This window comes from Felis catus, chromosome D3 (genome assembly GCF_018350175.1).
Source record: "Felis catus isolate Fca126 chromosome D3, F.catus_Fca126_mat1.0, whole genome shotgun sequence".
In the NCBI taxonomy this organism is placed as follows: Eukaryota; Metazoa; Chordata; class Mammalia; order Carnivora; family Felidae; genus Felis; species Felis catus.
In genome coordinates, this window is record NC_058379.1 from 53,332,501 (window position 1) to 53,476,679 (window position 144,179).

At 40.5% G+C, this 144,179-nt stretch overlaps 2 protein-coding genes across 5 annotated transcripts; one reads left to right on the forward strand and one right to left on the reverse strand.

The window, feature by feature from the left end:
• Positions 1-3,263: 3,263 nt before the first annotated feature.
• B4GALT6 (beta-1,4-galactosyltransferase 6) lies at positions 3,264-71,131 on the reverse strand. 4 transcript variants are annotated; one of them, XM_011288058.3, is made up of 9 exons: positions 70,804-71,131; positions 48,257-48,373; positions 40,956-41,069; positions 23,926-24,050; positions 17,632-17,748; positions 12,199-12,386; positions 8,477-8,599; positions 7,682-7,783; positions 3,264-6,655 (listed from the first exon to the last, which is right to left on the reverse strand). In XM_011288058.3, exons 1-9 carry the CDS (start codon positions 70,916-70,918, stop codon positions 6,508-6,510), a joined length of 1,149 nt encoding a protein of 382 aa, XP_011286360.1. In that variant the 5' UTR covers positions 70,919-71,131; the 3' UTR covers positions 3,264-6,507. The 4 variants fall into 4 exon arrangements, with proteins under 4 accessions (XP_011286360.1, XP_044897958.1, XP_044897957.1 ...); XM_045042023.1 differs by lacking the exons at positions 48,257-48,373; positions 70,804-71,131 and adding an exon at positions 24,474-24,572; XM_045042022.1 differs by lacking the exons at positions 40,956-41,069; positions 48,257-48,373; positions 70,804-71,131 and adding an exon at positions 24,982-25,120.
• Positions 71,132-71,315: 184 nt separating this feature from the next.
• On the forward strand, positions 71,316-75,195 carry LOC109493397 (translation initiation factor IF-2-like). Its single transcript, XM_023241852.2, has 3 exons — positions 71,316-71,433; positions 71,532-72,201; positions 74,172-75,195. Exons 1-3 carry the CDS (start codon positions 71,316-71,318, stop codon positions 74,197-74,199), a joined length of 816 nt encoding a protein of 271 aa, XP_023097620.2. The 3' UTR covers positions 74,200-75,195.
• The last annotated feature ends 68,984 nt before the right edge of the window (positions 75,196-144,179 follow it).

The window sequence follows — 144,179 nt, forward strand, 5'->3', positions numbered from 1 at the left end:
AAAGAGGGGAGAAGGGAGAAAGAATGGAAGGCAGAGGAAGAAGAGTCTTCTGAGAGCACTGGGACAAAGATAGGTGAAAAAGCCAAACCCCAAAGCCAAGGTAGAAGAGAAAAGGCAGTACAGGCCCACGTGGACATGTAACTTCTTCAGTAGCAATACCGAGAGAAGCTTCAAGTTACTGAATGACTTCCATAAGAGAAGTATCGTAATAGGTGATTTCCACATCAGCTACTTAAATCACACAACCCTCTGAGGAAACAGAGCCTGATTCCCATATGCTGTATTTATTCTCATGACTATTACTGCTAAAATTTAATTGTGGCCCTTTGCCAGTTTTACTAATTGTTTACATACATTGTCATGTAGAGGGTAATCACTGACTTCATTTCCTAGTAGAATCAAAGAACGCAGTTTATCACTCCTAGAATATGATCCAAGAGGGGCGCCTAGGTGGCTCGTTGGTTAAACGGCCGAGTCTTGGTTTTGACTCAGGTCATGATCTCACAGTTCGTGGGTTTAAGCCCCACTGCACTGACAGTACGGAGCCTGCTTGGAATTCTCTCCCTCTCTCTCTGCCCTTCCCCGACTCATGCTCTGCCTCTCTCAAAATAAATAAGTTAATTAATTTAAAAAAATACATATGATCCAAGACCATTTGCATGAAAGAAAAGCTTGTTAGCCTTGAGCTGAAAACTGGCTTAATTTAAGCCAAGTTTTTGCTCAGCATGTCAGGCACTGTGCTAAGTGCTTGGTTAGGATTGGCTCATTGGATCTCTCCAGCAATCCTCGGGTAGTTCCTATGATCCTCAACTGCAAGATCAGGAAATTGAAGACAACAGGGATTTAAAATTTTGCTAAAATTTCACAGCTAATAATAGGGGATCTCTTTTTTTTTTTTTTAATTTTTTTAATGTTTATTTTTGAGACAGAGAGAGACAGAGCATGAATAGGGGAGGGTCAGAGAGAGGGAGACACAGAATCTGAAACGGCTCCAGGCTCTGAACTGTCAGCAGAGCCCGACGCGGGGCTCGAACTCACGGACCGCGAGATCATGACCTGAGCCGAAGTCGGCCGCTCAACCGACTGAGCCACCCAGGCGCCCCAAGGGGATCTCTGAATTCACACTCAGGTCAATCTGATTCCAGAGTCTTTGCTTATACAGTCCTATGAAAAAGTTAACCACAAATCCTCAAGATCAATTGTAGACAATTATCTCAACTATCCTTCTGAAGCACAGGGTTTACTGCTAAGAAATATTCTGTGCCTTGGGAAAAGTTTCTCCTACACAGACACTCTATTGGCCTAATCCTGCATTAGGGAACACAAAACCAACACTTACAGAGGACACAATTGAGCACCTCATTTGCCAGTATGTAGGTTTTTCAGTTGTTTCCATATCGATTTTACCCACGGAAGACACTAAATTCCATGAGCGTAGGTAATGTCTGCTATTTCTTAGAGAGCCTCCAGAGCATACCGTTCAACTGATGGAGTTAGGAAGATTAAATAAGCAATTGAATTCAGGTCCATGAAAATATAAGAATGTGCTAAGAAACATACACAACTTCTATTTTTATAACTTTTATCTTTTTCTTTTAATTGTAGTATAATTTTGAGTGCTATAGCACTGTTTTTCTTTAAAAAAAATTTTTTTAACATTTATTTATTTTTGAGACAATGCGAGAGACAGGGTGCAAGCAACGGAGGGGCAGACACAGGGAGACACAGAATCTGAAGCAGGCTCCAGGCTCCGAGCTGTCAGCACAGAGCCCGACGCGGGGCTCGAACTCACGAACCGTGAGATCCTGATTTGAGCCGAAGTCGGACGCTCAACCGACTGAGCCACTCAGGCGCCCCTGTAGCACTTTTCTGAAGTCACTTACGCTAACAGCAAAACAGTATATGCTCCTCAAGAACAGCCTTCTCTAAATAAAAGTTTTGGTCCAGAAGATCTCTGCAACTTTAAATCTCTAGGTTTAAAGACAGGACAAAAACATATACATACAAGATCATTAAACTGAGTGGGCATGTTTCATCAGAGGACACATTAATACCAAAGATAGGAACCTGGGGCAGACTAAGCCAACTCAATTTTACGGCTCTGCATGATTTAAATGACTGATTATTATTTAGTGATTGGCTTGATTTGTGACATACAGTGGCAATATCCTGGCAGCTCATACTAGGCATAAAAATTAATAATACTTAGAATTCATTACAGAGACAATTTAAGTTGAGAAAAGTCATGATCTCATAATCCAGGCCCAAATACAAATCTAGTCCCTAGAAACTATTTGCCTTAAAGTTCTTCTCTACTACCCGAGAACCTGGAAAACAAGAAGGGGACTGACCACAACACACCAGCTTAATTTACTCAGGTTGTGTAGGTAGAAGAAAAGTTCAGAAAGACTTTTTAAATATTAATCTTGAGGGGCGCCTGGGTGGCTCAGTGGGTTAAGCGTCTGACTTCAGCCAGGTCACGATCTCACGGTCTGTGAGTTCGAGCCCCGCGTCGGGCTCTGGGCTGATGGCTCAGAGCCTGGAGCCTGCTTCCGATTCTGTGTCTCCCTCTCTCTCTGCCCCTCCCCCGTTCATGCTCTGTCTCTGTCTCAAAAATAAATAAAACGTTAAAAAAAATTAAAAAAAAATATTCATCTTGATACAATAGATCACTAACTGCACTGACGAAAAATATTTATTTTTTTTATTATTTTTTTTCCAACTTTTATTTATTTTTGAGATAGAGAAAGAGCCTGAAAGGGGGAGGGTCAGAGAGAGGGAGACACAGATTCTGAAGCAGGCTCCAGGCTCTGGGCTGTCAACACAGAGCCCGACGTGGGGCTTGAACTCACGGACCTCGAGATTGTGACCTGAGCTGAAGTCGGATACTTATCCGACCGAGCCACCCAGGTGCCCCTGATGAAAAATATTTAAATATCGCTGTGTCTTTTCTGTGTTAAAGGCTATGAGGAGATCACTAAATGTTTATTTTTAACTAAAACTGTTCCAAAGGCAGAACTGTGGTCACTTCATGCTTCTGTTGCAATCCCAGTGCAACCAAGGTATTTATCAACAATTCACCTTAAATTTAGGAAAACTAACACAACAACAACCCTAGAAAACCCCCAAAAAGTTCCTGAGCGAAAATAACTACAGTGTCACACGAAGTCTTTAGAACATTGTATTTCATAAAAGACAATGATAAAAAAGTACAAACATTTCCATGAGAAGCAAAAAAAAAAAAAAAAAAAAAAAAATGAGAGTACAAGAAATTACTAGCATTTATTTCAGTGCATTTATGTAGAAGCCTTTCAGATCTAATAAATAAAATGATCTTAAGTACACTTCCTCTTTCAGATAAACCACACTGGCCATTTTAGATCTCTCAGTTGGCATACTTACAAATACAAGGCAATAAATCCAGAGTGCTAATATTTGTCTAACGAGCACATACAGAAATACAACAGATACAAGGAAAGGCCAAATAAAATGACACAAAATCTGCTTTCACTTGTAGGAAGCCTCCGAAAGAAGGAGAATTTTGTATTGGTCATTTTTCCATTTTATTTTAAAATGGGTAGCAGTATTTTGGTTGGAAAGGGAATCTAAGCAAGTTTCTGATACATAATCACGTGTTTGCATAACACTGTAAGTTTTCTTATTGAACACCTTTTCGCAAAATACAAATTTAAATGTAGATTTAAAAAAATACTCATGTGTACACTTTTCCATCTCTTTTCTACCAACAGATCCATTAATCATTACTTCTCTCTGGAGTTGAAAGGCACTATGTAACTTTCCCAGTAGTGCCATAGGGACCTTGTAAGAGTGCCATGTCTACGTACATAAGTTTCTTGACTTTGAAACTAAGAAATACAACTGATAAGTTATCAGAGGATGTCTTCATAATTTTTGAAAGGTTTCAACTTGCTTGATTGGATGTGTTCAGAAATAAAATATGTTTTCTGTAGACATACCTCACGCTGACAGAGCAGGCGATCAATACACGTTCACTAATAAATCCACCAAACGTAACGACAGAGAATTTGCATTTGCAATGGGCTTGTTAATTTTTATGGAATAGGTTTATTTTCATAAAATAAAGATAATTGAGCAAAGTGTATATATCACTCTTACGGAAACACATAAAAGTCATTCTTTATAGGCAAAAATCAATTTTTGGTGTGCGCTTAAAAAGCAAAACAAAACAAAACAAAAAGGAAACGGAAAAGACAGAAAGGAAACTAATGAGATGATTTTCACAGGATGACATAGCATATTCAAAACTGAAGAAAGCTCACTCATGAAACAAAAATTGCTATTAGACTTCCAAGAAAATAAGGCAGATACTAGTAGAACTGAGTGCTCCTGAAACTGTGGAGTGTGTATCAAAATGAAGATTCCAAAATGTGGGCAGCTTCACTTTCAAAAGCAAAATATATGTTTTACATATAAGACTCAGAAACAGCCCTAATTTTCCCCACAATTAAAATATGTAAGTATTAAAAAAATATTTAAGTATTATTGGATTAATTATGCTCCCATGCCCCTACTATCTTGGTAGTGATTACAAATGTTAACATTCCCAACCGTCTTGCATTTCACCAAATTAAACAAACTGCGTTGGCTATGAGACCAAAACGAACAGATACACAAATTAAGAACAAATCTCTTATTTTTTGGAAGGTTCGATTTTTTTGTTATTTTGAGTACCACCAAAAAAAAGGAAGGCAAATATTTTGGAAATAATTCTAAGAAATAAATATGGAAAATTCTGTTTGGTATCATAAAGGGAGAGCAACCCATTTTTTCAAAGTATAAGAAATTCAATTATTTTATGATTTGGTTTGTGGTCATTTGTATTGCCAATATCGCCATAAAAAAATAACACTTCACAATTAAACTTAAGGCTGAGATAAATAACTTTGTTTCTGTTTTAGGGGAACAATCCATGAGGCAAATGTTATCCCAACACCCCTCATAGATAGATTTCTTTTGTTCTTCATTGTTTTTGCAGACTCACTTAAGAGATGCATAATTTTTTGTCTTAAATTTCTGAAAATGTTAAGATTTTATAGACTCTTTGGTTGACTACAGTGGTTAATTTTCAAAGTAAGGATACAGTTTGGTTTGCCATGAAAACCTCACCCAATTTTAAAATAAAGCAATACACTGGATGTCAGATAGTAAGACCTGTTCTCAGAGCAGTGTCCTATAATGTCACCGCGTTTAAATAACTGATTATGTATTTTAAAATAATTCTATTAAATTATGCTTTCAGTGAGGCAATTTTAAGAATACCAGAAATGTAATTTCTTAAAAGTGAAAAAAATATATAGTTCTAATAAAACTGGCCGGCATTAAAGGTTCCCTTCAAAACTTGAAATTCTGAGTCCCAGAATTAAACTTAAAATTTGTTTTCATCTACTAAGCATTTATCTTCATAAAAATAGAACATTTAATTTCTTATCTAATAGTATAATTCATTTGTATATTATAAGTACTACTGGGTTTTCCATAGCTCATTCTTTTAAAAAAAATCATTTTGATTTTTTTTTTAATGAAAATTGTTTTTTGGCTCTTCTGAACTAGAAATAATAAAAGTGCTGTTCACTGTGAATTAAAAAAAAAAAAAATACAGTGTACAAACACACACAACCTTGGGAACATTTTTTGAGGCACAAAATCCCTGACAATTACACCAAAGATACATGAAAGACAGTTAACATAAAGAGGTCCTTTATATCGTGTTACATCACAACGTTTACGATTTTCTTGGTAATACTCATGCAATGTGCATAAACAATATGGCTGTGACTTAGCAAAATCTGATGAGATTGCAAGCCAAGGAAAAAAACAGGTAATCCTGGTAGGAAGAAGAGCTGTTTAACTCCTTTCTTCTTATCCTTTAGAACCCTAAGAAAGCTGTGACGTCCACACAAGAGGCTGAAGGTCTAAAGCTCAAAACTAGTATAACCACTTACTGTATTAGTTGGCTGTCAATTATTGACAGTTCCTTCATTTCACACAAGGGTTAACCTTTGTTTAGTGACATAAATTTGCATTTTTTTCCATGCAAATAAAAATGTCTAGAAAAGTCCAATAAAGGCATGACCAATTACATGCAAAATTGCAACACATCTTTTTCAACAATTTGAACACATTAATTTACATCACATATATACAAAACATGTTTAAACAGAAATAAAGCATTCTCTTGAATTAAATTATATATGTTAGTATAAAAATTTTCTCTTTGTAGGGAGGCCCTCTTAACTTCCAGACTTCCGCAACGGCACTGAGTCTCCGCAGTGCTTGCCGTGGGCGAGTGTCTCAGAGTCCAGGATGGGTGATAGCATATAATCTCACACCGTAAACACTAAGGACAGCTGGCTCTTCTCACGGATCAGGGCACTGTGACACGTCCATTCACTGACCTCCATTTAGAATACACTCCAAGTCTGTGATCAGCATTGTGGTCTAGCTTTGCCAGGACAGCTACTTCTTTTAATACTCTTCAATTGGAGCTAACTCTGGCATGAGGTTTACAGATATGTTTGTATACAACCTATCAACCAGTATTTTTGGCGTATATATTAAATTGTTCAACCCATCGATGTACTGACGCTCTTTTGAATACCTCAGTAATTTATACCTACAGTGTTAGAGAAGAAAATGAAAAATAACGGCAACATGTTTAAAAAGAAAAAACTGCTGATGAATATGCTCAAGGTCATTCTTGTAATTACAGTGCTCAAAGCTCTGTACAATTTTAATTCTTCATGCATAGTTAAAAATCCTTCTAAACCAGAGCACCTAGGTGGTTCAGTCAGTTAAGCATCTGGCTCTTCGTTTCGGCTCAGGTCATGATCTCACGGCTTCAAGGGTTTGAGCCCCACATCGGGCTCTGTGCTGGTAGCATGGAGCCTGCTGCTTGGGATTCTTTCTCCCTCACTCTTTGCCCCTCCCCCACTTGTGCTCTCTCTCAAAATAAATAAATAAACTTAAAAAAAAACATTCTAAACCATTCTAAATTAGCATTTTTACTAGCTTCAAAATGCCTCCTGAAAAAATTATTTTGCACACTTACAACTTAGGCATCCTTAAGAAATAAAATATTTTATGTTAATGCTTTATGAAGTAATATGTTTTAAGGAAACACTTTTTATTTTTCTTTTTCTTTAATGTTTATTTATTTTTGAGAGACAGAGAGTGTGAGCGGGAGAGGGGCAGAGACAGAAGGAGACACCGAATCTGAAGCAGGCTCCAGGCTCCGAGCTGTCAGCACAGAGCTCGATACGGGGCTCAAACCCACAGACCGGGAGATTATGACTTCAGCTGAAGTTGGACGTTTAACTGACTGAGCCACCCAGGCGCCTCCAGGAAACAGTTTTTATATAAACGGTAACCTGGGCTTTTTAATATAACATAAATACATATGTATATCTCTTTTCTTTATATAAAGAAAAATAACATCAACAGACAAGTCCCTGGAGAAGATTTTTCTCATTAATATAACATAAATACATATGTATATCTCTTTTCTTTAGATAAAGAAAAATAATTATCAACAGACAATTCCCTGGAGATTTTTTTTGTGGGGTGCAATGCTTTTTTAAAAAATCTTTCATACATTAAATAATTTTGAAACTTTGTTATCTGAAAGTGATATTAAACTTACCGTCCTAAAAACTGGACTTCACCTCGATGGTGATGAGGAATAGATTTGTATTTCCCCAAGTCTCCCTCTGGTCTTGTTACATTGTATCCAGCATAGTGAACTCTATAATACATGGAAATGAAAATATCAGGGAATAAAATCTGACATAAAATTGATTACGTGAGTTCAAGTTAAAATGCAAAAGAAGGATCCCTGGGTGGCTCAATCAGTTAAGCGTTGACTCTTGATTTTGGCTCAGGTCATGATCTCACGGGTGTGAGACTGAGCCCCACACATCAGGCTCCGTGCTGGGTGTGGAACTTGCTTGGGATTTGCTCTCTCCCTCTGCCCCTTCCCCACTTGTGCTCTCTCTCTCAAAAAAAAAAAAATTAAAATGCAACAGAATGAAATCATTACAGAGTTGTCAATTTCAAAAGGCACTCTATTTTTCCTCCAAATTTTTATTTAAATTCCAGTTAGTTAGCATGCAGTGTAGTATTAGTTTCCGGTGTAGAATTTAGTGGTTCAATACTTACATACAACACCCAGTGCTCACATCACAAGTGCCCTCCTTAATACCTATCACCTACTTCACCCACCCCCTACCCACCTCCCCTCCAGTCACCATCAGTTTGTTCTGTAAAGTGAAGACAGAAGGCATTCTTCATGAAGAAAGGGACAAACACAAAATAGGATTTAGGAACCTCAAAAATTTTCCACCCCCACAAAATCTTTCCTCAGAATGGCCAAGTGCTATTTAACTAATAAAAGGAAATTTACAGAAAACTCTATTAAGCAATTTGTACCTCAACATACCTATTCCAAAGGTCATCATCTTCTCCTCCCCATCCCCAGAAGGCATTAGGAAAACCATTGATCTTTTTAAATTGTTCCACTGTCAGTCCACTTACACCACCAAAAAACTCTTTATATGGAAGACTAAAAAGAAAGCAGAATACAGCATTCTAAAAATGAAATCAAAACAGTTTGCCATATGAAATCAAGTTTTCAGTCTTATATGTGCTTTGCAAAATACACTCTTATTTTCCATATAAACAACTGTGCTGATTAAATCATATTCTGGGAAATGTAAAGTGCACCAAGAAACAAAACATTTTTATATTCTAGTGAAGCATCTAAATGTGTGAGGTAAAATGCAAAATAAAACACTTGTGATAACTGAAATTTAATATTCAATACTGTTACTTTGTCAGACTCAAAACCCAGTGTTCAAAAATTGTATGAGATTTCCACACCAAAGTAAACTTGCTTAAATACATCAATAGTTGTTCATGAAATGTTAGATGTTGTTAAGCTAATAAAATGTCCTAAATTAATTGAACTTAATTATAAATGTGTTATTACAGAGGCTGGGATAAAAATAAATTAATAAAGACAACTCTAGCATTTAATTTTGAAATGACTAGCTGCCTGTTCTTATGATAATCATACCTGCTTGATATGATACCATAATACTCATGGGTATTCACAAATATATGGCTAATGTACTAATATATATAAATGCATATTAATATGTATGTACTAATGTACTAATATATAGATAACGTACTAATGTACTAATATATATATATATATATAAATGACTTTATTGAGATATAGTAGACATATAACACATTATACTCATTTTAGACGTATGACAAAATGATTTCACATATGTATATACTGGAAAATGATTACCACAATAAATGTAGTTATTATCCATCATGACACATAGTTATAAAATTCTTCATTTTCTTGTGATGAGAGCTTTTAAGATCTACTCTCTTAGCAACTTTCAAATATACAATATAGTATCATTGGCTCCAGTCACCATGCTGTACATTACATCCAAATATTTACTTATCCTACAACTGAACGTTTATGTCTTTTAACCCCCTTCAATCATTTTGCCTACCCATCCCCCCCCCCCCCCCCCCCCCCCCACTTCTGGCAACCACCAATCTGTCCTCTGTATCTGTGAGTTTGGTTATTTTTTAGATTCCACATACAACTGAGATCATACAGTAATTGCCTTTCTCTGAGAAATGACTACCTGGTAGTTTTTAATTTGGATTTCATTTTCCTTATCTTTCTTTAACTCATATTCCAAGGAATTTGTCAAACTAAGTTGTTCGTTTACATATTGTTTTTCTGATCTCAAGGTAGCATCCTTAGACTTAGTTCTGAATAAATTCCTGTGGCCCCAAAATGCTATTGGGAAGCAGCATGCCACAGCCCCTACAGAGGCCAGGGAGGGCCAGTGGGGAAAATGTGGAGGGCCAGTAGGGAAAACACGACCATGCACAGCTTGTGTAAATCAAGATAAGGGAAATCTGGCCAGGACTATAGCAAAGCTGCCTCAGACAGAGGGAGAGAGCAGATCTCATTTTTTGTCGGAGGGACTCTCACCTCATTCCCCACGGGGAAGAAGTGCTGTGTGCCAGGTGAGATCTTGTGTGGCCACGGAAGAAGGGAGAAGCAGCTCCTGCATGGAACTCACTGGTTGCAGGAGAAAGCAATCCTGGCCCCGCCATGGACCAAAAGCACCCAAAGACAATAAAAGCAATACTGACTCCAAAGATAATCACTGCCCCAGGAGACTGCACAGGCTCACACTTGGGAAGTAAGGATTCCATAGTTATAACACCAGTTGGGGTTCAACAGGGTCAAGAGGCATTCATGGCACTGTTGTGTTTCCCATACCAGTCAGTTATTGTTCCCCAGGCTAGTGGTCTGGGAGAAACCTGAAGATCAGCAGAGAGGCAGATATAGATAAATGTGTGTGTCTGTGCATTGATGAACATGCACAAATTGGCAAGTACGTTAATTCCACTTATTGTTCTGCTTGAGTGGAAATAATCAACTGTACTATAACCAGATGGAGAAAGATTAGATAAAATGAAGGTAGAACAAATAAACTAAAGAAGAGGAAACAGAAGATCAACAAAAAAATCTAGTAGTATTTACCTCACACTGTCCAAAGGGAGAGAGTCACTAATCTGGGGGCCTGGGCTTTTCTGTCAGCAGCCATCAGAGTGTGAGCACCATTAAGGGGCAGAGATCCTTCATCAGGCTTCATCCCATGGCCTGAAGTCTACCCACTATCAGGCCTATTCCTTAATCTGCTGCCATTCTCCCTAAACTACATTCTAATCTCTACTCAAACTTCCAAGATACCCTACTAACCGTGGGGTTAGTCTAGGTAGATCTGAGGATCATATTACATTAAAAGTTAATGTTTTCGGGGCGCCTGGGTGGCGCAGTCGGTTAAGCGTCCGACTTCAGCCAGGTCACGATCTCGCGGTCCTTGAGTTCGAGCCCCGTGTCGGGCTCTGGGCTGATGGCTCAGAGCCTGGAGCCTGTTTCTGATTCTGTGTCTCCCTCTCTCTCTGCCCCTCCCCCGTTCATGCTCTGTCTCTCTCTGTCCCAAAAATAAACGTTGAAAAAAAAATTAAAAAAAAAAAAAAAAGTTAATGTTTTCAAGTAAGAACAATCAATTTAAAATTTTTAGTTTATATGATCTATATAATGTTTTTTAGTGAAAATCAGTTACTCTGGATCTAATTTGACCGTATTGGGCTAACCAAAACTGAGTTTCCAACAACCAGATCCTGAACCTGGATGATCTTCCCCAAGCCCATGGTAATGTCGGACTTGGAGTTCAGACACTGCAATAGTAAGGAAAAGGTTTTTTAATAATGACAAGCAAAAAAAAAAAAAAAAAAAAAAAGGCATTCATTTCGTATCCTAGTGCTGATTAACCTAGTCATGTCCAGGAGACTGTCTGCCTTCTCTAGTGTGCAGGTTGGGGAGCAGGCAAAACTGTGATGTAGGAACCATCTGCTCTGCTCTAGGCTGCCTGTCTTCTCTCCACTTCCATCAGCCAGGAAAACTGTGATGACGTAAATGCTTCTGTGTCAGTTTCAGTTATTATCAGCGCCGATGACTTTTCATTTCAAGGTACATGAAGTCAGAGAGAGAAAAAAAAAAACCACCATAAAAACCCTGCCTTCTACTATTAAAGGCAAGACAAGAACCCAGAACTTAGAAAGAGAATGACACACTGCAGAGAAAGGGCCTTCCCTGCACTAAAACAAACCACGGGAAAAGCGGAAGCAGAAGGGAGCAGTCATGTGCTATGTGCGCCTACGCAGGGCAGGCCCAACATCCGTGATCTCACACAGCCCTAGGGAAGGGCTGACTCCAAGAAACAAGAACACCAGCAGCAGAGGTATGGGAAACTAACCAAGTCCTATCACTGCTAAATGGGGAACCAAAAGTTAAGTCCACATTTGCTTGATGTAGAACCCAGGTTTCTCTCTCCCACCACCCCACATGCAAACTTCTGAGTGAGGAAGCACCCAGAGGGCAGGCAAGTGACTCTATATCCTGGCTCCCTGTGAGGACGAAGTGGAGTTAAAGACACTCTTTAGGCTTCTGAGCCCTCTCAGATCCAGGCACAGTAACAGAACTCCCACGTCAATGATATGACTTTGTGAGTCTACTGTATGGCATCAGGAGGACTGCGTATTACTCACATATACATGTATTTATCCAGCTTTGCTGCAAAATGACGTGGCATTTCTCCACAACCGTAATAGTTTCGGTCATTTTCGGGTAGATGATCCACATCGTGGAAGATTACGCAGTCCCAGACACTGTCTTTCATGGCCTCTTTGAAGCCCACATTGAAGAGCATCGCACGGTTAAAAGGCTGTGTGCCGGTCTTTGCAGAGAAAAACACAAATACGGTCAGCCTTTGTCATCTGGCTTTTTTCTAACTTGTTGATTCAGGGTGAGATAATAATTGTAAATACATCCAAATCAACTACATAAAATGAAATATTTCAGGATCTTCAAATATGCAGATACACTATGTTCTTTCGTGCTTTGGTTCAGAGAAGAAAACACTGTTGTTATCTAGTGTACTGTCAGATCACCAGATTTACAGAATGATGCAATTCATCTTTCTGTTTTACTCCAAATATATCAGAATATAGATCATTTATGATGAGGGAAAAAAAGCCATGAAAAATAATACAGGTTCTATTTTTTAGTGAAGTTTTCCATGTGTGTCAAGTCTAAGAGAAGCAGGAAATGAACTGTGACTCGGCATGCAGTAGCCCTTCTGTTCTAGAACAAGGCCAAAGAGAGCTAAGTCCCTATTGTTAATGCTTACAATAAAGACACAGACTATTCAGAGACGAAAACAATCGGAACTTATTACACGAAACCCAACTTCTTTATTACAACCATTTTCTTTTATTATTAAGAAAAGTATATTAAAGTTCCCAGGCAACAACCACTTTCTGTTTTTATTATTCTTGCTTATGATAAAGACCAAGAGCACTTTAAGGGACAAGAAAATGGGAACTTATTACACAGAACCCAACTTCTTACAGAATAACCACTTCCCCTTTATTTACGAGGAAAGTTTTATTAAGGTGCATCGGCAGTAAAAAGTTTCATTCTACATCTGAGGAAAATTAAAGAGCCATTATCCATGCCTTAGCAATATTTCTCAAAATCATTTTCAAAGACAGCAAAAAAGGACAATGACAGGAGCAAATGAGACACACAACATGGTCACCACCAGAGTGCTGCCTCAGGAGTGAGAAATGATGAATTTTTAGTCCCGAGTCCCACACTAACTTGAGGTAACAGAAATCCCTTTACTTTTTACAGCTTCCTTCTTCACCAATGAAAAGGAGAGAACATACAGGAAAGGGAATTAAATTATAAGGTCATTACTGGCACATCAACATCAGCTTGAACAAACTCCTTTCCTTCAAGGTTTTAAAATTTTGTTTTTATTAAATGTGGACATAATATTTAATAGCTTATCATAAAAATAAGTTCATCTTCCAAAAGTAAAGCATTTCCCCTGCTCTAGTAGTTTATACTAGTACTTTTCTCCATATTGCAAGGTAATAAGAGTTCTGATGTTTCCCTGCTTCGTAAACTTTAGACGCCGTCCACTGACTTCGTACCGTGGTCATTGAAGATTCACACCACCACGCTCACTGCCCCTCCATCCATTTTCCCAATGTAGTTATATAATAATTTTTGGTAAAAGCAATAGTATCTGCATTATTAGGACTGCATAAATATTTCCGGAGTGTTGAGTGAATTAGGATTCCACTTTCTTTTTCAAACTGGGATTAATGACCGTCTTCTGTTTTCTTAGTTTTCTATGTAACTATTATTACTCTGTACAAAAACCTCAATAGATATGTCCTCTACTTATTAGTAATTGATGTAGTTCAAACACATCAAGTCACCTATCAATTCCTTCTCCACCCCCTCAAGCCCGACTCCAGCTCCCGCTGCCCTTGATTCTTGCTCCAGTTTGGACTGGTCTGACAACATGTGACTCTCATCCTAGGACTTTGTTCCCTACATCACCCGTTTTGATTTGCCTTTCTCTATTTGCTAAGGCACACCCTTCAACAGCTTCCTAAGTAAGGGTGCATGAAAAAAAAAAATATATATATATATAGTCAATGAATGCTTGAAAATCCCATCCGTCTACCCTCACACCTGATTGATGTATGGGCTAGGTAAAAACTTCTAGGTTAAAAAATCAATTTCCCCTAGAATTATAAAGTCATGGCTCAACAATCTTCTAGCTATCAGTGTTACCAAGAAGATTCATAATCACTGGTAATTTTTCCTATAGAACCTTCTCGATATCTTGTCTTTTTAATTTGTATTCCAAAATTTTGAAATAAAATGCTTCACAGCAGGTCAGTATTTTATTTGCATACACATGTGAGCCCCTTTAATCCAAAGACATGTCTTTCCTTCTGGGAAATTTTCTTGTATTATTTCTTTGGTCATTTTCTTCCCAGTCCCTCCCCAATTTTTTTCTGCTCTATTTTTCCAGAACTCTGCTCAGCAAGTCTACCACCAAGTGTGAATAGGGAATGCCAACGGCACTGCACCAGCGCCTCATCTCTGCTCCAGGACGTCTGGGCCTCAGCTGGGGGACCCACTTCCAAGGTGGCTCACTCCCCCAGCCAGCAAGTTGCTGCTGCCAAGATGATGTGGTTTCCTCTCCACAGGGCTGTTCGAGTGTCCTCATGACCTGGTAGCTGGCTTCCCTGAGAAAGTAATCCAAGAGACCAAGGCAGAAGCAGCAAGGTCTTTTATGACCTGCCCTCAAAAGCCACGTGCTGTCCTTCTGCAGCTTGGCTGCCCACGCAAGTCAGCCCGTATTCGCTGGAGACCACTCAGGGGCCCAGTTACACAGAGGCAAAATCCCTGCGGGCCATCTTGGAAGTGGTTACCCCCGTGACATTCTGTCCTGATTGATCTTCTTAACTTCTTATGTTTTAGTTCTATTTTAGGAGTTATTTTCTTAGTGATCTTCCAGCATTCTACGTTTTGTTTTAATAATGACATTTTCTTTTACAGTAACTTCCTTATTCTGACTATTCTTCATGATGTCCTATTTTTGCAGATTCATGATCTTTATTCTCTGTGGATACTGATTATGAGCTTTTGTTGCTCTTTGAAGATTTTATCTGTTTCCTTCACTGTCTCTATTATCTACTCTCCCTCTTGTTGGATCGTATTCCTGCCTGGAATCCACTCCCCATTATTCTAGTCAGGGCTGCCCCAACTTCACCTCCTCTGAGAGGCCTTCCCTGAACACTCTATACAAAAGAACACGTGTCCATGCCCTTACTGCTCTCTTTGCCCTGATCTTTAGCCCCGAGCACCACCTGCCACATCATGAACGATTCACTGCCCATCTCTCCTCACCAGAACGAGGGGCCTTGCCTTGGTTTGTTCCCTGCTGTATCCCTGTTGTTGAATGAATGAAAGGGCTTCATGGAGGTGATAAAGCGATGAGCTGGCCTTTTCCTTTGGAGATGTCTAAGTACAACATCAGGCATCTCCCTTCTGAGGCTAATCTATTTCTCTAATAAAGACACAAGTTATGCTCTGTTGTCAGCTGGAGGGGCTGGGGGGGATTCATTTCTGAATCCCCTGCTGGCTTCAAAAACCCCAGACAGAGAAAAGGCCTGAGGATCCCCAGGGTCCGTATGCAGACTCATTCAACCCCTCCTGCTTCGAGGCCCCACAGCCTGGCTGTGCTGGCACAGTCAGGACTTTGGTGTGGTTTCTCCACAGGATAAACTTTCATTTCTTACAAGACACAACAATCACCTGGCAGCACGAGCAAAGATGAGGAACTGGGAATGTGACTGGTTTGTAATCAAACTTTTTAAATCAATCCCGTGACTTTATGGCCAGTGCTACGGTCCGTCTGTGACATCTCTCAAGTGCCGGGACCTGCAGGAACTTGTCCAGAAGACTGCCTCCATTCTTGTCACAATCACCCTCAACAAGCACGGGGCTTCGAACATCCCCTGCTTTGCTAAGGGAGTCATCAGTGCTCCATCTACTCCCCGACTTCCAGAAATGTGTTGAAATCTCTCGATGACCATCACTTTGTCCTTCTGGTTTAAAACCTTTTTTTCTTTCACTCTCATTTTTGGTGTTTGGAAAGGAGAAGTGGTAAATATGTGTATAACCTCCCACGTTTAACTGAAGTTCTGAGCCGAACTTCAACTGCTTAGCACTTCTGGGCACCAGTCCAGCAGAAAAGCCACTCTTCTATTTCATATGTGGTAAAGATGTTACTACCTCAAAACCACCCACTATCAACTACATGGGCCTGAATTAATATCGATCAAGGCTGAGACTTAGACTTAAGAAGTTTATAAAATATGGATCTTAGCTGCTTTGCAAAGGTTGCTCTATCACACACACAAAATAATTCAGTGGTTCTGAACTCTCGGAAGAATATCCCTTTACAAACACTGACACTGTGCCCTCTTCGATAGCTCAGCTGGGAGAGTGGAGGACCATGAAAACACGGATGCAGACGTCTCACCTCCCAACACATTAAGGAGACTGAAATTTCAATAAAGGAAACTAGCAGTTGGTAAAACTGACCTAGAAGTTTTTACTTATGGCTATCCTGAAAGTAGCTAGAAATTGTGATTTGTTATCAGGTAAAAAAAAAAATCCACTTTCATAGTACAGGTTGTTACATTAAAAAGTACATAGATGTACTATATGCATCATCATATGCACAGGAACAAACCTGACAGGGGTAATTTACATACAGGGAAGTGTAAATTCTAATAAATAGCAAGCATTCACAGGGGTAAAAATAGAGGCAAAAAGCTAAGAACAGATCTAAAATAAGCCACAAAGGAGCTGGAAAAACATACTAAATATAATAATCTTAGGAACAAAACTTGAATATTTTCCACACGAAATACCCATAAGCATCTAATAATATAAGCTAGGTCACTTTATGTCTACTGATAAATAAGGAAATACATTTTTAGTCAGGTTTAGTGTGAGTAAAAAGAAGGAGTATCAGGATAAAATGAGGTTATCAATATCAAGCCCAAAGTAGCCAAATTACAATATATTTGAAATACAAACAAAATACACATGTTAGAAATGCTACATAGAAATCACTGATAAAATTCAGCAAATGCCCTAGTGTTTGGGAGGTGGGATAGGGGAAAGATAAGTTAAGAAATCCAAGATGATACCTTAATATAAAACTAGGTAATGACAGGAATGGAAAAAAACAAAAGTATGGCAAATATCTCCAAAGGGTTCAAATAAGACTGAAAGAAATTGTATATATGGAATACTGAGCCATGAAGAATATTTATGGAGAAAAAATTAGCTGATAATATGAAAAATAATTCAAGAACAACATTTCACCTTAATAGGTAAGACATGATGATTAAAAATGATAGGAGCGTATCAACTGATAAATGGATTAACAAAATGTGGCATATATAATACGCTTAATCCCAAATGAGATTTTACCAAGATATAAAACCAAAGATTCACCCTAAACTAAACATTTTTAATCCCACTGTATCGAAGAGTTCAAGTTCCACTATACTTACCATTCTGAAAAATATTCTCACCTGTTCAATGACATAAAAGGCAAATTCCAGCCTCTGTTTCTGGAGCATTGGAATCAGATGCAAGAAAAAAATTGGGAGATGTTCATGGCGATTCCGGAAAGGAATGAGAACTGCCACCTTAAAAACAAAATAGTCACATATGTAGATAAATATTGCACAGCAAGCCCTGGAGGTAAAGATAAAAACTGATCCTTAAAATTTTCTGAAAATTTTAAAGTCAAACCTTCATAGATTTTCTCACTAGAGATCCAACAGTGAGAAAAAACAGACCCGGCCTTTGCCTTTGTTCCATTTCCAGTCTTGTGAACCCGGAAGGTGTAAGTGGGTTCTGAGGACCATTCCTTACATTGCCATATTTATTTATCGTATGGTCACCATGGAAGTCCTAGAAAGACTTCAAAGGCCTGATAAAATCAGGTTTGGGGATGGCAAAGACTACTGTGGAGAGTAGACTGGAGAAAGCCAAAAATCGATTCAGCGAGCTGGTTAAGCTAAGAGGTAATAGAAGCTTGAACTGAGGTGAGGGTGGAGAAGAAGAGAGGTACATGAATTTTTGGAACATGTGAGAAGTGAATTAACAGGACTGGTTTATGGATTGGATATAAGGAGGGTGGGGAAGGGATGTGTCAAGAGTAACTTCTAGGTTTTAAATTAGATCGTAAATAATAAATTCATGATTTTAAAATTGAATTTAAAAGACATTCCATTTGAATATCTACTATCTTACACATGGCTTATTCAGCCTAGAGTTATTTTTGAGAAATATAACAGATATATCATAGAAGTTTCATAATAATATTAGTTATTTTTCATTTAATCAAAATGTAAAATTAAATTTTTGATACATTTTATGTTTTTCAGTGGTAGGATAATACTGAGTTTAAAATGAAATTGATAGGGGCGCCTGGGTGGCGCAGTCGGTTAAGCGTCCGACTTCAGCCAGGTCACGATCTCGCGGTCTGCGAGTTCGAGCCCCGCGTCGGGCTCTGGGCTGATGGCTCAGAGCCTGGAGCCTGTTTCCGATTCTGTGTCTCCCTCTCTCTCTGCCCCTCCCCCGTTCATGCTCTGTCTCTCTCTGTCCCAAAAATAAACGTTGAAAAAAAAAATTAAAATGAAATTGATAGTAAAATTACATTAAAATGTTAAGCTTAACAAAGAAAAAGTAATGTAAGCAGTAGAAAACAAAGAAATTCGTCCAAAGAAATGTGTTTTTTTTTTACCTAATGTAAAGAACAAAAGAAAAAACACATATATGGAAATTAAGTAGTTTTTCAGTTAAATCGATGTTTCTCCTAGGGGGAAAGAAAAATTATTGGGGCTCTTAAAAGCAAGACTAATAAACACCATCTATATATAAAATAGGAATAAATGAATAATTATTAACCACCACGTACTCAAATCCTCTATTTCTTGGATCCAAGATTTGTCATACAAGCTAAATTACCCTACAATTTAGACTTTGTCCTTGAAAATGATGAAATGTTTTCTAAACATTGCTTTTCTTAGCTAAACTGGCTTTATTATAATTGTGAATTTTCTAATGCAAATTGAAATAAAAACAAATGTTTTGTACAGATTATAAATCCCCAAATCATTAGATTTTCAAAGAACATAACGGTCAAAATATATCTAATTACAGTATCTATGTGTCACTTTATATTCTGGATTTTAAAATACAGTTTAAACTGGTTATAAGAGAAAACTTTGTAGGAACATTATATCTGGGATTTACTAAAATTTCACCTATACCAAATAATTTTTACTACTGAATGAATAAATGTAAATAATTGAGAAGGCATAGGTTCAGGACCTGGTCCTATTTGTAAAATCAGGTCATGACGTTAGACACAGTCAACAGAAAATGGTAACATTTACAAATGTATTTTACATTACCAGGATAAATAGAGAAATTTTTAAATTATTAAAATAGTTTCATTTTAAAAAACCCACAAAAGATAGTTTAGCAAAACTGAAGATGTCTAAACTAGAATCACCACCACTAGTTTTCCCTAAATGCTGATGAGACAGCAGAAAAAGAGACAATGGCTGCTATGACACTGATATTTTCATGTGTGCACTATTTTATTTTCAGTGAGTTGTAAGAACTAAAGAGGTTCTGGTGCCTCTCTGCCAGCCGCACTCTTAATCCCATTCCCTTCTGGTTCACCCGTAAGGTACCTCTTGAATGTAAGGACCACAAGGTTGCCGGAGCAAGGCTAACTCACATCCAAGAGTCTGCCCACCCCCAACATGGCGGCCACTGCTCATTCTACACACATCCCACTGACTGGGGACCTGCTGGTGGGTGTCCAGTATTCATTGCTGGCATAGTCACAGAACTCCCAAAGCAACACAACTCCCAAGGCAGCTAGGGACCCCTACGGTCACTCTTAGGAGAGCAAACGACTATGAAAAGTAAAAGAAGGGGAAGAAGTCAGATGGCAAGAACAAACTCCTACCACTGGCTTTACCAGATGTGAACAGTGTGGTAACTTCTGCAGAAGTAAGGGTCAAGCTTGCCCTTCCTCATTCTGAATTTGGCCACAAGGCAGCCGCCTGTGACAATGTAAATGGGCTACAAAAGCAGTTAAGGCGAATTATTATTTAAAGGAAGATATTTAAAGGAAGAAGCTATTAAGTTGCTGCCGAGTCCACATTAATTAAATACAATTATGCTGAGTGATGGGTTGAACATATAAGAATAGACAAGGTCGTAGCCTCTAAATCAGCAATTTGTTCAATGAAGCATTTAACATATCAAGACTTGTGGGTTTTTTTCTTAACCTTACAAGGAAACTGAGAATATTATAAAAGAAAAAAACTACCAGTGTCTTGGCAAATTCAAAATAAGTAAACTGTTGTCTTAATAGCAAATAAATGGCCACATTTTAATGAGACCATTATCAAATATTTTGAACATGCCTAAAGCAAAGTTTTTATTAAAATAAAGCAAAACAGTATCTTAAAAATTCATTTGGCATGTCCCTTCTTGTGGCCGTGGAATGACATTCTCAACAGTTTACAAATTATTGTCTAGAAAACGAAGATCTCAGGGTTCTGCAATAATATATTTAAGGTTTAATAACCTTTGCTTCAGGACATTTCTCACATGTGCCCTAATTTGCTGTGCGAGCCACTCTCCCATTGATGCATCTCCAGTAGAGACAGACAACATCTGGTCGTTATCTTCTGCAAAACAGCACTTCATCTTCACCAATCCCTCCTCGCCACCTCTTGTTCAAGCAAAATTATCCCATTCAGTTTGTTCCCACTTTAAGCCACTAATCTTACTGAATTTATGCACCTACATTTCTTGCTTGCTTATGTGCTCTTATACTCACCATGAGATTAGCAAGAAAAGTGTTTACTACATACATTTTCCCCACTAAGTTTTTGTCCTACTTTCAAACTTCAGGCACACCACCGGCTACAGTGTCCCTAGACGACCCGGCTGCAAACTTGCCTACTTGAGGGGTGCGGTAGCTCTGTGCCACTGACGAAGACGGAACACAGTAGAAGTTGCTGTGCTCTCTCTTCGTCAGTGGTTTCCGGTCCATCGTCCTCATCCTCCCCATTTCCAGTGTCTGCGGGAGCTTCTCAAACAGGAGGCACTTGATAAAAAAAAAAAAAAAAAAAAATGCAGGTTCTTGTCCCTTTCCACCAATAAAATCAGAATGTCTGAGGACTAAGTTCAAGAATATTCACTTTTACCAAACACCCTGGGTAGTTCTGAAATAGATGCTAAGACTCATCTTTGAGGACTAGATATGGAACCCTGCCTCTGAGCAGACACCCACAGCAGGCAGCTGCCTGCTTCTTTAAGCCTTTAGGCTTTAGACCTCCAGTTCAGACCTCCACCTGACCCCTGCATGGAAAAGCAAGGTCACAGGTAAACACTTCACCTTTTAATGTTCAGAAAAGCATTATCATCTTCCTCTTCCAAACCCCTTTAGAAATAAGCTTGCCTGTATAAGGCCTCCAATCTGTGCTCCAACCCGTTTTCCACGGGAACCTGTAGTGTTCAAAATACCTGAGAATTGCTGAAATCACTCGGTTTCAAAGATCTCAGTTCCAATTAATTGGCCATTAATGAACTTAGTTGTTTTTTTTTTTTAAAGAAAAAGAACTTCAAATATTAAGAATCAAGTTGGTAGCAGATGTTTAACATAAACCTAGTAATTCCTTCTTTCCCTCTCTCTCAACTCTGTTCCAAGATTAGAATGGGACATCATTAGAATGTAAACAGGTTGGGGGCAGGGAGAGAAGGAGAATGTCCTTAATTAGTTAAACATGGCAAGTACCAGTCACCTCTGAATCATGTCCAAATTTCTTCTCATACTTTTAACTGCATAGCTCAGAACCAGAAACTGTATTCTGAGAAGGGTTTGCATCAAGTTGAAATAACAACAGCATTACCATACGGTTCCTAAATAAAATAAGCTTATTTTTAGATCCTTGAATTAGCTTGCTCTTGGGAACTCCACTTTCAATATTGTTACCTAGTCATTCACACGGAGTTTATAGTCTACTAAAATCTTTAAATAGAACTACTTGTGTGTGATATACCTTTCTCCTGGAAAGTGAGAAGAAGAAAGCAAACCATAAAATTTTAAATCCAATGTCTGATATAGACCAATGAAGGAAGAACAAGAACACTTAATGTTCCCAATCCCAAATTACTCTACCACAGCGCACAATGCACATCTAAGCAGTATGCTGTACCCCACACCTAAACACGTCAGAAGACCAACCTCTTTGCTACCCCACAGCTGTTGAGATTAATGATGTTTTTTTCTCTTATTAGCATTCAACATACTCATCACCCAAGAAAAATAATTTATTTGCCCAGGATTTGTTTTAAAAGTAGAATTGTGTAAATTAGGTCCTATTTTGTATACAAATGTGAGAAAAATCAATCATGAAATATGAAGATTCATTTATTAACAGAGTCTGACCAGACAACTGTAAAATAAATGATTTGCCAAAATTTGTACTGGAATCCATTTAAGTAGTTTCACAACTTCTTTGAGCCAAAAAAACAAACAAACAAACAAACAAACAAAAAAACACCCTAACATTTATTTAATAATTTAGAGCAAGGCTCTCTCTCCCTCTCCCTCTCTGCCCTTCCCCTGCTCATGCGCTCTCTTTCAAAATAAATAAATAAACTTAAAAAAAAATGTAACAAGACATTTATTTGTCTTGTAACCTCAATTCAGCAAAACTGGGTTTAGTGCTTACCTTAGACAAGATAATATAGTGTTATCTGGTGTTAGGGATGCAGATAGAAATAACACACTTCCCCAACACAAAGAGTTCAAGGCCAATTAAGTCAGAGCGCTTTTATCTACATTCTCCTTCACAGCAGTGATTTTTCTTTGTACCAAAAGACAAATATTTTAGCAAAATACTAATATTCAAAAGAGGAACTGAAAACTTTTCCCAAACTAAGGCTATATCACAATCCTCCAGGATATAACTATTGATTCAATCCTCTGTAGTTTTCACCTGAATTCTGTAAATGCTATTTCCTACTCAAACATAACCACCTTACAGGAACATATATATATATGTGTGTGTGTGTATATATATATATATATATATAAAAATATGCACCCACTCGCGAATTTCACAGTACTGTAAGCAACTCTGATTTAAATCAGGGTTTACAACTGATTTTAAACCGCAGAGGCAGACCATTCCCTTAGAGTTTTTCAAACAAAACATTAAGAAGAAGTCTGACAAGTCAAAAAGATAAAAAGCTTGTGCTCTGCCTTCTGAAACACAGGTGAAGAACCCAAAGTTCTCCTTTTTGTGTCCCACTGTGACCTGCAAGCAGCCTCTTGAGGATGCTGAGACTCTAAGAACACCCCAGTGTGAGACCCAACTGGAAGTCACAGTTCCAGGACTCGGTAGGGCCATGCCTACAGGTGACAATGAGCATTGCGGACAGCAGCAGGAGGCAGAAAAGTCAGAGCCTCTGCCCATTCCAAACAGAATGGTGACAAAAAAATCTGTTTTCCAAGCCAATCTCAAATGAGGCATTTACTACCAGGATCTCCAAGAGACAACGCACGAGCACATGTTTTGTATATACGCAGAGGTGTGGTTACAGCCTTCCCAGGCAACACTATTAAATCCTATCTGAACTGTCAATACCTATACATTAAATACAAAAATTCTGTTGCCTTACATTTTCAAGACAAATATATTTCACTATATATTCTGAATCAAGCACACTTTTCCTCAAATGCACAGTAACAATTATATTACTTATGAAAAAATTTACCTCACCTTCCATCTGGGTTTACAGTCTTTAGGCCTCCAGTGACCTCCTGGCTCAATATCTAAATCCTTGGAGAAGAGTTGATGAATTTCATCAAAACTGATTTCACTTACATTGACATTGAGGAATCCCCCTAGAAGGTCAAACACGTGAAGAATTGTTTTAATACGAAGCAAGACAAACAACAATCGGTAGGGCTGATGGCATAACTTACTTGCCAGGACAGTACAGTTTATTCCTGTTATCACCCCATAACTGTTAGTATCATTCCCTTTCAGTTTTAGTTTGGATGATAAATTATAAAATCACTCCACTATCTTTGGTAAATCAGCCAAAGATAAGAGAAATCAAATTGTTTAATACAGCAAATATTTTTAATATTCTTTGGGAAACGTTTGCACGTCATTACAGATTAGCTTATTATTGTAATTTGACAATTTAGTCACATATTTTAAAACTACTTTTAATTTCCACATAGTCAACCTAGGTAGCACGAGAGCACAGTCTGTAAGTGTTAATTAAGCGGTTAGGTTGGCAGGAAACCGCCAAATCCTACCTTCTGTGTACTGGGGACACTATTTAACTTCTCTGTGCCTCAGCCTCCTTCTTTGCAAAAGCAGATGGTAACACCTGCCTCCCCGTGTGGTTGTGTCCACTAGATGAAACAGTGCCATGAGAAGGATCAAGCAACAGCATCAACCACAAAGGTACACACTCAATATACGTTAGCTGTTCCTACTGTCCACTACTGACATTTCTTAAGAGAGAGAATTTGCAAACACAACTTAAGCAATTTATATTTTTAGCACCTACCCAGTACCCCCTTGATTTGCAAAACTGGAAAACTACAGGCTTTTAAGATATTCCTGGCCTAACAGGCACTCACTTTCTGAGTTAACAAATATATTACTGGAGGTGTTTTTACTACTAGCTTTTCTGTTGTGTACCACTGAAATGACAAATGACTCGGGTGGAAAGTCATTTCCATTAACTCAGTCGGAAACAGAACTGAGAACTAACAGAACTAAGTTAGGTCTAACCTCTTCATCTCATAAAATACATACCAACAAATGAGGTTTCCCATTTCAGGTCGTCTGAGCCTGACTGGCCATGACTCCACATAGAAAACCTTCAATTCCTCTTTGAGAGAGCCCTCTCCTTTCCTCCTGTCGTTCTGTATCCTGAGGTTTCACAACTGCGTCTCTTCCCCTCCCTCCCTTCCTCCTAACTAGGCAGGAGTATCAGTAGCTTCCATTAAACACTCCGGCATGCCAGCGAGAAGCATTGTAAAAACCAGATGCCAGGCGTCTGGGCGGCTCAGCCGGTTAAGCATTTGACTCTTGGTTTTGGCTCAGGTCTGATCTAGCAGTTTTGTGAGTTCGAGCCTCGGCGTCGGGCTCTGCGCTGACAGTGCAGAGCCTGCTTGGGATTCTCTCTCTCTCTCTGCCCCTCCCCACTCATGCTGTCTCTCTCTCAAAATAAATAAACTTTAAAAAAAATTTAAAAATAAAAATAAAATAAAATACAAATGTCTACATTTCAAAGGGTAAGCTGGGGGGAAAGAAGTGCAACCTTCTAACGTCTGCCAGTTCTCCTGACTAGTCTGTGGCCTTTTACCCTGCCTTTTGGGTGGTAAGATATGCAAAGTAGCTAATCTTAGAAAGATGAGGCTCACCTAAAAGGAAAGAGTAACGTATGAACTCAAAGAGAAAGGGGAGGTCACAGCATACGACTGATCAATATAAGTACCAGCTTAGCTGACAAAGACTGAATCTACCACTGTAATCAAATAAAATTCACACAAATAAATCTAATGCACTTAATGGTATGCATGATTGCTAAAATGACAGTCATTATAAATAATAGGCAGTTCATATGAGTAACTGAGGCTGGTATTCTATATGCACTGTTAAACCAATCTTTTTGGCCTTTTTTCCAGCTTGACTGCTTTAACAGCTGTAATCATCATTACTGTCAGCAGGGTCCTCCAGTCTCATTTGCTGTTGCGTTTTCATCTCAAACACACACGCACTGGCAAACGAAGAGGCAAGTCTTACGTCTCTCTCCTCAATGGGCGGGGCCTCCGGTGCCCACCACTTAACCATCTCTAATGCATGAGGCATCCAGAGTCCAACCTCCCTTCTGCCTGCCCCCCACGCACCGTCCTCAGAGGCCCTCAGCTGCCTTCCTATGTGCTTGCTGCTCTTTCCTCTGAAATCTTAATCTCATACTGGCTGAAGGCCAAAGACAACCCAGTGGCATGAAGTTGTCATGCCAGTGGTCACAGCAACAGTACTATTTGGGGGGTGAGGGGGGACGGGTGGTAAGGGACAGGCCTCCAAGATAGGATGGCCACCACTGGGAACAGTAAAAGCGTGATCCGAAAGAGGAGAGGAAGAAGAGGCACAAAATTAGTGGGGTGGGGTGCGATGAGACAAACAACTCTTTTTTTGAGCTGCTGCCTCGGCATTTCAAAGTATGATAACCATGCTCACACCCAGAGTCTCACCATTGAGATAAGAATGCAACTTTAGGATTCCTGCCATCACTTCCTCCTTTGCTTTTCCCCAGGGCACCTTTTAAAATAATCACTTAGAGTTAAGCCCACCAAAAAGTTAAGTGACCTCTGCCCCAACCACCCTGTAAGTGATAGTTGCTCTCTCTCCTGCTCATTCAACCTGGAACAGAGGACTGCCCTTCCCCCAGCTCACCGAGCCCCCTTGCTTCTGGGATCTGGAAGTAATTAAATCTTGTGACTCGACTTCCTTCGTGTGGGTGTGCTGAAACTGTAACTCCAGTCAAAATGACTCCCTGGGTTTCATTTCCCCAAAGTGGGAGCTCAGATGCTGAGGGAGCGCCTGCCTGCCCCATGTGGGTGGCATCTGGGTATTCTTAATTCAATATACCAGTTCTGCTTCTCAACACAACCGGTGGTAATGATGGGATTGTGGGTGCAGTGTGTACCCCCATACAATGCCCTGGAGCTACAAATGGCTTACTAACTTCCTCTCCCAGACCACTGAGTCTCCCTGGGAAGGAACCCACTGCTTGCTTGCAGTCTGTGGCACTGGTACGTACTGTTTTTGCACCGCTGCGTACTGTTCACAAATCCCCACCCTAAATTGTCGATGCAGTGAAAGGCAGACTCCCCTGAAAAGCTGACCACCAGCAGGCTCCAGTCAGCAGTAGGTGTGTTTCCCACTAGTCCCTAAACAAGTCCCTGCTGTGTGTCAGGTCTGGAGGTAATCTGCAATACTCACATGCAAGAGTCCCAGCACCGGGCCAAGGTGAGCTAGCGGAAATAGCAGGACCCTGCCGCCTTTCCCCAGGCAGGGACAGTGGACAGGGCAGGGCAGTGGCAGGGACATGGAAGGGAGTTCTCTTAGATTAGTGCCACAGGTGTGGCCGGCTGCTGGGCCCACGCTGTTGGTGGCTGGGACTAGGGTGTTGAGCTTGGAAAGCCAGCCCTAACACATGAGAGAGGTGACTCTGCCAGGGGCATCACGGACCTCTGGGTGGACACAATGCTGAGGTCAACAACCTCCTATGCTGCCACAATGCTTGCTGCTGTCGCAAATCACCCCCCAACCCCATGGGATGTCAGGAGTCCCATCCTTGGTGTGGTACAGCAGGACACATTCTCACTACAAAAGCAGGGCCCCTGAACACATGGTACCGGCTCCTCCCAAGTTCCCAGTGGAGGTTGAAAAACCACTAGACATTTGTAAGACCCCTGCTCAGGTGGCCTGTTCGTTACCGAACAGCATGGCATATCAACACGCCTAATCACCGGTGCTACGTTCCTGCGGCTTGGGAGCTTTCCCCAGTACCTCAGCTACTGCTGCACTGGTGGAGGGGAACCCCGACCACTTGGAGGGTTGGTTGGAACAACCTAGAAAGGCAGGTGTGGCAGCACGAGTCCGGGAAGAGGCAACCTCCATCCCAGGTGTCCCCTGTCGCTATCCTTCCAACCAAAACGCCCAACCACCAGGGTGAAAAGAAATGGAGACAAGTTAATTATACAGAATAGAAATGCAAGGGTTTTCTAGAAAAATCTGCCCATAGGAAGGGGGAGAAGGGTGCAAATTGGCTCTTACAGGTCTTTGGAACTGGCTCTGAACTGTTGGTTACAGTGGCTGAGATGCGTGCCCTGGCCAGACTGGCCAAAGTCCTCAAAATTCATAACTTGAACCAAAAAAACAACCCAAGGTATTGAGGGCCTATTTTATTACAGACACCCTAGAGGAGCTTCTGGACTTGTCACCACAGCGACAGTACTCCCAAATGCGTCGAGCCACCAGGGCAGGAGATGCAGACAAAAACAGGAATAGACTCTCAGGAAGAGACCTCCCCCACAAGCCTCCGGAGTCCACAGAGATGAGAGGAAGAAGCTGCCTCACCGGATGTGTGTTTCTATGGCTTGGCACCAGGCCCGTCCGTCCATCACAGTTATTACAGCTCGGGTTCCCTGCGCGTAGATAAGCCTAGATGAAGCATGCCTCCGCTTATATAAAATTGGGATGGGCTAATGGGCATGCTTCCACGGACCCCCTTGGCCACTTCCAACCCAGAGGGTGCCCTCAGGGTCAGAATCTAAGGAGTTCTTCTTAAAGCACCCCCACCCAATTATAAGGCCATACTGTTAAAATTCACAGCAATGTTAGATATGGCAAAATAGGCATTAGACCACATTAATGCTATAGCTAGACATGAAAAAGATAATTTTCCTGAAGCCCAAATCTTGTTTGCCAGTAAAGGCAAATGGCCCCTCTCCCCCCTTCAGCCAGGAACCCAACAGAGGGCCCCCGGAGATATTAGGGCTTCCAGGCCCCTTCTCAGTCCCCATGGAGGAGTGGCACCTCAACTCAGCTCACTCTCTCATTAGATGACCAAAGGTCCCTCTGTGTGAGTGGTTCTGGAGATCATGGGCCCCTAATCCAGGACAGCTCAAATACAAGCCGGAAGCCTTTGCTCAGGCACTGTGGGCTCTTCAAGAGACCACCGGCCCACCTTGAAGGCAAATGTCATTACCGCTTGGAAAGTCCCAGCCCTGGCACCAGGATCTGGGCTCCCAAACTCTGACCTCTGAGAGTAGAAGCTGCCAAGGCCTCTGCCCTAGGGACCCAGCAACTCCCCAGAGCTTGTCTCTCTTCTGGTAGGGACAATTACCCACTAATTATCCACTAGGACACACAAAATAGACAATCCTCCTATTCAAGTCTTCTGACAGTCTTAAATATTTTTTATACAATAGGCAGAAATCACAGCTTATTTCGAGGGCTGCTAGAATTGCCAGACATCTTGCCAGGCTCAACAAAGGCTGTTCCCGAGTTAGTGGCCTACGAAGCTAATATATTGATCCTGCCCCCATCTGACCAGCAAAAGGCTCTCCCTGTATGCCCCTGTGGCTTGCCTGACCTCTGTCCATGGTGCTCAACTGCTCTCATGCAGGACATTTTGCAGTACATTACGTGATGCTTGGCAGGAGCCCCCAGTGCCTTTTATAATCCTCCGTATCTGCCCAGGAACCAACACCACATGAATGCTTATGATCTACACCCTGTCCCAAGGAGAACCACCCCTGTGGCCTTGGGCCTCAATGCCCAACCATCCAGGAGGGACTTCCAACTTACTTTAGCTTCCCTGATTAAGCAGTTAGTGTCCACTGTGGGTCCAATGCCCTGGGGCTGTCATAGATACATGGCTCTCCATATGTGCACTTCTTCCCTCAACCTCCAATGCATTTGCCTCCGCGCCAGCCCCCACGAGTCCTGTCTATTCCTACCAGTGTACTTCAGTCTCCCTGGAGCTACCCTTACACATCGCTGAACAGGACCCCCCAATCCGTATCTCTGCCCCCTCACGTGAAAAGCATACAGTATTCAACTCCATTATATTGGGCACAGGTCTGCTGTTATCCCTCACTGGGACTGGGCTAGCTGCCACCCCACTAGGCACACGACAACAAATTATTAAGATAAATAGCAACCTGTCAGCCACCCTGCCAAACACACTGGACTGTTACACCAAAGCCCAGCCCTGATGCAGCAGACAGTTTTGGATAACCGTTTAGTTTTAGATTATCTACTGGCCAGGGAAGAAGCTACATGTGCTGTAAAGGGCCCATCTGCTGCATGAATATTAATAATTCTGGAAACATTCAGACACATTTACAAAAGATAGCCCAACAGGTATATGTATTCCATCATCTTACCCAAGTTTTTAAACAAATACCTACCTTAACCTTATCCAAGGGCTTTGGTTTATTTTCTTGGCTGGACCTCAACAAATGGAGAGGGTCATTACAAACAGCATTTCCAATTGTTGTCTATAGATATTGCTGACTGGCATTTTTGCTTTGCTTAAGTGCTTCATGTGCTGGGTGATCAAAACCCTGCCAGTGGCTTATAATACCTCCACCGTTGAGATAGTGCCTATGATTTTCCCTAAAGATTAATGCCTAGGCATCACGGGGTCAGTTGTGATGAGAAAAACAACTATTGTTCTTCTGCAAAAACAACTTTGTTTTTCTGAGTTGCTGCCTAGGCATTTCACACTATGATAACCCTGCTCACACCCAGAGTCTGTCACTTAGATAAGGACTTGAGTCTAGGATTTCCGCCATAAATTTCTTTTTTGCTTTTGCCAGGGCATCTTTTAAAATAATCACTTAGAGTTAAGCCCACCAAAAAGTTAAGTGACCTCTGTCCCATCCTATAAGTGATAGGTGCCGGCTACCTTTCTCTATCTCCTGCTCATTCAACCTGGAACAGAAGACTGCCCTTCCCCCAGCTCACTGAGCCCCCCTGCTTCTGGGATCTGTAATTAAACCCTATGACTCTGTTTCCTGTGAGTGGGTGTACTGAAACTGTAACTCCAGTCAAAATGACTGCCTGAATTTCATTTCCCCAAAAGTGGGAGCTCAGATGCTGAGGGACTACCTGCCTACCCCACGTGAATGGCTTGTGTTAACCTCATCCAGCGGGTCATAATCTGCATTTTCCTTTTTTTTTTTTAAATGTTTACTTATTTATTTGAGAGAGAGAGAGAGAGAGAGAGAGAGAGAGAGAGAGAGAGAGAGAGAGAGAGAATTCCAAGCAAGCTCCATGCTGTCAGCACAGAGCCCAATGTGGGGCTCAATCCCACAAACCCTGAGATCATGATCTGAGCTGAGATCAAGAGTTGGATGCCTAAATGACTGAGCCACTCAGGCGCCCCTAATCTGCATATTCTTAATTCAATACACCAGCTCACTTCTCAACACAAGGTGTTAGGGGAAAGATGCCATGCACAGAAGTGAAGGGAAAGGGGAACATTACAGAGAATGGCCAGGAAGAGGCACGAAGCAGAAAACTACTGGTGACATGGTTTCCAAACGATCCTCAGTTAGAAAAACATCTCTCAGGGAGGACTTGGGGTCCTCCCACCACTGCACCCACTGAAGTGACTGTCACCTCCTTTACATACTGGATGTCCCCTTCAGGTTTCACTCAAAGAAGCATTCCAGTGCTTTAAAACCAGAAGAGGATAAAACTTTCTCTACGTGTAAAAAAGTAAGCAATCAGCCAGACTAGCCCCCCTTTATTTCACTTGTTGGGCTGCCAAGGGCAACTGAAGAAAAAGGACCCGCTGCACTCCACAGAGAACCCCCAATCTTCACTCAGCACCTGTGCTAACCTGAGCTTTTCCAGTGAGAACGTACGCTCTCTCCCCAATTAGAAATAAAAAAGTCAGGGCGCCTGGGTGGCTCAGTCGGTTAAGCGGTTTAGCGTCCAACTCTTGATTTCGACTGAGGTCATGATCTCGCAGTTCATGGGATCGAGCCCCATGTCGGGCTCTGCATTGGCAGCATGGGGCCTACTTGGGATTCTCTCTCTCTCCCTCTCCTCTGCCCCACCCCTACACATGCTTTCTCTCCCTGTCTCTCAAAACAAATAAATAAACATTTTTAAAAAAATAAAAAAGAAATTAAAAAGTCAAAAATATAGTCTCTGAAATCAATTTATCCAGCAGTGCCACCAATCAGCACACAAGTGTAAATAACATAATCTATCAAATCTTGATTTTCACTATTTGGAAGGTGGAACTGGATGGAGTTAAAAGGAAAGAGCAGAACTCGGTGCCTGAATAGAATCGGGGCTGCCAGTTCACGAGAGGGTCAGGTCAAGTGGAAGAACAAAAGTCAGTTGTAAGCTACCCATCAGTCCTGTCAACAAAGCCTGGTGCCAAACTACTTCTGTTATGTGTTGAGAAAAACTTAGTTGCATCATTGGTTATATATGGTATTTACTATAATTTTCTAATGCTGAATTAGCAAGACATGTGATAATGCCACCCAGTTTGGAAACCTAAATGGGTCTGGGGTCCGTTAGGTGTGTGCAGGCCCAAACCACATGCTCATGGTAGTGTGGACTACAACATATCACATGACATGACTTAGGATATTACTTTTTCTATTAAAACATAATTCTTAAAATAATAGTCAATGCATATGAATTACCTATATTTACATTTTCTTACATTTCAAGTAAAATGTAAGGCATGTTATCTCTAGCCAGAGAGTTGCTTTCTCTAAAAATCCACAGCTTCCTGTGACTGAGTTCAGGGCCTATATCTATTTTTTGGTATCTAAAGCCTAATTCTGGATACTCCGATTTTTATCACCACTTTGCCCTCAGGGTTTCAAATGTGCACAACCCAAAGATCTGATTGACAGTGTTGAGAAAGACATGAATTTCCCAAAGAAATATCCCATCGGGTGAATTCCTCTCCAAAGTCAAAAAATGGATTTTTATGTTAAGATACACATTCTCTCCCACTCCCCCTGGGCTGCTGCCTGAGCACACACAGCTCAAGGCTAAACGGCTACATCAGGCATCACACCCCCCCCAGTCACCCACTGCCTCCTTTGAGGCCAACACTAGAAACTGCCTATTCCCAATAGGGAACTACTTAGGCTTCTCGACTTCTGGAATTTTATGCCTACTTACACACATGGTTTCTTACTCAACTACTCCTGAAGTGACCAAATCTAAGTATTCTAAACATAGAGTGGTTTCTAGCCACACATCACCAATGCCAAGTGCAATGCCTGGACACTGGATAGATGGATGGATGGATGGATGGATGGATGGATGGATGGATGGATGAATGGGTAGGAATGGCAAAGCTGGCCATGTCTAATCTTGTCTCACCTCTCTTTCTGCTTCCTTCCTACTTTATTTCCACCCCTTGGCTCTACCAGGTACTAAAATATGCCTGTAAGCCATTTGTGCAACATGTGTCCCACAAGTAAATGACCCAAATAACAGCCTCCATACAGCCCAAGTTCTCATCTCCTAATCCTGGTCACAACACACAGCTCTTAACACCCAATTTCTTCCCTTGCTTATAGTTTTCTCTCACTTTACTCTGAATGACTACCTGAACCTCCAGTTAACAGTCTTTGCTTTTTGTCCTCACCTTTCCCTCATAAACCACCCAATGAACCTTTGGTCCCCCCTTGAAAGCCCCGCAGCCTTTATCACGTCTTCCAAACTGTTTTCTTAGTCCCCAGCTATGGATAAACTGACCATCTCCTTTAGTGTCATAATCCACAACTATTATTGTATTTCCTCAACTCTGAGATATGCACTGACTTATGTTTTCGCATCCTGACACAGGGACACACCCTACAATGTGTGCATTTAATGTACTGCTTCTTTCTTGTTCCCAAAAAGCTGTTATGAAATTTATAATGTATCTTGTCAAGAAAATATGGTATATCATATACTCCTCCCGTGATTTCAAATGTTTCCTGGAACCATTTCATTGCCAAGAAGCTTCCATATACTGTACTTCAGTGTCTTCCCTAGAATACCACCCTACCCCTCATCTTAAATGAAAAAGTGTTCTCCCTTTCAAACTGTGCCAAATGCTTGCTTTCCTAGGTCTACAATCTTGGAGCCGGGGATAAAAGAAAGTATTCTGCAGACTTACAGCTACACTCTACAAACACACACACACACACACACACACACACACACACACACACACTTACTTCCTTCTTTCATGAATTCACCTCCTTTGAAGTTTGTGATTTTTAATTGTACCACCTTCAAATATCCAGCCTTGTTTACTGACCAGGAGGTACTCTCCCCTCCCCTGTATATCTATCTTTCTTTCTTTCTTTCTTTCTTTCTTTCTTTCTTTCTTTCTTTCTTTCTTTCTTTTTTATTTAGTACATCATCCTTATAAACTCTGATCTGTATTCATAGCTTAAGCATCACCATTACCTAGGAGGACTGGCAGTGTCAGAATTCAAAGCCAGTCAGCTCTGGCTTAAATTTCTCTCTGCTATATCCTCATTTGCCCAGGCTATCTGGTCTTCTAATAAGCAGCTCAGTAATTTTGGTCATATGGCTAAGAATCACGAGGCATAGCTGTTTAGAATGAAGGTTACTGGACCCATTCTCAAAGCTCCTATGTCAGTAGACACCCCTGAATCATGTTTGTGGCCACACAGCTGGACATGAACACATTTCAGTTGCGGGAACTGCCCACCACTGAGTCCCGCCTTCCTGGCCCACCTCTCATATGTATATGGCCTCCCACTTTATCAGGAACACTGAATAGGCATGAACCCCCTTAACTTTCTCCACCTCATCTCCCAATGAACTATATACACTCTTGCCTCGGGGGAGAAGAGGTTCTTGCTTTCCAAGGCTAATTCCTTGACTTGAACCTACTTCTGTTTCCTGTAAACTTCTCCAGAATCTGGCTCCATGGATACTTCCCTTCTGCTCCCTTATATTTACCATCTCGAGAGTCTCTCTGGAATTCCCCAAAACTTGCTCAAGTCCGTATCTTCCTAAAGGGTTCTCCCCTTGCCCCCACCTCCTCCAGATACCTTCCTCCATTCTACTTCCCTTTCCCACCACACTTTTTTTTTAACCAACAAGTTTTTATATCCCTCTGAGTCACTTCTCCGGACAGTGTCTTTTGCACCCTACCCTACCCCTCTACTGAGACTGCATTTGGTGTCGCCTCTGTTTTCTCTATGCCACACTCAATGGCTTGTCACAGGTCCTCATTCCATCTGCTTTGAGGTATGTCACAAGACAGAACATTCTCTCCTCAAAACTGTGTCCTCATTAGCTTCTGGGACACTGCTCCCTGACTCCTTCATGTCCCTGACAGTTCTCTCTTCTGCTACTGACTACCCGTTGCCCCCACAAGTGCCAGTATTCTCCAGGGACCCACCCTTAGCATTCCCGTCTCACTTCCTCTGTTTCTAGCCCAGATCTCTCTGATGAAATTCAGGCCCCAAATTAACTCTCCTGAGCTTTAAACAAGGCCCAAGCCTAACTTCCGCATTAACTTCCTTATTCTCCAAATGTGATGTTTATCCTCCATTACTTGTTTCAGTTAGCAATCACCAAGCCAGAAACTTGCTCATTAACCCTGATCCCATGGTTGGCCACCACATCTAGCCGATGGTACCCCTAGAGCTTCTTTTTGGTGCCTTGTCCTCTCTCCAGTGCCACAGCCTCAGCATATGCTCTTGTCATTCCTCTTGGCCCAGGCAGAAAGCTCCTTGCTGGTCTTCCAGGTTCTAGTATTTTCCCATTTTCATCCATTTTTCCACTTCTCATCAGAATAATCTTTCTGAATACCATCTTAGTCACACTATTCATCTGCTTAAAGCAGCGGTCTTTGTTCATTTTGTTTTATCCTTTTTTGCCCCAGACCCTTTGAAAACTGCACACTCATCCTAGAGATAGGCACACAGGCCACAAATCAACCCTTTGCATATATGCTCAAGGGCCCTGCTCCTTCTGAGGCCTATCTCATGGATGCCCAGGGACTCCTGGAACCCACATGGCCCTCAAGGCCCCTCCCCTCCCTGTCCAGCCTCACTTCCCACCCTGGTCACAGCAGACCACCCTCCATTCTCACAGAACCCTTCAGGCTCTGACACTGTTACCTCAGCTACTAGTGAACTATCTTGCAAGAGCCAATTACAATGTCCCCTCTCACTGACATCTCCCTTTTCCTTTTTGAATGAACCATAGGTTCCCTTTCATCACATAATAACCCATTCATAGTGAGGACGCTGCTTTTCTGTGAGCGTGTTACCTGCTCTGGCTGTTAGACACAGGGCCATTCAGCTTTGTGTCTCCTCTGCCTGCCCCTGTGAACAACCCAAGGCCACTACATGTGCAGCCACGGTTTACTCGAAAATGGCTCCCATCTCTTTTTATAGTACACATGTGCGTGATGGTTTGTCATAGTACATATTCTTTGAGCTTCTCTGAAGTGTACTTATCTTGTCCCTTTCTCCTGATTTTCATTTGAGTTATTGAAATTCATCTCAAAAAGTCCTTATAGCTTTTGTTATATTCCTAAGTCTAGCAACTGTAGCAATTACCAAGGTTAAACCATAAAGGGAAATATTCCACAAACAGTAAGGACAAAATATATGAAAGTTACTGGAAATGTATTCTGTTCAAAGAATTAAGAGATAGGAAAACTCCAGGCAAGTCTACCTTCATTTTAATGCAAAGTACACAAATGGCATTTTCCCCACTCTGCTTCACTCACAAAAATCAAACCATCCATCCACGCTAAGCGCTTGTTATTTTTTAGGTCTGGAAAAAGTGAAATTTCTACTTTACTTTGTTAGCAAGGAGAGTCTCACATAAATTTAAGAAAGCTGAAAATGGATTAGCCCTCTGGAGGATCTATAAATACTAACAGTGACAAAGAAGTCACTCATATTGTATAAATAACACACATTAAAACAGATTTTACAGGGGCGCCTAGGTGGCTCAGTTGGTTAAGCGTCTGACTTTGGCTCAGGTCATGATCTCATGATCTTTGAGTTCAAGGCCCGCATCGGGCTCTGTGCTGACAGCTCAGAGCCTGGAGCCTGCTTCAGACCCTGTGTCTCCCTCTCTCTCTGCCCCTCCCCTACTCATGCTCTGTCTCTCTCTGTCTCAGAAATAAACAAACATTAAAAAAAATTATAAAATAGATTTTATGCTATAATTGACTGAATGTAAAATATTGCTGAAATCCATGAAATCCATTTTATCTAAATTCCAACTGGAAAAGCCACAAGTTTATCTCTATGGTAATCCAGTGCTGGCAGTCCCATTGCTCCACTAGAGAAAAATAAAAAAGAAGCTACAGCTAGATAATCAAACACACCAATGTTAAGCCTCAACTTCACTTTTGGTGAAAATTACAGGAAAATTAAGTATCATTCATACTTGGACAGTTTTCATCAAAGTAGATCTTCTCCCTACACGGACTTCGTTTAACTATTATTTAGGGAGATACTGCATTCAATTATTTTGTGCGATATTATAAAAAGATTTTACACTTAGGTATTTTGGTATGCCATTCTCTATTATCAATGGGAAATAATCCTGTGAACTTAAAAAAAAAAAAATAGGGATACATAGCTAAGTACAAAACCCCTTAACTCCACCCATTTCTCCCAGGTTTCTCATTCCCTTGATCATCACAATGTGTAGCTCCATCAAAGCAGTGAGGAAGAAAGAGAATATCAAACTAATGTCTATCAAGCTTAAAGCACTGCACTTCTTTTTATCCTTGCAACACTGTGAAGTTGATACGATACTCCCTAGTTTTCAGATAGGTAAAGTGAGGCTCTATTTTGCAGAGGTCACATGACTCAGTGAAGGGGCTCTCCTGGATGGCTCAAGTAAGACCCTCTTGGAAGAAGCCTCATTATATTGGCTGTTCCCACGGCCCCGTTCTAAGTAGTTATTTGTACATGACCAATCTTCTAACTACGACATGGGGGTGGTGCTGGACCCAAAGCCAGCAGCCCGTGAGGAGGCCTTCTGTGAAAAGGTGGCTCGCCCAACCAGTGTGATCCTCTCTTGTGAAGAAGACTCTGATGGAAGCAGTGATAAGGAGCAGTAGCAGCAGGACATTCAGTGACAGGGCAGTGAGTGCGCAGCAGGCCTGACAGAGTCTCTCCAGCACCACGACAGGGACATTTACAAGTTCTGGGCTGGAGGAGAGCAGTGCTAGTAGGAAGGCCTGGCAGGCAGATGCTTTTACACAGAGTTTAATTAGTACCCATAAAGCAGTAATTAAGAAAATGGCAACTAAACTGAGAACAGAAAGATTTCCTAAGACTGTAAACCCTTGAATATGCAAATTATGAAAATGAAATTATTGTAATCAATATTTCAACAGAACATTACTTAGTGGTTTCAGTACTGCACAGACAAAAACATTCATTTTTAGAAAACCAGGGCTACAATAACAAAGTAATGACAAATACACGGCCACAAAAATCATAGCTTCATTCTCTATTATAAGACAGCAAAGAGACAGGAAGATTCGAGTCAAGTGAGAATCTTTTTTAAAATACCCATGCCCCCTGTCAGATTAATAAAATCACTTAGAGGTTGGGACCAAGAATCACAAAAGTTCCTCAGGCCTGATATAGCCTACTCTAGGCTGGTGGCTAGAGTAGGACGTACCCTAGATTGGTGGCTCTCAAAGTGTGGCCCAAGGATCACCAGCACCCAGGAACCTGTTAGGAATGAAAATTCTCAGACCCCACTCAAGATGTATGGAGTCTGAAACTCCGAATGTGGAGCACAGCAACTTGAATTTTAAGACCATCCAGCTGATTCTGATGCACCCCCAAATTTGAGGCCCATGGCCTTAGATGACATTGAAAGGGGACTCTTGATTGTAAATATATAATTTCAATAATTTACCAACGATAAACTTTCAGTTTAGAAATATGATAGGCAAAGGCCAATTTCTTCAAGAAAGAATACTTATGTAAAGACATAAAAAACACATTTTGATACTGAGTGCTTTAGAACCCAAGGATAAATAAGCAATTCAAAAGGATATTTATTTAATTTTTTAATTACATAAAAACATATAAGCTTATCTGTACAGAGCATGCTTAAAATTGGGGGAGGGGAAACATACAAAGAAAAAAATGCCAAAATGATAGCCCTGCAGCTTCTGAGTGATTATAGTGGGCTTTTTAATGATCATGTACTGTTTTCATAATTTTGAAAAAATATGTATTTTTAAAAATACATATTTTTAAAATACACCATCTTTGTTGCTATCTCATACACAAAAGTTGAGTACAAAATGGTAAAACTATTAGAAGGAAATAAAAGAGTATTTGTACGGCCTTGGTGTAATATAGAAAGCTTTCTTGAGACAGAAAAAGCAAAAACTTTAACACGATTGATACACTTGAAAATATCGTAACTTTAAACTTCTATAAAACAGAAGATTCCATAAACAAAATGAAAAGACAAGCCAAGGACTGTGAAAAGCTGTTATACAATACATACAGCAGACAATAGGTCACTGTTGGAATATATGTAAAGAACTTCCATTAATCAGGACAAAAGCCCAATTAACCAATATGGAATCAATAAAGCACACAACTGAGTCACAGGAGAGAAAATTCAAAACCACTCACTATCCCATCAAAAGTTACTCAAACCCATTACTAATGAGAAAAGTGAAAATCCAAACAATGAGATGTCATTTTTTATCTAACAAATTAGAAAATATATTTTTATCACATTAGCAAATTTTTAAAACTCTATCAATATCAAAATAGTTACATTCATGCTTTGATGTTGAGGATATAAACTGGTACAGCTCCAGGGCACCTGGGTGGTTCAGCTGGTTAAGCATCAGACTCTTGGTTTCGACTCAGGTCATCATCTCACAGTAAGTGGGATTGAGCCCCGCAATGGGCTCTGTGCTGACAGCACAGGGCCTGCTTGGCATTCTCTCTCTCCCTCTCTCTCTGCTCTTCTCTGCTCACGTGCTCTCTGTCTCTCTCTCTCAAAAATAAATAAGCACTTGAAAAAAATGAAAATAAAAATAAAAATAAACTGGTACAGCTCCTTTGGTGCAAAACCAAGCCAGCCTATGTAGCAACTCCAGTTCTAGGGATGAACCCTCAAGCATATATGTACTACATGCAGAGAAATCTGTACCGTACTGCTCCCAATAACACTACTTTGCGATAGCAAAAAAGTGGAAACCATGTAAATTTCCATCAGCAGGGAAAAAGGTAAATGGAATGTAGTACCCTTATTCAAACATGTACAATACAGTAATTAAGGAAAATAAGTAGATCTATATGTATCAATGTGGATAGTTCTAAAAAAATTAAGGAAGGGCGCCTGGGTGGCTCAGTCCGACTTTAGCTCAGGTCATGATCTCACGGTTGGTGAGTTTGAGCCCTGAATCGGGCTCTGTGCTGACAGCTCAGAGCCTGAAGCCTACTTCCAATTCTGTCTCCCTCTCTCTCTGCCCCTCCCCCACTCATGCTGGCTCTCTCTCTCTCTCTCTCTCTCTCAAAAATAAATATTTATTTATTTTTTTTATTTTTTATTTAAAAAAAATTTTTTTTTCAACGTTTATTTATTTTTGGGACAGAGAGAGACAGAGCATGAACGGGGGAGGGGCAGAGAGAGAGGGAGACACAGAATCGGAAACAGGCTCCAGGCTCTGAGCCATCAGCCCAGAGCCCGACGCGGGGCTCGAACTCACGGACCGCGAGATCGTGACCTGGCTGAAGTCGGACGCTTAACCGACTGCGCCACCCAGGCGCCCCTCAAAAATAAATATTTAAAAAAAATTTTTTTAATTAAGCAAGCAAATTCTAGAAATAATTGTAATCTTAAGACAATTTATATAAATTCTTAACACCTTTGAGACATTATAACTGTCTACCTATTTCTGTAAAAAAAAATTTTTAAATAACCTGTAAGAACACATATCAAACTCACAATAGAGGTTGCTTCTGGGTAAGCGATAAGCTTTTTCTTCAACTTTTCAATCTCCCTCCCACCCCAAAAAAATGCTTTGTCCAAAAAAGAAATATCAAGTAACATGCTACATAACATGAACATTAGCACCCACAGTTAATGATCTGAGCATGGTGTGCTAAAACCATATGATTTGTATTATTTTATTATAACACAAGCAAACAGTTAAGTCAAAATTAGATGACACTTACGCATATAAGGCAGTTTTTCTGGGCAGGGGAGATATGGTGAATATGTGAAGTTTTCCGGAAGATATGTTGTTGTTTGAACAAGATAATCACTTGAATTATTGCCTTCAGGATAATCTTGGAGAGAGAGAAAAAAGTTACAACCAAAAAACTGCCTTTTGCTTTGCTCCTAGTACGAAATATGTCACTACCACTGTGAGAAGGCCTACAGTATGCAATCTACAGAAGTACTTAAAAGCAATTATCTACAAAGAACTAGAGAAAAGCAAACGCAGCTGCCGTGGCTACTCTCCCATCCACCCTTCACTGCTGCTAGAAAAGACCTCTCAGCATGATTTCCCAAGGGAACTGGGGAAAAGTCTAGAGAGCAGCCTGGCCAGATCTGTGCATACATACAGAGCAGGCTTATCTGTAACCATAGGAGAACACCTGCTCCCATCCCTCCCCCGGCTGAGCAAGATCAAAAGGGAATGTGAAAGTATACCAGGGAATCCTCTCCACCGTCAAATGGCCAAGGGTATCCTGGACAACCACAGCGTCACAGCACAGTGCTTCTAGTAACCACGGAGCAGAGGGGTGGGAGTAATGTTTTCTCACCACCCCACACTTAAGAAACTGAGATTTACCACTCAAGTTACTTCTGTAATACGGTCCATTTTAAATCTTTTTTTTTTTAATTTTTTTTTAACGTTTATTTATTTTTGAGACAGAGAGAGACAGAGCATGGACAGGGGAGGGGCAGAGAGAGAGGGAGACACAGAATTGGAAGCAGACTCCAGGCTCTGAGCCGTCAGCCCAGAGCCTGACGCGGGGCTCGAACTCACGGACCGCGAGATCGTGACCTGAGCTGAAGTCGGATGCTTAACCAACTGAGCCACCCAGGCGCCCCCCATTTTAAATCTTTAAATTACTCATTCCCAATAGCAGGTTGCAGTCCCTGGGGAGCTGTGAAGCTCTATCTCATGTTAGGTCCATTATTTTTAGATACTGCAAGTTATACAGCATACAGGGCACTAGTTAGGGTGCCACCGTCAAATGGGAAGTTCAAATCCTTGCTCCAAAATGCCCTAGCTTTGTGGCACAGGGCAAGACAATGTAGTTTCCCACCTGTGCCTACCTCATGTAGCCATTTTCAGGTTTCAGTTAGAGAAATGCTCAGAACAATCTGGAGCCCATATACATATTCACTGACTAGAGCTATGAGTGACTGGTTCAGAGATGTGCATGTGACTTAACCTGGGACAGTTAGAACCTTAGGAATTTTGAACTTGGAACCAAAGAGATCATGTTTCGGCCCTTTCTGTAACAAGGTTCTGAGATTCAGGCCTGAGAACCATGACCTCTATGTAAAATGAGGCCAGTCTAAGAGAATGAGACCAACACGCAGTAAGAGACAAGACTCGGAAACAGCTGATCAAACTACTGTCTGTCTCCTAGGTCATAAACCGTGTCCCCACAGGAAATGAAGCTCTAGCAGACACTTTAGGAAAATGCAAAGATATTCTCTCAATCTCCAGTAATCTGCTCTGTTGAAAGAGTTATTCCTATCTGAACTGGTCTGCATGAAAATAGAGAAGAAAGAGGAGAAGAGGCATGTGACTGCAAAAAGAGGCCTGTCAGTGACCAGCAAGCAAAAGGCAAAAGGTAAAAATCACATACCTCACTAAACTGGAAAAGCTAAACCCTCTCACTGTGGAAAAATGGTAGAATCCTGGCAACTGAATATGAATTATATTAGAATAATCAAATACCAAACACCTGCATACTTTTTGCCTAACATAGATATTCACTCATCATCAAAATGAATTTGACAAGGGATGCAGCCCGGGCTCCAGGATGGCACTTCCGAGCAAACAAAGAGACTCTCCCCACCCCCAGGCACACCTGCTGGACGGGACCCTGCAGAGGCTGCAAGAGGAGGTATAAGGGGATCTGGTACCAAGGAGAAGACAGAAGCTGGAGGAGAAGGTCCAATTCTAAAGGACTACATGGAAATCCCAGTTATGAATTTGGCAGGGCGCGGGGAAGGTTTTAAGGGAAGTGCATTTACTGCCAGGAAACCCCACGATAAGATGTACAACTGCTAAGGCCTATTCCACCAGGAAGCTGGAAAGCCCCAGAGACAGAATCCTCCCAATGCCCCTCTCCAGAGGAGCCCTGGAAAGCACTCAACAAAGAAAATCCTCCAACCCAAAGGGGAGGGGGCGTTTAGTGGACATTAATTGTTTTGTAAGCCCAGGGACACACCAAGAGCATTGAGACCCCTCTAGCAGTCCACACCCTATATGTCCCCCATATATATCTGAATGATTTAAGATACTGAACATAAAACAAGTGTAAGTCCATTAAAGTTCTGATTCTTTCCTTAAGATGCTTTTTTTTTTTAATTTTTTTTAACGTTTTTATTTATTTTTGAGACAGAGAGAGACAGAGCATGAACGGGGGAGGGTCAGAGAGAGAGAGGGAGACACAGAATCTGAAACAGGCTCCAGGCTCTGAGCTGTCAGCACAGAGCCCGACACAGGGCTTGAACTCACGAACCGTGAGATCATGACCTGAGCCGAAGTCGGACGCTTAACCGACTGAGCCACCCAGGCACCCCTCCTTAAGATGCTTTTTAAAAAATATATCCAGATATAGATCAAATTTCAAGTTATATTCAAAAAACTTTTCTTCATTTATGGGGACTCGTACTATAGTAGGCATTTACTATACACTATGCATTTGTAGGAGCTAAAAACAGCAGATAAATAAGGTTGTCCCTGTTCAGAAGATTCATTTTCTTATAATCCTGAGGCAGATAAATATTAACATTCTCAAAATTCCCAAGCAATTTCTTCATGTCATGTAGTTAACTTTAAATAAGAGTATTTTCTTATTGTGCATAATTTATTATTTCTTGTTATTAATGTCTGGCTCCTTCTTTTAGCCACATGCTATGATTCTATAAATCTACATCCAACTCACAGAAGTTATAAGCTCTCTAGACATTTCTGTAAAACAAACTGTTAACGATAGCTCCCCCTGGGAAGCCTGGTGGCAACAGGAGGTCTGGAGGATTGTTTCACTTTTTATTTTAGTGCTAGAATGACTGAGTCTTTCGCAAAGTACCCTTGCATCATTTTTTAAAGAACCATTAAAAATAAAACAAACCTCAAAGACACACAACAGGAATATATTCACTTCCTTTAAACACAAAGTTTTGGAGCTAAACATGTTATTCTTGGCCACATCATCACAAATGATCATAAGGGTCTCAACTCATTGCCAGACTTACAGAAAAGTCTCCGCACCCCTTGAGTACTGCGTCCAGTGGGACTTATGTCATCCCAATGTATTATGTATAAATCCATCCACTCAACCCCTGCCACTAGTCTGAATATCTTTTTTTTGAAATCAAATTGCCTTTGATTTCCAGTATCTAATAAAGTATCTACAACATGGTAAAAAAAATTACTGTAAATGAACACCTCACAACTGATAATACAGCCAACAATTTAAGCTTTTGGAGACTATACTGTAATAAACCCACAAAATCATTATTCCCACAAAAGTGCTTAGGTCCATCAAGTAGAACCACTGCTTTCAAAATCAGGAGCAGTTTTAAAAGGTTATGCATGATAGATGCAGTTGAGACTGATCTACCACAACTGCTGTAAAATATAGACATTATTTCATCTAATGAATGGATGGATGAAAACACAATGAGTTCTGGGCCCCCAGCCTTCTTCCTCTCTTCTAGAGCCACACCTGAAGGAAAGAGAGACACAGAATGAAAACTGCTGGGCAGGTCCCCTCCTCAGCTCTCATAGGACCTTATGACTAATGGAAAAAGGACCCTCAAGGGCGTAGTTTTTCCCACAAACGGCAGCTTAAAACAGGTACAGAAACTCAGTGAGAGTTCTAGCCTGTTTACCACTGCCTTATGGTATGTTGCCTGTGGCGTCTCAGACCCTGCATCTATCAAACGAGGAAGTGTGTTGGGTTATTTCTAACAAACCTACCACTTCTAACGCTGCATGACAACTATCCTCTGCTTCGGTAATTATTCACTGATTACATCTTGTTTTCTAAACTTGACTATCTCTGTAGCTATAAGGCAAAGCATCATTTGATCATGAGAGTGTGTAATTTCTTTACAAAAGTATTACATACAGTATGTATTTATATTTGCTTCAGAAAGCCAGGTAAGAGGTTAAAAACCCTTTTCTGAAATCAAATGTGTGCTTAGAAATATCACAATCTATTTGCGATCAAGTGTTAAATTTTAAATGAGCCAATACATGTTAATCGATTTTCCCCTAGAGTTCAGTTAGCTCTTTGTACACCTTATTGGCCATTATCTCCTTTTTGCAGATTATATCTGTATGTCTGTGCAGAAATAAACTGCATTATATTGGTGCACCTGGATGGCTCAGCCGGTTAAGCATCTGACTCTTGATTTCCACTCAGGTCATAGTCTCAAGGTCATGGGATTGAGCCCTGGGTCAGACTCTGTGCTGAGCATGGAGCCTGTTTGGGATTCTCTCTCTCTCTGCCCCTCACCCACTCACACACGCCCGTACTTGCACGCGCACACATGCACACACTCTCTCTCTCTCCCAAAATGAATAAACTTAAAAAAAAAGAAATAACAGTATTATAAATAGCCATGTATGCTTCCATCTCTCCCAAAAGCCTAGAGATCCTCATACAAAGGGAGGATATTGTTCTTAATGTTGTATCTCCAGTATCTAGTAAAGTACACTAACTATACCAATTGTTCAATATCAGTGAACATGGCAAAAGCCTCACAGTTGCCTACTCAAACTCCGTTTTCTCTTTCTCCTTAGGTAATAGAACCCCAATTTCATTCAAAGCACCAGTGTATCCAGCTCAAAGACTGTAATTTATAGCCCGTTATAACAAAGTCCTGGCCAACGAGATTTAAACAAAGATGGCATGTGAAACTTCTGGGAAGTCTCTTTAAAAGGGTCCCTCTGTTCTTCCCTCTTTCTTTCCTCCTTCTTACTGACCCAAGTACAAATATAAGGACCGGGGCCCTATAACAACCTCAGACTTAAAACTCTGTGACAGAACAGAAGATGGAAGGCCTGTGAGGACACTCTCCACCACAGCCACAGATAGCCAACTTCCAGACATAAGAATATAAAGCCTCATGTGCTTAAGCCACTGCAGCCGGGTCTTTCTTATGACCAATCCCTATCTGTAGCTGATACAATGACTGTCCCCAGAGAACAGTGTTACCACCAGTGAAGGAACCATGTGAAAAGTTTTCAAAGGTTGACAAAAGTAAGCCAACTCTTACCAAAGCTGGCATTGGTTGTTGGGTCACTATTGAAAATACGAGATGGAAGGGGCACCTACGTGGCTCAATCGGTTGAGCGTCCAACTTCGGCCCGGGTCATGATCTCACAGTTTGTGAGTTCGAGCCCTGCGTCGGGCTCTGTGCTGACAGCTCAGAGCCTGGAGCCTGCTTCAGATTCTGTGTCTCCCTCTCTCTCTGCCCCTCCCCCACTCATACTCTGACTCTCTCTCTCTCTCTCTCTCTCTCAGAATAAGTAAACATTAAAAAAATTTTTTTTTTTAAAGAAAGAAAATATGAGATGGTAAAGGGGAAAAGAGGATTTCCCCATTTCTTTCTTTTCTTCCAGTTGTGGTCTTGACTCAGTAATAAATTCTCTTAATCAAGCTCAATGTTCTCACATAAAACTTATTCATGCCCCAGGAAAAGAACCTGATCATGCACAGAAGTCCAGCACTCCCTTATACGAATACAGTAACCTAAAGATGCCGAGTATTTCTGTTCAGTGGAGTGAACTTTTAGTGAACACTTTCACAATCAACTTATTCAACCAGAACAAGTCCTAAAGAAGCTTTTATAATGTTTAAACTGCTCCTAACATTGACCTACTACTCAGAAGACCAATTAAAGCAGAAGACCAGTTAAGATTTTTACTATACTATTAAAATTCCAAGTACAATGACAGTCTTTCTGAAAGAAATTTCTTTAAAGTTAAAAGGGAGAAAACAAGAGTGTTTTGATTTGTGACATCATCAAACAAATCAGGCAAATGGCTAGAATGGATTTTGCAGAAGCACGTGTGAAATTAAATTAAGAATCAATATGATACAGCCTTGAATTTTTTAGAAGGGTAAAACTATTACCCACCTTAACAGACATTTTAAGAAGATCTATGGTTGGAAGATAGGGACTTCCTATTAATAGAGTGTGTGAGTGTGTGTGTGTGTGTGTGTGTGTGTGTGTGTGTGTGTATCTGCCTCTTGTTCACAATGGCACATTGGAGAACTACTGACATAAATTAAATCTTTTTTTTTTAATGTTTATTTATTTTTGAGAGAGACAGAGACAGAATGCGAATGGGTTGGGGCAGAGAGAGAAGGAGGCACAGAATCTGAAGCAGGCTCCAGGCTCTGAGCTATCAGCACAGAGCCCGACGTGGGGCTCAAACTCACAAGCTGTGAGATCATGGCCTAAGCTGAAGTCGGACGTTCAACCGACTGAGTCACCCAGGCGCTCCAAATCTTTAATTTTAACTGCTTAAAATGAGAATATAGAGGATGCAACAAGTGACAATGAATCATTAAAACCTTTAAGTAACCTCTAGTAACACTTCAGGAGACACCGCAGAAACTCTGCCACATGGGGGCATGAGCATTCTTCCACAGTAGTTAAAGCTATTTACATCAAGTCTACCTTCATTAAAGCACTACTTGGGCATATTAGTTAAGTTTTAACCAAATGTGATTGTGATGGAGAGTCTACTTCCAGATAATATTTTTAAAGAAGAACAGCTAGCTACGGATTTCCAATCTTCAATAATTTCTCCTGAAGCCCCCTTAAAAAGCCATACAATTATTAAGAATCTTCTGCAATTAAAAACAGTATTTTCTAGACATAGTTGAAAAACATTTTAGGAGTCAGAATGGGCATAAAGAGAGACAGCAAAAGGACTAATATGGATAAACTACTCTCTCTGTGGTTAATTCCTCTTGACAATAGGTGAATTGGAAAAGCTTTTTGCATTTTATGTTTGCAAGAATTAAGTATCTTTGGACAAAACCCCCGTCCCCTCTGTGAGAACACTTTTACATATCCTAAAACATGGGACAGCCCTGGCTCATGCAGTACAAGAACCTCCCCGCAGTCAGTAGGAGACACCTTCATCATTAACACAGTTACTTAGAGACAAAACCAGAGGCTGCGAGACTTGGTTTACCTCTTTTCGCTACAAACGTTAAGAAACAGAAGCAGAGCAGGAGGAAGCAGCTAGCCATCTCACCTGTACCGTTGAGTGTGGTGTTCTTGTTTGTGTACAGCCTGATCATATGTCCTATGGTTTTCACATTTTCTCTCAACATTATTCCTCGAGCTTGTACCATGAAGAGATACGTGTTGGCTACAAAAGAAAAAAGATGAAGTATCATGACTCAGTATGCTTTTGTTTTTAATTTAATAAAATAATAGTGAGAATGAGGAACTGTCCAACAAACCCCAACTGACTCAATCAGCATGTCCACAGAGAAAACAGAAATATAAAATGATTACTTCCCATTATCAAAAACTTATAAAAACAGGGGTGCTTGGCTGGCTCAGTGGGGAGAGCATGGGATTCTTGATCTCAGGGTTTTAAGTTGGAGCCCCAAGTTAGGAACAGAGATTTCTTAAAAAAAAAAAATAAAAAAAAAAACAACAAACAAAAACATAAAACAAACTGCTTTTTTAAAACAATAAAAATGAAAAATTTAAGTAGTGATGTCCATCAAATAGAATGAGACTAACTGAATATCATAATTCCTTTATTCATAAATTATTTTCTACCATAAAATATACTTAGAAATTTCAAAAAAGGCATTTTACTACAAACATACAATCACATAATATACTTTCTCTAATTCTATATTAATTCCCTCAAATCGAAACTCCAACAAAGGCAAGCATTCCTTTATCTAATCATAAATATATCATAAATCACCACATGTAGTATGAATATGAATCTCACAATAGATCTTGCAAATTCTCAGTGTCTTTGGGGAAGGAGAGTTAGGGGGCAGAATGACCTAGAATCAATACCTATTTTGGTAATTTCTCTCTACTGAGTTAATTTCTTGGAACGTTTACACTCCCTTTGAATCACAAATCTATCTACCAGGATTGTAAAAGCAGACACAATCAAAATCAATGTGCATTTTCAAGTTGGTACATTTAATTCTTAGTGGTTAAGTGCTTCGAACTAGGCCCCAAATTTCTTCCTTTGGGAGAAACTGGTAAATTGACCAAGATTACAAAAATCTCTGCCTTTAAGAGATGCCAGGCCTCTTCACAGAGGCACAGAAGTAATCAAAAGATCCTTTCTTTGTCAGTCCTGATTCTACAAGCACAATGCAGGCATAACTTTGGACAGCTCACCGAATCTTGGCTTCCTCCCCTAAAAAAGGCAGTACTGCCCTGGCTGTTCTCTAAAGCCCCTTCTTCTCTAAATTCTCCAAGCATACGGCCAAAACATCATGAACTCCACACAGTCAAAGGGAGGAGGATCATTTTCATGGCAAAACCAAAAAACTGCAAGGTTCACCTAATGACTCCTAGGATTTTAAAATAATCTGACCCTGAACACTGTAATGACACTCTCAAAAAATGAATACCAAGTGAAAAAATCTTAAATGCCAACTAATTTTCTGGGTCTTATTCTACTTCTTTGAGATGATACAAAGAGATGAGCAAAATGTAATGTTTACTACCTCCTTTCCCATTTTTTATGTAAATGTTAATTTGCTCGAAATACAAAGGAGCAAAGTAAATAAAACTAGTAGAGAACAGAGTAAAATAACACTCTCCTCTTGCCTTCAATCTGTAACAGACAGAAACAGAAATCCAAGCTTCACATAAGTTTTACCTCAATCATTTTAAGAGCATGTCTACATCCTCTCTAGAAAGCAGTCCTGTAATTATATATATATAACTCATTTAGGCTTGAATTTATTACACCCGTGGGTTTACAAACACAAGTTTTTATTACATTTTTGCCCTTCAGTGGACTTTAAAAGAAAGAAGAAAAGAAAACAAAGTGCAAAATGAAAACAAAAGAATAGCCAACCAAAACAAATGTAGGAAAACAAAACTTCAACTGAATTGATACAGGGAAAAACCATCAAATAGAAAACTAATGCCAACTGGCTTTCAACACCCTGGATCATTTAAACTTGAACTTACATAGGAAATTTATTGTCCGTGATGTAAATACCTTGTAACACTTGTTCCATACCAAACTGTCATGAAGCAGCAGGACTGAGGCCCCTGTCAAAGTCTTAGTCTCCAGGAAACAGTACTGAGCCTAAGCAAGGATATGCTAGTAAGAATGTAGATGCACTAACATGTGTCCTAGAAATGGAATTTTTTTTAACTACATTGCTTTTACTTTTAACACACCAACTCATATACAGAAAATTGTCTGACATCTTGAAGCCAAGTCAGATTTAAGCAGCAAGGAAAACATCTGGTATAGAAAAGAAAGAAACATCAAAGTCAAATGATCCTAAAAACTTCAAAACGTCAGGTAACAAAACTGCTAAGGAACATTAAAAAATAAAAAAATAAAATTTTTAAAAAAATGCCTGCCGGCAACTGTGACAAAGGTGAACCATTTACTGAAAGAATGCATTTACTACTCGTTAGATGGATAGAGAAAAAAATTCAGGAAAGCAAGACACCAAGCCCTCCAAATGGAAAATCTATTAGTTTGTCTTAAATCATTTACAGCTAATTGAGTTACATTCCTTAGGTTAATGGTCCTCGTGGGTTTAATCCCCAAAGATCAAAATCCATTAGGGAATGGAGCTGTTTTGTTTAGAGTTGTCATTAATGGGAAGAATGCAAGGTGTCAAAGTATTGCAAGGCACACTAAACCAGCATGAGAATGGTTCCAACTACCTGATTTCCAAACACCCTACATTATTAACCACACTCAAATAACCATATGACTGCTAATTATCACGAATATAAAATGGAATATCTTACTGGCAAACCAACAAATTCCACAAAATCCTCTTCTAAAATTTCTATTCCAAGGGTAAGAAACTGCATTTCAGAAAACAAATAGGAAAATCTCTCTCAGCTTTGCCCTTTGGTCTTGAGACAACTCAGAAATACACTAAAAACTACCACTGCTTAATTAAAATCATGCCCTGTTCTCTAGTTAATTTGCTATTTGCCTCTGCTTTAGGAGACAAATTTATTTACATTGTTCTGCTTTTGGGGTGGGGAGGGGGTACCTATAACTTAAAAACAAAAAAACTTCAAAAATCAACAGTTTACAACTTCCAGACATCTCACCCTGGGTTTGCGAGGCAAGAAATTTATGAACTTGCCTCATTCTCAACATCAGAAAACTAAGGAATGTTACTGTGTCTCCCCATCTCTTTCCACATCCAGCTTTGTTCAGTGAAAAAAGTATTCAGTATTCAGTGAAAAAAGACAAGGAGTATGTGCCAGTCTGCACTGATCTGGAAACGTTTCCTGAGCTTTTTCAAAGGCCTCAAACACAATATCCCCTACCTTGCGACACGCTAGCACAGATCCTTTAACAGAAAGTAACCCAGTGAAGGAGATTATGTGAGTTGGGTACATTTTAAGTGTAGCACTGGAGCTAAGAAAGAGGTGCAAGAAATACAACTTGGGGTGACAGTATTTAAGAGTGGGAATTGGGGCGCCTGGGTGGCTCAATCGGTTAAGCGGCCAACTTCAGCTCAGGTCATGATTTCACAGCCCATGAGTTCCAGCTCCGCTTTGGGCTCTGTGCTGACGGCTCAGAGCCTGGAACCTGTTTCAGATTCTGTGTCTCCCTCTCTCTGACCCTCCCCCGTTCATGCTCTGTCTCTGTCTCAAAAATAAATAAACGTTAAAAAAAATTAAAAAAAAAAATAGTAAGAGTGGGAAATATGGCAGTGAATTACTGTAAGAAAAATGATCAAGAGATAAATTCAGATGCATGGAGAGAGACCACAAATAGGGTCACATAGATAAAAGATCCCAAGATGAATTAGTCTGAGCTTGAACACAGTGCAGGAGAAAGAGGAAATGGTCAACTATATCAAATGCCAGGAAGGCTAAGAAGAAAAACTAAAAAGAATAGCTTGGGGTGCCTGGGTGGCTCAGTCAGTTAGGCATCCTGCTCTCGATTTCAGCTCAGGTCATGACCTCGCAGTTCGTGAGATTGCACCCTGCATCTGTCCACATGGAGCCTACATGGAATTCTCTCTCTCTCACTCTCTGCCTCTCCCCCCATCAAAATAAATAAAGAAACTTAAAAAAAAATAACAGCTTAAAAAAGTAAAACACTAATATTCAGTACATACTCTTTACCAGGAATCCTTAGAAAAGCTTCACATACACTAACCGAATTAATCCTTACAAGCAACCATACAAGATAGGTACTAATATCATTCCCATTTTACAGAGTAAAAAAAAAAAAAAAAAAAGAGACATGGTTAAGTAATTTGCTCAAGGTCACACAGTTATCAGGTGGTGGTGGAGGCAGAATTCAAATCCCAGCAGTTTAGTTCTTTACCACCATACTATTTAGCCTCTTAAAAATGCTATTAGGAGATCACTGTCAATCTTTTAAGAGAAGAGTTCCTGGGAAGCAATGGAAACAAAAGGCAAACAGGAAAGAGTAAAGTGGGTAGTGGCAAAGTGAAAACAATTTTCAGAGAAAATTGTGAGAGCAAAGTCAAGGGAAAGTGGGTTTTGTTTTTTAGAATAGGAGAAACCTGAGCATGACTGTGGCCTAAGTAGAGGGAAGAAAAAGTACATTTAAATTTAAGGCACAAAAAGAAGTAAGAGGAAGGACAGGAAAGCACATTTCCACTGATGGGACAGTGTACGTAGAGGCTGTGGGGTACACAGGTGCTGAGCATATCCAGGAGTAAACAACCCAACTTGAGTAGAGTTTGGAAGCAATGGAACATAATTTGTAAAGGTCCACGTGGATGGATGGTGTGGGGGAAAAAAAAACACAAAAGGAAAAAGGGGAGCAGACTTGAGGTCATGGTGAAGATGAGAAGTAATGTTAACAATGGTAAGAAAGTGCCAGAAGTATAAGGTCAGGAAGACTGTGGACTGGGGAGGTGCAAGGGAGAACAGGTCACAGCTATGGGGACTTGGCACATGGGAGGATGGAAGACAAGGACCAGACTGCCTGATGGCCACCGAGAGAGACGTCAGTGGGATAGGAGGTGGAGCTGGAAGGTTCTGAACTGATGCAGGCATATCTCAGAGACACTGCTGCAGTGGTCTGCTGCAGACCACCACAATAGATTTTTTTAATTAATTAATTTATTTATTTATTTAATTTATTTTACTATAATAAATCAAGTCAAACAAACGTTGTCACTTCCCAGTGCATCCAAAATCTACACTTGCACTGTACTCTAAGTGTGCAACAGCTTTATGTCTTAAAAAGTAATGTACATACCTTTTTTTTTAATGTTTATTTATTTTTGAGACAGACAGACAGAGCACGATCAGGGGAGGGGCAGAGAAAGAGAGGGAAACACAGAATCCGAAGTAGGCTCCAGGCTCAGAGCCCGAAGTGGGGCTCGAACCCATGAAGCACAAGATCATGACCTGAGCTGAAGTCGGATGCTCAACCGACTGAGCCACCCAGGTGCCCCAAAAAGCAATGTAATACCTTAACTAAAAAATACTTTATTGCTAAAAAATGTTAATCATCATCTGAGCTTTCAGCAAGTAATAACCTTTTCGCTGATGGAGGGTCTTGACTCAAAGTTGATGGCTGCTGACTGATCGGGGTGGTGGTGCTGAAGGCTGGGATGGCTGTGGCAATTTCTGAAAATAAAACAACAACCAAGTTTGCCACATCAAATGATTCTTCCCTCCACGAATGATTTCTCTGGACAATGTGATGCTGCTGGCTAGCATTTTATCCATAGTAGAACTGCAAAACTGGAGTCAATCCTCTCAGACCCTGCCACTGCTTAATGAACTAAGTTTATGTAATATCCTAAATCCTCTGTTGTCATTTCAGCAATCTTCACGGCATCTTCACCAGCAGATTCCATCTCAAGAAACCACTTTCTTTGTTCATCCATAAAAAGCAACTCCTCACCCGCTCGAGTTCTATCATGAGATTGCAGCAAATCAGTCACATGATCAGACTCCACTTGTAACTCTAGTTCTCTTGCTATTTCCACCACATCTGCAGTGACTTCCTCCACTGAAGTCTTGAACCCCTCAAAGTCATCCATGAGGGTTAGAATCACTTTCTTCCAAACTCCTGGTAATGCTGATATTTGGACCTCTTCCCCTCCATAAATGTTCTTAATAGCATTTAGAACGATGAATCTTTTCCAGGTTTTCAATTTACCTTGCCCAGATCCATCAGAGGAATCACTATGTATGGCAGGTAAAGCCTTATGAAATGTATTTCTTAAATAATACTTGAAAGTCAAAATGGCTCCTTGACCCATGGGCTACCGAACGGATGCTGTGTCAGCAGGCATGAAAATACTAACTTCATTGTATATCTCCATCAGAGCTCTTGAGTAAAGGTACCTTGTCAATGAGCAGAAATATTTTGTAAGAAACCTTTTTTTCTGAGTAGGTCTCAACAGTGGACTTTAAATATTCAGTAGTAAACCATGCTGTAAACAAATGTGCTCTCATCTAGGTTTTGTTGTTCCATTTCTAGAGCACAGGCAGAGTAGACTTAGCATCATTCTTCAGGGTCCTAGAATTTTGGGAATGGCAAATGAGAGATGGTTTCAATTTAAAGTCACCTGCTACATTAGCCCCTACCTAACAAAAGTCTGCCTGTCCTTTGAAGCTTCGAAATCAGGCATTGACTTCTCTTCTCTAGCTATAAAAGTCCTAGACGGTGTCTTCTTCCAACAGAAAGCTGTTTTGTCTATACTGGGTATCTGTTGTTTAGTGGAACCACCTTCACTAATTAGCTAGACCTTCTAGATAAGTTGCTATGGCTTCTACACCAGCACTTGCTGCTTCTCCTTGCACTGCCGTGTTATAGAGACAGCTTCTTTCCTTAAACCTCATGAACCAACCTCTGCTAGCTTCAGACTTTTCTTCTGCAGCTTCCTCACCTCTCTCAGCCTTCCCAGAATTGAAGAGAGTTAGGGCCTTGCTCTGGATCAGGCTCTGCCTTCAGGGAATGTTGTGGCTGGTCTGATCTTCTATCCAGACCACTAAAACTTTTTCCATTTCAGCAATAAGATTGGGTCACCTTCTTATCATTCATGTGTCCACCAGAGTAGCGCTTTTAATTTCCTTCAAGAACCATTCTTCTGGGGGCACCTGGGTGGCTTAGTCAGTAAAGCATCCAACTCATTGATTTCAGCTCAGGTCATGATCTCACAGTTCATGAGTTCAAGCCCCACGTTGGGCTCTGTGCTGACAGCATGGAGCCTGCTTAGGATTCTGTGTCTCCTCTCTTTGCCTCTCCCTACTTGTCCTCGCATGCACACACATGCTCTCTTTCAAAAATAAACAAACTTTATGGGGTGCCTGGGTGGCTCAGTCAGTTAAGTGTCCGACTTCAGCTCAGGTCATGATCTCACGGTTCATGAGCTCAAGTCCCACGTTGGGCTCTGTGCTGAGCATGCAGCCTACTTTGGATTCTGTGTCTCCTTCTCTCTCTGCCCCTTCCCTGCTCGTACTCTCTGTCTCTCTCAAAAAATAAATAAATAAAACATTAAAAAATAAAAAAATAAAATAAAATAAAAAAACCTTTCCTCTGCATTCACATCTTGGCTGTTTGGTGCAAGAGAGCTTTCCACCTGTCTTGGCTTTCGACATCCCTTCCTCACTAAGCTTATTCATTTCTAGCTTTTGATTTAAAGTGAGACGTGCAACTCTTCCTTTCACTTGAGCACCTAGAAGCCACTGTAGGATTATTAATTAGCCTAATTTCAATATTGTTGTGTCTCAGGAAATATAAGGAGGCCCAAGGAGAGGGAGACTGACAGGGAAGGGTCAGTCAGCAAAGTGTCAGAACACGCACATTTATTGATTATTAAGTTTGCTGTCTTAAGTTTGGGTTCATGACACCCAAAACAATTACAATAGTAACATCAAAGAACACAAATCACCATAACAGATATAATAATAATGAAAACGTCTGAAATATAGTGACAATTACCAAACGTGACACAAAGACATGAAGTGAGCAGATGCTGTTGGAAAAATGGTGTCAACAGACTTTCCCGACGCAAGATTGCCACAAACATTCAATTTGTAAAAAATGCATTATCTGCAAAGCACAATAAAGTGAAGCATAATAAAATGAGGTACGCCTGTACTAACTGCCAAAATCATCCCAGGATGCAGAATGTTGGGGGCACAGGCTTCTAAAGAGAAGTGAATGAACATTTATTGAGTACCTACATTGGTCAACATACCTGCTGTATACAAATATATGTAAATATATATACATATAATTATATTTAATTCTTTTTTTTTTAGTTTTTTTAATGTTTATTTATTCGTGAAAGAGACACACAGCATGAGTGCGGGAGGGGCAGAGAGAGAGAGAGAGAGAGAGAGAGAGAGAGAGAGAGAGAGAGAGACTGAATCCAAAGCAGGCTCCAGGCTCCAAACTGCCAGCACAGAGCCCAAGGCAGGGTTCGAACCCATGAACCGCGAGATCATGACCTGAGTCAAAGTCGGACGCCTAATCAACTGAGCCACCCAGGCGCCCATGATTATATTTAATTCTTAAACTGCCTGTATCAGGTTGAATGGAGACCCCCCCAAAAGATAATGTGCACATCCTAATTCCCAGAAGCGGTGAAAATGTTATCTTATTTGGAAAAGGAGTCTTTGCAGATGTAATTAAGGATCCTGAGATGAGGAGATCATCCTGGATTATCCGGGTGGGCATAAAATCCAATGACAAATGCACGGACAAGAAAAGGGCAAGGGATCATTTACACACACACACACACACACACACACACACACACACACACACAGAAGAAAGAAATGTAAAGATGGAAGCAGAGACTGGAGTGATGTGGCCACAAGCCTAGGAAGACAAAGAATGCCAAGAGGCACCTGAGGCTGGAAGAAGGAAGGAAGGATTCTCCTCGAGAGCCTCCAGAGGGAGCACAGCCCTGACAACACTTGATTTCAGATTTTTGGTCCCCAGGACTGTGAGATAATAAATTTCTGTTGCTTCAAGCCACTCAGCGTGTGGTAATGTGTATAACGGCCATAGGAAACTAATACACTACCACATGGCGTGGGTACAATTTTCCCCATTGTAAGATCCGAAAACAAACTCAGAAGCTACATAGGTAGGTATTAAAAACTGGGATTCAAGGACAGGTCTGAAGGACTCTGAGGGGCAGCAAAGTGTTAGAAGCAATGGTTGAAAGTCATAGAGCAGAGGGAGGGACAAAAAAGAAAAAAAAAGAAAAATCTTCAATGTAAGAAGTTCTGAGGGGAGTGAGAAGGGATCAACCAGGTTCCAACTAGTGCAAGGAAGAAGAGGAGGAAATCAGAAGGGGCACTTATAGTTTCCCACATTATCTACAGAACACAATGTGGAAAAAAGAAAAATGCTGCTTATATTACACCCCTTGATATTAGTACAGATATCTGAATCAGATAGCTCTGAAATTCTAAGCTCTGAATTTCACAATAATCTTCTAAGTATCTATTTCAGATGCTTAAAGGTTTTCTTCTTCCCACATCTAGCCCTTATTCAACAAATTCCCAGAAATTACTCATCCAAGATGGTAAAGCTAAACATATTATCTCTGTTAATAATGTTGTAAACCCCAGAATTAGGCCAGATAATATGTGAAATATTGTTCATACTTTGTCTAGGACCAAAGTACTGCTGCCTGGGTTAAAAACAAAAAAGTAACAAATTTCTAGGCTGTGCCAGGCTGTGAGACAAACAATTCACTTTATGTCAAGGTACTATTTAAGCAGAGTACCTCACCATGGTGATGATAATTCAAAGCCAGGTATGGGCTCAAGGAAATCTGTAGTGCAAATAATTACCAACCTACAATAACTTCCTCCCCATCTTTCAAGTGAGTCATGGGCTGACTAACGAATAAAGAGAATGAAAGACTTCTTCTGCATTCAGAATCCCATTTTATCAAGGAATAATGAATTTGGTGGTTAGACAAGGTACAGATCTATTTCAGATCTTAGCCAACAGCTACAGCTTTGCTGATGCAGACACTAAAAATTAACAAGAAATTCTTTACAACTGGTGCTTTTACCACTTCCACTCTGCAATTTAGCAGTCTTAAGTTATTTCTGGAGATTATTTCTGTTTGAATACTCATCAAAATTAAATATTTTTAAATAAAATTGGACTTTTCCAACAGTCTTAAAGACGTTCAGGGTGGAGACATGTGTTTGTTCAACACATATTTACTGAACGCTTACCATTTGCCAAGCAGTACCAGAAATTAAGGGGTCAGGGAGGTTCCTTTGTAAAAACCAAAATCCTAAAGCAGCATAAACTACCTAAAACATCAGAAGTACTTTGGCAGATCATCAGTGAAGCCTCGTTTAAACTCAGCTGATAATTCTAAAAATAGACTCTGAACCTAGCAATATGAAAACACTAACACAAGATATCAATCTGCACTGACATTTCTTAGTTGACTGTTGTTCACTTAAAATAGACACACATTTCTTTAAAGCACAAACAAAAGTTAAGCATTATGCACCACATTGTAGGAAAGGAAAATTAGGAGGAAATGAGGGAATCAGGGAAGAAAGAATGTAGCCAATTAAAAAGATTTTTTAACCTAATTGGTAAGGAAACTTATCTAATGAAATTACAGACTAAAAGATCAAACCATAAATAAACAGCCAGGCAACATTATTAAATTTTTGAAAATTAATGATTTCAGAACACATAAGGTGAATGTGACATGAATCTTTACTGAAGAATTCTATCATGTGGGGCGCCTGGGTGACTCAGTTGGTTAGGTGTCCAACTTTTGATTTCAGTTCCAGTCGTGATCTTACGGCTCCGCACTGACGGCACGGAGCGTGCTTGAGATTCTCTCTCTCCCTCTCACTGCCCCTCTTCTGCTCACGCACTCTCTCGCTCAAAATAAGTAATTTTTTTTAATTCTCTCATGAGGAAAAAAGGTGAAAAGTATTTGAACTATATGTTTTATAATTATCCCCAATTTCCTTGTGTTTTCACAATTAAAATACCTTTTGAAATTTCAACTTATTTATGAAAGGAAAAGGATTCTGTAACAAGCAGGAGAGAAGGAGACACTGTGGGAAATGAATTTCAAAGATTTCCAAAGCTAGAGCATATTTATAATCAATAAACAAGGCACCTTATAATTCTCTCCCTTAGGTCTCTTGATTCAAATAAAAATAAAGTCCAATTTCTCTTCCTCTGAGTCAAACTAGAAATTGCATAAATCATAATTTCTGAGGTTTTAACGTAATTATCAGGAAAACAATATATATAACATGGTTTCAATAAGGTCACATTAACACTAGCAAACCTCAAATATTTAAAAATAAAACAAGACCCAATATTTCAATCGAGATTATAGCACCAAGTTTCATATACCTACTTAAGTGTAACAATATTACAAAGAGACTTTTCTAGAAAAATGCTATATAAAATGTTTTTAAATCATTGGCTAACATGCAAGGTTATCTGCTTTAATCCCTTTTACTGATCTGATTAAGTAAATTACAATGTATCTTTCTAATAATTAAAAACACTAACAAATTTCAGATCAACCTATAACTCAGTCACATAGTCAGTGCAGACTCACAAAGAAACACATGATCCTGGTTGTCTTAAAGGATGTATTTGTCCATTCTGTCCATTTCTATTCTGGAGGAAAAAAATTCTTCACCATGACAGCCATCTCCGCTCCAGTAAAACATGATGCTATAAACAAGTTAATCTAGTTTTTAAAAAGTAAGATTTCTTCTATGAAAGATCAAATGATATAAGATGATTAATTTAGAGAGGTAAACCTGTCAAGCACTTAACTTTTTTTCACCCACCAGTTGGGGTATTTGTCAGAAATAAAGTTCCCAGGGTCCAGAATTACCTAAGATGTGTATTAAAAATGAACCAGAATCAGAATCAGAATCTCAGGTGATAAAACGTAGGAAATAAGTTTGTTTATGCAAACCACCTTAAGCACATTCATGTTTGAAAACCACTGCTTGTAGTAACTCTTTAAAAATAACATTTGTAGGGGCGCCTGGGTGGCTCGGTCGGTTAAGCGTCCGACTTCAGCCAGGTCACGATCTCGCGGTCCGTGAGTTCGAGCCCCGCGTCGGGCTCTGGGCTGATGGCTCGGAGCCTGGAGCCTGTTTCCGATTCTGTGTCTCCCTCTCTCTCTGCCCCTCCCCCGTTCATGCTCGGTCTCTCTCTGTCCCAAAAATAAAAATAAAAAACGTTGAAAAAAAAAATTAAAAAAATAAAAATAAAAATAACTTTTGTAACAAGCAAAAAATTAGAACGTCCTTTTACATCAGTTTAATTATATTAAATAAATCCTCTTTACACAGCTTTCTAATTCATGCACAGCTCATTCAGACATGGAAGAATCTAAGTTTACCTCCTAGTATAATGGTATCATACGATAATTTGGTCGAACCAAAGACTTTCACACACTCGAGTAATTAATCATGAAAACATAGATGCAAGCAAAAAGCCATATTTATTATGCCTCTGGAGAAAAAAACAAGTTAATTACAAATTTCAGATTTAAAATTACTAAGTATGTTTTCCTAAACATTTCGCCACGCCACGCAGCCAAAAATATAACTGCTGACGAACACCCTTTAAGCTATCTTTCCTATTTTAACTGAGGGTTTTTCCTGTGGCTTTAAACTAAACTTTGCCAAGTTTTGATATGACTAAAAACAAGTATGCTGATGAAACATAACAAATCAAGTTGGCTCACTACAGGATTTATATACTAGAGAAAAATAAAACTGGGGTGTTACCTGAAATTGCCCAGTGAATCCAAGACATGAGATAAAAATGTCCAGTACTAACTGGAGTAAAGTCTTAATTTTGCAAAGGCGTGTTAATGGTGGTGTAGGTATCCTCGGAAAACCTACTTTCAACCTTGAATCAGCCTGATCTTCACCATAAATCACAATATTACCTGTATAGTACTCTCTTTGCTACTATTCTGACAAAAGACAGAAATGGAAAAAAATAGTCTTTTAAATATTAAATCACTGTGTCCTCCAGGAATTAAAAAGAGGAAAGAAAAGAGAAGAGAAGAGAAGAGAAGAGAAGAGAAGAGAAGAGAAAAGAAAAGAAAAGAAAAGAAAAGAAAAGAAAAGAAAAGAAAAGAAAAGAAAAAACAGATACAGAGGGAAAAGGGGAAAAAAGGATGACAGATGACAGGGAGAGGCTGTTCTGATTAAACTGGTAAACTGCAGTCTGAGGCAGTGGTAACAACAGCCAGCTCGGTCTAAAGCAGCCAGGAAAATTGACCAGGAGAATAGTGCACAAATCAATGCTCTTGGGAATTCCCAAAAGTGACCTAGGAAATCCGAGCTCTAGAAAAATCACTGCAATGTACCTCTTTCCACTGTCTCCCTGCAGTCTCCCCATCCACCCCCACACTTACTTAAGACAAACATGAAACGCAGGCTTGAAAGGGAAAGGAAGTCATAAAAGGCAATGTGGGGGTGGGGGGACAGGTGGAGGAACAGGTCTGCCCCTAGGCTGGGTGAGCAAGGGTGCTGTGGAGGTTAACATAGCATAACTGAGTGTAAGAGGCTATTAGAAGTCTCACCAGTCTCCCAAGCAAAGCACCTTCTCCAGCCTTAACAGGTGGTCATCTACCCCCGGATTAAAAACATGCTTATGAAGCACTTATTTCATTGTTTACTGACAACTCAGAATGCTGTGGTTTCTTAAAATCTGCTTCATGGGGCACCTGGGTGGCCGAGTCGGTTAAGTGCCCGACTTCGGCTCAGGTCATGATCTCACGGTTCGTGCGTTCGAGCCTTGCATTGGGCTCGTGCTGATGGCTCAGAGCCTGGAGCCTGCTTCAGACTCTGTGTCCCCTCTCCCCCACTCATGCTCTGTGCCTCAAAAATAAACATTAAAACAATTTTTTTAATCTGCCTCTTTGTAACTAAACTACCTTTATGGCTATCTGACGCTATCCAAAAAAGTTTCGTCTCTCTTCTACGTGGTCTTCCTTTAAGCTGAAGAAGACAGAGCTCATATTTCCCCCAAACCATCTTCCAGGGCAACAATGATCAGGTCCTTCAACTCACGCACAGTGGAAGAGTCAGATACCCCAAGCTGTACATTTCAGCTCTGCCAGAAAACTACTTCAGCTCTTCCAACAACAACATGTGAGACTCCGGACAGGTGACAATCTTTGGGAGCCAGTCTTGCCTTCTCTTTCTTTACAAGACTATTCCATTAGCATGGGGCTGGGGGTGTGGCAAGGACAACTCTATGAAGCTCCAACAGTGAAGCAGTGGGCTACATTTGGGATCTTTCTCCTGTAACTTCTTTCTTTGCACAAAGATTTGGCTCCAGAGACACCAAGGCCTCTGGGTCCAAGGTTCCCATGGCCCCGGCCCTTGAACAGAGGAGCAAACCTAGAGGCTCCAGTGGGGAAACAGGCAGCCATAGCTCTGACCACCAGAGAGCCTAAGGCCTACAAAGCCAAGTGTCCTGATAAGCCTTGTAGTATATCCTCTGATAAACAGGCTGGCCACACGATGGGCTAGGAAACTACCCACTGTATATAATAACACTGCCTCAAGAGAAAAATCCATCCTGTTCCCAGCTAAATTCCAACTGGTATTTGGAATACCTGCCACACAGAGACTACAACCTAGATTAGGAGTTTCCCTTTTAAAAGTATCCACAGACGTGGCTATTTTTACCTTCAATAAACATTAAAAGGCAGTAATGGTAAACACTGCTGCAGAATAAATACATCACTTACCTCGTTCTGCCACATTAACAGACCTCAAATGTATTCATGAAAGAATAACATGAAGAATGGTATTTAGCATTGTCAGATTTCAATGAATAAATTTTCTCTTCAAAAATACCTAATTTCAGGGTGCCTGGGTGGCTCAGTTGCTTGTGTCCGACTCCGGCTCAGGTCATGATCTTGTGGTTTGTGGGTTAGAGCCCCACATTGGGCTCTGTGCTGACAGCTCAGAGCCTGGAGTCTGCTTCAGATTCTGTCTCCCTCCCTCTCTCTGCCCCTCCCCCACTCACACTCTGTCTCTGTCTCTATCTCTGTGTCTCTCTCTTTCAACAATAAATATTTAAAAATTAAAAAAAAATACCTAATTCCCACAGGCCCCTAGGATTTAGATTCACATATACTGAAACAACATCGTGGAGTTACATATGCTGTTCAAGGATGGCAATCTGACTGTGGTAGGCAGTCTCTAAGAATGCCTCCTATTCCCTTGATTGTAGACCAAACTGAGTGGCTCTTTTCTGAGAAAACACGGCAAAAGTGATGAGGTTTTGTGAGCTGCCCTGTAGAGAGGCCCATGTGGCAAGAAGTGAGGGAAGCCTCCAACTAACAACCTGCAGAGAACTGAGGCCCTCACTCCAACAGACCTCAAAGAACTGAATCCTGCCCAAACCTACATGGGTGAACTTGGAAGGCTCCCCTGTGGAGCCTTCACCCACAACCCTGATCAACCCTCAATACTCTGTAGCCTCGTGAGAGAACTTGAACCACAGGCATGCAGCCACACCATGTCCACATTCCTGGCCCATAGCAACTATGAGATAATACATATGTGTTCTTTTAAGCTCCTACATTTTGGGGTAATTCACAAAGTTATAGATAACTAATATGCTGACCAATCCAATTTTCTCTACTGTTCCTAATTCCCAGCCCAACCCTCCAGAAACTCCCAAGGTGTCTAACATCCAACATCCCAATGGTATTGATTAGTCAGCTGGTAAGAGAACAAAGGAGCTGCCCTACCAACAGAAGGGACTGAATTAGAAACATTCAGCCACTCAACAATTCTTTAGTAAGCCTCTAGCATGTGCCAAGGCAGAAACCAAATCTCTTAACTTAGTTTAGGAAACAGTTCACTCTATACTTAGATTTGATCAAATAAACTGAGCCCCTCACTCTAAACAGATAACTCAAACACCTACCTAATCTAGTATGAACTCCCTCAACCTCCTTCTCCATATTCATCTAATTTTTTGCTACAGCAAACATCTTTATGTCCTCTCTTCTCCCATCTCCAAAACTAGTGTACCTATATGCTTTATCCCACTCTACCTGCTCTAATTCCAATCTTGCTCCCTTTAATCCATTCATAGTGGTACCGCCTAAATATTTCTGAAATGCAAATCTGATTGCGTCACTCTCCTACTTAAAATTTAAGCTCAATGGTTTGACATTGTCCTCAAGCTAACGTCCAAGTTCTCATACCCAGTTTACAAGGATCACTCCGACTGGACCCATGTGTATCTCTCTGGCTCCAGCCCACACTCCTCTCTGTACTCTATGCTTTAGCCCCTAACTTTTTTTTTTTTTTTAACTTTCCATTTCCCCCTCACCTCTTAGCTTTCAAATATTCCAATCTAGCACGAAATATTTTTCCCCCAAGCCAATCATTTAAGTACCTAATTTAAGCTTCCGGCCGCAGCTTCATCTTTGTCTTCTCCATAATGCCTAAATTAGTTTAGTGCCACCCCACAACCGGTGCATCCACAACAAATGGCATTTCACTCTACTCTAGAATAGTTATTCTTCAGTTGTGAGGATTTCTCACTGGTTATATGGTCTGTGAAGACAAGGACCTGTGGATCCTGTTCAATGCTGAACCACAGTGTCCTGTAGAGACAAACATTTGCAGTATGAAGTCTTCCTAGATCACATGTTATAATCCGTTCTCTACTTACCTCCTACTTACCAAATCGGGAATTCTTCTAAGCATTAACCCATGGCAACACTTGTCTTGCTAATCATTTTTCATTCATTCATTCACTCACTCACAAAGGCCTCACTTCATTCCTATGATCTCTCTCTCCCTTCATTTTCCTGTTCCTATTTCTCCACTTGCCCTAAGTTGTTAGATTTCATCCATGGCTATCTTCTCTTCAGCTTCCACAAGCTCTCCTTGAGTGGCCATCCAAACTTCCCATGATGTCAACCACATTAACTGCCTATGTGAGACTGGGGAATGAATAGGGTAACAGAGCCTTTTGGGAAACTTTTCAAACTACACTTAGGCCTCCTCCTATTTTGATTTAATCCTTAGCACCCCATGTTTACCAGTAACTGACATGATGAGTTACTTCTACTTGCAGGAGTTAGTTTTATCACTCAGGTGTGTTGGGGGAGAAATAGGCAAGTACCATTTACATATATGCTGAAGACAGCCAAATCTCTCTTGTTAGACGTCTCTCCTAGGCTCTAAGTTCTTATTTGCATCTTCCTACCTACTGACATGTTCTTCCTGGATATCCCACACTCTCTCTAAAGAGTTAGATATCCTAACTCACTCCCTCTAAAACCAAAATAGCTTCCTCAAAGCACATGCCTGTCTATACCTCCTACCAGCCACCTAGCTGTCTAAGCTGGAATACCAGCATCCTCCTAAAGCCTCTCTCTTTCCTTCAATGTCACTACTCACATCCTCTCAACTCTGTCTGGATCCAACTATGACCTTGATCAGGTTCTAATATTCTACTTTCTGGGCTACTGAAATAACTTCCTACCTGGTCTCCCTGCCACTGGTTCTGCCCTTTATCAATCATGCTCCATGCTAAAAGAAATGCTCTAAAACCAAGGATTGCATCATTCCCCTTTTCAAAACTTCTGATGTTTCCTGCTACTCCCAGGACAAAAATTTGAGCCTGGGATGAGTGACCAGCAAAGAAAGGCCCGGAGGAAAGAAACCACTGACACCAAGACCCAAATCAAAAGAAACCCTAAGAGGAGCCATGTAGGTCAGAGAACTTGGTAAGGAAAACACCAGTGGACCTTTGACACACAAAGCAAACTTCAACAGCTCAAAAAGAACACAACCAGGCTCACACAGCCAGGGCCAGGAGGCTAAAGGGCTATGATAAGAAAGCTGTAGGGCAACTTGCCACCTTCTGAGCTAGCCAAGAGGAACTCAGGCAAGGGAAAAAAAAAAAAAATTAAATGGGCATCCATGTTAAACATTCAGGAAAAATCAGTAGAAATACAACTACAGGATAAATGTATAAAAGCTTTGAAAATGGATACCATTGTAAGAAACAACTGAGACGATTTCATATGGAAAAAAAAAACTGTGAAAGTAATCTATAAAAATTTAGAAAAAAAATGTCAGGGGGCTCTCAGCAACGACCTAACTAAGCCACCGTCTCCCATAACGCATACCCCTGCACACAGACCCCCACACTCTGACCACCCATCAGCTACACCAGAAGTAGCAGAGCTCACAAACAGCCCAGAGGCCCGAACTAACAAAGCACTTGCTGGGTAATTCCTTAAAGGGCCCATAGGAATTCAGACCAAAGTGCCCCAACCAGATTCCACCTCTACTCAAAGAATAAAACAGCCTGTCAGCATGTCTAGGTAAGGTCAGAGGCTCTGGTGAGTCAAATAGACAGTGAAACCCCATTCCCAAAGGAGTTATGCAATCTTCTCCACCATACTACCCCACTAATTATAGGCACATCAACTCTTTTTCTTAATCATAGACAGCTTCAATAAACCTGTGCGAGTCAAGTCCAGCTTCTCTCTGCCAGGAATTTTTGGGTCCTCGACACCAAAATACTGGCTGACCTGCCACTCCACATCCTAAGTGGTAGCCGGGTGGAAATACTTCTGTTTTTAAGTACCTTTGCCCATGCTGTCCCATTGCTTAGTCCGGAAAACTCTCAATGGCCTGCTCCAACCACCAGCGCCTTCTGGAAATCCTTAACTAGTGCACACTCCACAAGGCATGCTTTCCAAGGACTGGCTCTAGCTCTTTCCTGATGTTCATCCCATTGTAGCATGAGGGAAGTAACTGTGTCTTAGTCATCTATCTTCTGTGCCTCAAACAATGTCCAGCCTATGTGAGATACTCCACTTGTGTTTGCTGAATGAACTTGGAAGTCAGCTCATCTTCTCCTTTGATACTATAGCAGGAAAATAGAAGTATGTTGTGTTGGAAGTTACAATGGAAACTGTTTCACGCTAAATGGAATTTCACTGGCAATCCAGCCAGGTCAAGACCTTGGGGGGAAACTGCACTCATCTTTTTGCAATCCTGCACAAAAGCAGAAAGAGAATGAGAAACAATTAATGGCTCCTGACTCTACCAGGTGGGCTAGGGGAAGCGGTCTATGGACTTCCTGGGGGGGGGGGGGGGGGGAGTCTGCAGACCAATTTCCCTTGGTACTAAAGTTCATGATATAAAGACTATCCCTGTATTTCCAGCATGAATTAGAAATTTCAAGGAAAATGTTTCAAAATATTCTTAAGAATAATGAGCTTAGAGTTTGATGGAACTCATTGTAGCTTAACACCCATTTGCCAAAAAAATTGTTGAACACCAGAAACCACTGGAAACGAAACAGATCAGGCTGTCTACAACTGTGTGGTACTACACAGAGGGAAGAGAGGCAGGGAGGGAGAAACACAGGTAAAGAAGACTGAGGAAGAGGAACTAAAAATGACAGACCGATTGCCTGGGGGAAGGCGCATGACAAAAATAGGTCTCTGGACATAAAAGGCAGGAAAATATAATTAATGTCTACTCAACAGGTTGGTGTGGATAGGAATAATATGGACTTTTTAACAGAAGAGATTTGAAACATTTATTTAAGATCAACAAAAAGTACCCTCTTACACAACATATATTTTAGTCACATGAAAATTTTGCCCCAAGATGTAATTCAGGCTAAGAGATTAATTATTTCGGGGCATCTGGGTGGCTCAGTCAGTTACGTGAGCGTCCGACTCTTGATTTCGGCTCAGGTCATGATCTCACGGTTTGTGGGTTCGAGTCCCGCATCCAGCTCCCCGCTGACAGTGCAGAGCCTGCTTGGGATTTTCCCTCCCTCTCCCTCTGGTCCTACTGTCCCCTCTTTTTCTCTGTCTCTCAAAATGAATTTAAAGAACTTAAAAATAATTAAATATGAATTATTTCGAGAAGATTCGCTGTACACCTCATGCAAATTAGTTATAAGAACCTAATTAGTTTGGGGTACATCTCATTAATAAGAAACGTGTCATGAAATGGGAAGTGTTCATAAGCATCTCTGTAGCATACCAAAGTACCATGGTTATCTTAAAAGTCAACTTGTGCACTGACTGTTGCATTGTGAGCTGAACTAGCCACATTTTACATAAACTATCATTTTTATTTTAGAGAACTGACAAACTATGGTTAGATTCCTGTGTTTGACCTACATTTTCCCAAAAATGAACAAAGTGAGCCGGACACTTCAAAAAAAAAACAAAACAAAAAAAACTGACAGTATTTGTTGCCAATGGTAAAATTTGAGCCTTCAGGCAAAAATGTGAATTTTGGAAAACTTCCCAACACTTAAAAGAAAAATAAGACTTTTTTTTTTTCTGCTAAATAATACTTGGTTTGGGAAACAGACGATATAATAAATTGATAGTACTTTGTAAGTTTTGATTTTCATGCGTAACTGGCTTTAATCAACTTTTTTAAGTTACAAATTATAAGACCCACAAAAACAGTAGTTTAAACTGTGTCAGCCTAATTGTCTGTATGAAAATTGCCAAATTTTTTTATGACATATCATAATGTTATGGCAAACATTAAGTATATAAGTGAGAAAAATGTATTAGTATATTGCATCAACTGAATTCTAAGAATCTACAGATTCAGTGCACCAAGAAAAAGGGATGACTAAGAAGCAACAGCTGGAATTTATTTCCTTTGGTTAGCTTTTTGAGTAACCTAAGTTCAACAAGTTACTCAAAATACCAAGAAACAAAACTGTTGCCTAAGTGCAAAAAAACTTTTTTCTACAAAACCTCTCAAAGTTAAATATCTGATAAAATAACATCACCCAAAGTTTTCCAACCTTTAAAGAGAGAGCTACATGACAAAGTAAAAATTGCTATAGAATGAAGAGTTAATTTATTATTTTTTAAATTTATTTTGAGAGCATGCATGCACGGGGGAGGAGCAGACAGAGAGGGAGAGAGAGAATCCCAAGCAGGCTCTGTGCTGTCAGTGCAGAGCTTGACACAGGGCTCGATCCTACAAACTGAGATCATGACCTGAGCTGAAATCAAGATTCAGCTACACTTCACCTACTGAGCCATCAGGCGCCCCGTTAAGAGTTAATTTATAAGACTTCCAAAATGGCAGAAGATTTTAAGAACAGCCACCAAATATTTTGGTTAACTACTCTCAAATCCACCGAGCTATCACTGTCATTTCTTCTACAGGTTTCCAGGGGATTTTATTCAGCCTAAGGAAAAAACTGCATTAAAGGAAAATAATATTTTAAAATATTCACACCTCTTCAAACTTTAACCTAAACTTCTATTTTGGGATACATCAAGGTTTCAACAATTTATGTCTTCTCAAGCATCATTATCTGAGTTTAAACATCTTACTTGAATCCAAAAATTTAATCAAGAAAAAAATCATACAGTGATTCTGTTTTAGGAAATAAAACCATCTCAATAAGGTTTGCTTCTTCCCTCTCCCCTGAAAGTCATTAATATAATCTACTATTGCACAGGACAATATCCTGATAACAATTCCATCTCAAAATTTTGCAGTTGTTTTCACTGTATAAGAGGCCATTCATTTTTGCCTGAACCAGGGAGAAATGGCACTGGCTCAAAAGCCTACCAGTGTCTAAAAAGAAATAATAGGAGATCCACATTAATACTAAGTTAACGTTAAACTCATATTTCACACTAAATACACTAACATTAAATACATACCATAAATATTTAACAGTAACTACATAATAACCAGGAAAAACCCAGAAAAAGTTTGGGAGACATGATGTGTTTTAATCCCATATGAGGTTCCTAGGTTTTAGTCACTAGAATGCCACATTGGCACCTTTTCAACCAAAGGGGGCTGAGTAATTAGAATATATAAGAAGCCAATTCAAGTAGATTATTAAGAAGGGTATTTAGGCCAAAGGCCCAAAAAATGATAAGTACGATAAAGTTAAACTACAAACTATCCCACAAAATTGTTGTTTTAATCGTTATTTTATCTCAGAAGTCATCCTAACAGGTAGCCAAATCTACCTACCCTTGAAAAGCAGACTAAATAATGGAGCATTGTTTTCATAAGAAAACACATCGCCTAAAAATTCCTGAAGTGTGTGGCACAAATGTTCACTGACCCCATTCTAAAAAAGTGACCTAGAACATTTGAAAACATACATTCTTGAACTCAATCACACTCGCTGGTGTTGGTTTCTCCATCATATTTTTACAATCAGCTATTATATCTGACAGTGTGTGAATAAAACTACGATTAAGCACTGAGTTTAAGCTTAAAGGACCCGATATTAAGTGAATAACGCTGTCAGGAATACCCAAGAAAGCAACCAGGGCATCCGGGGTCACCACACCTAATTTTGCTGTGTCCGTTTAATGCAGTCTTCAAGTTATTCAAACGTGCACAAACGAAACTCACTCACGTACCAAAGCCATGCCCCCCAAGCAGTTTATCTGACACTCCTGAAATCACATTTCAAATAAAACGCTTTCTGCCGGGCCCCTGTTCGCACGCCTTCCAAATCCCATAAGTGAACATCCTGCGTTTCCTTCGGCGTGACCGAGAGAAGTGAGGGTGTGTCTCGGTGCTTACCGATGCCTGGAGCCACATAGACGAAGTAGAGGCAGGACGAGGAGAGGGAGAAGAAGAAGATGAAGGCAAGGAGGGAGCGATTGGAGACCCGCATCATCCGCTTGAGCACAGACATCTTCCTGTTCCCGGCCAGCAGCTCGGGCTGCGTTCTCAGGCCGGACTTGGGGGCACCATCCAGGCCCTAAACTTCCACGAATGGGCTAAGAATAGCGAGACTGCAACGGGGTCCGCGTGGGGAGGCTCTGGGGGAGGGCCGGGGCGGGAAAGAGGAAAGGGGAGGGAGGCAGCGCACGGAATGAATGGGAGGCCGGAGAGTCGGGGGAGGGGAGGAGCGGGGCGGGGGGGGGGGGGAGGCAAGGCGGGGTGGGGGCCGGGGACAGCAGGACCTGAAGAGGCCGAGGAAGGGCAAGGACGTGCGCTTTATCCCCCCCGGCAGCGGCGGGAGGAGGGGCTGCAGGTGGGGAGAAGCGCGGGCTGCACGCCGCGGCGCCCCTGCGGAGAGGGGCAGCAAAATGCAGCACGCCCGGGCTACCCGCGTTCGCCGGGGTGCGGGACGCGAAGCCCCCGCGCTCCGGAGGCTGCCCGCCTGCGCTCGGCAGGCCTGCGCCGCCGCCTCGTCCGGGCCGCGGCGTCTCGTGCCTGCGCGGGGCTAGCGTGGGCGCCGGGGCCGCAGCCGGCGCGCGCGACGCGCGGGGGCCCGCGGGGGCCCTGGGGGCCGAGGAGCTGAGCGCTCGCGGACGCGCAGCCACCTCCTCATGCCGCGCCGGGCCCCGGCGCCCCGCGGCGGCCGCGGGAGCCGAGCGCAGGCGAGGGCGGCGTCCCGGCTAGCGGCGAGCGCGCTCCGACCCCGGCTCCTGCCACCGCCAGCTGCCCGCCCGGCCGCAAGGGCGGCAACCGCAGCAACATTACCGCCGCCCGCCCGGGGTCAGGCGCCCCCGCCGGCGCCGCCCCCCCACTCCGCCCCCGGACACCAGGCGTAGAGCGACCGGGAGACTCGCGCTGCGGGCAGAGCCGGGGGCCCGAAGAGGAGGAGGCCGGGCGCCGTCGGAGCCGCGTCTGGATCGCAGGAGGGGGCGGGCCCGTAAGGGCGGGGAAGAGGCGGAAAACCGGGACCGGCGGGCGCACCCGGAGACCCCCGCGGGGCTCCGCGCTCGGGCTCGAAACTGCAGGCGGCGCTGCCCCGGCACCGGAGGAAACCTGGAGGCCCCCACCCACCCTCTCTCCTCCCTTCGCCCGAAACACCGCGCCTCCTGATTGGCTGGCGCCGCACCGCGCGGAGCAACCTGCCCCCACCTCGCGCCGCGACCTGGGCCGCCGCTGCCTCCTGCGTCACCGCCGCCCCCGCGAGCCCGGGGACCCCGCGCTGCTCCGGGCTGAGGGACTGGTCTTGAGCTTCGGGTACGCCTCCCCCTGGAGATCGATAAAGAAGGATGATGTACCTGGAGGGAAAAGGGTATCTCAAGGAGGGGACTTCAGTGGTGTAATTTCCTCCCAAAATACCACGCTCCGGGAACAAGGTTTTTTCCAGTCCCAGATTAATGAAACCTTCCATCTCGCACTTCTTATAGAAACATATTGTCAGGATGTGTTATGGATCTGTGTATATCCCTTGTAATGGGACTTGCCCTCTCATCTGAAGGTGAGCACTGGGTGGTCCTACGGTAGCTATACCCATTCAGGCGTGGCGGAAAAGACTTCCGTGCAGCCAACTGGCCCTTGAGTACTGCAGCACCAACCAGCTTCAGTAGGCAAATTGTTTTAATCCCCCCTCCTAGGCCGTGGTCTCCCTTTTGTTCAAAAGCTGCTTCTTCCTGCTAGCTAAGTGAAGAAGTCCGGATCCTTAGCTATGTCACATTTTTCCAACGTATGTGAAGGTGTTTCTATTTCAACCAATCATGTAGGAAGTGGTTGGATGCATCCTACCGCCATGATTTGGTCACTATTTCCAGATGCGGTGGTATTGAACCATCATTTGATTGCCAGCAAATTTGGTACCTTCTTAGCAAGATACCCAGGCCTTGGGTCGTCTCTTAAATAGTACTATGCTCCGTGGAGCCTGAAACACCTGAGTTTATAATTCACTAAGGCCTTTTATTAACTGTGAAATTCATAGCAAGCTACTACCCTCTGCAAGCCTCTTTTCTCGGCCCCCCGATGATGGGTGTGACCTTGCAAGGCTGTGGGGTTAAACCGGATAACTGTAAAATGCCAAGCACGATGTCTGGCACATAAGAGATTCCCTCACATCCCATTGGACGCTTGACTGAATGAAATCGCCAAGTTCAAATTCATTTTTTAACATTTTGTTTTTTTGGGATACTTACAAGTTACTCAACTTCTCTGGTTGATTGGATATTTAATGTGAAAGGAAATGACACGATTCTGTAACATTTTTAGATGCTTAAGGGAAATGTGAAATACAAATGGTGCCCCATTAAATACAAGATAAAACTCGCTTAAAAAAATACATTTGCAAACGAAAGAAATCCATGAATGTTGAGGAAGCAAAGTTGTAGTTTCTCAGATCCTGCTGACTTTTCATCTTATTTGCACCAGTTCAACTGCTGGCTTAGCAATGGCCAGGTCTCAGGTGAGGTTGGCTTTTTATTAGGAAACTTTGTCATAACACGAAGAGGGAAGTATTAACATCTTAGAAATTGATTATGAATCTTATTTTAAGAAATCTGACCTCTATGTATAGATGTGCCTGGCTGGCATAGATTACTGCCACTGGTATCTCTTTCAGGTTCACTACAGTACTTGTTAAAACTGGTTGCTAAGAGAGTAAATCTTAAAAGGCTCACATCACAAGAAAAAGAAAATTTGTATTTATGCATGGTGACAGATGGTAACCAGACTTATTGTGGCGATCCTTTTGTAGAGTATACATATATCGAATCATTCTTTGTACCTGAAAGTAATATAAGATTGTATGTCAACTGTACATCAGTAAGAAAAAAAGTCCATTATAGAAAAATTAAAAAAAAAAAAAAGACTAGTACTAAAAAGAAAAAGACTGGTTGATGCTCGTCTGGAGTAAAGCAGCGTACCAGAAAACCAGCTTAGTTGGTGTGCCTGTTACCTCTTTTATCACCACTCACAAAGAGCGTCAGCAGCCAAGCCTCTGGAGCCAGGGAGCCTGGGGTCGAATCCCAATCACTGATCAAGTGACCTTGAAGTTTACTTCAGCGCCCTGTGCCTTCATTTCCTCATCAGCTAAAGAAGATAATCATACTGCCTATTAGGGTTGTTGTAAGGATTAAATTAAATGAGCTAATGCCTCTAAAGAGCTTTGGGGAGCCTGGTACCTACTAAGCACAACTAGAATATTTGTTAAATTTGGTTGTTGTTTTTTTTATCTCTTTTAGATCACACTCTGCCAACAGTAAAGAGTGATGCCGGTCTCTTCCTGTTTAAATACCAAATTTCCTACTGAGTCATCCATTAAGTTTCCAGTAATCTGAAGGATGCCTCAGGGTCTCAGCTCATTTGTAAAGCAATAATCGATGAAATACTTAGAACTGAAGAAATGCTAACCAAACCTTTTCAAGCCCAGATTATCAACTGATACTTCCTCAGGAGCCAGGTAAAGCCCACAGCAGAGGAATGACCTTGCAGAAAGTTTAATTTTATAATATCAAGGTTTAATTTTATAACATCAGTAAGACTTTAAACTTACAATAAGACAAAACTTAACAATAGTAAGACATAAGTAAATTTCATTTAACTGCTTTGTTTTACATTTATTACTACCAAGTATTCCTTCTATTATTTTCTGTTTATGAGAGCCCCCTGCTCTTAAATATCTGCGTGTCAAACTGAATAAGTTAAAACCAATGGTTTTCTATTTATATTAATCAGAAATATATGACTGAGATTGTGATTACAACAGAATAGAAAAATGTACTTGTTTGATGAGGTGGGTGACATTTTACTTGGTCTGTGCTGAGTGAGGATGAACAATATCCATTAAGGGTTTGGGATTTGCTCACAACCTTGGTAGCATAAAAATCTGTAAGTTTTTTTGTTTTTTGTGTTTTTCCTCTAAACTGGGTGGGGGTGGGGGTGGAGGAATGCATGAAAGCACATAGAATCTTACTTTTATGGTTGGTTAAGGTTCAGACCTCTATATTACAATCACTGATTAAATATGGTAATTTTATATATTTAAACACATGGTCTCAGCATCTGATATTCGGTTAAAGAAAATTGTTGGGTTGATGAATTATGCTTAGACACTTGAATTTTTTACTTACATTATTGGGGTGTAGATTGTATAAGAGTTAGACTTTGGTGTGATTTATGAAATGGAATATATATTCGCAGATATTGTTGTGGCACAGACGCTTCTCTTAAATAAAGCCCGTTTTCCCCACTGATTTTCATTATAAATACAGTCAGTTCTGCTGAGAAAAAATCAGATTTTTCTGTATCTTATTTAGGTTGTATTAAATAAATATTAAAATAAGTGCCTTACATTTGAAAGCAAACAGTCACTTTAAAGGCAGATTTTAATAATCTTATATATATGAAAAAATACAAGCTGTAAGGTGATACTGTATTGTGGTTAACATTTAAAAGGAAAACCATCGTAGTAATAACAATCTCTACTTCAGCAGTTGACCCAAATTTCATACTCCTTTCAAATTACCTTAACCCTTTCGTCCTAAATCCAAAATCATTCTTTCCCATCATAAGAATGCCCTATAGCGTTTTCAAGTATTCAAACCACCTTTCTATCATTTTCACAACATCCCTTTGGGGTACGTTTGGCAAGTATTATGTCACTAAAGCTCAGTAAGGTACAATATCTGGCCTGAGGTCACATGGTAATAAGGTAGCAGAGCTGGGCAGAGAGCCAAGATGTTATCAGCCTCATTCAGTGCCCTTTCCACAAACCACACCTGCTCCAGTTTTCACAGGGATTACGTTGTCTATGGGGGCAAATGTTTTATTTAGTGTATTTTTAAAAATTTTTTTCTAGAAATCTTTCAAACTATCTTTACTAATTTTGTCTCATATCTGTGTCACAAAGCATATAAATTATGTTTATAGTTTATAGTATAAAGCATAAAGTTAAGGCCCATCTGTCTAGTTCAATCAATTGATAGGTCAAAATGAAAAATTAATAGATTGTGTTTGCTTTATCCATTTTTTTTCCCTCAGCATAATGTTGGTTTATTCAACAGATTGCTAGTTTTGCTTTAAAGAGAATCTGAGCTGCCAGCCAATGCCCCTAACTAGCCCCTAGGCTGCCTAGAAAGAAAAAAAAAAATCTCCCCATGGCAGATGAAATAAGAATGTGTTCAGAAAACTTGAGGTTGGAGGTGGAGGAACAGACAATGAAAAGCAAAGACGGGAGACAGAGAGCAGCTGGGTCACATAAAAGGTAGTGCCTTGTGCCTTCCATGGGAAAGGGTGTTATTTAAGCACCCACCAGGGTGAAATGTAGGTTTCCTCTTCCTGTTTGAGGCTTCCACCACCCAGGTTCCCAGAAAGCTGAGGGAAATCACAGTATCAGCACACATAGAAACAGATGCAGAGGACAAGTGGGCATTATACATATCAGTTGATCAATCCCACCCTAGAGAGAGGGTCCATAAACCTGGCTACTAAACACACAAAGCAATAACCACTTTCCCAGAGCCGCCTTGAATTCTAAACAGCAGTTAGTCCTGGGTAACTTTGAAAGATATCTTTCTTATCGATACACACATACACACACGTTAAAAAGAAGGAAGAAAAAAACACTCATTACTTGACACAGTTCATTGAATTTTTTAAAAAATCATTTCCTGTACATGATTCTATTTTGATGACATACAGTAGTACCCCAGAACCTTGTACAAAAACAAGGCAATAAATAATTATTGAATGAATCAATCAACATTACTTTTAACCTTTTACGTGATTACATATATTCCTTTGAGTAATGTAACAAGGAGTACAAGTTAGTTCACCTTAATTTACCAGGAGCATTTTATCAAAAGAGCCATCTTCATAGGTGAATGAATCATAAAAGTAGAAGATAAAATCCATAGATAAAAGCTAGGATATTATTAAAATGTTCTTCTATCATATCAAGAATCCTATAACCTGTGGCAGCCAAAAGCAATCAAAAATATAGAATTTAAAATACAGAATAAACTTTTAATGAAGAACATTCATAGGCAATTTTTTATCCATTTTTTTTATCCTATGTGACATCATAGGGCTCACAGGATTTTCTCCATCTATTCTTTTAGTGACTAACTCATCTATTCTTTTAGTGACTAACATAACTTTAGAGTTTAAATGGATAAATGTTGAAGTGAGAAAGAGGATTCAGGTAAATTTGATAAAGGATTTCAGTGCTTCTGTGCCTGAGAAGAGAATTTTGGAATACTGAGGTCCTGACTTAAAATTCACACGTTCATATCACAGGAAGGATTTAAGTTACCATACAAGGGATGTAAAAAAATAAATAAAATAAAATAATCATGGTAAAACACTAAAAAAAAAAAAAACCCAAGGGATGTAAAAACCTAAGTTTAAATATATCAGAGCTAACCAAAAGAAAGAAGCCAGTCTTGGGGCACCAGGGTGACTCAATCTGTTGAGAGTCTGACTTCAGCTAGGCTCAGGTCATGATCTCGTGGTTTGTGAGTTCCATCTGTGCTTGGGCTCCTCACTGACAGTGTAGTGCCTGCTTGGAACTCTCTCTCTCTCTCTCTCTCTCTCTCTCTCTCTCTCTCTCTCTCTCTCACTCTCTCCCTCTCTCTCCCCTGCTTGTGCTTGCTCTCTCTCTCTCTCAAAATAAATTAAAAACTTAAAACAAACAAACAAAGAAGCCAGTCTTTTAAGGTTAAAAAATATGAATAACACCAATTCACCATGACCAATAAGGAATGCCCCAGAAATGCAAAAACCTAGGCAAGTTATTAGCATAACCCAACATATTAGGCCAAAGAAAAGAAATTTAGTATATTTTTAAGTAGGTGATTGTATAAATATACTACAATTTGATTACCTATCCTATTATTTGTGAATGAACATTGCTTTGCAATTGGATCCAATTACAAATAAAACTAGTATAATGCACACATTATAAACTATTATAATGCACACAAATTTGTGCATTTCTGTTGGCTATATTCCTACTAGTCAGAATTCTTGCTTCATGATATGAGTGTGCTCAGATTTCACAAATAATGGCAACTATTTCCCCAATGGTTCTATCAATTTACACTCCCACTAGTAGGGTTTGAGAGCTCAAGTTCCTTATGTTCTCACCAACACTTGGTGTAATCAACCCTATAAATATTAGCATTCCAGATAGAATGTAGTGGTGCCTCATCTTGGTTTTAATTTGCACTTTCCTAAGGACTACCAAAAAGATTGAGCAATTTGTCATAAATTTATTGCCATACAATATCTTGTATACAGGCTAGAAAAACATTTGATACAATTAAGCAATTTCTGATGTTAAAACTCTTCATAAAATAGGGATAAACAGAAATGTTCTTATTTTTAAAAGACCAAGAAGCATCAGTATGATTAATATAGAATTATCCTCATTCAAATCATGAAAAAGACATGGACTGGCAAGAATTAAGCAATGCACTTGGATGAGAATACGAAGAGGTAAAAGTAGTGGAAAGAAAGTGAGAAAAATTATTGTTATTCATAGGTTTGTGACTACCACAAAGTAGTAACTGGAAAACCTGTTTCTTCTAATAGGATAGATCAGTAAAGAGCCAATGAAAACAATATATGCACACTTACCCAGTTCAGCATGGAGATTAATTCCTAGGAATCAGAGCTCTAACTGAACTTAGTTATATGAGGTTCTATAGTTCCTATGGAGAAGTATTTTAAGTATTGTACTGAAGCAATTTTTCAATCCTCACAGCTTTTAGCAATATTTAAGATGTCCTTCAAAATGTCAAAAGAAAAAACTCCTACCAATCCTCTAATTTTCTGCTTCCTCAAGCAGTTCCTTGAAAGTATCACAAGTTTCCAGAAAATCTGTCTTCTAACCTAGCTTCTGGTCCTCCTTTTTCCTTTGTAGTAGATAAAGCACTGTGTAGCACCATAACTTTGTTAGTCGGTTTATGTCAAAATTATTTACTAGAGCTCAAAATGCAGGAGAGGTTAAAGCAGAGAAAACAACACCCATTGTAGAAACAGTCATCTCAGGAGGGCTGGGACATCACTCACTGGTTATGTTTGGTAGCAGGTAGTCCACTAGAACCTCATGGGCTGAGCATGTGATGGCACTCGGAGCATAGAGAAAAAGCTTATTAACAGGGCAATATGATATATTATTAAATATGTAAATGTATTGTTATTCATATAGCATATTCTATCTTTGAAAATATCATAAGGACAAATAGCAAATGGGAAATGTAATGTACCTAACTATATTACAAATTGGATAAAATTCAATCAACTCATCCCAAATATTAACCTGTGAGTTAACCACAGCCCAACTAGCTGGGGCATTATCAGAGCCTAACTGACCTAGGGGAGAGGGAATACCAAATTCCAGTCAGCTCTAGCCTTCCATGTGGGCTAAGAGAAATATCCAGTTCCAGCCTAAGACGTCAGTTGATCTATCAAGTTCCCAAATTGATCTATAGATTCAGTGCGATTCCAATAAAAATCCCAGCAGGTTGTTTTATGGATATCTACACACTGATTATAAACCGTATATGAAGAGTTTACCTCTCTCTCAAAATAAGCAAATAAACTTAAAAAAAAAAGTAAGAAATGTGTAAAGGAAAGTGTGCTTTTCTGATTAAAACAATTGCCTTGGCGCGCCTTGGTGGCTTAGTCCGATGAGCATCAGACTTCAGCCCAGACTTCATGATCTTGCTGTTCTCAAGTTCAAGCCCCACATCGGGCTCTGTGCTGACAAGCTCAGAGCCTGGAGCCCACTTCAGATTCTGTGTCTCCCTCTCTCTCTCTGACCAGTCCCCACTCTCAATCTGTCTCTCTCTCTCTCAAAAATAAACATTAAATAAATAAATAAATAGATAAATAAATAATTTGCTTCCAGAAAAATGGAGACCCAAAAGAAATGAGAAATGGAATGGATGGTGGCACCTGGGTGGCTCAGTCAGTTAAGCGGCCAACTTCAGTTCAGGTCATGTTCTCATAGATTGTGGGTTTGAGCCCCGTGTTGTAGCGGGGGCCCGCTTGGGATTCTCACTCTCTCTTTTCACTTGTTCCTCCCCTACTCATGCTTTCTCTCTCTCTCAAAATAAATAAATATACTTAAATAAATAAATATGTGTGTGTGCACACATGTGTGTGCATATGTGTATATATATACATATGTGTATGTATATATGTGTATATATACACATATGTATATATGTGTGTATATATATGTATATATGTATATATATACATATATATATATGTATATATATATATATAAATGGGAAGGATGGGCGAATTCAGTATTACAATGATGTGGACTCTCCCCAAAGGTGACCGTGAATCCTGGAGAATGACCAAGTTAAAGAGTTACAGTCACTTATCCCAAAAATAAATGGTTTGAGACAGGACACACAGCAGTAAACGTGCTTCCAAAGCAAAGGACGACTCCCTATCTATATATATATATATAGATAGATATCTATATATATAGATATATATAGATATATATATATCTATACATATAACCAATTATGTTCCTAGCATTCTTCATCTGACAAGCATGAAAAATATGGTTATTGTCAAGGTGAGAAAAAAGATTAATCTGTCCTTAAATAAATGAAGTCTTTCTTCAGGAAGAGGTAAGGTAAACAGGAAGTATTTCCAGACTAGTCAGCTAAAGCGTCTGAGGTGGAGAAGGTCAGCTCTCATAAGCAAGACTTGCCTTCCTAGGTGGAAATGCTTGCACTCGGCATGATACCCCTTTGCTTACCCAGAGCACAGATGTGTACACACAATACTAGACACCTTTGAACACACTGACCTCCTCAGGACTACGTGTACTAGATAGGGAATGATTGTTCAGTGTCTCTCCAGGCTCCACAGCGACTTGGGAGAGCCAGTGTACTAAGGAGAGGATATGAAGTGACTTCAGGTAGAGTCCTTGGCTATACGATCTTCACCCCTGGTCAAATGAAAAGCAAGTGTCGGACTTTTGTTCACATAATTTGCAGCAACTGGCAATTATACTGAGTTATAATTGGTTTTGCTTCTGGTCCTGCTGTGAATTTTCTTCAAATAACTTCCATTTTAAAAAGTCCTTATTTTTGCTGTATGATAAAGATAGCTTAAAATCCCACCTTACCAAAACAATATGCATTAACTGTGAAACTGATAGTACAAAACAACAAATTTTACTCCACCACATTTGACATACCGGTCATCCCCAGGCCCCATATGTCTTTAAACGGTTAATGGTAGAATAATCTTAGCAATATGAATTGCGTTGTGATTAATAAAGGCATTTAATTTTAAACATTCCTGATTGAGTTCTGGGTCTGCTTGTAAAATAACCTTAAAATCTCTTGGGAGCCTTTATCATGTATGGCAGTTTTGAAGAACCATGCTATGCAGTGGAGAGGGAATATTGATCTGATGAAATAGAAGTCTCATTAAAATAAGGTGGGAATGACTTTTTTCCTACTTCTAAGAAAAACCTTTCTGGTAAGCCCTTCTCCACTCCCACAGAGAAAGGGGCTAAAACAGTAAAAGTAGACATGTAGCAGGAGGTAACTTGTTATAAAAAGGCTAGGCTGGCAAAAGGTGATTTCCAGTTTAACCGAATGAAATAAAAATAGCTCTTCTGGGGCGCCTGGGCAGCTCAGTCAGGGTTAAGTGTCAGACTCCTGGTTTCCACTCAGGTCATGATCTCACGGTTGGTGAGTTCAAGCCCCACATCGGGCTCTGCACTCACAGCACAAGGAACCTGCTTGGGATTCTCTGCCTCTCTCTGCCTCTCTCTCTCTCTCTCTCTCTCTCTCTCTCAAAAATAAATAAACATAAAAAAAAATAGCTCTGTCACCTCTTCCTCCTGAAATCAACTGAAAATAAGAGTAATACAAGAAAAATCTTCAATGATGCACGAAAACACCTAAGATTCTGAATAGTTACATATGAAGGAAGCCTGGGAATATTGTCATGGAGAATGCTGGAAGAGGATCCCTACTCAGACCGTTTGGGACAGAGCTCTTGGAGCCATTGGAAGGAGAGGTGATAGCTAGGCTTCCTGAGGGGCTTCTCTCACCTCTTCTGTCGTGTGGCAGGGGAAGTGTCCAACCAGCAAAGCACAGACGCACTACGTCCCTAAGAAGCAGTGTATCATGGATGTATCAAGCAAAACCCTGGATGACCTGCAACCCTGAGCTGCCAGCTTCTAGAAACTGCACAGTTGTGAAAGCTAAGGCAAAGGGAAACATCCTGGAAAATTGTATCATATAGAGATTCGTGAAAAACCAGTGCAACTGCTAAGCTGGATAAAAATTACACCACAGGGCAAAGTGGTAAACACTTTCCCAGGCAGCATCTTGTAATGCAGCCGTTCCGCGGGGGCGCTCCCTGGCCCTTACCTGCTACTCCACTGGGAATAACTCCATTCCAAACAGAAATAGTCAAGAAGAGGCCGCCATAAAACACAAGAAAAACAAGAGGAAAAAGGACATGATGTAAGGTAGGCAGATAACCACACACCAGAAAAATTATACCATAAATGAGATCAATATAGATTTTTTTTAATTCCAAAGAATTTTTATATACACATACACACTTATCTGGGATAAGTGTAGAGGGTTTTACAAGAGCTCAAGGAAGCAGGTGCAAAATAAACCGGCAGAGCTCAGGAGAAAAATGAAAGAAGAATAATACCATCACAAAAATATCCATATGGAGAGCAGAAATAAATGAATAACAGATATTGGTGAAAATACAATCAGAGGTGTGAGATAACAGGCTTGAGAAAACTGAGCAAAGTGAAATAATAAATGAAAAAGTAGATGTGAAAGACAGGTGATAGATGTGTTAGTTTAGACGGGGGATTCCTTTCATGTATGCATATATCAAACCACCATGATGTACACGTTAAAGATACTATAATTCTGTTAATTAAACCTCAATAAAGCTAATATTAAAAAAAAAGATGCCAGCAGAATTCATCAGGTATTTGGTATTGCTGAAGAAGAAAACAGAATAAATGCAACAGAAAAAAAATTCAAAAATATAGTTGAACAAACTAAAAACAAAGAATATCTCTATTCATTATAGATTTTTTTGGCTTTGTTTATTCCTATCAAGTCTTGCATTTGATTAATCAAGTTTGATTTCATTGCCTTTTCTCCTTCACTGTTTCCTACATTCTATTTCTATTTATTGATTATCCTCAAACTTTTAACATGCATATTAAAATTTTTATTATTGTTTTAAATATTTATTTTGAGAGGGAGAGGGAAAGAGAGAGAGAGCAGAGAAGTGGCAGAGGGAAAGACAGAGAATTCCAATCAGGCTCCACACTCAGCACGGATCCCAACATGGGGCTCAATCCCACCACCCTAGGATCATCACCTGAGCCTAAATCAAGAGTCGAACACTCCAATGACTAAGCTACCCAGGCGCCCCCAAATTTTTATTATTCTTAAGTAATTCTAAAATCATCAGTGTCTCCTCAAAGATCCAAAGCAATTTAACTTTTCTCCAAACAGCCTACATTCCATATAATATGCCATGCCTACCATTTTATTTTTATTGCTTTAAACCCCATCAAATTTCTTTATTTTGTTTTTTTTTTTCAAATTCTCATTTAAATTCTAGCTAGTTAACATATAGTGTGATATTGGTTTCAGGTGTAGAATTTAGTGATTCATCGCTTACATACAGCAGCCAGTGCTCCTCCCAAGAAGTGCCCTTCTTAGTACCCATCACCCATTTAGCCCATCCCATCACCCACCTCCCCTCCAGCAACCCTCAGTTTGTTCTCTATCATTAAGAGTCTCTTATGGTTTCTCTCTCTCTCTCTCTCTCTCTCTCTCTCTCTCTCTCTCTCTCTCTCTCTTTTTCCCTTTCCATATGTTCATCTGTTTTGTTTCCTAAATTCCACATATGAGTGAAATCATACGGTATCCAAATTCTTTTTTTTTTTTTAATTATAGTTGCTGCAGCTTTTAGGATTAATACTTCTGTATTTTTTTCTAAGATGTTTTATCCATTTCTCTTCTTACCATGGCTTCTTACATCAGCTGTTTCATCTAAGTTCATTTTCCTTCTTGCTCAAATACATCCTTTATAGTTCTTACAGCAAGAGTCTGTGGTCTTAAACCCTCAATCATTGTGTGTATAAATATGACTTTATTTTGCCCTCAGTACTAAATGATTACTAGCCTGGCACAGAATTATAGGTTGACAATTATTCTTCCTTCAGCCTTTGAAGGAATTGTGTCATTGTCTTATGGTACCTATGGTTGCTATTTGACTGATTATCATTCTTTACTAGATAATTTTCCCTCCATCACCGTTACAATTTTCTCTCTTTGGGGATGTTCTGTGGTTTCATTATTATGTGTTTGAAATATGTTTTTATTTAGACTGCTAGGGAATCAGTGTGTAATGCCTTTCTTATATTATGAAAAATTTGCAGTCATCAGTTCTCTGAATATTGCTTATTCCCCATCCTCCCTATGTGCTTCTTCAGGAATTCTGTTTGGCATATGTTGAATCTTCCCATTCCCCCTGCCTGTCTTTTAATTTCTCCTGTGGTTTTCCATCTCTTCATCTCTGAGTTAGAGCCTCAGCAATACTCAATTCAGTTATTGCATTGCTTCTCTGTTCTTCTTATTGATCTTTTCAATGTGTTTACAATGGAAGGGATGCCCCTGTCTTGTGAACTCAGAGACCATCGTACAGGAGGTTGAAGGCTTAAGTCAACATGTTCAAAGTGCATGCCATGTCCCAGAAGGCAAATAAATACAGACTAATCAACACTGATCAGTATACTCAGTACACAGCAAAAAAGAAAGAGTCTCTTCTGGACATCCAAGCAAAAAATATCAAATCATTACAACAAGGAAAACAATTAACTGGATCCAGACTTCTCCACAGGGGTGTTGAATTCTACATTAATTTCCAGAAGTCACCAGGGAGAAAAAATATCATGCAATAATTTTATATCCAAAGAAATTATTGCTTAGCATAAAGGCAACAGATACTTTCAAATATGGAAGAAGTCAAATAGTATGCATCCCATGAACCCCTTCTTGAAAAACCTTCTGTACAGAGAATGTCAGCTAGCAAAGAACTGAATAAAGAAATGACAGTAAAGGAATGATGTAATCATTGAGTCAATGCAGACTACTATCAACTAATAAACTCCATTACCAAAACAATAGAACAGAATATAAATTCAGAACTAAATGAATATAGGAATTCAATATATATATTAAAGTGCTCTTTTGAAGTCATAAGAATGGGCAAGATTAGTCATTAAATGGTGAAGGAACAATACTAACATCTGGAAGGAACTAGATCTGCTTCATTTTTTACACTAAAAATGTCCAGGGTTCGAAGCTTTAAACATGAAAATATAAGAACTGACATTGCAAAAATAATAGAAGAAAACAAGACAAATCTCTTGACTGTCTCAGAATGGGGAGGGTATTCCTAACAAAGACGTTAAAAGAAATGATTGAGAACTGTTACCAAGCAAATGTACATCTTCTTCATTGGAAATATTCCATAAGCAAAGTTAAAAATCAATGACAATCTGAAAACAAGTATCTGAAATGCATGAAAGAGACAAAGGATTAATTTCTTTAATATATAAGTGCTCACATATTAATAACAGATGGAAAAAAGGAACTTTCTGGGAAAAAATAGTTTAAAAAAATAGAAAGTTGTTAAGCTTTTACTCACAATTTTTAAGATGCAAGTTAAAATGACAATGAAATACCATCTTTCACTTATGGGTTTGGTAAGGAATTAACTGTATTGGCAAGATACTATCACAGGCAGTATAGATTAATACAATTGGCTAATATTTTAAGTGTCTATAGTCTTTGGTAAAGCAGTTACTATTTTTTTTTTTTAATGTTTATTTATTTTTGAGAGAGACAGAGACAGAGCACGAGTCGGGAGAGGTAGGGAAAGAGGGAGACAGAATCAGAAGCAGGCTCCAGGCTCCGAGCTGTCAGCACAGAGCCAGACATGGGGCTCCAACTCACAGACTGGACAGTGATATGATGACCTGGGCCTAAGTCGGACACCCAGCCAACTGAGCCACCCAGGCGCCCCTGGCAATTACTATTTTTTAAAACTTGTTCCACGCTTTTACTTACAAATACGTGCAAAGATATAAACACAAGGTATATGTTTGCATCAGTGTCATAAACAGGAAAAAAAAACCTAACTGCCAACATTAAGGAACAGGTAAATAAATTACAGCAGGTGTGATTGAAAATTACATTTATAAAGACCTAAGGTAGATTTCATGTGAGCTGAGATCCTGACATCTAACCTCCAACAAATTGCATAAATGCTGCTCTCATTTATATCTTTAGGATTCCACTAGGCCACATTCAAACTGGATAATCTGAGTTTTCAAAGGACACTGTTTATAAATTCATGTGGGTGGGGTGGAGAAACCTCTAGAGATAATGCAATTCATGGTAACCATAGACTTGGAAAGATGAAAGAAAGGCACAGTTACCAGAATTGGAATGATAGAGTAGTTGGAGAGTCACCAATGGGACCTTAGGAAGGCAGACTGAAGCCCCACCTCTCTCTTCTCCCCCTTAGATCTTCCAACATGAAGCCAGAGGTGAGCAAGTCTGTGGATTAATCCCTAATGGAGCTCTGAGCAGGGAAAGAGAGGTAGAGAGTGTATCTGGGAAATGGGTGAGACATAGCACTCTATGTTTTGGAAAGAGAGTATACTCATACTTACGTACCCAAGAATCTGGCATGAGGGGCCTTTGAGAAAGAGAGCCATGGGAATGGGGATCTTTGCAATATGAGGTGGAAAGAAATCAGATTTTCTCTGGATTGTTTATTTAACTGTTGAAATTTTTGTAACCTTATGCGTGTATTATTTTTTTGATTTAAAAAGCAGCTGGTGGCAGAAATTCTTTTAGGGAGAATACGCTTGTTTAGCAAACATCTTGGTAAGTCATTCTAGCTGAAGAAAAAGAGGTCTGAGAAGCAAAAGAGAGAGAGAGAGAAAGAATTTGAAGAATAATTTGAAGAGAGTGAGGGAACCCAGCAATGAGTAGAAAGCAGGAAGTGAGGATTTTTTTTTTTTTAATAAGCTCTACCTCTAACATAGCGCTCAAACTCACAACCCTGAGATCAAGAGTACATGCTCGACTGAGTGAGCCAGGCAGGTGCCCCAAAGAAGTGAAAAATTTGAGGAAAGATACAAGGGACACAGGAAATGCTGGATAGCTAAGACCTAAGGAGAAAAAAGGACCAGAATGACACAGAACTCTAAGAACATGCTCTCTAATACCCAGTTTTGTATTACCCCAATTCTTCAGAAAAACAAGCCATATTCACCGCTTGTACTTATGGTATGTGGTTAGAGTGGGTGGGAGAGATTAAAGGGATAGGACTCTGTTTCCTGTTTGGGCTGTTTTAGGACCGAGAATAAAGAAGAATTACAGTTGGACAGACACACAAAAAATGCATTTCATCCAAAGCCGGAAATTGGGACAGAATCTGACTTGGAAAAGCATAAGCCCCTAGAAAGTCTTCAGCAATGTAGGAGGGATGCTGATTTTTGCCATATTTGAGGTCAGAGACCAAGCCAATGTTAAGAAAAGAGTGAGCCTAAACAGCTAGAGCTCTAGGATGCCTGGGGAGCTGTGTGATATATATAGAACTCGAGGAGAGGCAAATAAATGTATTCAAGGACAGGTCTGACTCAGGTATTCCGCAAATGTCTAAGAATTCATATGGAGGAATATGTAAAGCTCTGAGCTCAACTGCTTTGCATTGGCTCTTTTTCATATCAGCAGGGTTAAGAGGTTTCAATATTCTGGGAATTGATAGCCAGTGTGTTGTGATTCAGAAGAGGCTATCAGACTTTTTCCATCATAATAAATCATATAGCCAGGCCTGGAATTTTAATCCTTCTTTGTTGTTTCTATTTTCTGCAAAAACAACATTAATGACAGCAACAAAAACTGAATGTAGAAAGCTGGCCCTAGAAAATTCTTGGGGTAAATGATACATAGACTATCAAGTACACATAATAATAATAATTCATGATAATTTTACAATTAATTACTAATCTGAAGAATTTAAAGAGCTTCAAGATATAGACAAATAATAGAATCGGTTAAGCAAACCCAAGATCTTTCATAAAACAGCACAGAACATCTTTTTTTATTTCAAAAAAAGTCCTGTATATATTCTCAGTACAGTTGTTGTTATGCCTTTTCCAAATATTTGTACTCATAAATAGGTATTTGGATATGGCCTTCTTTTTTTTTTTAATAAATTGCATTATTGAAATATATACACCACATAAGTGCCAAAAAAAAGTGAAACATTTTTTCAAGTGGATGTAGGATATTTACAAAAACTAACAAAACATATGATTAACAAAACTGGATTTGTTTTTCTAAGACTGATGACAGATAGCATCTTTAGAAGACATAATGTGTAGGCTTTTGCTCTCTCCTGACCAACATATTTGTGACTTAACCAGTTGGTTTAGGGACGCAGGCCGTGGCCATTGAAGAGGGTTTTTTTTCTGTTTTGTTTGTTTGTTTGTGTTTTCCATATTAAAGCTAAGCAACCCCTAATGACCTCATTTGTCACATACAATAATCAAGTGGGCTGACTGGCCCACAGTTTTGGGGATATGAAAAGAGTCATATGATTAGTAATTAATTTGCCATTTGAAAGAGGTATAAGAGATGTATAGAGAAATGTACCTAGGCATACAAAGTTAAATCTTTATAGTTATAACACTATCTTAATATTCTATTCCCCTACCAAAAGAATTGGCCATAGACTGTCATTTAAAATTCATAATACAACACAATACCAAATCAGTCAAATAAGATAAATAAGACAAAAGTCAAGTAATAAATATGGTCCTATATGAATATAGCTTTTCTCAGTTTATAGATGGGAATATAAAGTTGAGCTGACCTCAAACTCCAATCTTTTTACTACCTTGTAAAATATATGAGACTTAGCATATTTGAGTCTGATATTTTTTCTTAACTCCTAACAAATTAATGAGGATAATGAAAGTACTTACACATTAGAGTACATGAAAAGTTACTATCTAAAACTTGGCTCTAAGGCAGGGAAAGTGAAGGTACACTTTCAGTATCCTACTGGGCATTGTTTAGCCAGCCTATCCACGGATTATTTCGTGAGCTAAGGTAACATTTCTTTGTTTGATTTTCATACAGACCTTTGTGTTTGACTTGTACATAAATTAAGATCTTAGACTCTGTGAAGTGGTATGTTAATTTGAAGGTAGACACAATGGAACTGCAAGTAATTTCTGTCAGGTGGAAAAGATAGCTCCAAAGAAAAGATATTTTTTTACTGCCCTCAAGATCAGTCTTATTCTGTTGTCTTATGTGTCTGTAAATACCCAGTTCCTCAAAATGCTTTTTGAACAGCTTTATTATGTTGTTGATTTGCTCATTAATGAGTTAATAAATTTTTAGCATATATTCATTCTATATTGGAATGAGAATCATGTTTTTAGTTCCTTGAAATATACAGAGACAGGTAGTAACAATGATTAAATAAGACAAGTATAGAACACAGTAAATGCTCAATAACATTAGATTTCATGAAGTTCACATCCTAATTCCTCCAACCTTATAAAAAATATAATGCTGTTCACAGGGGAAACACACAGATGTGTGTATAAATGTATTAGATGTATATATAGACATATATGTACATGAAATATATGTATAAAATTAATGTATATATCATATACATAACACACTTACTATCAAGAACCTTATGCAACTTCAAAAGAATCTCTGTATATTTCCATATTTCCTATTACTCACATTAATGTCTTCTAGAAACTTTAATGGTAATAACCAATAACAATATGCTCACGCCTGTTTTAGGCTTAGTATCCCTTAGCTGAAAGTACATAAACAGACCTAGTGAGAAACAATAGCAGCATCATTAAGATAAATCTGAGGACTCTACTAATGCGGGAGGAGAAGCTTTCTGGGTGTTCCGTGAGAACTCTAAAACATTAACCATGTTCACATGCTTAAATTGCAAGAATTGCCTATCGATTAACATCTATGTTGAGTGGACACTTCTTCGTGCACCTTGGTATATACCGGGGAGGTGGAAGAAAGGAAGAAGGAAAACACAGAGAAACAGAAACAGTCACTGCTTGTCTGTGTTTTTTTTCTCTTTGTAAAAGTGGCTGCATAGCACAGTATCTAGGAAACCACTTTCCTTGCCAATAAGAATCTGAAAGTCCATTTTTTTTCTGAACTTTTTACTCAGGGACCCAAAATGATTAACCAGACCCTTATCTGTGAGAAATAGTTAATTGATTTATTTTTACATTTCTTGTTTTTAAATAGTTAATGCCACTGAGGAAACCAGAATCTGTTTTTCCTCTTTAATAAAATATTCACTGATGTTCCAAGACACCATAGTGTTAGAACTTAGTAAAATATTTCACTAGTACCTATAACCCAAACAAGGTTTCTGGCTTGAACGATGATCATTTTATTAATTTCTCACTCATAGATGTTGATCAACTGGCCTCATTAAGAGTTACAGCTTTGGCCACAATAAAAAAATGTGGGCACAGAAATTTGTATTCCTCCCTGTTCTAGATGAAGAGGTTAATTTATGAGCTAAGTTAAACATGTTCCGCCTGTAATTTAGAATGTTTGAAAAGAGTAAGCTCGGGAAAGAAATGAATAAAACATTTTTCACAGTAGTAAATTATTTAAATGGTATTAATTAATTTAAGCCTCCTCAGAAGTTTCCTTGACATTGTCATTTAAGGACAGGAGCTTTAGGCAGCTTCTTATTTTAATATTTTCCCCCAATTATGCATGGTTCATAATAGACTCATTATGAAAATTTGAAAACAGAACTGTATTGAGTCTCCAGTACAACAGTATACTGGCTCTGTAGTTTATCAGACATTATACTTATATGCATACATGTAATATAATATTCTACATAGCATATATGCTATATATTATATTACATATATGATATGTATTAAAATAAATGAGATCATATTAAACCTGATCATGCTTTAACTTGACCTTTCACTCAACAGATGATGGGATTTTTTTTTTTTTTTTTTTGGAAAGCATCACATAACACGGAAAACTTTATTCATGCACACTCTTCCAGACAAAGGCAGGCTCACTTTAGCATGCTGTCATCTTGGGTGTCTGCCAGTTTTTTCTCATTCCGTTTCCATTCGTCCTGCTTTTTCTCCTCAGCTGCTATCCTCCTTTCCTCTTCTGCCCAAGGTTTCAGGTAACCTTGATGAGCGGAGAGACCTTCACCAGTGGCACCAGCTTGTCCGTAACCTTCATGCCCCAGATTATGGGCATTTGTCAATGTCAATTAATATCACTCTACATTTTGATGGCTATATAGTACTCCTTCACACAGATTTATCATAAAGTGCTTTAATGCACTAAGCAAATTTCAGTTTACATTATTTATGCTCATGTAAATTTAGTAATTACCCTGCTGCCAATGTCCAGCTTATACATATTTAGGTTCATAAGGCCCAGCATGGGACTCACCATATTTTTAAGAGTGTTCAGAGGAGATTCTGATACAAGCCAAATTTTGGGAACACTTAGTTCATAAGTTTCTTATTGATGCACACGTAGTTCTATTTGTTTATGCAAAACATTGGGGGAAAATGACACCTGAAAACAAAAGAAATAGAAAGTTAGAAAGAAATCTCTCTCTCTCTCTCTCTCTCTCTCTCTCTCTCTCTCTCTCTTTATTCTTTTCCACATTTCTTCTTCATTTCACCCCAACCTCTGACCTTCCCACTTATTCCATGGAAGGAAAATAGTAAAACATATTAAATAGAGTTTTGGGGAAAAAATAAAAAGTTAAGAGAAACTATGACAAGAAAGGAGTTCAGTAGAAGATATTGGGAGATATTGGCAGAAGGAAATACAAAATAATATCAGAAAGCAAAGGATGCATTTATTCAATTAATATATTTAATTAGAAAGATGCAAAATGGTGGTGCAAGAGAAGCCATCCTCTGGTTTGGGAATAAGCAACTGAAGAAGGATAAGATCAGGTTTGTCATTCTAGATGCATCATTATGAAATAGGAACTCCTATTTTAAATACAATTTTCATTTCATCAGGGTTTCTACCTATGTACGTAATCTGCAAAACTGTTGCAAATTTACCTTTAAGCAGTAAAGGTGAATGGGATCCCTAGATCCCTAGATCCCTAGATCTAGTGCTCTCGCTTTACTCTCTGGCTGGGTGGTCTTTGACAAGTCAGTCTCTCTTGCATCAGCTTCCTAGCTTGTAAAATGTATGAGCTAGATTAGATTAATCAACAGAAACCTTCACCTCTAATATTCTTTAATTCCGTGAGAGAGCAATTTATTTCATTTCATCATTAACCCCATTTCAGAAAAAGAGCCTTTTCTTTATTCTAATTTAAAAACCCATGGGCACTGGGATATGTGACAATGAGCATTAACAGCCTGTAAATATACATCCCACTGGAATCTTTCTCATCTAAGGTACGTTAGATACTATTTGTCATTCTGAAACACAGAGGGCCAAAGAGAATTCATTAATTATAGAAGGGTTTTAATACTTCAATGAAAATCAATCCACAAAGACATTAGTAGGAAAATGATGTCTTTAGGATATCAACAATTTAAAACAAGTTCTAGGCAAGTAGAAAAATTTAGGTTCAAACTCAAAGACTACCAACAGCAACTCAGGAACTTTTCATCGTTAAGAGGTAAGAAATGTTTGGGGCACCTGGGTGGCTCAGTTGGTTAAGTAGCTGACTCTTGGTTTTGGCTCAAGGTCACGATCTCATAGTTCGTGAGTTCAAGCCCTGCAGAGGGCTCTGTGCTGACGGTGCGGGATCTGCTTGGGATTCTCTCTCTCCCCTTCGCTCTCTGCCCCTTCCTTGCTTGCCCTTTCTCTCTCTCAAAATAAGTAAACTTTAAAAAAAAAAAAAAAGAAAGAAAGAAATGTGTAAAGGAAAGTGTGCTTTTCTGATTAAAACAATTGCCTTGGGGCGCCTTGGTGGCTTAGTCCATAAAGCATCAGACTTCAGCCCAGGTCATGGTCTTGCTGTTCTCAAGTTCAAGCCCCACGTTGGGCTCTGTGCTGACAGCTCAGAGCCTGGAGCCTGCTTCAGATTCTGTGTCTCCCTCTCTGCCCCTCCCCTGCTCATGCTCTGTCTCTGTCTCTCAAAAATAAACATTAAAATTAAAAACTAACTAAATAAATAAATAATAAACATTAAAAAATAATAATAAAATAAAACAATTGACTTATCTCGTCAGGACAAAACCAAACCACACAAGTATAAAATGAGGAAAGACTGCATAGACTGAAATAAACATCAAGTAAGTGACAAATATTTGAATATCAGTGAACCATAAACTGTTATAAACAAGCAATGCTGTGATCTCACAATATCAGATGGGAAGTCCTGCCTACTCACCTGCTTAATGTCTTACCACAACTCCCCTTCTAGTGGGTTGAATGGTGGCCCCCCAAAGATATGCCCTCCCAGAACCCGTGAATGTGACCCTATTTGCAAAAAACATTTTTGGAAATGTAACGTGCATTGTTCTAAATCCAGTGAAGTGTGCTTATCACAGAAGAAAAGATGATGTGAAGACAGGGGCAGAGATGGAGTGGTGTCTATAATGCAAGGATTGTTAGCAGTCACCAGGAAGGAAATGAGCATCCATTGAATGGATACTTCCTCCAAGCCACGGGAGGGGGGAGCCACCCCAGCTGACAGCTTGATTTCAGACTTCTGCATTTATGGCCTCCAGAACTGTGAGAAAATAAATTTTTGTTGTTTTAAGCCATCTAGTTTATGACAAGGTGTGACAGCAGCCTTAGGAAACAAATACACCCCTTTAAAAATACACAAGTGTCCCTTGAACAGCACAGGGGTTAGGAGTGCTGACCCCCCATGCAGTTGAAAATCTGCATATAGCTTTTGACTCCCCCAAAACTTTAGGGCTCTGGGTGGCTCAGTCAGTCAAGCATCCGACTTCGGCTCAGGTCTTGATCTTGCGGTTCATGAGTTTTAGCCCCGCATGGGGCTCTGTGCTGACAGCTCAGAGCCTGGAGGCTGCTTCAGATTCTGTGTCTCCCTCTCTCTCCGCCTTTCCCCCGCTCGCACTCTGTCTCTCTTTCACTGTCTCAAAAATAAATAAACATAAGAAAAATCGAAAACTTAACTGCTAATAGCCTATGTCAACATTGACTGGAAGAATTACTAATAACATAATAGCCAATTAACACATATTTTCTATGTCTTATGTATTATATACTGTATTCTTACAATAAAGTAAGCTAAAGAAAAGAAACTGTTGTTGAGAAAATCATTGGGAAGAGAAAATATTTTATGGTCCTGTGTTTATCAAACACATCCACGTATGAGTGGACCTGTGTGGTTCAAACCCCTATTGTTCAAGGGTCAACTGTAGTTTCCAAAAATACTGATCTTCTCAGAGTTCTCTGAACACACTGTACACATGTACATATAATATAGTTCCCAAATCCTTTACAGATTAGGTGATGTTGGCCTAAGCCCACTTCCATGACCTATAACAGGCAAAAACCATCCCCCTGGCATCCTGTGAATTCCCTTCCATGCTTAGTTCCTCATGGTCGGCGCTGCCATGTCACGTTGTGCAGGCTGTGTATTGCAGGTCATCTAGCCAGGGAGGTGCATGAGGGCTGCAGTCCACCAGCGCTCTGCCCTCAAAGCTGTGCACCCTGGTGTGGGAAGATTAAAAGGATATCCCCAATTGCCTTGGTCGTGCAAGGCCTCCTTTTTTGCACAAATCAGCGACCCAGTCCCAAAGAGATAATCTTTGTAAAATTTGTACAAAAATGACATAACATCAGCAGTGGTCTTGGTGGTTCTTTTTGTCTGTCCTCTTGCCCCTGATCCCATAGTCTCAACTCTTCTCCAAGACTGGTATCCACAAATAATTCCCAAATACCAAGCATCTCTTAAGCCTAGAAAGATTCCTGAAGTTTGGGAGTAGCACAGAGGAAAGATTATGTCATACACATAACCCGCAACTTCACCATCATGTTCAATTTTTCCCTCATGTTACCCTCTCCTTTCCGAAATTCCAAATACTTATACACAACTCTGCTACTGATATAAGCCATCCCACCAACACTCTCTGTGTACCATATCCTGGGGAATAAAATTGTTTCCATCTTTTTTCACTATTTTAAATTTCTGAGCCTTTGAACATGCAGGACCTTATGCTTAGAATCACGTTCTCTTCTTGTCCACCAGGTAAACTATTATTCATCTATTTATCTTTCAAAACACATTTCAAAATGAAATAAATGGGATTATCAAAAAGTAAAGACTATATAATGCCCCTCCAAAATTTACCAGTCATCATCTATCTCCCACATTAGCCTCTTTTCTCACCTATATCTCCCCAGCTTGATAATAGCTCTTTGACAGGAGAACCCTGATTGGTTGTTCCCATTGTCCTGAATTTAGCTCATGCTCAAATGTTTGTTTCCTAAGCGTTTTTTTCTCATAACCAAATACCCTATGAGGATTATAATCACTTAAGTTTAAACACTTGCCATTTTCCAAAATCAGTAACATTAAAAGTCTTATAAGTTCTGCTGGCGGGGGTGCCTAGGTGGCTCAGTCTGTTGGGCATTGGACTCTTGATTTCGGCTCAGGTCATGATCCCAGGATTGTGAGATCAAGTCCTGTGTCAGGTTCCACGCTGAGCATGGATCCCACTTGGGATTCTCTCTCTCTCTCTCTCTCTCTCTCTCAAATAAAATAAAATAAAATAATGTTTATTAAAAAAAACAAGTTCTGCTGATCATTACTTCTACTGATGATGTAGACATAGGCTATATCATGAAGTCTTTTTCATATCTACCATTGGATTTCTGAAATAGTTTGTGGTTGCCATTATTTTTGTACCTCTATGATACATCCTCTTTCCTTTTACTTTCCTGACATACCATCTTTCAGGAAAATCACTTTCACTTTCCCCTTCCTAATTCCCTTTGTTATGCTCACATTTGCATTCACTGCCCTATTTTTAAGGACTTTTGGTGATGTTATGTTTCATCTGAATTTGATTTCTTTTTCTATTTTTGGCTCCTTTCCATTCCAAATTAACTTTGCCACTATGCAGGGAAAAGCATGTTAATAAGCCAATTTCATCTTGATAGGCTCAAAATGCAGTTATTATTTTGTAGGATATATTAGATTATGATCAATGAGTTTAAGCCCAAAAACATATGAAAAGAAACTTTTCTTTTATTTCCTTTATGCAGGCTGTAGCACTTTATTTTTTATTTATTAACAAAAAAGTGCATTTTTTCCATGCACTATTTTGTTCTCCCCAGATTCTTTCAAAATTGACATTCTTATCTAAACATAAAAATGAGGGGTGCCTGGGTGGCTCAGTCAGTTAAGTGTCCGACTTTGGCTTAGGTCACAATCTCACAGTCCGTGAGTACAAGCCCCACATCGTGCTCTGTGCTGACAGCTCAGAACCTAGCGCCTGCTTTGGATTCTGTGTCTCCCTCTCTCTCTGCCCCTTCCCCATTCACACACTGTTTTTCTCTCTCTCAAAAATAAATAAACTTTAAAAAATTTTTTTTAATATAAAAATGTTAATTCAGATGAAAATGTTACTTTTATTTAAATTTTTTTAAATTTATGTTTAAGAGAGAGAGAAAAAGATAGAATAAGCAAGGTAGGGGCAGAGAGAGAGGGAGACAGAGGATCCAAAGCAGGCTCTGTGCTGACAGCAGAGAGCTTGATGTAGGGCTCAAACTCATGAACCTCGAGATAATGACTTGAGCTGAAGTCGGACACTTAACCTACTGAGCCATCCAGGTGCTCGGAAAATGTTACTTTTAAAATTTTAAGTTTATTATTAAGCATAGATCTTAAGTGCTTTATACACTTCATTATTGTAAAGCCCCATAAGGATACTACAAGGAACTTACTATAATTGGCTTAAGTTCCAGGTGGATAGATAGAGTTTCTCAGAGACAAAAGGATGAGGCCAAAGTTGTCTGCTTAGAACATGATGATTCCAGCATGTCCTGCTCTGACAGAGTGTGAAGTTCCCACTTTCCTGTTCCCGGGGCCTCTTTGTTAGTCAGAAGCACCTTCTAATTAATATTTGTAAAAGGCATCTCAAAGTTAGGTGTTAATTTATTTTCATAAAGCTGAAACTTGAATGTTTTTCAAACAGGGATCCTAAAATCAAATGCCTGTGGCAACTAGGTAGATTAAATAGATGAAGAAAGCAGGTGGGGTATAAAATAAAACAAAAGCAAAATAGCCCCTGATAAGCTCAAGTTAATTGGTGCCTTTAGGACTGTTGACTTGTTTGCCAGATATCTTGTCATTTTCCAAGGAAGCCAGGAATTCAGGTTTTCACTTAAAATCTGCCTGTTATTAAATGTTAGCAACTAAATCAGGTCTTTTTGTTTCTCTCACTGTGCAAACTAAATGTGTCTACATGGCCCATGAGCTGCTGGCTGGTGAATGACTCTACTATAGGCTCATGTTGGTCTGTAAACCACATGTCTAATATGGTAGCCACTAGCCACAGGCAGCTATTTTAATTTTAATATCAATTAAAATAAAATTTGCACTTCAGTTCTTTTTTTTTTTTAAATCTTTTATTTATTTTTGAGAGAGCGTGAGCGGGGGAGGGCCAGAGAGAGGGGGGGAGGGGCAGAGAAAGAGCAGGACAGAAGATGTGAAGCAGGCTCTGCCCTGACAGCAGTGAGCCCGATGTGGGGCTCGAACTCACAGAACCATGAGGTCATGACCTGAGCTGAAGTCAGACACTCAACTGACTGAGCCACCCAGGTGCCCCTACACTTCAGCTCTTTAGCTGCACTAATAACATTTTAGTGTTGAGTGGCAACATGTAGCTTGTGGCTCATGTAATGGACAGTGCAGAGCATTTCCATGATTGTAGAAAGTTCTGTTGGACAGCACTGAAGTAGAAAACAAGAAAATCTGGGCTGCTTTTCTGTCATCTGTCATGATCCCCAACTGATTGCCAACTGGTACTGTAGTGCTAAAGTTAACTCTTCTGCCAGCCCATTCCTACCATTTCTCTTACACGTACTGAGTAGAGAGAGGCTTCAAAGGCCACCCATCTGGCTGGGCATCATTGTAACTGAGAACAGGTCAGCTCCAGGACAGGCCTAGGGGCTAGGCAAAGTGTGTCCTTAGCCTCTTCCACATCCCAGCTCTGGAATTACAAGTCAGGCCACTATCTTCCCCTTTCCACAGAGATTAGGGCCTCATATGCTTTTTTCACTCTCAAAAACTTATTTTTTATGTTGTTCAACTACAATTAAGTGTAAATAATGGATACTTACTTGAAGTTTCTACCCTTCCCTAGGATATTTACAATATATAAAACTCTAAGAGTCAAATGTCAGCCCCGAGAAGATGGTAAGGCAGGATTTCTTACTCCCCCCCCCTTTTTTTTTATGTTTATTGATTTATTTTGAAAGAGAGAGAGAATTAGGGAGGATCCGAGAGAGAGGGAGAGGCAGAACTCTAAGCAGGCTCTGCACTGTCAGTGCGGATCCTGATTCAGGGCTCAAACTCACGAACGGTGAGATCATGACCTGAGTTGAAATCAAGAGTGGGACACTTAACCGACCGAGCCACCCAGGTGCCCCAGGATTTCTTATAGGAAAAGACCGTGATCATCTCCCTGGAGCATCTGAAATCCTGTCTTACAGGCACTCAGCTCATTTCCCTCATCTGATGGCAGGCCCCACTCAGGCTCTGGGTCAGTAGTTTCAAAAGCTGGCTGCCCATGAGATTAACAAGTAAAAATACAAAATTCTCAGTTAAATTTCAGTTTCGGGTAAAGAATGTACGTGAACTCAGGTACTTAGGGGTCTGAGAGAGAGGTCAGAACTGGGTGACAGAACCAAAATAGTGCAGAAATTGACTTTGGGGCTGGTAATGAGAGCGATGACAGAGAATGCCTGAAAGAATGTTTTATGCTCAAAACTGTTGTTAAACTGAGTAATGAGATACTATACCAGTAATTTACCTCAACCGCCAAGTACATACTCTGGAATTTCTTCACAGTAGCTCAGCACCTGATCTGATCCCACAGACGGCGCTGCAGTGAACAGGGTCAGAGACGGGTCACTGGTAGAGAAAGAGAGGAAGTGGAGAAAAACCACATATCTAGGCTCTTAGACTCCTGAGGAGAGATGACCACCCTTCCCCAACTGATTGCCAGGGGCGATGGCAGATACTGAGCAGCCTCTGAGCCCATCTCCTTAAGCCCTTTGCTGTTGAGAGCAATTCCCTGAAAGTGCCCCAAGTCATCATACATGCACAACTACACAGAACATCAGCATGCTACCAGAAAAAAACTCATTCAACTCTAAAAAATACACCTAGTAAAGTGAACTTCCAAAACAAGTAGAGGAGTTATAGCCCCATCTGCCCATTTTGGTACATGTCCATTTTAGTACAAGTTTAATCTTTTCTATGAGCTATTAATATACTGAACATTATAATATCCCTGAATCCTGACAGTTGATTGAAAGGTACCCACTCCAGACACTGAAGGCTGGATATCATGTTCAATCAGTATATGATGCATGGGATGAGAGCATATGCTCACCATCACGTTGTCATGCAATTAGTATTCCTATAACTAAACAATTCATCCTTCTTAAGTTGTAGCAGAGCGAATGAATTATTGTTATAGACATTTGACCCCCATTAGAAAAGCTCAGATACAAAGTCATCTTGGAAGTAACTTTCTCTATTCACCTCAAAAACACTTGAACAGAACTCCTGAATAATATAAAATAGCATTATATTGCATGGAAAAATGCACCAAATCCTTAGATTTGGTATCATGTTTCCTCATTACCCTTTCATGGTAATGAGATTGAGAATTTGTAAGCGTACGAATAATTTCAGGCACAATAAGCCTAAAGTATTATTTTCCTTTTGACCAGGGAAAGCAACCTAAAAAATTATTTTCTGGTTTTTTTAATTAACTATTTTTTTTTTAATTTAGTAATCTCTGCACACAACATAGAGCTCGAACTCACAAATTCAAGATCAGGGGTCTCACTGTCTTCTGACTGAGCCAGCCAGGCACCCCAAAGAATTCTTTGGACTAGGCAGGCTTAAAACATCAGGCTCTTGCATTTAAGAAGACATCAGAGTTGATAAAAATAGAGTCTATGATTTATGTCTTGGCTGATTTACATAGAAACAATAGGGTTAAAGATCAGATGGCTTCACGAGTTATTTCCAGACTCTTCCAGATTCATATTACAGTCGCAAATGTATACTTACCAAAATAAAACATTTAAACAACAATGTGTTCTTACCCCTCAATCAGCATAAAATGCTATTGAAACAAAATAGCAAGTATGTTTTCTCTTTTGAGAAATATTTCCCACTGGATTTATTCTGGTATTGTAACAATAATAATAATAATAATGGTCTCAGGCTTGGCAGTCAAAGTTGCTAGGTAACAAAGAGCATGCGCACAGGAGAGTGAGAGTCAGACCTCCAGGACTGGTGCAAAATAGTACCTTCAGGAATGGGGACAGAAGGGAAAGCAGGGAGGGCTTTTAGAAACCTCTGAGTATAGAGGCCCCAGTATCTGCTGGAGATAAACACTGGCCTTTCTGTTGGTACAAGTCCTGGGAATTCAGGCGTGCCTAGTGAGCCAATACAGAAGAAAGAGAAAGATCTCCCCTTTACATTCTGCTGATCAGTCAAGGATCCCAGGAAGGTCCTCCAGCAAAATGGTAGAGATGTAGGTATTAAGAATTTTCCTCTTCTTCCTAAGGTAGAATGAGTTAACAACATTTGGGAGTCTCCTGTTTTGACAGTGTCTAAGGGTTTTTAGCCTCATTGCTTCTTTTGAAATAGTGTTTTACACTTTTTCTTGATGGGAGTTAGGGTAAAAATGCATTTTACCTGATGATCCAGTTCTCACACACACACACACACACACACACACACACACACACACAAATGAAACAAACATTTTACTTTATGTGATAAAGCTAAAAAAAAAAGAAGCTTATATAAATGTGATTTTATTATTTTATTGCAACATTATATTCTGCCTCTTCTTTAATTTTTGTAGCAATATACTAAAATGATTTTTTTCACTTATGCTTTCAAATAGGAGTTTGAAATACTAAAAAAGGATTTTTCCCAAAGCGTTAGTCTTACTACAAAGTGATATAAATAGAGGTAAAGGTATTTATTTAAGATATGCTAGGCACTGCTTTAAGGGTACTTTGGGTGATAACCCTGTAGCAAAGTTACGATTTTTATTCCCATTTTTATATTTTATATGAGGAAGAGGGCATCTAGAGATTTGGCAGCTGCTTAAGATCAAGCAGCCAACAGAAAATAAACCTCAGATTCAAACCCAGGCTTTCCAGCCCCAGCACTGCACACCTTATATTTCTCAGCCCCTGTCTTCAGAGAAATTAAAGTGACATTCTCCCATAGTCCTACTCAGTTTAAGGAGAGGACCCACAGGCCTACTTTGCTCCAACTATCTAACTTCTTTTGGGTACCCTGGAGACATTTTACCAGTGGGCATACTGAGGAGACATCGGTGACCATGCCAGTCAGGAGATATTTATCTTGGCCTCCCAAATCCAGGATGTGCCACACTGAACAAATAAACAGTCTAAGAAATAATGTGCCACCAAGAGATATTCCTTCTTAACAACACTTTTCTCCCATCTACCTTCTACAATCAGACTTATCTGATTTACATTTATAATCACAAATTTTAGCTTGTTACTCCTACCCTTAGAATCTTTCAGAACTCTCATTATCTACTCAATAGTCTAAATAAATTATGATAATAATGATTGGTCCTAATCTTGTCCCTAGTTAATTAGAATCTCACTCTGTAGTTCCCTATCCACAAACCTTAATTTCACATTCTTGCTTTTACATAAACGCCCTTATCTAGCTAAAATGACCTTTCCCACCTTGTTTGCCTGGATCCTTACCCTTAAAATCCCAGGTCGAGCAGAGCAAAATGTGAAAGCTTCACCTATGCAGATATCAAAATGTAGATATGGAGACAGAAATATAGTTGAATGAGACAGAAGAAACAAACAGTGGTCCAGGCACTAGAAAACACAGAGAAATCAGGGAATGTGATCTGGGGGTTGGTAACGAACACCAACACTGAAGAGAAGTGGTTGAAAGCCTAGTGACATGAGATTCAAGAGTGGGTGTTTAAGGAGGAGGTAAAATGATCTGGAAGAGACAAACAAGGGCAAAGAAGATACTTAGACTTCTCCTTAAGAAGCTGGCAGAGGAAGAAGTGTCCGAGTGGGAAAGGTTTCTTTAGGAGAGACATTGTTTTCAGAGGGAATTTAAAGGGAACAAAAAATGCAGTACAATATCGTTTTCCCCACCTTCACCAGCAAAATTAAGAACAGCCTTTAGAACTTTGTAAGTGATGACCCAGGCGGAGCTATTGCTGCTACTAATCTAATGGCACAAGGTGGTTTAAGAAGCAAACCAGAACCTCTTTCAAAATGCTTTGATAATCTTCTAATGCTACCTTGGGCATGCTACTCTTTTTTTTTTCTTTTAATGTTTATTTATTTATTTTGAGAGAGAGAGAGAGAGAGAGAGAGAGAGAGAGAGAGAGAGAGAGAGAACCAGCAGGGGAGGGGCAAAGAGAAAGGGAGAGAGAGAGTCCCAAGCAGGTTCCATGCTCAGCACCAAGCCTGATGTGGGGTTTGATCCTTGGGCGTGCCACTCTTAAACATTCTAGGTAAGAGAGAAAATCGGTACAGCGTCTGCAGAGAGTAACTTGATATGTTTTTAGGTGTTAACTTGGCTGGGCTAGAGTACCCCGTTATCTGGTCAAACATTTGATGTTGCTGAAGGTATTTTGTAGACATGATTAACATCTGCAATCAGTTGACTTAAAGTAAAAGAGATCGCCCTTGATATTGTGGATGGAATTCACCCAGTCCCTTGAGACCTTAAGAGCAAAAAACAGGTTTCCCAGAGTAGAAGGAATTCTGCTTCAAGACTGTAGCAGAAATCCTTCCTGGAGAGTGATGTCATCAAGATGCCAATATAGGTCATTCTTGATTTTAGTCCCCCTCACAAAAAGACCACCTAGCAACTACCCATAAGCAAGATGCCATTGTGAAAATCCCAGAACCCTAGGGGAAGGCTGAAGCCCCCCTGTGGGCCACAGAGACTGAGAAAAACCACAATGGAAGGGCAAGAGGTACAATTTCACTTTGACCAGATGGCCCTTCCCCTAGGCCAGCATAGGGCCACACCAAGAAGGCCCCTTCAGTGTATGGTTTCTCCAGTGGGAAAAAGGGATCCCAAGGTGGACATCTAACTTCTCCAACATTTCAAGACCCTTCCTGGGAGACACACTTGGGTCTCATTTCACAGAATCACTGGAGGAAATCTGCAGGGCTGGACCACTGGGCGGCAGAGACAGAGGAAGGGGCGGAGCTTATAGGAACCAGTAGTTAGATCTTGGCGGACTGCATTCCTGTTTGCAGAGGCCCCTGAGCGGAGAACCCAGCCAGCAGCCCTGTCCATTGATGAAAGCTGCTGAGATGGAGTAAGAAGGGGCGGGTGGGGGTAGGGGACACACCTAAGCCATTCTAAACAAGATTGCAGGCAGGACTAGAGCAGTGGGAAATAATTTGGAGTCAGTAAGGGTTGGGAGAGAGGAAGCAAGTGTCTCATTGGTTCAGAAAGGGAAAATACAGCAACTACCAGAAGTGTGACAGATTTGTGAAAAGCATATGAAAGCACCTCAAGAACAGGCCTGAATCTGGTCTGTGTTTGTTCACATTGTATATGCTGCACCTAGCACAGAGCCTGGAACATGTTAAAGATTTGTGGACTGAATTAAAAGTGAATGTCTAGCGGCTCCTGGGTGGCTCTGTCAGTTAAGCGGCCGACTCTTGATTTTGGCTCAGGTCATGATCTCGTGGTTCGTGAGTTCGAGCCGCACATCAGATTCTGCAGTGATGGTGCAGAGCCTGCTTGAGTGCTTGAGATTCTCTCTCTCTCTCTCTCTCCCCCCCCCCCCCGTCCTTCAGCACTCTCTCTCTCTCACACAATAAATAAATAAACTTTAAAAAGTGAATATATGGATAAATTAAGCATATAATTTTTTTAATCCTTCCTGACTTCCCAGCCTGCTAGATGCTCTACAGATTTCAAACTCAAAACTACCACCACCTATCGCCTGAGTTCCCAGTCTGCCGGCCTGCCGTAAGACTTCAGACTTGCCAGTCCCCATAATTGCATGAGGCAATGCCGTTTTTAACCTACAGATGTAATCAACGCACAAGTGAAATTATGCACGTACAAGTTTCTGTACTACTGCAGAAACAACTAAATGCCCTTTACCAAAGTATTGCTTGAAAAATTATGGCACACCCATAGCTAGAATAATTTGCAGTCATAAACAAGAAAGCTCTCTGCATTCTTGCATTGAATTTTTGTCCAAGATAATATTAATTGAAAAAAGTGAAGGCACAGAATAGGATGTGCGGATGCCATCATTTATAAATGAGGGTAATATTCACACACGTGGTCTCTGGAAGGATATACAGTAAAACCTGGGTTTGCGAGCATAATTCATTCTGGAAACAAGCTTGTAATCCAAAGCATTTGTATATCAAAGCAAATTTCAAGAACCATTGGCTCAGTTGTGATCATGTGATGTTCAGCATCACGAACTATGAATATTGCAAGACATCACTTGTTTATCAAGTTAAAATTTATTAGAAATGTTTGCTCGTCTTGTGGAACACTCACAGAACAAGTTACTCACAATCCAAGGTTTTAGTGTATAAGGAATTGGTAATATTGAGTTCTATTGGCTGTTTCTGGGGAATAACAATGCCCCTTCTATAACTCTGAAATTTGGTACCATGTATCATGAAAACAAATCAATTTGAAATAAAAGGGCACAGCACATAATATTTTTAAAGAAAGGATGCAGAATCCTGGGTAGCTATCAACACAGAATTTCTCGCGGGCTTGTGATTTCTCTGCCCTCTAGAGGCTATTTTGAGAACTTGCCATGACAGTGGTGAACCCCTCATCAGCCAGCCTCCATCATCAGCACAGGGAAGGGTGCTCCCAGGATGGTTTTCCCCTGGCTATAAGCCTCCATTTCAGCTGGCAGCAGTGATTTCCACAACGCTGGAATTCAGTGGCTATTTCAGTAGGAAGCGTCAGGACTTGAATGAACCACAGCTCTCCTGAAGTCTCTTAGGAACGACTCACACATACTAAAACAGAATGGAGGGTAGGTCTTCAGTCACTAATGAAACACTGATACTTCTTTATTATTCATTCGATTTTGGTCAAAGATATAAAACTAGAAAATAAAATTGTAGAATCATTATTCATTTATATTCATAAGGGTAGCCTTTGACATATAAATGAATTGCATAATACCCATGGTGTTGGATTTGAAATTCTGGCACAGCCCATATTCTCACTGCAGACTGTAATTGAATAATTAAATTTGGAAAAATAAACCAATTTTAAACTTTTTATTTTTTTGAAATTTAAATATGTAATCTAACAATATGACAAACACATATTTCTGCCACCACACAGTTCCTGTCAATAGTTTTCATATTTGCTTCCAACTAATTTTTTCAAAAAACTAAAATGTTTTTTTTTCTGATTAGACAATGATGGCATTCTCATTATTGACAATTTCAAAAATACAAAAAGTTTGACAATGTTAATAAGGTTAACTGAAACCATGAAATTGGCTCGAATAAGTTTGTTGTTGTGCAATAAAAAGTTTTATGTCAATGCAAATATTCACAACTTTTAAAAGTCTTCCCTAAGAGGTCACCAAGTACTGTTTATTTAGTCCGTTTTGATTAATGTCAAATTCCTCACTAATTATTACATAAGGACATATTGCAGTGAGGGTTTAAAAGAGAAGAAGCAACTTATTTTATGTTCATTGTACAACCATCATTGAACAGTATTAAGTAGCCAGGAGCAGATAGATTGGTTTAGGTACTTGTAAATCCGGTGAAACACAAATCCTTTGATTTTCCAAAACATAAACTGTCACTGGGTCTTCTCCTCTATCCAACCATTAAATCTGCTGATCTTCAAGGTTCTTTCCTACACACTGTGTCCTCTATATGCTCTTAGCACTGGTTCCTTGCACTCTACTGGATGACTGTCTCCAACTCTGCACTTTCCACTAAGCTCCAGGCTTGCTAGATCTTTCCATATGGATAATCCCTCGTTGCATTGAATTCAGATTGTCTAAGAGTGAGCCCACCATTGTTCCTCCGAAACTGTTCCTTCATCGGTGTTCAGTATCACCTGCTTAGTTAACCAGGAGCCCGTAAACATCCTATGCTCTTCTCCCTCCTTGCCTTCATATCAAATGTCTCAAGTCTGTTCAATTTTATTACCTAAATATTGTCAGATTCTCCTGCCCTGTATCGGGCCTGAATGTCATTGTTTCAGTCCCTTCCTAATTATTCTTCCTGTCTCCAGTCTTGCCTTCCTCTGCATTCGTCTGCAGTGCAACCAGAATGATGGCTCCAAAATGTACTTTTGGAGAGAAACTATTACTTGACACGGCATAACCTGGTCTATGAAAAAGCATGAGGCCAAATAATCCTACTATATCCCCTAGTACATATGTGTGTGTGTGTGTGTGCATATATAGGAATATATGGAGAATTTTGAAATATATAAATAAAAGTTTGTAAGGCAGTTTTTGACTTACATATGCCTGACATATAAGCATCTCTTACCTGGACATCGGTGTCCCATTTGGGAGTTCACCTGCTCCAATTTCCTACTGAAAACAGGTCCCCGCCACCCCATGTGTAGTGAATTCTGTGTGAGGAGCACATCTCCCATGACAATGGTGTCCCCTAGCGTCGACAACAGAGCGGTACTGACTGGATGTCTCTTCCCCTCTCTGCTGGATTTTGGTGATTCCAGCTTCTCTGCTTCTAGCATTCTCATGACTTATACTTTCCGTTTCTTTCACTGCGGAGGGCAACTGGAATCTGTGCCCCCTCCTGATCATTCTTGGGACTCTCCTGAGATTCCCAACTACTCCTTGGATCAATAGAGCCCTCTTTAACCGCTCAGGGCTCCCTCTGATGTCACAAGAACCCTAGAAACCTCACTGCTGCTGCTGCTGCTGCTAAGACCCTACAAAGTGGCAGCACCAGAATGGACTGTATTCCCACACAGGAGAGTGAGGAGATATGGAACCCTGAAACAACTTCCTCATCAGAAATAATCATTATCATCATCATCATCATCATCATCATAATGCTGTTGCCCCAGTTATGTACTATTATTTTTTAAGTTTATTTATTTTGAGAGAGAAGAGAGAGAGCGAACACGTGAGTGAGGGAAGGGCAGAGAAAGAGGGAGAGAGAGAATTCCAAACAGGCTCCACACTCATCACGGAGCCCCACTAATAATAGTACATGGGGTGCCTGGGTGGCTCAGTCAGTTAAGTGTCTGTCTCTTGATTTCAGCTCAGGTCATGATCTCACAGTTCGTGGGTTCAAACCCCGCATCGGGATTCTGTGTCTCTCCCTCTCTCTGCCCCTCCCTTGCTTGTGTGCATTCTCTCTCTCTCTCTCTCAAAAAAAAAAAAAAAATTAAAATAGCCTCCCATGTAACCCCCTCACTCTGCTTTATTTTTCTCTGAAACACGTATCTGCCTGAAATATATATTTATTTGTTCCTTTGCTTATTTTTTGCTTCTGCACCTAGAACATGAGACTCAGAAGGGTGAGGAATTTTTCCCTGTTTTCGCTGCTGAAACCCAAGTGCCCAACATGGCACATAGGAGACACACAATAAATATTTTAAGGAATTAACAGATACATTTGCTATTCGTAATACCACATCTTCTCTCTTCTTGGTCAGGCTTGTTAGACTCTAACCTCTTCCAAGTACAGTGCAGCACAAAGAACACAGCAGTGGTTAGAACAGACTCCTAAGTCTGGTTGGAGCACTCACAAGCATTATGACTTGAACAAATTCTTTCACCTCTCATTCTCCATTCCCTTTTACAACATACTTTCTCATGTTTTGAGGTTGTTCATTTTCTAGACTCAACTGGTTCTTTGGTGGCCATTGGCTCTAATTGTCTAGTTTCATCTCCTCTGATTGCTAGTCCTCCTCAAATATCTCATTGTTTTCCAGGGATTTTCATTTTAATGAATAAACAGCCAAGTGTTTCCCAAATGTGGCTGGTGAACATCAGATGCTAGGTTAAAAAAAAAAAAAAAAGCTAAGGCTTCACTATGGGTCAAGACCCTCTTGGGAAGGGGACCAGGAACGTGTATTTTATTTATTTATTTTTTAATTTTTTTTAACGTTTATTTATTTTTGAGACAGAGAGAGACAGAGCATGAACGGGGGAGGGTCAGAGAGAGGGAGACACAGAATCTGAAACAGGCTCCAGGCTCTGAGCGGTCAGCACAGAGCCCGACGCGGGGCTCGAACTCACGGACCGCGAGATCATGACCTGAGCCGAAGTCAGACACGTAACCCACTGAGCCACCCAGGCGCCCCAGGAACGTGTATTTTAAACAATTTCTCCAGATGATTCCCATGTGCCACAGATTTTGAGAACCACCGAAAGAGGTCCAGGGGTGTTGGCAACCAGTGGGGGCTTGCGCAGATGTTATATAGATCAGTATTTCCCTGTTCCCTTCTCTTCTCACACCAGCTGTCCCCTGCAGAGGGCCGCCCCAAGGGTTCTCTGTGGGCTTTTGACAAGGATTGGCATTCCTGAAGTCTTTGGGCATTTGTTTATTACTGCTTCATTGGTTTAAAGGAAAAGAAAAAATTGGCCTGGCCTGAGAAGCCCTTTTTACTTCCAACATGGTCTGCTGGACAAATTTACTCTCCAAATCCTTTCACGGTGTATACATAGATCAAATCATGTTGTATACATTAATTAAATCTATTACAATTTTGTCAATTATACCGCAATAAAACTGGGAAAAAAATGTTTATCTTCTAGCTCCGCTACTCTTGGCATTCTGTCATGAAGAAAATTTCAGAGGAAAAAAGGTTTTTTTTAAATATGTTATATCAAGAGCACCATGGGCAAGCCCCAGTGCCTGTATTGAGGCACATCTTAATAAACCCTAGTGCGGAAGGAATGAAGGAAGAAAGAAAGAAAGAGAAAGAGAGAGAGAGAAAGGAAGAAAGAAAGAAAGAGAAAGAAAGAAGAAAGAAAGAAAGAAAGAAAGAAAGAAAGAAAGAAAGAAAGAAAGAAAGAGAAAAAGAGAAAGAGAGAGAGGGAGGGAGGAAAGGGAAAGAGAAGGGAGAAAAACAAAACTTCAGGGGATTTCCTATCTCTCTTTGCCAAAACCTATCCAGGCATCCAGCCTCGCCCCCTAAGCTTCAAGGAATTAGCTGGGACTTCAGTATTACCTCCATTTACTGTCTGGAGTTTTCTTTCATTTTAGTTCAGATTGTGCTTCATCTAGATCTTCTTTGTGGTTTATTGTCTGCCGTTGAGGACTTCGTCAGCTTTAACCATGGTATAATTTTCTGCTCTGTTACTGCTTCTTCAGAGGATTTTCAGTAGTCATGGGGAAGATGTTTATTTCATCATTTATTAACACTGCCATTTCCCCCCAGACAGCAGTTTTTAGAAGTCTCCTGATGGAATAGTTTCATTGCTAGTGATTTGTTCTCATCTCGGAGAACTAATTACTGACCAGAACAGGAAAGAAATCTTGAGGCGCCATTGTTCATACACCTTGAGAATTTCTGGAAGGAGTGGCTGCTATCTGGAAGGCATCGTGAGGCCTTAGGTTCGAAGGCCTGCTGCAGACCACCTTGGAAAGGTTTATATCCTCAAACCTGGAACTCAGATGGATGAGCTCCTGAGGGCAGACTATCTCAGCACATCCTAGTGAAAGGCCGTGGAACAGGCAGATTTGAAATTGGTAGTGAGTTTGGTCCCAAAAGGAAGATTTTAGGCTTTCTTTATTTATGGGAACTGCTGAATATGATCAGAAGTGGACGGGCCAGGCATTCGGGACCTGAGCTGCCAGGACATGCCAGACCTTCCACACCTTTAAAACTAGGAACTGAAAATCCAGTCCCATGTTTGCTTGTCAAATGTGGCATTGGCCCTCAAATTCAAACTGCTATCATATACTCAAGTTGCTTCATCCGGCTAATTTTAGGAGGTGAATAATGACCAAAAAGAGGTCTCCTTATAAAGTGGCTTCTGTTAAAAGAGCTCTGGGACCCAAATGGGGTTTCCCGGGTACCTGAAACAGGGTAACCTAATAATTCTGCCTCTTAGTCACAAGCCTTTTGAATCCCAGAGTTTTTCAAATTCATTTACCTAGGAAACTAGATCATTCGTTACAATTAATTTGGCAAACGAAGACAGCCAGCTGCTCGAGTGAGATCCCAAATTTTGCAACAAATTGAATAAACACTCATTTGTTTGTTGATATGATTATAGAATTAGCAAAATGTTCTGTTCCTCAGCATAAAAAAATTAAGATCCAAATTATTTCATTATGGCTTATCTCTCTTACCAATTAAGTCAAATGGAGTATCTACTGATCATAAAGTCAAACAATCATCATTAAAAATAAAGACCACTGGAAGTTTGGAACTTCTAACTGCAGGTTGTGACCTCCATGCAGCCCTCACTCTTTCTCTGTAATAGGGAACCCACATCCTACTTGACATGGTGCTGATCCCTCCTGGACTTTTATTCTCAAATTGCCTTCTCCACCATTATAGGAATCTTAAATTTAATAAAATACATTCTCATTAAGGCCTCATATTGTATACTTTCTATACCCATTTCTACGATTTGCAGCAGCTTTTTGAGAGTCCAGGAAAGCACAAAAAGAGTTTGAGTTTGTTTATTTTTTCTCATCATTTAAATTTAAAGGAGATTAATTTGCAGAAATGACGCTTTTTGCTCAGAAAAATATCAAAATGCAGTTGGGGGAGAGGAAATGTGTTTTCATGCTGCTCTCATTTGCTTAAAGAGGAAAGAAAGGTGCTGAAGATTTCCAGCCTCTGCTCCTGCCTCTAACTCCCTGCTTGCCTTAAAACAAGGAGGGACTTACCTGTTTGGAATTGGTGGGGGCAAAGAAGGGGATCATGCGTGGTTCTTTCTCAGTCTTCCTGAAGGTTCTCCATTTCTCCTTCAGTTCACTGGTGAGCCACGAACAGTCAGCCATGACTGTATCAGGGAGAGGCCTGAGCCCGCTGTGGAGGCAGGCCTACAGGCCAAAAAGCTCTGGTCTGCCGTGCCTGGCCTATGAGGCAGGCTGGGATGCTGTCCTTTTGCAGAGATGAGTGCTTACACCTCCCATCAGGGCAGTAGGTGAGAAAGCTCTAGATTTAGCATCAGACAGGAATATAGGAAGACCCACTCCAACTCAGCACACCAGATAATTATTTGGGGATTATTTGTTGATGTTGTTCTGTAAGACTCAGTTAACTATATCTGTTTCTGTTTTGGTTTTTGGTTTTGTTTTTCAAATTTACTGGAAGAATTAATTGTATTTCTTGAGTCGGCACACCCCCCTCACCAACCCCCTGCCTCCCCTTCCCAGTCACCAAATCATCTACTTTATAGCCCTGGAGACTCTGGATTAAAAGACCACTGGAAATTATTTCTTTGTACTTTACCTTAAATAATATTAGCCAAGGTGGGGAGGGAAGATAATTGAAATTCTGAGTAAGCATTTAAATCCAACACTAGATGTCACAACCCTGATATTTTGAATTAGGTATTCAGCCACTTTTTTTTTTTCCAATCTGTTTCATGTTCTTCCCAAAAATAATAGTAATAAATGCCAGATATTTTACTCTAGATTATCATTAGCCAGATGATTGTTTTGGAGGATGCTTCTCCTTCCTTCTTGCCTAGGCTCTGAGAGCATCAAGTCTGAAATAGAACAACCATAGTAAGGTCTAGAGCAGTTGTTCTCAATCTTGCTTAAATATGAAAATTACCTGGGAGATTTTCTTAAACACCCATGCCTGAGCCTCTCCCGCAAATTCTGATTTAACTGTTATAAGGTGGAGTTTGGACAGCCGCATTCATCTTAAGTTCATCTGGTGATTTTACATGAAGCTAGGGTGTAGACCTCTGAGCTGCTGGTAAATGGCTCCTAAACTTGAGTATGCATCAGGACCACCAGCAAGGCTCTTCCAAGGCATCTGAATCAGAATTTCTGTATTGTTAAATGACCCAGCTGAGCCCTGGACCCACACTGGGAATCATCAGATTTGGTTTCCATGTCTCTTATATATATAATATATATGTATATATATATTATACATATAAATGTTTATTTATTTTGAGAAACAGAGCAAATGTGCAAGTGGGGGAGGGGCAGAGAGAGAGGGAGAGAATCCCAAGTAACTCCATGCTCTCAGTGCAGAGCTCCATGCAGGGCTTAAGCCCATGACCTGAGAGATCATGACCTGAGCCAAAGTTGGACACTTCGCTGGACACTTTGTCCAACACTCAGTTGGACACCAACTGAACCACCCAGGCACCCCCACATCTAGATATTTCTAGTGAGTCTGCCTTTTCCCTCTTTCAGTTCTTCTTGAAATCACCACATGGTTTGCTCCCAAAATGTGACTTTGCTGCAGATATTTTGACAAAGGATACATTTTGCCATTTTGCCAAATCAAGGGTCATAAAACATAAAATCACTTAAAAAACATTGCTCTGTGTTAAGTACAGAACTTTACCAAGCATTCCCGGCCCTAGTCCATACCTAATCTTCAACAAATTAGGATCAGTCCTATCCCAGCTGTGGCCCCTATTCCCTTTTCTGACCCATTAGTATCTGTAGCTCCTTCCCTAATTCCATCAGGAGGCACCTCATTCCTCACTTCATCACTGATCCCCCCCCAGCCCGCCCCAGAGATACAAATCAGCACTGGTTTGGGGCTCGAGGCTAGGGTGAGGATTGATAGTCTGCAGATTACCTGGTGACCTAAAAGTTTGGGATTTTACTGACTTTTTCTTCCCTGGATCACACTAAAATCTCTTCACCCACGAGGTTTGGACTCCACTGCTCTATCAAAACCATCTGTGGCTCAAGGAATAATTCCAGATGCCATTTCTGCCACTCTTTGGGGCACAAATTGAGCCATGGGATTGGGTATATCTGGTTGCAGGAGTGGAAAGGGACATTTTCAAGGGAGAAAAGGCTGGTGGAGCATGGGAATTCAAGCTGGCCCTTGCTACAGAAGGCTGTGTCACTGATAGCTCATTGCAAAGGACTTGCTTGGGCGTTGTCACCGTGGGGAGCCCTGTGCTCTTGTGGGCCTCCCACTCTGGTCCAGCAGCTTCCGGGTGCTGATCCAATGTCTCCATCACCCTGGCTGCCCCTTTACTTTTCAGACCTGCACCCCCATTCCATGCAAACTCCCTGTAGGACATGATGTCTTATTTCCCTTGAGTAGTGAGTGGCCTTCTCTGCTTCTTCTCCACTTATTTCTTTTAGCACAGAGAAATTGCCCAGTTTGCAAGATTGCTATATTTTCTGCCCTCGTGTGCACCTATCCCCCCATCATTTCCTTCTGCAAAAGCCTTCCCACTACGTCCTTGAATTAATATTTTCTGATCTGCATTCTCCCCCAAATTTCTTCACTGCTTTGCTTAGTCTTGGCAGAGTTATCTGTATAATAAAACGGATGGAACTTAGTAGTCTCTCCTACACTGATTTGGATTGTATGATTGAAGCACATTTTATCAATTTCACTTCATCTGCTGACAAGATACAAATTCTGTCAGTAAGTGACTGAGAAGAGCAAACAGTCTGTTCTCTTGTAATAAAAACATATTATACAGCATTTCGTACCATAGTTCAATTTTGCAAATATAGCATATATTCTGTATGCACAGGCAGGAAGAGAAGTATATTTTTATCTAAAGTAAGTCGATACTATTTCCAAAGTACTTTTCACGGCTTATAAACCTCCAAAATCATCATCAAGATCGACCGCAACATATCTGTCATTGAGAAATTTCTCCATTACAAATGAAGTTCATTATTAGATCCCACAATAATTGCCCTCTGGCATTTTATCATTCAGGGGCACAGAGGAGGAGAATATGGAGCCAGAGTGTTAGATGTTAATTCTTTCTTGGGTACACTGCTGTAATTTCAGACCCTAACAACTTAAATTGACATGCAGTTGAAATGACACTGCAGGTTTCTTGAAAAATATAATGATCCCTAACAATGTTCATCTCTTAATGAACTTAGAGAAAAAAGAATGAACCATCTTCCATTGTTGGTGCCCAGTACACTTAATAATTATTTATCACACAGTGTGTTGAAGCTTGATGCTTGCCTTAGGGTCATGCCATTGTCCCTAGAATAGTCACATGAGCCTCACCTCTTTCTGGGACTAAAACCTAACTCTTCAAGGACAGAGAAATACAGAAAATGGGAAATCATAGAAAAAGAGAGTAAGACAGTGGTTGCCAGGGGCTAGGGGCGGGGGGGGTGGGGGGGGAGGATAGGTAGAGGTTCATAAAAGAGCACAAGCTTTCAGTTATAAGATGGATAAAGTCTGAGGATCTAATGTATAAATAAATTGTATTGCTTAATTGAAATGTGATGACAGTAGAACTTAAATGTACTCACCAAAAAATAAATATGTGAGGTGAAGGATGTGTCCATTAATTTCATGGGAGAAATCTTCTCACAGCATATCTGTGTATCAAACCACCACATTGTATGCTTTAAATATCTGACAGTTTTACTTGTCATTTATACCTCAATAAACCTGGGGGAAATGTAACACATGAGAAAAACCATCATATTGAATATGAGGGACAAAAAAAAACTTAAAGCATTTACAGAAAAATATTTTAAAATTAAAAATAAAAGCAATAAAGCTTGCAAGTCACCCTAAGTCATCCTTCAATAAAAATATGTGATTTTTGTAGCATTGACTTTCATTAGAAATTAAATTTCTGTGTACAAATAGTAGCACTGTTTGGGCTAGAAGAATATATTTTGTTTTCTTTTGTTTTGCTTTGATTGTTCCCTAATGTTAATAGGGATTTCTCGCTTTTACTGTAACCCTTCTTTTTTTTTTTTTAATGTTTTTATTTATTTTCGAGACAGAGAGACAGAGCGTGGGCAGGGAAGGGAGAGAGAGAGGGAGACACAGAATCAGAAGCAGGCTCCAGGCTCTGAGCCATCAGCACAGAGCCCGATGCGGGGCTCGAACTCACAGAGTGTGAGATCAAGATCTGAGCTGAAGTTGGACGCTTAACAGACTGAGCCACCCAGGCGCCCCTTACCATAACCCTCTGTTGAAGTACTTGGTAATTGGAATGTTGTGAAAAACAAAATGACTTTTCTAGCATTTATTTTCTTTAAAAAATTTTTTTAATGTTTATTTTTTTGAGAGAGACAGAGGGACAGGCACGAGCAGAGGGACAAAGGCAGAGGGAGACACATAATCTGAAGCACGCTCCAGGCTCTGAGCTGTCAGCACAGAGCTGTCTGCGGGGCTCAAACTCACAAGCTGTGAGATCATGACCTGAGCGGAAGTCAGATGTTTACATGACTGAGCCACCAGCTGCCCCTCTAACATTTATTAAAGAGAAATTCTCACAGCCACATGAGTGTGATAACATTGCCCCTTCTCAATCTATCCTCCTCACTGGAGCCAAAGCAATCATCTTATTAAGGAATCTGACCACATTTTCCCCCTATTTAAAATTTTAATTTTTTTTTTTTGCATTTATTTATTGTTGAGAAACAGAGTGAGACAAAGAGTGAGCGGGGGAGGGGCAGAGAGAGAAGGAGACACAGAATCCGAAGCAGGCTCCAGGCTCTGAGCAAGCAGTCAGCACAGAGCCTGATGCAGGGCTCAAACCCACGAACTGTGAAATCATGACCTGAGCAGAAGTTGGACGCTCAACTGACTAAGCCATCCAGGCGCCTCACCCCTATTTAAATGTTTAAATGATTTTCCACCTGAAGGATAAAGGTCCCTCATGATCTGACATCTTATTACCCTTGGGCCTACCTGCCAACTCTTCTCCAAAGGCACTCCCTGCCCCAGCCACATGAAACTACCTGTGGTCTGCACAATTAAGGATACTTCCAGGTCAAAAATATTAGACTTTGATTTGGGGAAGTTTGTCAGAAATATCAACAAGGTTTTAAACCATTTGATTCGATAGGATCATAGGTCACTGTGAAACAATACTTAGTTATCCATTTAACCAAAGTGACAAAGACTTCCAGGAAAATACAGAAAGTTACATAGTTGGGAGGGGGGACCCAAAACACCTTAGCTCTTTTAATAGAGAAGACTCAGTCTTCCTAAGTAATCAAAGACCTAATAAAGAGCAAGCACAGAAAATTATTTTGATGAAACATAGAATCTTCATTTTCTAGGCAGATTACATAAAAGGCAAAGAAAAACCTTTCCTAATCTCTTATCAGGAGCACATGAATAGTCCAAGAAAACTTTGTCCTTTCAACAAATGAAAGGGAATTAAGTTCTGGTTTTACACAAGTACCACTACTGATCTTAAAGCTTATTTCTAAAACCTTGATGGTAACCAGTCAACTCTAGCCAGCTCAATTATACAAGGTGAAATTTTCTCCCTCTGTCTCTTCTCCCAACTTTCTATTTCCATAATTTGTCCTTTATTTTCATCCTTCCCGTCCTGAAGGATGGGACAAAATTACTTTCTTTTCCCTTAACAAAAATGCATTTCCATACCTCAGGCCTTTTATTAGTGAAAAATACCTTTAATTTCTTTGTATATTATTTGTATATTATTCCTAGTAGCTTTAATTACATATATTAATTAAAATTCTTAAACCTTAGAAATCTTACTTTCTAGTGAAAACTGATAATGGACCATAAGGCAAGCTGAGGGCCAAGCACAAGCTAGCACAACCATCCCCCTCTAAGGGGGGGAGGGGTGATATTTCTCAGGCATTCCTGGCTGCCCAAGGGCAAAGGAAAGGACAGGAAACAAATGGTTAAACTGATAGTCATCATCAGTTTACAAATATCTCAACAGTCTAATCAGGAACTCCCTAGTATCTTAATGATAATGCTTCGCTAGAGGGAAAAACCACCTTAGCTTGACAATAGCTAGGCCTCCAGTAATCTATAAATCCTCCTTAGCATGTGGAAATCCCTTTAAGAAACTTCCTCTTGACTTTACCTCCCAAACTCCACAGTATGTAAGCAGTCACTCTGCACAACCCCAGTGCAGCTCTTCCTGCCCACGGGTCCTGTCCCTGTGCCTTAATAAAATCACCTTTGTGAATTATTATACTAGCATTCTTTTTTTTTCCTAATAAACTTTCTGTATTTTAATTTTGAGAGAGAGAGAGAGAATGAGAACACGTGAAGGGGAAGAGCAGAGAGAGAGAGAGAGAGAGAGAGAGAATCTCAAGGAGACTTCATGCTGTTGGCACAGAGCCTGACATAGGGCTCAAGCCCATGAAACATGAGATCATGATTTGAGCCAAAACCGAGAGTCAGACGCTCAACCGACTAAGCCACGCAGATGCCCCATTCTACTAGCATTCTTTACATTGACAAACTGATGAATACACTTCATGACTTCTAGAAGCATTATGCTTTCTCATTGTACTATCTTTTTTAATGTGACACAAGACAGCAGCTTTACACCTTCTGGACAAAGAAACAATACATTTATGAAGAACTGACAAGACAAAGAAGTTTGGACTTGTGGTAGCAAATTAATGAGGAAGTAACAAGGTTTGTTTATACAGCCTTCTCAGCCTTGAAGTCCCTATCTCTGGTGATAAGGATGCCTTTACCCTCTTGGTACGGGGAGAATGCCTTCACATGGGAGATTTATTTCCTGCTTTCAGGGGGACAGAGGAGAGTCAGACTGTCCTTCTTACGTAAGTTGTTTCTCAGGGAACTTTAATTTAAAATAATTAATATGCCAAAGTGGCAAATTTTGGGGTGGCATTTTCTACTCCCCTTCATCAGCATAGCTTCAGCTTGGCATTTATTTAATTAAAACCATGTTTTTTGGGGATTCCTGGGTGGCTCAGTCAGTTAAGCGTCCAACTCTTGGTTTCAGCTCAGGCAATGATCTCACGGTACATGAGTTTGAGCCCCACATCAGGCTCAGTGCTGCTGGTGCAGAGCCTGCTTGGGATTCTCTCTCTCCCGTGCTCTCTGCCCCTCCCCTGCTCTCTCTCTCTCTCTCAAAATAAATAAACTTTTAGAAAACATGTTTTTAATTAATTTTAAAGCTAAACAAAGTCACCAATGGTGTAATATTTTATTTGAAGTGCTAATAATCTCTCTCAAACTGGATTTGCTGGTCATCCATCCTTAGGATTGTCAATATTTAAATTTTTTGAATTTTAAATTTCAGTATAATTCCACACATCACCCAGTGCTCATCACAACAAGTGCACTCCTTAATCCCCATCACCTATTTCACCCATCCTCCCACCTACTTCCCCTCTGGTAACCAGTTTGTTCTCTACAACTGGGAGCCTGTTTCTTGATTTCTCTCTCTCTTTTTTCCTCCTTTGACATTTGTTTGGTTCTTTCTTTCTTAAATTCTATGTGAGTGAAATCACCTGGTGTTTGTCTTTCCAACTGACTTGTTTTGATTAGCATTATACTTCTAGCTCCATTCACATTGCTGCAAATGGCAAAATTTCATTCTTTTTATGGCTGAATAATATTCCATTGTGTATATATACCACATCTTCTTTAGCCATTCATCAGCCAATGGACACTTGAAAATATATACATTTTTTTTAAAAATGTTTATTTATTTATTTTGAGAGAGAGAGAGAGAGAGAGAGAGAGAGAGAGCGCACATGAGCAGGGTTGGGGCACAGAGAGGGAGAGAGAGAGAATCCCAAGCAGACTCTGCACTGTTAGCACGGAGCCTGATGCAGGGCTCAATCTCATGAACAGTGAGATCATGACCTGAGCCAAAATTAAGAGTCAGGACTCACTCAACCAAATGGGCCATGCAGCTGCTCCAGAAATATTTGCATTTTTAATAGAATCCCAATTTGGGAAAATGACATCTTTGTGAATGTGAAAGGGTGAACCTCTCAGCCCCTCCTCTAGGAGAATGGGTTGACGGTGTTACAGGGACCCATTTAGATCTGTAGAATGGGAAACCCTGTTCACACTTCAGATCGTGATGAAAGTCATTCTTTCCCACAAAGACATAATGAGACTTAGAAGAAAAAGTTAGCACAGGCACTAGAAGACTGCGACCTTGAGCCTCCTTGAGTAGTTAAGAAAGTGGATAACTAGAATTTTGAAAAGCGTATTGGAAAGAAGCAAAGACTTCTAGGTAAAAATAAGATAAAGATTCAACTCCTAAAGTAAATATTAGTGTTTGCAGATGTCAAGGCTAAGAACTGACTGCAAATACAAACCCATAATCTCTTATTTGAAACCCTGGGGGTAGTTGAGTTTCAGGATTCAGAATTTTTCACATTTTACAAAGGAATACAGTGAAAACCCAACTAATATAGAACATTCCTAGCAGGATCCATAGCAATGTCTCATATTAAAGCACATTAAAACTTGCACCGTGAATTATTATTGCTCTTTGCACTAACTGGTAAGGCGTGTACAGACCCTCCCCTGTGCTCAAGCACAGTTGTGCAGTCACGTTAGGTCAGGATAGGGCAGTTTTGTTGCCAGATGGGTTTTGTTTTAAGAGTGTTTTGGACTTTGGACTTACGGATAGTGGACTGTTTACCTCTGTCATGGAGAGACCTAATACAGGAAAGTGATAAATTAGTGTAGCTGAGAGTAGGGAAGGATGATGTGAGAAACAGGAAAATATTAGTAGAGTCAAAAAGAGGAATGCAGACCAGAATGAAAACCTGACCATTTTCTTAGCCACAGTGGCTGAGTTTTCATGATGTGGAACTGAAAGTTGGTTTCAGGGGTGCCTGGGTGGCTCAGTGGTTTAAGCATCTGACTGTTGATTATGACTCAGGTCATGATTTCACGGCTGGTGAGTTTGAGCCCCGAGCTGGGCTGTGCACTGACGGTGTGGAGCCTGCTTAGGATTTTCTCTCTCCCTCTGTCTCTCTACACCCCCCCCCCCCCCACGCTCTCTCTCTCTCAAAACAAACTAAAAAAGAAAAGAAAAGAAAATTGGTTTCAGAAACAACTGCATTTCCTTAAAATTACTTTGCAACACGAAGATGAAAATCAAGCCCTCTCTCACGCATGTGGGGGCCTGACGTTAATAGACGTCCACCCCAGCTTTCTTGCTTTTACAGAGCTTACCCTAAAAATTGCATGAACATTTGACAAAACCCCCCAAAATAGAAAAACAAAAACACCCTTTCATTTTAGAACATCTCCTGGGCGTTTGATGAGCTTACGAGTGAGCATAACTAGGTGCTTTGCTCTTGAATATAGTCCAAGGCAGAGTCTGAAAATAGCAAGTAGAACAAAGGGACATAACCTCCATTGCTTACTCTTTCATGACTCTATTGTGGGCTGGAGCCAACATGCTGGGTATTTTGCAGATAGGAGAAGGTGTATGGATTCATACTGGCATATCTGTGAGAATCTGTTTGTCCTTGGGAGCATGGTGTGTGCGTGAAAGAAATATATTTCCTAGTTACCCATTGGAAGGTCTGGAAGGATGAGAGCTATATCAGTGTCTACCTAGCATAGAGACCACAGAGGGGACCTGATCTGAGGTGACAAAACCCACAACTGACAGTTCTGCGGGCCTGAGGGTTGCAGAGTATGCCTCGGCTTGTGTTGCTCAAATTCCGATTCCTCCACTCCATCCCACCACTGGTGCCCCTGAAGAGTGAATAGGTTGACTTGAGAAATCTGCTGATAATCAGGATTATCACATCCCGAAGTGTGCTCTGGAGGGCAAGGCGAGGGTCAATTAGGGTGCATGGCTGGCCCAGTCAGTAGACCATGCAATTCTTGATCTCAGAATCATGAGTTCAAGCCCCGCATTGGATTAGAGTTTACATTTAAAAAAATACTTATAAGACACCTTGGTGGCTCAGTTGATTAAGTGTCCAGCTTCAGCTCATGATCTCATGGTTCGTGAGTTCAAGCTCTGCATTGGGCTCTGTGCTGACAGCTGCTTCAGATCCTCTGTCCCCCTCTCTCTCTCTGCCCTCTCCCTGCTCTCTCATGTACAAATGCACAGGTGCAATCTCTCTCTCTCAAAAAAAATATATTAAAAAATTCTCATTACACTAAGAATTGACACTAATATAAAACTATCATAGCACAACAATCATAAAATCCAAATGTCACTCTACTTTCAAAGATTTAGACAAAATTAGCTGAAATCTACTTTCCCACAATTGTGAGAGGTCTAATGGTCTCCATGTGTTCCTGCAAATTCTCCAGGGCATATATTCTCATGGGCAATTCTGGCTCATGGTTCCTGTTCTTTCAGGACTTGTGAATCTCAAAGATATCTCCTGTGTGTCGGTCTACATGTCAAATTCAGCTTCTTGCCCCTGGTTTAGACACACACACACACACACACACACACACACACACACACACTCAAACAGGGCATTCGTGTGTCTAAGAGTTTACTGACATTTGGAGTCGACAGAGGTACTGACAAGACAGCAATTCCAAAACCTAACAATTAAACAAAACTTGTTCTTAAAATTCCTCTCACTACCCAGGCACCTGGGTGGCTCAGTCAGTTAAGTGTCCGACTTCGGCTCAGGTCATGATCTCGCAGTTCATGAATTCGAGCCCCACATCAGGCTCTGTGCTGACAGCTCAGAGTCTGGAGCCTGCTACAGATTCTCTCTCTCTCTCTCTCTCTCTCTCTCTCTCTCTCTCTCTCTCTCTCTCTCAAGTAAATAAACATTAAAAAAATTTTTTTTTTAAATCCTTTTGCTACCTTGACCTGTTGTTCACCTGCCTCATTCTTCCGCCATTCTCTCTTCAGAGGAGGCATCCTTCCTCAGATAATCCACACTTTATTTAAAACAAGTAAACTCTCCCATGCTCTTTGATGGCATCAAAGGGAAGAAAACAGTCCCCAAACTAGGAAATGGAAAAACTGTGTATTCTGCATCTTTGTTTGGCTCCTGGATGAAGAAAATCATTACAGGCAATAGCTTGTTTAACATTCAACTGCATTCCTCAGTGCCCCACATCCGTCCACTCTCTGGCTGACCCCAGTTCACCTTTTCAGGTGGGTTGGACTAACCAGCACCTCCGGTGGGGGTGACATTTTGTTATTCCAGGGATCAGCAGCACGGATGTATCTTCCTCATTTGCTTGGAGATGGCTTTTCTTTCTTGTCTGGCAGGCAGCATATCTGGCATCTGGAAACACATTGTCACAGACATTTTGGGGAACCACTGACAGGGTCAGGATGTGAAATAAAACTGCAAACTATTTTTCACTTGAAAAAACATTAGCTCCTTATGTATTCATTCTCTTTCCCATCTATTTAATACCTCTATTTCCATTTTTTCTCTCTCTCTCTCTCTCTCTCTCTCTCTCTCTCTCTCTCTTTTGAACTTTACTGGCTCCTTTGCCCCTAGCAAGTTTATGAATTTTGACATAAACTCAGGATTAGATTTGTCTAGGAAATTTTGTTTCATCACCAGTTTTTTCTAAATGAATGACCAAAAGGCACCAGAAAAGATGCTGGATGTCATTATTTATGAAGGAGATACAACTGAAATCCATGATGAGTCACTACACCACACCAATCAGAATGGTTAAATTTAAAAAACTGACCATACTAAGTGTTGGTGAGGATGTGGAGAAACTGGACCTCTCATCCACTGCTGGTGGCAATATAAAATGGTGCAGATACTTTAGAAAACCCTTTGGTAGTTTCTTAAGTGGTTAAACTTATACTATTATGTGATCCAGCCACTCTCCTCCTAGGCATTTTACCGAAAGAAATGAAAACATATGCCCATAGAAAGACTTATACACAAAAGTTCATAGCTAATTAGATATGTGCATTATAATAGCCAAAATCTGGAAAGGACTTAAATGTCCATCTACAGGTAAATGGGTAAACTATAGTATATCCAAAAATCGGAATACTATTCAGCAATAAGAAGAAATGAACTATTGATACAGACGACAACATGGATGAATCTCAATATAATTCTGCTGAGTGAAAGAAGCCGGACAAAAAAGAACACATACTTATGATTCCATGTGTATAAAATTATAAGAAATGCAGGGGTGCCCGAGTGACTCAGTCAGTTCAGGCCACGATCTCAGGGGCCCGTGAGTTCAAACCCTGTGTCGGGCTCTGTCCTGCCAGCTCAGAGCCTGGAGTCTGCTTCGGATTCTGTGTCTCCCTCTCTCTCAGCCCCTTCCCTGCTCATGCTCTGTCTCTCTTTCAAAAATAAATAAACGTTTAAAAAAATAATAAAGTTTTAAAAAATTATAGGAAATGCAAACTAGTTATGATGACAGAAAGCAGATCAGTGGTTGTCTTGGGGATGGATGGGTTGAGGAGGAACAGAAAGGAGAATTGACAAAGGGGCCTGGGGAAATCTTGGTGGAAGGCGGAAAAGATATGTTCATTATCTTGATTCTGGTGATAGTTTCATGGCTTCTGTAGACATATGTCAGAGTCAAAAATGTATCAATTGTACACTTTAAACATAAACTTCTTTTTAACTTTATTTATTTATTTTGAGAAAGAGAGCGGGGAAGGGGCAGGGAGAGAGAAAATCCCAATCAGACTCTGTGCTGTCAGCACTGAGCCCAACAGAAGGGCTCACTCTCACAAACTGTGGGATCATGACCTGAGCTGAAATCGAGAGTCCGAAGCTCAACTGACTGAGCCACCCAGGTGCCCCTAAACATAAACTTTTCAGGTATGAACAGGTGTTGGGCTCTGTAAGAGTTCTCAGGAAGTTTAGAAACTAACACTTGTTATCAGTTGAATTGTGTCTGCTCCATTCATATGTTGAAATCTTAACCCCAGTAACTCAGAAAGTCAGCTTTGTAGATAGGGTCTTTACAGAGGTAATCAAGTTAAAATGATGTCATTAGGTTGGCCTCTAATTCAGTACACCAGTGTCTTTATAAAAAGGAGAACTTTGAAGTCAGCTAGATACACACACACACACACACACACACACACACACACACGGAGAGGCCATGTGACATGAAGACAGCCATCTACAAACCGAGGAGGAAAGCCAACAACAGATTCTTCTCTCACAGCCCTCAGAAAGAACTAACCTTGCCAACGCCTCGATTTCAGATTACTAGCCTCCAGAATTGTGAGACAACAGATTTTAGTTTTTGAGCCACATTGTTCGTGATCCTTTATTCCAGCAGCCCTAGCATACAAGTACAACACTATTGTGTGATAGAGAGACAACATTCTCACCTGGAACTTATGACCAGTAACGGCGTTTTTTAGTGAGGAAAATATCACTTGGACCAACTAATTGTAACAAAAAAGAATATATTTGGCCTACGGAGATTAACAGCACCTCAATTAAGCCATAAGGCAAAGGTCAGCGAAGAGTAGCTGATCCTCTGGGTCTTGTTGGTGGTTTCTCAAGAGGCTACCAGGGAAAGAGGCACTGGAAAAGAGAGAAGGAAGAGCACCAGCGGACAGAACTTTGACTTATAAAGAAACGTTTTTTAAAAAGTTATTTTTTAACAATGTGAGCTCGTTAGATAGATAATGCTAGTGAAGCTTTTTCCAGGGGGTTATTTTTTTTTAAGTCTATTCATTTTAGTAATCTCCACACCCAGTGTGGGGCTCAAACTCAAGATCCTGAGAGCAAGAATCGTATGTTCTTTCAAATGAGCCAGCCAGGATCCCCAGTATTAGCTAAGTATTTTTTTTTTTTAACGTTTATTTATTTTTGAGACAGAGAGAGACAGAGCATGAACGGGGGAGGGTCAGAGAGAGGGAGACACAGAATCTGAAACAGGCTCCAGGCTCTAAGCAGTCAGCACAGAGCCCGACGCGGGGCTCGAACTCACGGACTGCGAGACCATGACCTGAGCCGAAGTCGGACGCTTAACCAACTGCGCCACCCAGGCGCCCCTAGCTAAGTATTTTTTTAATGTTTATTTAGTTTTGAGAGAGAGAGAGAGAGAGACATAGAGTGTGAGTGGGGGAGGCGCAGAGAGAGGGAGACAGGGGATCTGAAGCTGGCTCTATACTGTCAGCACAGAGCCCAACGCGGGGCTCAAACTCACAAACTGTGAGATCATGATCTGAGCCGAAGTTGGACACTTAACTGACTGAGCCACCCAGGCACCCCTGATAGCTAAGTTTTAATTTGATTTGTTCTCTGTATTTCATATAACATTATATTACTTGTTTATAAATACTGTAATGTATATTAATGTAAAAAAGTGTAATTTAAAGTAAATTAAAATTAAAATTACAACTAATTAAAAATTACTGATTATCAAAGGCCAAATTGCATTGTATTTCTAACACAAGAACAGTCAAAGAAATAAAAACAAAAATTTTAACTTACAAAAAAGGCTTTTCTATCCATTAGTATTACTCTTTAATATTTAAAATAATTAGCCCAAATAGATAAAATTATTAAAATAAAAAAAACTCAACACAGATGACAATAGTAAATCATAAATGGAGAGCTTCATGACAGCTGGCTTTTTTTTTAAGTTTATTTTATTTATTTTGAGAGGAGGGGAGGGGCAGAGAGAGAGGGGGAGTGAGAGAAGCCCAAGCAGGCTCCGTGCTCTCAGCACAGGGCTCCATCCTGCAACCCTGGGATCATGACCTGAGCCGAAATCAAGAGCTGGAACCTTAACGGCATGAGCCACCCAGGTGCCCCTGGCAGCTGGCTTTTGAGACAAATGTTCTTCTCTGCGTGTTTATTCCACTTTCAGTGGTACCAGGGAGCTATCTGAATGCTAAGCACGGCTCTCTTTGACACGAGAAATTCAGCCTCATGGCAGTCTCAACACCAGAAAATCTATCAGGTAGTTCAAAACAATAGCCATTAAATTTATGAGACACTTAATGTAACGTCTTTACAATACACTTCTGTGAATCTCATCTTCTTTGTTTCAGTCAATGACTTTTGTTTGGAAAATAAAACAGAATATTTCAAAGTACCTGCCACTTCCTCGCACCCCCGGCTTATATCTGTTCTTGAATTATGGCTCTGAAAGGGAACAAATAAAACCCGGAAACATCCAAACCCTTCTCTAATCAGGTGGCCACTTAGTCACTCCCCACACTCATAAGGATATTCAAAAATAAAAGAAAGTGAAATTTTCTAATCTTGCATTTTCTCTGGTCATTCCCAGAAGCTAGTGTGGTTTGGACACAGACTAGGTTTTTCAAGAAGTCTGAATGCATTAAGATTTGATGAATCCCAGGAAAGAGTCACACCCAAATTTTCTCCTACATGGGTCTGCTATTGATGAATTAATTTTCCACTACTAAAGAAAAACTATTTTGGCTAAAACAATGCCCTTTTGGGGGCGCCTGGGTGGCTCAGTCGGTTGGGTGTCCGACTTCAGCTCAGGTCATGATCTCACAGTCCGTGAGTTCGAGCCCTATGTCAGGCTCTGTGCTGCCAGCTCAGAGCCTGGAGCCATCTTGGGATTCTGTGTCTCCCTCTCTCTCTGCCCCTCCCCTGCTCATGCTCTGTCTCTCTCTGTCTCAAAAATAAATAAAAACATTTAAAAAAATTAAAAAAAAAGAATGCCCTTTTTTAAAATGTAAAACAAAACAAAACACCCAAGAAGACTAACTAAACAAAGATCTATATTTAATGCCTTAATCATTGATGGCTGACAGAAGACATTGATTGGATGGAAGGACAAATGACATTTTATATCTGGCCAAAGCAGGGTTTCTCAACCTCGCAACTATTGACATTGGAGTTGGATGATTCTTTGTAGTAAGGAGTGGGGAGCGAGCTGTCCTCTGCATGATAAAATGTTTAAAAGCATACCTGGCCTCTAACCACTAAATGCCTGCAGCAATCCCACCCGCCCCCCCCCCCCAAAACCAGCTGTGACAACTAGAAATGTCTCCAGACATTGTTAAATGTCTCCTGAGGCCCACTGGACTACAGTTTCATTTATAGTAAAGCCACTAATACGTGCAACAACATGGACATATCTCAAAAACATTATGACAAAAGCCTTGCATGAAAGAGCACATACTGTGTGATTCCATTTATATGACATTCTAGAACAGGCCGAAGTAGTCTATTTTGGGGGGAGGGGTGCAACAGTGGTCGCCTAGGGAGGGGGTACAGGGGTTGATGGGACGCCACATGGGGTGGTGGTAATATTCTATATCTTGATCAAAATTTGGGTTCTGTGAATATATGCATTTGTCAAAAATCAGCAAATGTACACATAACAGCTGTGCATTTCATTTTACTTACAGGAAAAATAAACTAAAACAAAATTGAACTTATTTATACGGAAGTATTTAGGGCAAAGTATTCTAATGTCTTCAATGTACTCTGAAATGCTCAAAAATAAATAAATAAATAAAATAACTTGATGGACGAATAGAGGATGCGTAGAGAGATGCGCAGTAAGGTAAAATGCTTACGGTAGAGTGTAGGTGGTGGTATTTGGTGCTCATTGTAAAATTCTTTCAGCTTTTCCAAATGTTTATTTTTTTTTGTAGTAAGATATTAGGGAAAAAATTACGTGGCTGGTTAGTGGTGTCATATCCAGAGCCAACAGCTTCATAAACATTCGTGCTGATAAAAGTCAGGCCTCTCTTCCCTCACCTCACCTGGGTCTCCATCAAATATCACCTTATCAGAGCTGTCTCTGACCCCTTCCTGTAAAATAATGCACCCCCTCTCAAGTCCCTAACACTGTCTTCTGCATTATTTTTCTTTATAGTTCATATTATAACCTGACATACGTTTCCTAATTGTTCATCTCCTTCCACTAGAACGTAGGCTCTATTTGATCGGATTCATTGTTTTATACACTACTCACTCCCAGAACAATGTCTGGCACATAGTAGCAGCTAATAAATTTGTGTTGGATGAAAAAAGTGCCTCAAGAATCAAGTGAATTCTTATGTGCAAAGTGCTAGGCCAGGCAAATAAAGTAAGATTGGATATAATCAGTTCTCAAGGGACCTTGCGTCTACTTTAGTTGTCACAGGACAGTAATACATAAGACAATAACAATGCATAGTAGCATATGGTAAGTGCCAAGGAGAGCTAAACAACAAAGCAGAAAAGGCCTCATGGAAGAGATGAGATTTGAGCTTTGTCTCAAAGGAACAGTAATGACTACTTGGCTCCCTTGGAAGTGGTGCTTATCACTGTATATGGATACATTGGGATGCCACTTTTCAGGGCTGGGTGATACATCAGCTATCATGAGCTCACTCAACTGGATGGGTGCTGACACAATTGGGCTCTGGGGACTTCCAAAGCTGGAAAGAGCCAATGAGAGGAAGAATTTGAAGGCAGGGAAAAACTGAGAGAAGCAGGTCTCAGAGGAAGGAATATGACTTACAGCTCAGGTGGAAGAATTTACCTGGGACAAGAGAAAAAGCATCTCTCGGGGCACCTGGGTGGCTCAGTTGGTTAAGTGTCCAACTTCGGCTCAGGTCATGATCTTGCACTTGGTGAGTTCGAACCCCACATGGGGCTCTAGCCTGGATAGCTCAGAGCCTGGAGCCTGCTTCAGATTCTCTCTCTCTCTCTCTCTCTCTCTCTCTCTCTCTCTCTCTCTGTGTGTGTGTGTGTGTGTGTGTGTCCCTCCCCTACTCATGCTCTGTCACTCTCTGTCTCTCAAAAATAAATAAATAAACTTGAAAAAAAAAAGAAAAGAAAAAAGCATTTCTCTCTCTGAGCCTAGAGAGAAAGAAACTGATTATCAGCATAGGATTAAGTATGTGGAAGACAAGAACACAATGCCATTTATGGCTTCACTTTCTCTCTGAAAGGGTAAGGACCTTGGTGAAAGCCTAAGCATCCTGGAAGCAATATCACAGAGTGGCTCAGAGGTTCTGCAGACAGGATGCTTGCCTTCTGTCTAGTATCTAGGTCTAGTACTTAGTAGCTGTGGAAACCATAAGCAGGTTCTATAACTTCTCTGTGCCTTAATCTCCATCTATTCAATGGAGGGCAGAGATGAATAATAGTATCTACCTCACAGGGGTGTTAGGAGAATTAGATTTAAGTGAACTAATACATGAGATGTGTGGGGAATGGGGAATGTGCATTCATATTTGGAGGCCTAAGAAGAACAAGGTAGCTTGTCAGAGCTGCTGCAAGAAACCAGAGAGGAAAGTCAGATAGATTTCCACTGATGCCCAAATGAGCTGGCCGACTAAGGATTGATTGTTGTACTAAAGACTTTTAAATTGTTTCCTAGAAACCTCCTGGTGTTGGAGAAGAAAACTGGACTTTAGAACATTTTTAAGATTGAGGGCCTACAAAGTGAGTCGGGTGGAACCACAGTGTAGGTCTACAAGCTGAGAATTCTGGGAAGAGAATAGTTAAGTGGGTTGGCGTGAGCACACAGGTTGAATGGGGGAGCTTGTAAAGATGTGAGTTCAGGGTGCTGAGCCCCACACCCACTGAAGTCACCCAGGGTGACAGCAGGAAGAAGAGGGAGAGGAACCCAGGGGTGAGAGTCAACCTGTGGAGAGCCATTCATGACAGTCAATAGCAACAATAAGGAAAGTATGGGGAGGTGATGAGGTTGGTGGAGAGGGGTCAATAGAAAAGTCACCTGGGGAGAGCAGTTGGATCTTTGGGCCTCACAGAGCAGTACTGTTGGGGTCAGGAGAGAAAGGAGGGAGGATATTGCGGACTGAACTGTGTCCCCCCAAATTTGCATTGAAGCCCTAACACCCAAGGTGACCTCTGGAGACAGGGCTTTTAAAAAGGTAATTAAGGTTAAATGAGGTTATACGGATGGGGCCCTAACCCAAAATGACTTGCGTCCTTACGAGAAGAGGAAGAGATGCCAGGGATGGGTGGACAGAGAAAAGTCCACATGAGGACACAGCAAGAAGAGCGCCCTCTGCAAGCCAAGGAACGCAGCCTCAGGAAAAACCAAACTTGATAAAACCTTGACCTTAGACTCCCCTTTAGAAGATAAATTTCTGGGGGCACCAGAATTAAGCGTCTGACTCTTGATTCCGGCTCAGGTCATGAGTTTGAGCCCCACGTCAGGCTCTGTGCTAAGAGCATGGAGCCTGCTTGAGATTCCTTCTCTCCTGCTCTTCCCGTCCCCCCTCCCACTCGCTCTCTCTTGAAAATAAACTTAAAATTTTTCTTTTAGAATATAAATTTCTGTTTATTGTGAGAAAACGCATTCCTATCGTTGACTCCACCCCGTCTGTGGGACTCTACCGCAGCTCTAGCAAACTACTGCAGAGACTGTAGCCCAAGGCCTCACCCTCAGCTCTGCAGGCCCCCGAATCTGATGTTGTTCTTGGGAGCACTAGGTAATCATTTAAGGACTAACGGACATGTGCCAAACTCCCAGAAGGTTGCTTTGTGGACAGGAAGAGTCATACTGATTAATGAAGCAAAACAAAGCTTGCTGAACCACTGAACGACTGGCCGCTGCCGGTATATTCTCTCCTGCTGGCAACTGTTTGGGAAGCTGAATCCTTATTTGAAGGCCACTTGGCGAGCATAGTTTTAGAAGAAGGGGAAGTGGGGAATATTGAAAGAATTGCTGTAATTCACGTCGCCAGTGGCACACGCCCCACGGCGAGCTTACGTCCCCTTTGTCCATTGACTTACTGGGATGCTATCACCCACGGGCCTATTTCCTTCCAAGGGCCTTCCGCCTCTTTCCAGCCTTTCCGAGGACCTGCCTCAGGAGAAGTGTAGCACAGGTCCCTGTTTCTTCCAGTGAGCCTTGCAACCTAGCGCCCTGTTGGGGTCAGCTGTCCCCATGATGACCACTCTGATGCTCCTGCCTTGTCCTCACCTGGGATGTGCTGAGGCCACTAACAGCCCAGAGGACAGCTGAGACCAGACGGTGGCTTTTATTCCTTTTTAGTAAGGTAGGAGTCAGAAAATGGGACAACTACTGTGCAACTGCTATTAACCTACCCCGAGAAGTCCTGAGCAGACTGCAACACACCGCCATGCAGAGGGACGCGCTCCACCCCCCGGTGGGGACCCCGGGCACCCCTAGGCACCTCACGAGTCCAGACCCAACCGCCCCAGAGGATGTCCCCGAACCCATCCCGTCCTACCTCAGGATGACTGACAGAAGAAACACGTACTGTCTTTGTGGGGAAAGCCCCGAGGGCTACAATGTGGTGTGGGCTCCATGACTCAGAACAGCAATCAGACAAGTTTGACGAAGTCCAAAACCCACCTTTCTTCCCGAAGTCCCGCCTCTGACAATGCCATATATATGGCCGTGACTGTGAAACAGCCCCCAATGCATTTTAAGGAGATACATATTGCGCTCTGAGTGTTAAACCAGTAAACCACAACATAACAGACGTGATTCATTCAAGAGTTCCGTTAGAGGTTGTGCTTCCTCCCAGGCTGGAAGACAAGCAGGAGGCAACTGACGATTGGCTGGAAGCAAAAGGAAACCAACGTTCTCACTGCTGTGGATGTACGGAAGGCACAACAGGTGAGCAGACGATGCTGTCTGCGTGGAAAGGAAGAAATGGGGATCGGTGATGAGAAGGGTTGCTTCAGGGCTCAGGCGGGAAGAAGAAACATTGGCTCTGAGGGACTCAGTCATCAGAAAGTACTTTTCTGGAAGCTACCGCTTACAGAATATCCGGGATGCAGGCTGGAAAAAACAAGAAGGGATTGCAGAGGAAAGCAGTCTCCCCAATTCTAGGTGGGACGCCCTCTTCCGCCTGTGACTCCTGTTAAGTTAGACAAGGAGGCCCCTGGACTGAGGTGGCTCTGATGGCCAACCGCCTGTGAGCAAACCAAAATGGAACCCTGTGAATGTCTCAGAGTTACAAAATCAGATCACTAGGGACAGCCAATCCCAATGTGAGCTCTGAGCAGTAGCATTCAAATAATTCCCTCCCTTTGCTTCCTTTCCCTTGGCTCCTGTCAGTGGACCGCTCCTACCACTCCCAGTGCAGCACTACCTGATTCCAATCAATTTTGCTCAAATTTAAGTTCTTAAAATGTTTAATGTGCCTCAATTTATCTGTAACGTTCTTGAGACCTCATACTTATTTGCCTTCCGCTTTACAGCTCACAGAGGATTTTATTTGCGGCTTCTCTGTTGCCATTCCCCGTGAGGGTGGCAGAGACGGCCCTGGACCCTTCTTGGGGCCCCTAGTGCCAGAACTGATGGGAAAACCCATCTTCAGATTCCAAGTCACAGAAACTTCCCTTCTAGGACCTTTGGTCCAAAATCGATGCTTGTCTCACCAGATCTGCCCTTTCTTCTCAAGCTCCAGCTTGTCGTCTCTCTTTCCTGCTTGCTTCTGGATCCTTCCCCTTGCATTCCTTCCAGTTGGGCTCAGTTCTTCCTGGTGCTGTGCCTGGATCATTGTGGGGAATACACAGCAACCTCACAATGTTGTTCTCTTCCTTCACCCTTTGTGATACAAGCACTCTTGTTCTTGGGGCTTTTTCATTTTAGGCAATAACTGAACTACAGAATTATAGCACCTGTTTCTTGCCTCTTTGGTTGTTGTTATAAACGATTGTATACAATAGTTTAGGTAACAATATAACATTTCAAAATAATATGAAGTACATGATTGTCCCTGTTTCCACTTTATTTTATTAATTGACGTGTAGTTGATGCACAGTGTCATGTTAGTCTCAGGTGTACAACACATTTCTTTCCTCTTTTAGCCAAAGAGTCTTCAGGCGAGTTAACACTGTAAGCTGGGGTGCAGGAGTGCCTGAGCCCCTGACCCCGGGGGTCCCAAACAGACCAGATTCGGCCACTCACCTCTGACAAAAGCCAAAAGCAGAGAAAGGAATTTTGGAAAATAAGAAAGGAACTCATTTCAGTGAGGCCAATACCAGGAAGACAGCAGACTAGCACCTCAAAGACTCACTCCAAAGTGCCAAAAATACTTCCAGGGTTCTATAAGGAAAATGTGGCGCAAAGGTAGGTGGGTACGTGCAGGTGGGCAGTGAAGGTCAAATCGATCCTGGCCTTGGATTCAATCATGGCGGGGTCCTGGGCTCCCAGCAGTCCTGACTGCTGAGGGGGCCATTTCAGTTCCCACCAGGGGATGCTTTCCCCTCAGCGTCTTTCACCTGAGCCAAGAGACAACCTGGAAAGAAGAACCCCACTGGAAAGCTTGAGGTCAAAATGGAGGCAACCAAAGTTCTCTTTCAACACTAAACCAGTCCAGGTCTTAGGGAGAGAAGAAGGAGAAAGAGGAATCACAGCCATTGGTCATGATCCATTGAGCAATGAGGAGACAATGGATCCACTTTCTCGGCAAACACGCATTGTAGTTCATAAGATGTAAAATAGGTAGGAAATGGACTACGCTTTTCAAAGATGATTTTCCTTGCTTTTTTCTCGAGTCTCCTTGACCATGTAACTTAAGGGGGAAAAAACCTTCAAAGTTGAAAAGAAAGATACTGGATCCTGAGAAACTTAACAGAAGACCATGGGGGAAGGGAAGGAAAAAAAAAAGTTAGAGAGGGAGGGAGCCAAAGCAAAAAAGACTCTTAAAAACTGAGAATAAACTGAGGGTTGATGGGAGGTGGGAGGGAGGGGTGGGTGGGTGATGGGTATTGAGGTGGGCACCTGTTGGGATGAGCACTGGGTGTTGTATGGAAACCAATTTGACAATAAATTTCATTAAAAAAAAAAAAGAAGAAGAAGAAGAAGAAAGATACTGAGAGGAGGAGAACAAACCAGCATGTGAAATGGACATCATTTCCATCAGAAATCAGCTGCTGGTCTTTGCTGTTCAGCAAAATTTGTCAGCCTGGTGGAACGAGGACAGCCTGGGTCTGAATCTGGTGAATTGTGCTGAAAGAAACCATGACGCATTCATCTTCCCTTCTTTTGGGTCTGAAACAGGTTTTGACATTATTTATGCGAGGAAGACCAGCATTTGATGGCCCTGTATTTGCATAATGACGACCCTTTTGTAGCTTCTGCTGTCCCAGCTAATTGCTTTAGAATATTTCTGCTGCATCTGTTGGGTTTTACCGCTTCTTAATAGGATCAAAATCCTCAATCTCAGCCAAATCCACATGACTTAAATTTTGAAACATGGGGTTTTAGGAAACATCCAGAATTCCCATGATTTGCCTGGGGACATATGTGATGTTCTACCAGAAAGAAGACACATAGTCATAAAAAACATTCTGAGTTTCTATGCCCTCCGTACATCTCTGGGATGAGCTTTCGAACATAGTTTTGTTCCTTGGTCCTAGAAGCATCTTTCTATGGATAGAAGCTAAAAACCTGTATGCCACAATGGTCTCAAACATGTCCAGGTAACCCTGACAGCTGTCCCAGACTACTGGAAGGAAGGGTTTTGATAACTACAAGCAAGAAAATTCAAATTCTGGACTAATCATGGTCTTTTCCATTTGCCATTTTGCTCTGTCCCTGGAGCAGTGTGTGCACAGAGCCCTAAGCCCCACATAGACTGGGTTGGTGCTATTCCATGACCGGTCAATTTCCCCATTAGGTGGAACTGGGGCTTGTCTCAGGAACCGACAGGAAAAAAATTGTATCTTTCCTATCATATTATTCCATTCCAGAAGAACTAAAAATACTATAAAATATGAGAGTTGTGATATTTCCATTATAAATAAGGGACTAAAGGTAAAGCTACTTTAGCTGCAATAATTTAAATTCTCTATAATATCACACCATCTCACATGGGGGAAGAGTCACACTAAATATAGAACATTTTGAATGCATACAAAGCCAAAATAGGGAATAAGAAAAAGGAAATAGTAAGCTGTGGACCAGGAGTCAACTTCCCCAAATGGAAAAGTTTGTGTGAGCATTGGGAACCCCGGAATTGCATTATCTGTCATTTGAGAACATACAGTCTACAGAACAATGGCCTTCATCTGCAAAGGATTTCTGATTATCATCAATCGAGCTGTGATACCAAGAAATAAATGGCTAACACAGATTTTATGATGTAACGTGAGAGGCTACAAATATTGTTTCCAAGGCTATCCATATTCCTAGTATCTTGGCTAGCAATCCTAATAATTCCTTGATATAACACTTCCTTTTTTCTTTAAGATTATATGCTATGGATTATTTTCCAGGTGGAGTACATTTTAAAAGTGTTTTACTACTCTTAACGTTACTTAAAAAAGCTTCTTACATGTTCAGTGGTATCCCCAAGGGACATAATGGCCTTCTGTTGGGAGACAGTTTTCCATGGGTCTCGTATTTCTGCAGGTCTTATGAGCATTAGGGGCCTTTTGTTTCAGACCATCTTCTCCAGAATAGCTGTATAGTGAACAGCCTTTGAAGCCTGCATTCAGGATAACAAAGCTAATGTCCCTGTCTGCAGTGAAGGTCAGGTGGGTTTGCTTAAAGCCTGTTACAAAAGATATAAATATTTTATGAACAGAAGTTTGAATCTAAGTTACCCCACAGTCAATAAAAAGCCCACTGAGACAAATCCATTGGTAAAGGCTGGACTTTGTTCGGCATCTGGGCAATTTTACTCTGTTTAGAACAGATTCTAGTTGGTGGTCTTGTTTTGCTTTAATTTTAATTTTTTTTAATGTTTATTTATTTTTGAGAAAGACATGGAGGCCAAGCAGGGGAGGTGCAGAGAGAGGGAGACACAGAATCTGAATCAGGCTCCAGGCTCTGAGCTGTCAGCACAGAGCCTGATGCCAGGCTTGAACCCACAAACTGTGTGATCATGACCTGAGCTGAAGTCGGATGCTTAACCGACCGAGCCACCCAGATGCCCCTAACTGGTGTTCTTGTTAACAGCAAACCTTCAGTTAATTCTTGTTCCAATGCTATAGCTTAGTATAGCTAAGGGCCAAGTCGCATGGAAGAAGCTGCAGCCAGAGAAGTGTGTTACTTGCCCAATGGCCAGAGGTGTCCCCAGAAGTGAGAGCAGCAGCTATCCAGACAAGCAAAGCCAGGATGGACTTAATAGTGGAATGGACCTGCTCAAAGACTAGACTTTAAAAAACTGAATATGGGGATGGCGCCTGGGTGGCTCAGTTGGTTAAGTGTCCAACTGTTGATGTTGGCTCAGGTAATGATCTTGCAGTTTGTGAGATTGACCCCCAAGTCAGGCTCTGTGCTGTTAATGAGGAGCCTGCTTGGGATTCTCTGTTTCTCTCTCTCTCTCTCTCTCTCTCTCTGCCTCTCTCTCTCTCTCTCTCTCTCTCTCTCTCTCTCTGCCTCTCTCTCTCTCTCTCTCTCTCTCTCTCTCTCTCTCTCTCAAAATAAATAAAACACATTTAGGGGAGCCTGGGTGGCTCACTCGGTTGAGCATCCAACATGATCTCACTCATGGGTTCCAGCCCCGCGTCGGGCTCTGTGGTGACAGCTCAGAGCCTGGAGCCTGCTCTGGATTCTGTGTCTCCCTCTCTCTCTGCCCCTCCCCTGCTCGCTCTCTCTCTCTCTCTCTCTCTCTCTCTCTCTCTCTCTCAAAATAAATAAACATTTAGAAAATCTTTTAAAAAATACTTCATTAAATAAATAAAAAGTATGGGAGATGGAGAATTTGGAGGAATAATTGGTCAATAAGAACAATGCTAACCCCAACCAAATTAACTGCTGTATTAGAAATTGGGCATAAACAATAAAATATGGCATGCCGAACCAGCCTGACTGGCAATGGCTATACAGTTTTATTAGGGTTATGTTCAGTAAAAATACCAGTGGCTTAAATAAAAATAAAGTGTATTTCTTTTTCACAAAACTCTTTTGTAGACTACTATGTAGATGCTGCAATCATTAGAACTATGGACTTCTCTAACTTGTCGATCCATTCTCAATACGTGGCTTCTACCTCGTGGCTGAAGACGGCTGCTCCGGCCCCAGCCATCCAGTCATACATCCTGGCCTTCCACAAGAATAATGAGAGAAGGAAGGCATATCCCCTCCCTTTAAGGACACTTCTCAGACATTATACATAACACTTCCAGTAACTTGATCAGATTTGCACTTTAACTCTGGATTTAATTTGGAAACTAGATTGCATGTAGGATAACATGAGGATTAAACCCATTAGGTAACTCTTGTAGTAAACCAGACTAGTCTCACAGAAGCCCAGAGTCTGGAAGTAGCAATAGAAAAGGAGAAAAGTAGACAAATTCATGTGATTGGTGATAGTATTAACAAGAGATGATAATTTATTGGCTGTGGAGGATGAGGGAGAGGAAGAAGTTAGGGACAAGTCTCTGTGTCTTGGCTTTGGTGTGTGGCTGAACTTCAGTCAACTGACATAAGGAAGTTGGTAGCAGCATCAAGGCAGGGGAAGGTGGGATAGCTTAGAACATGCGGATTTTTTTTAAAAAATTTTTTTTCAACGTTTATTTATTTTTGGGACAGAGAGAGACAGAGCATGAACGGGGGAGGGGCAGAGAGAGAGGGAGACACAGAATCGGAAACAGGCTCCAGGCTCTGAGCCATCAGCCCAGAGCCTGATGCGGGGCTCGAACTCCCGGACCGCGAGATCGTGACCTGGCTGAAGTCGAACGCTTAACCGACTGCGCCACCCAGGCGCCCTAGAACATGCGGATTTTAAATGTCCAGGGCTAAAGTTCAGAGAGAAATTTTGGTTGGAGATATAAATTTGTAATTGATCAATCATCATGTTCAAATGATGTATCTAAGCTTACATGTAAAAATAATTATAACTGGGGTGCCTGGGTGGCTCAGTCGGTTGAGCCTCTGACTTCGACTCAGGTCATGATCTCGCAGTTCATGAGTTTGAGCCCTACATCGGGCTCTGTGCTGACAGCTCAGAGCCTGGACCCTGCTTCGGATTCTGTGTCTCCCTCTCTCTGCCCCTTCCCTGCTCGTGCTCTGTCTCTCTGTCTCTCAAAAATGAATAAACGTTAAAAACATTTTTTTAATAAATAAAAATAAAAATAATTATAACTGACAAATGTGTTTGTGAAAAGTATCCAATTCCAAATTCCTATATGGTAGACCTAAATTTACATTTTAAAATAACTATAATAGGCACTCGAGTGTTTGTATAAAATAGCCACTCCCAAGTTCCTATATATAAGAACATAAGAATTATTACATTAGTTATATTACATTATTACATTAGCAGTAATCATTTATTTTATGTATAAGTGACTTGCAATTATCCAATTTTCTGATTGATTCAATACATTAATGTGAAATATGAAGTGTAAAAAATTTACTAGAAAGACAGTCCCAATTTTTAAAATATTAAACTTATCAAGGAGTTTTGCATCTCCCCAAACTACAATTCATTTTAGGCTAACAGACAGTTCCAGATTTTAATTACTTTTCCTTGAGTTGACAATTCTATTTTTTATAACAGAGGAATAGCTTTCTAAAGAATGGCATCAGGCTTACCTTTCATTTATTATGTAAGAATATTTTAAAAATTTATTTCACCTTGTTACTCTGGAATTTTTTTTATCGTAAAGCCATTTCTGTGTTGTCCTCTTTATTAATTCATCTAGTCCTGAGCACTGTTAATTTTTAAATGCTTAATTATGCATCCTAAAAATTCAGGAGAAAAGTCACTTTCCCTATAATTGTTTACGATTACTAACCCAAGATTCCATGGAAGTGCAGAAAATAAAAATAGGAGTAGAATCAAGCCTCTCTCTTTTTTTTTTTTGTTAATTTTTTAATATTTACTTATTTTGAGAGAGAGAGAGAGAGAGAGAGAGAGAGAGAGCAAGTGGGGGCGGGAGAGAGAGGGAGACAGAGGATCCAAAGCAGGCTCCAGGCTCTGAGCTGTCAGCACAGAGCCTGACATGGGGCTCAAACTCACAAACCGTGAAATCATGACCTGAGCCAAAGTCGACGCTTAACCAACTGAGCCACCAGGAGCCCCAAGTCTCTCCTTTTAGTTGAAACCTCATGCTTTGCCAAAACTAGTCCACCCTTCAACAAACAATTAGACCCAACTGTTGATGGTTGAATAAAGACAAAGGAGCTTAAAAAGGAGTATCTATCAAAGGGAGCATGGAAGGTATTGGAGAACAACCAGAAGTGTATTCTGCCGTGAAAGTCGAGATGAGAGTCTCTCTAGTTTGAATATAAGAAAAACAGAGAAGGCAGGGTGGGACTAGAAATACACGGAAAAGCCTTTTTTGTAAGAAAAAAATCTTTCAATGAGGCAGAGTGAAGCAAATATTCACAAGGAACTTCTACAGCTATTCATCGTGGTTGGCAAAAAACTAGCAAAGGCTAAAATTACTCATATATATAACCCTCGATTATAAGGAAAATCATTGGAACACACACACCAAATTATTGCAAGCCAGCATTATCAAACAAACACGAACCTCTTGCAACCTGGCTGGTCAAGGAACTCATTTCTTTTGAGGATGACTTTGGAAACCAGACCAGAATATATATAAAAAATACTATATGGAAAAAGGAAAAACAATAAAAAGTATTGAATAAGGTTGCCGTAGAGAAGACAGAAAAGGTGACCAGAGATCTACTCATCAAATTAGAAAAGAAACACTTAATGAAGCAATCCCCTCGAGGATTGACATGAGCACAAGGCCAAGAGTTATAAGATCACAAGAACAAGATGAGAATGACATGAAAGAAGAAAAATATATATTTTTTTACATATATAAAAATATATAAGTGAAGTCTATTTTGGAAACAGCACAAAAATGACACACTGCTGAAAATACAAGGTTATTGAGAACAAAATTGAAAAAAGTCAAGAGAAATGAAATAGAAATGAATAGAGCCAAACTCTTTACGAACAACAACGTCAAAAACTTTGCCGGGTCATTTTGGTTGTATCACCTTTTGGAAATGGCCAATATACAAGAATAATGACACACGGAAACCTAAATTGTCCCATACAATGAATGAAATGGGTTTTTAAATGGGACTCCTTCTGTTTTCGTTTTCACTGGTATCCCAAATTCTGAGAATAGCACAAAAGGTTTAAAGTACTCCCATATTCCTAAGTAAGGCACCAAAACAGCCTGTGCAGGGTTCACAGTCCAATTGACTCAACATCCACCTCAAAAGTGTAAAAAGAGGTAAGTCTAGAGGGCCTGGGTGGAACTTCTCAGACAGTTTGATCTGGGTCTCATGGAGACGGTGGGGATGAGAAGTGAGTGTCAGGCCCATGGACGGAAAAGCCTAAATGCAAGAAACTGTGGCTTGTTCCTCCGGTAGATGAGCCAAGAGAGGTGGCTGCATTGGGAACAGTCCGTCTTTGCAGTTTGTTGGCATGAAGTACCAGATGTGGGCCATGGTCAAGAGAGAGACCACCTGCAGCTGTAATTAGAGGGGTTCATGAGAGGGAAGTGGGAGCCCAAGGGAGGAAGGAAGCCATAAACAACCACCCATGGAGGTATGCCCACATTCGAGGAACTTTAGATGAGAGATCTCCAGCAATGGCAGTTCTCCCAAAAACACAAACATTCCCTGATAGGGTCTGTGTTAAACAGCTACCGAGAGCAGAGAGCCCGGAGGACATCAATGCCAAATGACCACAGTACCAGTGAGGGGAGACCTTCCTTAACCCTTGTGTCTCCTACCTCTCACCAAATCCTGGAATACTCGGAGGCAGCCAGGTATACCACGACAGAAGGGAAGACTCAATAGAAAACAGGGCAAGTTGGCCATGTTCCTCCCCCTTTTAAGGCTTCTTAGTAGAGAAACAAAGGTTTAACTCTGTGAAATTCAGCCTGCTAGTTATCAATGTGCTTGGAATAGCATTGTTGATTCAGTATATTGTACACCGGGAACTAATATAACATTGAATGTTAACTGTACTTGAATTAAAATAAAAAATTTAACTTAAATAAATAAGGTTCTTGGAAATTTTAATTATTTTTTTAAGGCCATGTTCACCAAGACAGTTTTGTTTTGTTTTAATTTTAAGTAAGCTCTGCATCCAAAGTGGGGCTTGAACTCCCAACCCAGAGATCAAGAGCCACATTCTCTACTGACTGAGCCAGCCAGGCACCCTGGAAATTTTAATTATTGGAATTAAATCTGTTCTTGAGATTTAAGGTGAATGGCAGGCATTGACTGAAAGCAGTATGGTACCCGAATTTCATTCCATTCTCCGGTTTTGGTGCATGTATTGGGGAAGGGAAGGAAAAGAAGAATTGTTTTCTGCTGCATCCTACGGAGTCCATAAGTACATAAGACATGAATACTGCATTCCAGGAGGCAGATAGGAAAAGGGAGAGAGCGAGGTTTGGTGGCCAGATGATGGGAAACTGGGAAAGCAGGTCAGCAGAAAATGATGCCTGGGGTAAAGGTCATGAAAGGACTGCTGCCTGGATGTCTGGTGTTGAGATTCCAGTTTCTGTTGTGTTGGGGTGTGCTACAATGTAACAACGCTCCATTGCCAGAAACCTTTGAGCTTGCGTGAAACATAAGAGTTGGGGTCACTGGCACTTCAGAAAGTGAAACGATTGGTGGAATTTAAAATAGATAAGAATCCCTTTCTGCCAAAGGGAGTAAAAAAGAAGTAAAAAAATAAAAAAAATAGAAGTAAAAAATAAAAATAAATAAAAAAAAAATAAAAAAATAAAAAAGTAAAAAAGTAAAAAAAAAGTAAAAAAAAAGTAAAAAAAAAGTAAAAAAATAAAAAAGTAAAAAAAAAAAAATAAAAAAAAAGAAGTAAAAAATAGCCAGAATGAAATTAAAAATGCTATAACTGAGCTGCAATCATGGATGGATGCAGCGGCGGCAAGGATGGACGAGGCAAAACAGAGAATCAGCGATATAGGGGACAAATGTACAGAGAATAACGAAGCAGAAAAAAAGAGGGAGATTAAGGCAAAAGGGCACGATTTAAGCATGAGAGAAATCACTGACTCATTAAAAAGAAACAACATCAGAATCATAGGAGTCCCAGAAGAGGAAGAGAGAGAAATAGGGGTAGAAGGGTTATGTGAGCAAATCATAGCGGAAAACTTTTCCTAACCTGGGGAAAGACACAGACATCAAAATCCAGGAAGCAGAGAGGACCCCCATTAGATTAAAAAAAAAACCCAACCATCAACAAGGCACATCACAGTCAAATGCACAAAATACTCAGGCAAGGAGAGAACCATGAAAGCAGCAAGGGAAAAAAAGTCCCCAACCTACAAGGGAAGACAAATCATGTTTGCAGCAGACCTATCCACAGAAACGTGGCAGGCCAGAAAGGAGTGGCAGGATGTATTCAATGTGCTGAATCAGAAAAATATGCAGCCAAGAATTCTTTGTCCAGCAAGGCTGTCATTCAAAATAGAAGGAGAGATTAAAAGTTTCCCAGACAAACGAAAACTAAAGGAGTTTGTGACCATTAAACCAGCCCTGCAAGAAATTTTAAGGGGGACTTTCTGAGGGGAGAAAAGATGAAAATATGTATATATAAATACCAAAAGCAACAAAGATTAGAAAGGACGAGAGAACACCACCAGAAACTCCAACTCTACAAGCAACATAATGGCGATAAATTCATATCTTTCAGTGCTCACTCTAAATGTCAATGGACTCAATGCTCCAATCAAAAGACATAGGGTAACAGAATGGAAAAGAAAACAAGACCCATCTATATGTTGTTTACAAGAGACACCTTCATATTTAAAATAAGGGGATGGAGAACCATCTATCATGCTAATGGTCAACAAAAGAAAGCCGGAGTAGCCATACTCATATCAGACAATCTAGATTTTAAAATAAAGACTGTATCAAGAGATGCAGAAGGGCATTATATCATAATCAAGGGGTCTATCCACCAAGAAGACCTAATTGTAAACATTTATGTGCCAAAGGTGGGAGCACCCAAATATATCAATCAATTAATCACAAACATAAAGAAACTCATCGATAGTAATACCATAATAGTAGGAGACTTCAACACCCCACTCACAACAATGGACAGATCTAATAAAAAAATCAACAAGGAAACAATGGCTTTGAATGACACACTGGACCAGGTGGACCTAACAGATATATCAGAACATTTAATACTAAAGCAGCAGAATATACATTCTTCTCCAGTGCACATGGAATGTTCTCCAGAATAGACCACATACTGGGACACAAATCAGCCCTAAGTAAATACAAAAGATTGAGATCATACCGTGCATATTTTCAGACCACAAAGCTATGAAACTCAAAATCAACCACAAGAAAAAATTTGGAAAGGTAACAAATACTTGGAGACTGAAGAACATCCTATAAAGAATGAATAGGCTAACCAAGAAGTTAAAGAGGAAATTAAAAAGTATATGGAAGTCAATGAAAATGATAACACCACAACCCAAAACCTCTGGGACACAGCAAAGGCAGTCATAAGAGGAAAGTATATAGCAATCCAGGCCTTCCTAAAGAAGGAAAAAAAATCTCAAATACACATCCTAACCTTACGCCTTAAGGAGCTGGTAAAAGAACAGCAAATAAAACCCCAAACCAGCAGAAGACAGGAAATAATAAAGATTAGAGCAGAAATTAATGCTATTGAAACCAACAAAACAGAACAGACCAATGAAACCAGAAGCTGGTTCTTTGAAAGAATTAACAAAATTGATAAACCACTAGCCAGTTTGATCAAAAAGAAAAAGGAAAGGACCCAAAGAAATAAAATCAAGAATGACAGAGGAGAGATCACAACCAACACAGCAGAAATAAAAACAATAATAAGAGAATATTATGAGCAATTATGCCAATAAATTGGGCAATCTGGAAGAAATGGACAAATTCCTAGAAACATATACACTACCAAAACCGAAACAGGAAGAAATAGAAAATTTGAACAGACCCATACCCAGTAAGGAAATCGAATTAGTAATCAAAAATCTGCCAAAACACAAGAGTCCAGGGCCAGATGGCTTTCCAGGGGAATTCTACCAAACATTTAAGGAAGAGTTAACACCTATTCTCTTGAAACTGTTCCAAAAAATAGAAATGGAAGGAAAACTTCCAAACTCTTTCTATGAAGCCAGCAT

What these genes read in the sequence shown, in the direction of transcription:
- B4GALT6 (XM_011288058.3), bottom strand. Translation starts at nt 70,918, where the DNA reads ATGTCTGTGCTCAAGCGGATGATGCGGGTCTCCAATCGCTCCCTCCTT. An exon ending in CCTTTTATGTCATTGAACAG is followed by an intron (nt 12,387 to 17,631) that starts GTGAGAATATTT and finishes TTCTCTGCAAAG; the next exon opens with ACCGGCACACAGCCTTTTAA. An exon ending in GAAGTCCAGTTTTTAGGACG is followed by an intron (nt 6,656 to 7,681) that starts GTAAGTTTAATA and finishes CTAACACTGTAG; the next exon opens with GTATAAATTACTGAGGTATT.
- LOC109493397 (XM_023241852.2), top strand. Translation starts at nt 71,316, where the DNA reads ATGCAGCACGCCCGGGCTACCCGCGTTCGCCGGGGTGCGGGACGCGAA. An exon ending in CGCCTCGTCCGGGCCGCGGC is followed by an intron (nt 71,434 to 71,531) that starts GTCTCGTGCCTG and finishes CGAGGAGCTGAG; the next exon opens with CGCTCGCGGACGCGCAGCCA. An exon ending in GGACTGGTCTTGAGCTTCGG is followed by an intron (nt 72,202 to 74,171) that starts GTACGCCTCCCC and finishes TATCTCTTTTAG; the next exon opens with ATCACACTCTGCCAACAGTA.